Source organism: Paramormyrops kingsleyae, chromosome 18, assembly GCF_048594095.1.
Source record: "Paramormyrops kingsleyae isolate MSU_618 chromosome 18, PKINGS_0.4, whole genome shotgun sequence".
Taxonomy (NCBI): domain Eukaryota; kingdom Metazoa; phylum Chordata; class Actinopteri; order Osteoglossiformes; family Mormyridae; genus Paramormyrops; species Paramormyrops kingsleyae.
Genome location: NC_132814.1, coordinates 12562236 through 12706414, shown reverse-complemented (window position 1 = coordinate 12706414; position 144179 = coordinate 12562236). Strand labels below are relative to the sequence as shown.

General features: G+C 42.3%; 5 protein-coding genes and 2 non-coding genes across 17 annotated transcripts; 3 read left to right on the top strand and 4 right to left on the bottom strand.

Moving 5' to 3' along the window:
- Positions 1-4154: 4154 nt before the first annotated feature.
- rxfp2a (relaxin family peptide receptor 2a) lies at positions 4155-43742 on the bottom strand. Of its 4 annotated transcripts, none has more exons than XM_023827755.2 (19): positions 43228-43742; positions 42902-43055; positions 31891-32037; positions 27318-27395; positions 27031-27136; positions 25690-25761; positions 22379-22450; positions 21576-21647; positions 20970-21041; positions 18647-18721; positions 16556-16627; positions 15303-15374; positions 12247-12318; positions 11987-12058; positions 11439-11510; positions 11041-11285; positions 10019-10423; positions 5149-5367; positions 4155-4979 (listed from the first exon to the last, which is right to left on the bottom strand). In XM_023827755.2, the coding sequence occupies exons 1-19, from the start codon at positions 43237-43239 to the stop codon at positions 4714-4716; spliced, it is 2355 nt and encodes a 784-aa protein (XP_023683523.1). In that variant the 5' UTR covers positions 43240-43742; the 3' UTR covers positions 4155-4713. The 4 variants fall into 4 exon arrangements, with proteins under 4 accessions (XP_023683523.1, XP_023683521.1, XP_023683524.1 ...); XM_023827753.2 differs by having other exon boundaries at positions 10019-10429; positions 43228-43740; XM_023827756.2 differs by having other exon boundaries at positions 10019-10429; positions 11041-11270; positions 43228-43740.
- Positions 43743-66480: 22738 nt separating this feature from the next.
- b3glctb (beta 3-glucosyltransferase b) lies at positions 66481-101539 on the bottom strand. 2 transcript variants are annotated; one of them, XM_023827774.2, is made up of 15 exons: positions 101373-101539; positions 98599-98645; positions 94239-94275; positions 91495-91604; positions 86923-86999; positions 86056-86167; positions 81310-81446; positions 81153-81216; positions 79930-80061; positions 77375-77444; positions 71891-72004; positions 69606-69705; positions 69008-69127; positions 68231-68375; positions 66481-67306 (listed from the first exon to the last, which is right to left on the bottom strand). In XM_023827774.2, exons 1-15 carry the CDS (start codon positions 101434-101436, stop codon positions 67151-67153), a joined length of 1485 nt encoding a protein of 494 aa, XP_023683542.1. In that variant the 5' UTR covers positions 101437-101539; the 3' UTR covers positions 66481-67150. The 2 variants fall into 2 exon arrangements, with proteins under 2 accessions (XP_023683542.1, XP_023683543.1); XM_023827775.2 differs by lacking the exon at positions 101373-101539 and adding an exon at positions 87537-87612 and having other exon boundaries at positions 98599-98646.
- Positions 101540-109625: 8086 nt separating this feature from the next.
- alox5ap (arachidonate 5-lipoxygenase-activating protein) lies at positions 109626-117405 on the bottom strand. Of its 6 annotated transcripts, XR_011983434.1 has the most exons (7): positions 116405-116958; positions 115753-115834; positions 114591-114661; positions 113350-113431; positions 110484-110574; positions 110084-110138; positions 109752-109890 (listed from the first exon to the last, which is right to left on the bottom strand). XR_011983434.1 is itself a non-coding variant. In XM_023827722.2 (6 exons), exons 2-6 carry the CDS (start codon positions 116469-116471, stop codon positions 109728-109730), a joined length of 465 nt encoding a protein of 154 aa, XP_023683490.1. In that variant the 5' UTR covers positions 116472-116592; positions 117234-117405; the 3' UTR covers positions 109626-109727. The 6 variants fall into 6 exon arrangements, 5 of the variants coding, with proteins under 5 accessions (XP_023683490.1, XP_023683489.1, XP_023683492.1 ...); XM_023827722.2 differs by lacking the exons at positions 110084-110138; positions 110484-110574 and adding an exon at positions 117234-117405 and having other exon boundaries at positions 109626-109890; positions 116405-116592; XM_023827724.2 differs by lacking the exons at positions 110084-110138; positions 110484-110574 and adding an exon at positions 111416-111521 and having other exon boundaries at positions 109755-109890; positions 116405-116959.
- trnae-uuc (transfer RNA glutamic acid (anticodon UUC)) lies at positions 117282-117353 on the top strand. Its single transcript has one exon. It is a non-coding gene; the product is annotated as a tRNA-Glu (tRNA).
- Positions 117406-117666: 261 nt separating the features above from the next.
- trnav-aac (transfer RNA valine (anticodon AAC)) lies at positions 117667-117739 on the top strand. The gene has a single exon. It is a non-coding gene; the product is annotated as a tRNA-Val (tRNA).
- A 3638-nt stretch (positions 117740-121377) lies between these two features.
- uspl1 (ubiquitin specific peptidase like 1) lies at positions 121378-133046 on the bottom strand. The gene is made up of 9 exons (XM_023827719.2): positions 132804-133046; positions 132166-132326; positions 131604-131708; positions 130378-131296; positions 130171-130275; positions 124702-124831; positions 124005-124130; positions 123597-123757; positions 121378-123474 (listed from the first exon to the last, which is right to left on the bottom strand). The coding sequence occupies exons 2-9, from the start codon at positions 132289-132291 to the stop codon at positions 122120-122122; spliced, it is 3027 nt and encodes a 1008-aa protein (XP_023683487.2). The 5' UTR covers positions 132292-132326; positions 132804-133046; the 3' UTR covers positions 121378-122119.
- A 6954-nt stretch (positions 133047-140000) lies between these two features.
- On the top strand, positions 140001-143949 carry hmgb1a (high mobility group box 1a). 2 transcript variants are annotated; one of them, XM_023827759.2, is made up of 5 exons: positions 140001-140160; positions 142307-142467; positions 142619-142764; positions 142853-143027; positions 143257-143949. In XM_023827759.2, exons 2-5 carry the CDS (start codon positions 142321-142323, stop codon positions 143425-143427), a joined length of 639 nt encoding a protein of 212 aa, XP_023683527.1. In that variant the 5' UTR covers positions 140001-140160; positions 142307-142320; the 3' UTR covers positions 143428-143949. The 2 variants fall into 2 exon arrangements, with proteins under 2 accessions (XP_023683527.1, XP_023683529.1); XM_023827761.2 differs by lacking the exon at positions 140001-140160 and adding an exon at positions 140171-140193.
- Positions 143950-144179: the final 230 nt, after the last annotated feature.

Here is a 144179-nt window from a genome sequence, read left to right as displayed (position 1 = left end):
GTCAGCAAGGAATGAAGCCAAACATTCTGAATTAAATTTCCTTGAGGTCCATTCTGAATTCCTATTTTACTCCAACAAAGTTGCTGCCCTGATAAGGCGAACTGCATCCCATATCACAATGAAACATCGAAGACTGGTAAAAAAGTCAGGAGACATGTCTTCAAGCATTTCCAAGTGAGTGGCACAAGAGTAATGAGAAGTAATGAGAAGGCCATACCTCTTGTGCACCTTCTGTTCCTGTTTGGTCATCAATGGCCCGAAACAGTCCATTCCACAGTGAGTAAATGTGATGGTCCTACATGTTCAGGAGGCAAGTTGGCCATCTTCTGTTCCACTACAGGCTTCCTAAGCCTTCTACAGTTCACACACTGATAAATGAATGATGATACTGTGTGATTAATACCTGGCATCCAATAGCCCATTGACCTGATTTCATTAAGAGTGAATCCTTTACCTTGATGCTCAACCTTTTCATGACAATGAGCAATTATTATTTTGTGACACAATGATCTTTGGGAAGAATTGTGGGATGCTTGAATGATGTGGGAATGGATGAATTACACGATCTTCCTCTCACCATAAGCAAACCATCCTTGTTGAGGAAGGGATTCAAACAGTATAGCTTATTGTGGGATTGGAGTGAAAACCCCTTACTCAGCAAATTCAACTGATTTTAGTATACCTGCCCTTGAAGATCTTTGATTATTATACGTTCTGTGTTTGTTTCCGCTAGGGTAGGGAGATCGCTGGATTTATCCTTGCTGATGCGTCTAAGAATACGTGCAACAGCTCATGTCCAGCAAGATTCACTCGTTCAGTGGTTCTGATTTTTGGAGATTGAGCTTTTATGATTTCAAGGTCTCCAACTGCCAGCTCTGAGATGACATGTTGTGACACTGTTTTGTTGTCTTCTCTTTCATCACTGAAGTCAGATACGAGAACACAAATAGCATCTTGAGGAGTTGCTGGATGTAGTTCTTTGATGGCCACACAATGGTAGAGATTACTGACGATAGGCTTATCAAACTCTGGTGAATATCAGCCCACAATGCTCCATCCTAGATCCATAAGAATGGCATATGGTTCATGAGTTTCTCCTAAGGTTACTTGATTTGGTGCCATGGGTCTTGAGCATTTACTGCCAATCAACAGTCCAATGGCACATTCTTTGAGAGGTGGAACTTAATCCGCTATTTTGGAGAGGTTTCACATGTAGGTATGCAATCCTTTGGCGGTGGAAGGCTGGAGGAAGATCAATGTAAACAGCAGAACTGTATCCTCTAACACAAAGCCCTAAGACTTTTCACTCTGACGAAGTGTGTAATTTTCATTCACCGGGGTCAGTCTTAGCTTCACAGGATAAGTTTCAGCTTGCTTACTCCCTGTTCGATAAAGGTGGTGTCACTCTGAGTGTTGAGCAGAGCGTAAACAAGTCTTTCTGTCTATGGATCACTCTTTGTTGACATCTACTCTGCCACAACAATAGAGGTGTAAAGGGAGCTTTCTGCAGTTAGACAGAGTGATCTAACAGCTGCTGTTTGCCTGGTCTTGAGATAAAACTCTGAGAGAGGCACAGACTTCTTTATGTGCAGATAGCTGTCATCATGGAGGCAGGTGTGGTGCTTACCATTACAAATGTCACACAACTGGCGATGACGACAGTCCCTTGCATTGTGGCCAAATTTTAAACAGCCATAATAGTGTTTCCCTACTTTTAAATATTTTTGTCACTCCTCTAAGGACATTGCTGCAAACTTTGGGCCATCATGATGCTGGTATATATTATCTTGGCAAAGACAACATGTTTTTTCATCCTTCCTTGATGATGTTTGACCCTTGTCTTCCATAATTGTTAGACTGCCAAAAACTCTACTTTGGCCTTCCTATACTCTCAAAATCTTTGGTTCTCAGAAAATGGATCCAAAGAATGTTGAGCATGAAATGAAGTCACCTTTGCTTTAGTGAAAATGAAGGCAGCAAAGTCCTTGAAACTGGGGACTTCTTGCTTCTCATTTAACATCTGGGTAACCTGTCTGTTTCATCGAGATGAAACCCTGTCAGGAAATTTTTTTAACAATCTTTTGGTTTTCTTCATTATCATTCAGTATTTCAAGGCCATTTTCTTGTGGCTTGGCGTCTTGACATGCATTCAGAAAATCTGAAAGCTCTCCGAGTCCTTGAGCATCCTTTGATTGAATTTTTGGCCGTTTTTAAAGTTTTGCTCTGAACACTCTCTAAATAAGAAGTAGTTGACCATAGCGCTGATTCAGCTTAGTCTAAGCTTCTCGGTAAGCTTCGTCATCATTTCTGTAAAAGGTGCCATCTACAATTTTGTGGGCTGGACTACCAACATGTTTCTTCAGATAAAAGCTTTTCAGCAGACGAGATGTTTCTTTTATGAAAGAGAAACTTGAAAGATGATCCCCATTGAACACAAAGGGTCCAGGGACAGGTAGCCTGTTCATTGTGATACTGTCTTAAAGTGCTTGAGCTAAGGTGAAAACATCCATGTTAGGAAATCTTCTGTTATGAAATTGGGGAATTGCATTTGGATAAATGTTGCTTACAACTTCATCAGGTTTAAGATTGCTGTGATCAGAAGATGGGACAAAGGTTTCCTGCTTTACTTCCCGTTCATAATCTTTCAGTCTGTCTTGCAGCCTTTGGTTCTCTCTCTGCCTTTAGATGCTCCAACTCACATTGTTGAACTTCCAGTGGTCTCTGCTGTTGCTCTATTAACTCCCTATGTTTTCTTTCCTGTAAAGCATCTCATATTCTGCTTTCTTTATTGTCAACTTGGCAGCTGCCTCTGCCCGTTTGGCTGCCACCGAGCTCATGATAGAACGACTGGAATTTGTGATTTGTGAGGCAGCAGACCCATAAGCTGAATGTGTATAATCACGATCAAGTAGCTCATGGAGGTGGCATCTTTCCTGTTCTTCATCGAACTCCTCAATTCCTGCTAATCTCTCATAAGTAATTTTAATGAGGTCTGCTGTACCTGCAATGCAAGTATCGACTTGCCACCTCACCTCAGCTGAAGGTGTGCTTTGTTGCCAAACTTCAAGATAAATCTTCATTATGTCTTCCTTACCTTTCTCCAACAACTCAGAGATCCCAGCTGACTCTCTGGAATGTTCGATTTAGGCTGATCCAGGCTGATGAGCTTGGATTTTCCATTGGTCATAGAGAGCAGCCTGTTCTTCCTTGTTTATACCTCTACTCCTGAAAATGCAAGCATCTTTTACATCTGGTTGTGTACTCGAGTTGAGCGTTGAGGAGTAGACAGCTCTTGAGCAACTTTGTGAAGCTTGCATTGAAAAGCAGATGAAGCCCATTCCATGGCACCAATTTCGTCTTTCAGCTGAAGTCCTTCTACATCTGTTGCATCTGTCGCTTCATGTAGCATAGTCTTCAGCTTCAGTATTTCGTGCTGGATACTGTTAACCTGCTCTTCAGACCAATCTCCACTACAATGCTGCATAACTGGTTCAGAAATGTTATACTACAGAAACACAATAGAGTCACTTCCAAACATAACAGCAAAAACCTAAGGTTATTATAAATGAAAACATTAGCAAACCACACTCACAGAAATGCATACATTATCATATATATATACCATAAATAAAAATTGAATTAATGCAATAGCCCTTTTAGTGCAATAACAATTACCGAACACAGCAAAAATATATCATTAATATCAAATGTCCATGTATAATGGTACAGGACTTTCCTTTCCTCCTCTTACAGGTTAAGATGAAATGTTATATTAGCATCCGTAAATTGTTTACAACCTCAAACGAAAAAATGCATCAGTCAGTTTATTAATCTTCTTCCAAATGCTCACAGTTTCGTTGAATTTGATAATATGTAGAGAAGGATGCATTTCTGACAATATCTGCCCAATTGCACCTAATCCCTTTGATTGCTGTGCAATACTGTCACCTTGGAAGACGGGGAGTCAGTGCCTGAGATGCAGGGCCGCTTTAGAGTCTAACACGAGAAGCTCCAAGCAGACGAAGTACTGTAGCAGCAAAACACTATGACGTTTCTTCCGGGTCGATACCCGTGAAGGAGACAGCAACCCAACGGGATTGGCATGGCTCGAGCTCTTACTGTGGCTACCCCACCTGGACGACAGTGAAGCCCACTGATGCTTTTGGTGAACTTTAATATCAGCTTAATCACAAATGCACCGTAAGCGCTACAAAGAAAATACACAAAATAGCAAATAAATAATAATTACATATACCAACAAAATATTTTCCCTGTACAAATGAGTGCACATTTACCACTCACAGAAGTGTTTAAACCCCTTTTTAACACAGCGTACCAAACAGTTTATAGAAAAAAATATTAACCTTCACTGGGTTTTAAAACCAACAGGAAACTTTAACAAAAAGTACAAAGACAACATTTTAGACACGATTTCAGCATAAATACCTCGTTCCCACTCCAGCTAGGCGCTAACTTGCATGGAATATTCAATAAATGTCAATTTTGTGTCCTTTTTCCAGCTCTAGTCGCGCCAGAACAAACCAACTTACCCGCATATGGGTTCTTTAACGATTAACAGGAAGTATCAAAATAAAAGTACTGTATTCTCTGCAAGCTCTTTCAAATTAAAAGCAGAGAAAATAACATGCAAATATAAAACCACTTTACATAAAACAAGAAATACCACATACCAAGATTATATTAATTTAAGTGTCAGCTACACTTGGTGTTTATGTCATCGACTGTGGTCCTAGGCAAACAGGGCTGAGGATGGTAGTAGGCTCGCTGGGAAGCTTCCACGTACAGGCCTGAGCTGGTCAAGCTCTTGCGGTCCCTCTGGAGGACTCGGTGGCGCTGCCAGCGATATAGCAGCATCTCCACCTGCTCACGGAAGAAGCTGGTGGTCAGCGTGTAGAGGATGGGGTTCAAGGCACTGTTGATGGGCAGGACAAAGATCACCACCCAGGAAGTGATGCTGTCTGAAGGGCCAATGAGAAGACAGCGTAAGAGGCCTTCACAGCGGCAAACAACAGCATGCTGAGAGGGAATTCCTTCACACTTAATGGATCAGAAGACTACTACTAAAATTTTCACACGGACGCACACTCAGGTTGCTGTAGGGGTGGGCAATGTTGCCCATTCACTGACCTGGGATCTCCACTTCCAGCAAGGAGAGGATCTTCACCAGGAAGATAGGGATCCAGCAGAGGGCGTTGGAGAACACGATGAAGAAGAAGCGCTTAGCTACAGCGATGTCGCGGTGCAGCCGGCTGCTCAGGTCGGCCGCGTTGAGACCCGTCTTGTAGATGGAGTAGAACATGCTGGAGTAGGAGACGACTATAACCAGGAAGGCGGCAAGATTAAGACCTGAAAAATACACACACAGAAGCGCCTCTGAGCAGAGAGTACCATGACTCCGGCAAATAGATTTATTGCATGTTCGCAACATCTTTCCCTGTATAAAATCCAAACTGAATGTAAGTAACATGTATGTACAAATGACCTAATGTCATATCTGATTGATTACATTAAGATGGAGAGAAATATATGCACATTTAAAGGTTGTATTGAAAGCTAATGGGAGGAAGTGGATGCCTCAGCAGGTTAGGATCCTGTGCCTGTGATTGGAAGATCATGGGTTCGAATCTCAGGCCACTGGGCTGTTGAGCAAGACCCTTGACCTCCAGTTGCTCCAGGGACTGTCTGACCTTGCTCTGACTACTTTGGATACAGCATCTGATAAATGTAATATATACAGAATTAGCAAATTATAATAGGTTTAATAATGAATGCTGAGGTTCACAAAAGTTTTTACATTTTAATGAATTGCCTATTTTAAATGCATGATCCTGAATTTAATGTGAATTTTATTTCCACAATGCCAAATTTGAATGGAACCAGATTTCTATCTGCACCATTATCTATCTGGACCAGGCTGAGGGGACGCCCACGTAACACCTGGCTGTGGCAGGTGGATGGTCATTTCTGGAGGGTGGGACTGCACTGTGTACCTGCCTGGGGGGTCGCCAGCCGGGATCCCGAGGAGTTTCACTGTATGGTGGGAGCGGCAACGCGCTGCATCAGCGCACGCTCCCCAACCCGACCTGACCTGACCATTATTGCATTATAAACTCATCCTTCATTCTGTGTATGACTAAGCAGGTCGGCAGGGCGATATGTCAGTTTGCCACAGCAATGACATCACCCTCCCTGATCAGGCCGTGCGTTTCTCCGTGGGAGGGGGTGAGGGGGGTGCATTAAGAGTAGACCCTGACATCCCTCAGTCCCCACAGCACTTCCCACAGCCTAACCCTAACAGAGATTTTGGCAGAACAAGCCATGCATAAGTGCCAATGAACTAAGTAAGGAGTAATTACAGGGATTCACAAGGATTGCACACTCTCCCTGTGATAAGATTTTTATCTCAGAAATCGCTAAATGGATTTAAAATAATACATTTTCAGGGGTCTCATACTTCTGGGAACATGGTTCGAGTCTCCACCCTGCCTCCACCTATGTGGAGTTTGCATGTCCTCCATGTGTCGCCATGGCATCCAGGTTTCCTGCCCCCCCCCCCCCGTCTAAAATCATGCTAAGATGAATCGGAGCTGGCAAATGGTCCATAGATGTAGCTGTGTGTGTGTTTGTGTGTGTGTGTGTGTGTGAATGAATGAATGGTGTGTGTGTGTGTGTGTGTGTGTGTGTGAATGAATGAATGGTGTGTGTGTGTGTGTGTGTGTGTGAATGAATGGTGTGTGTGTGTGTGTGTGTGAATGAATGGTGTGTGTGTGTGAGTGAATGAATGGTGTGTGTGTGTGTGTGAGTGAGTATGCCTTGCAGTGGGTTGGTGCCCCATCCTAGGTTATTCTTGCATCTGTAGTTGCCAGAGTAGGGTCTGGACTTCCATGGCCCTGAATATGATTTTATGTAAACAAGAAAAGGCAAAAAAAAACAAATTCAGTTGTGCCAGCAATGGGAAGGGGGCATAGCAGGTGAGGTCAGCTTTAATTTAAGTGCACTCTCAATGAGCTATAGATGGTCTAAGCTCTTTTTTTCCTGTTTCCTATTAAAAAAATACTTGGAGTCTTTTAGCAATGGCTGTTTTCCCGATGATATACATCTGGCTGCTGACTTGCTGTTCGATGGGCTTCCAGCTTCCTGGGTGATAAGGCAAATCTGCCATGACATGCTGTGACAGTGACAGTCTGCCACTGTTGCTGACGTTTTAAATAGGCATCAATAAATGCCTCCCAAAGCAAAACAGGTGATTACTAGAGCCTGGTGGAAATTCTCACGGTGGCCCAGAAATACCTTAGCTACCATATAGTGCATCAAACCATCATAATCACCTGGAGTAACACTGTTATGATAACAGTGCACCCACCTTCAAAATGCTTATCCTAGTGAGGTTTGCGGGCTGGTCTGGAGCCTATTTCAGGCAGCAAAAGGCACAAGGCTGACTATACATCCTGGATGGGATGCCACTCGATCGCAGGGTGTATACATGCACATATTTGCTGATTAGCGTAACCGCATGTGTTTGGAATGAGAGTGGAAATCTGTGCACACTCCACATACACACAGTGGAAGTGGGATTTGAACCCCCAACCCCTGGATGTGTGTGTGGATTTTAGATATAGTTTACTTTTGTTGTATATTATCTCTTGACAGGGGGTGCGTAATTATATTGGGCCCCTAACCCACACCAATCCAATTATGTTCCAGATTTTTAGAGCCTTTGGAATCAGGCCCTATTAGAGAATTTAATTTGTATTTTTGATTACGATGGTTTCGGCAGTCACTGGTGTAATGTTGTTGTGTGTAACACAAGGACGGTAAAACCTCGGAATTGAACTGAGGCAGCAATGTCACCATTAACATAACCAGTATTTTAAATACAGGAGCACAAAAAAAACATTTTTGCAAAAATGTGCACAGTGCCTCATAATCAATGTCCATGTTCATGTAATACGAGACCACAGAGTGTGGAATCCATGAAGCAGGGAGCACTATAGACAGGGTGCAAGTCTATCTCAGGGCACTAGGCAGGGGACACCAAGTCTAACTCAGGGCACTAGGCAGGGGACACCAAGTCTATCTCAGGGCACTAGGCAGGGGACACCAAGTCTAACTCAGGGCACTAGGCAGGGGACACCAAGTCTAACTCAGGGCACTAGGCAGGGGACACCAAGTCTATCTCAGGGCACTAGGCAGGGGACACCAAGTCTATCTCAGGGCACTAGGCAGGGGACACCAAGTCTATCTCAGGGCACTAGGCAGGGGACACCAAGTCTAACTCAGGGCACTAGGCAGGGGACACCAAGTCTAACTCAGGGCACTAGGCAGGGGACACCAAGTCTATCTCAGGGCACTAGGCAGGGGACACCAAGTCTATCTCAGGGCACTAGGCAGGGGACACCAAGTCTAACTCAGGGCACTAGGCAGGGGACACCAAGTCTAACTCAGGGCACTAGGCAGGGGACACCAAGTCTATCTCAGGGCACTAGGCAGGGGACACCAAGTCTATCTCAGGGCACTAGGCAGGGGACACCAAGTCTATCTCAGGGCACTAGGCAGGGGACACCAAGTCTAACTCAGGGCACACTCTCAAATGCACATTTTGGCAACCTGGAGACATGAATTTGCTGAAGCACATGTTGGACTACAGCAGGAAACCAGATTGTCATTATCTTTGAATTATAAGTCAGCATTCGGGATCCACAGAGGACATTTACACCCCCCCACCCCCCCACCCCCCCGGGACCCAGAAAGAACTCTAAAGAAATCTAAAGAACACAATGTCTCCACGTCTGCAGTACGAACATGCTGTTTTGTGAATAATAAATCAGTAGACTGCAGTCTAACGTATTTCATGTCATCTGGCTCACAAACAGTCTGACTTAGACATGCGCAAATAAAAACGGTAGTATGTGCATTTAACAGCTTGTGTTCTCTTATATTACTACATGTACAGGCAGTCCTTGGGTTAAGTACGTCTGACTGCGGACAACTCGCACTTACAAGTAGGCTGCAATAAAGCCTATTACGTTCAAAATTAACATTGTGTTAAGCACAATGGTTCGTAGCAAACGCATACACTACGTTGTGACGCTCGTGAAAACACTGCATGGCTTCAGCAGTTCGTCAGTTTGAGTTACAGTCCAGTACAGTATGTAGTTACGTCTATCATTATTTATTATTATACACTGTATTACTATTGCTCCTGCATACCTACAAATTCGACTTGAAGATTTAGTTTGTTATCTTTGTTCTGCTTGTATTACCTTGTTGTACGGATCCTGTACTGTAGTCCTGCTGATTAATTCCTTCCCATTTCAAAACACTGTCACTCAGGGGTCCCAGCGAAGTGCTGTAACTGTTTATTGATTGTTTTAATGGCCAACCTGTTCACGTCTCTCCATTCCTATCTTCTGTTAACGAGCTACGACGGTTCTGGCAGCCTAGAACCCGGAGCTGTGGGCGATGGCAGCATGCTATCGATAACGAGGCTAATGAAGCGTGCGACGATGGTGGCGCTTTGGCCTCCCAGTCGTTATTATCGCTACTTAGTATGCGTGTCACAGATCGATCACGTACGACGCAGTCTGGTGCTGTTTTTACGGGAATGCTCAGCACAATTGTAGAGCCATGCAATTCCAACAATTGCTGGTACAATCGGAGACACAGTGACCCGTAAGTGATATGGAGAGGCAGTGGTGCACATTCTTGTATTTTGGGGCACCCGCATGCACTCTAACTCGAGGTGCAATTTAGAGACAGCAGTTCTCAGTCTAAATATTTCTAAATAGCAACCAAAAGCACTGAGAGGAAACTCAGACAAACGCTCCGGGTGCGGGCAGGGGAGCAATCTCAGGACACAAAAGACATGAAGTTACAACACAAACCACAGCTGCTTTCCATGAAACTATCAGCTAGACAACCAATAATCCCGACTCTCCATAGCACCTGAAATGTTTTAGTGCCTCCTGGCTTCCGTGCGGCTTTCAGACACACTCACCCAGAAAGATGCTTGTTGAATATCCCTCAATGATTGGCCGGTCCAACCGGTCTGAGTGCAGCGGGAAGCACACGCCGTTACGGCCATAGTAGTTGCCGAAGAGGCCCTCGTCCAGTAGTGGGATGACCGCGATGGCAGTGCCCAGGAGCCAGATGGAGGCCAGCATGCAGGCGGTCTGTCGCTTGCCTGGCCGCAGACGGCTGAAGGGGAAGACGATGGCCAGGAATTTCTCCATGGTCAGATAGGTGATGAGCATGACAGACACCTCGGAGGACAGCATGGCCAGGAAACCCATGGTGTGGCAGGTGGAGCTCTCCATCCACAGTTTGGCATTGCGGTTGTACTCCCCCCGGAACTTCACGTCGAACACCCCCACAAGGAACAGATACACCCCCATCAGGCAGTCTGCACCTGCCCAGATGTCGGGGAAGGAAAGGAGGCATCGGGGGGGGGGGGGATTTTAAAACTTGTCATCTGTTTCATGAGGCTGAGAAGGCAAGCCATTGTCAAGGAGGAATCTATGGAATGTGCTATATGAAAAGAAGAATAGCAATGTGCCTCATACTGCAAATGACAAATAAGGATCAATTAATTTCACTTCGTTCGTGAGGGACAGGTTAGGTGGCAGAGAATAGATTAATATTTGCCTGCAGAGGGCAGCAAGGGGTTACGGATGTCTGTGCTAGGGGGGTATACAAATGGCCAGGTCTTGTCCAGCACTCAGATGTAAAGCTCATCCAATGAGGTACATGACTAAGCAACACTTCAGATGTGGAGTAGCAATTCCTATATTGTGCCAAGTTGTGACATAGGCTCTAAGACAAGCCTGTGGCAGAGGTCAATGGACCGAAGAAATGGAAATGACCAGGGGCAAACTGGAAGGCGCACAGTGGGGGAGGTGCCAAACAAAGCTCTGTGGCCAAGGCTGGACGCTCCGGAACGTCAGGTATCAGGTAACTATGGACGGCTCCGTTTATGCTCACGGTGACTGATGCAGCTGCAGCTGAACGGGCAGAACTCACAGCATAGAACCTTGATGCACATGGCGTGTAGGTTGTTCTCGGCCCGGATGACGGAGCGCATGCCGATAACGAAGAGGTTCCCGAAGCAGGTGATGAAGGCCATGACCCACACCGACACCCTGAGAATGACGCTGGCGAGAAGGTCTTCGATGGAGGAGATCCCATCCGAGTTGGGCTTGCATTTCCGCACGTGGGGAGCATATGAGCAGTATTGAAACTTTTTAAAGTATCTGTGAGAGTAAAGGCTATTTAAAACAATATAGTTATGTTACATTATTTTATATAATTTCTCAAAATAAACACACTAGACAGGAATGTCTAGTAACATTCTGAGTATCTTCCCAACATATTGTAGTGAAAAGTCTATAGTGAGTCTTTGATTTCACACTCATACCTACATGTGGGAGAGGTTCTTCATAGACTGGAACATTCTGGTTTGGATATCTGGGATTTCAATGCCTTCCAGGCTTCTGATAGGAAATTTAGAAAAATAAATCATTCATTATGCATTCATAGAACATTCATTACACCTTCATAATGCATTCATAGTACATTCAGTGCACCTTCATAAAGCATTCATTATACATTCATAGAACATTCAGTGCACCTTCATTACCAAAGCATTACCATATATATATATTATATATATATATATATATATATATATATATATATATATATATATATATATATATATATATATATATATATATATATATATTACATAATCATGTTGCATGTTGCTTCTGGACCTAGTAATGTTGCAGTTTATAATATGTGATTGGATTTGGATAAATTATAAATAAAAACAGGAGATAGAATCTAATGCCAAATTATCTTTTGTTTTAATGTACAGGTTTCATGTCTCTGGGAAGGGGCTTCTTACAACAGGATATGCTGCATAAAATTGGAAAATATGAAGAACACAGCCCACAGTTGTACTCACAGAGACTGAAGATGCATGAGGGGATCGAACTGTCTAGGGTGGATACGAACCAAAGGATTGTGGGAAATATTTCTGTAACCAGACAACAAGGTTTCACAAAACAAAAACAATTTGCAATAGGAAAACATTTACAGTTGTGTTAAATCTAAATACTGGCCCGCTGAGATACCTCAGGGACAGTTCTCTCCCAGTGAAAAAATATATATTGAAAAATATTTATTAAAAAATAAAGTAAAACTGATTCATGAAGTATAACTCACAGAGTCTGCAAAGATTTTAAGCCCCTGAAGATATCGCTTGGAAGCTCGATAATCTGGTTGCTCGACAAGTCGCTGAGCAGGGAGAGAGGGGAGAAAAGAAGTGAAGTACGACCGTCAGATGGCAAAAGACTTTGCAAAAGAAAACAGAGTAAGATCTGTGATATTCATACAGTTATTTCTCTCATTTCAACACTCATCTGGATAAGTGGTTTCGAAGATTGGTTGACTGGTAAGACAGCTTATCCCTGACTTAAGGGTCATTGAGAGTGCCATTATTGTCTAGCAAGCTGGCTGTGGGCTTTTGTTTATGGCATAAATTTGTTAAAAATGATCTTCCTAGATCATTAGCGTCACGTTCTACAGTTCTGCTGCTTCAGTAAACAAAAATAATACAAAATAAAACGCTGGCGACGGTTTCCCGCGGCCTCCTCCGAGACATCGCACTTCACAATGCAAACGAGATGGTCGCAAATACCGCACATCAACGGCCCGCAAACCGCCTCAGCCCGGCCAGCGTTGGCATGGTTTGTGATGAGTTAATGGTGCCTTATTTATAAACAACCATTTTCTTTGCTTTTCCTAATGACATCTCATAACATCCATGACAATCCAAGGCATCTCGACATAACAGTCTCGGAAAATGTGCTAAATAACCCTCTAGGCTGTTTCCACTGTTTGTGTAAAAATAGGCAATATATTTGATTCCCACCCCTTCGGCCATGACTGGATCAAAAATGGACTGGTGGGTGCATGTCAATGACTAAATCAGGAAGCTGTCCATCGGAATTAATGACACTGAAGCTAACATGAAGTAATTAGTTTTCACTGCACGGCACTTATTTTACTAATGTTACACATAAGGTCATAATTATTAGACCCCTGTCCAAAATTGAACAAAACCATTATTTTTTTTAAGAGAACTGACTAGTATTTAAAGTGAGAATTGCTTCCCAAGAGAACAGACGCAATTTCCAAGAAGTTTGATGAAAATATTTTACTGATGCACTTATTTGAAACATGAAAAAGACAAAAATAGCATGGCCAAAATTATTAGCCCTCTGACAATTAGTCAGTAGTGCACCCCTTCTGACTCACAAACGATAGCAAACTTACTGTAGTTTCTCACAGTTTGCACAAGTCTCCTGAGGGATCTTATACTATTACCCTGCAGCAATTTACTCGAGCTCATGCGAAATATGTACTTTCCGAGCCTTGGACCTTAACCTTGAGCTCACGCCAAAGATTCTCATTAGGATTGAGCTCTGGGCTTTGAGACAGCCACTCCGGGACCATGATTTTGTGGTTCCTCTAAAAGTTCTTTACCAACTGTGATGCGTGCTTTGGGGCTTGCTGAGAGACCCAGACCCAGACTGGCAGCAGATTTCTTCAAATTATCTGTTAAAATGTCAACATGATCTTCTTTCGACATTATGCCATGTACCCAAACAAGGTTGTCCGTGCCTAAAGCAGCAAAACAGACCCACAGCATTATGCTCTTGCCATGTTTATCTGTGCGAACTTTTGTTTTTAGGGTTGAAGATCTCTCCCTTCCAAACCTCAGTCTAGCTTTGATATGCCGCTGCGTGAGCAATGGAGTTCTCCTTGGCCGATGACCTCGAAGCTTCTCAGAAGTTTATTTTTTTGAGACTTCCAGAATGAGACATGTCCAGAAGAGACCAGCTCGTTGACGATGGCATTTGCAGTGATCCAGGTTTTTCTTGTTGGCATCTCTGATCATTTTCTTCAATCATATGGCTTCAGCTGTGGTTTGACACCAGAATATTTAACTTTACTGCAATACTTCCTGACAAATTCAAATGGGGCTAATGATTTTGACCACCCCAATTTTCAATAAAGTTGTTGTAAAGTTTGAAAAATTATGTTCTAATTCGACATAAATGTAGGAAAAAGTCCCAGTTCTCGGAGGGGGCTAGTAATTCTCATCTTAACTTCATTATGGGATGAAAAGACTTGACTAGGGAGGACAAAACAAGGAATAAGAAAATCCTGCAAATATACAGGGCTGGCAATGGATGAATAAACATTCCTAATCTCTATAAATCGATAAGTAATTGTATGAGATATGGGCAAGGTGGGCAAATGCTGCATTTCTGGAACAGGAAATTGATAAGAGAACGTTTTTTTCCAAGCCAAACCACTATATTTTACGCGTTACTGTACGTTTTGCTAGAACATCATTACTCTGTTAATGTGGCAATATGAAAACAGTGTCGATCCATTCATCCATCCATCCTTCCATTCATCCATCCATCCTTCCATTCATCCAGCCATCCATATCCATAACTGCTTAGCCAGTACAGTATCACAGTGGGCCTGTAGCCTTGCTCATGGGAGTGTTATTTACACAAAAATGGGTCCAAGCAACTAGAGGAGGCAAGACCAAGACATCTGATTGGTTGGTCCTGCTCATCTATTTGCTTGGACTCACTTCTTCTACAATCTGATTGGTTATCTCTCTGAATCAATCATTTTTCATTCTGCCCTCAGAACATTTTTTTGTAAGTAAAACTCACATGAGTCGTAGCCTATCCCAGGAAGCCAAGGACACAAAACAGGCTATACCTTTTGTGTTTTTACTGTGTTTTATGGGTTTTGCTATTTCGATTGCACAGCACTTTGGTGTTTTGCTGTTTGCTGTTTTCTACTTTTTGCATTATATGGGATGGAGTCCGTCTCATGGCAGATGCTCACACACATATAATCACACATGCTGGTTTGGCTTTTGGAGGAGACCAGGCGAACACAGAGCTAACACACAAATACCAGACACTGAGAATCGAGGGCAGGATTCAAACCTGCAGCCCTGAAGAGATGAGCTTATAGTACCATCTGAAATATTACTTTACCCATAAAAGATGTTTTTGAAAACGAATAAGAAATTTTGACGAGGGTGTTGGATCATTTAGAAACTTTTTTGCGTTTAATTAGCTACATGATGTGGACTACGATCACAATCTTCTCATTCTAAAGGGCCTGAATTCTGCACTTGTCTTTCTACCATCTTATGGGTGAGGTGGGACTGGCCACGGACTTACAGCTCTCCCAGGTCCTGCAGGGGCTGGAAGGTGTTCTCCTGCAGCACGCTGATGTTGTTGTCACGGAGAGACCTACAAGCAACAGGGGAACCAACGGGGTTGGGGTTGGTGTGGAGGTTCTGCCCATGAAATGACCTGCCTTCCACAGACAAGCTGCGCAGTTAGTCTGCTTATTGCTGCTATGGCTGCTACCTGGAATGTATCAACAGGTATTATATTATATGTAGTTATCATATTACACATCCAGTCAAAAGTTTTTGCATGCCACAGATTTTTACCACTTTTCCATTTATTTCATAAACAGCGCATTTTTTTATTCTTGTAAACCATTGAAAAGTGAAGTGAAAAGCCATAAATGAAAATTAAAAAGTCAAATAAAACAAGTTTCCTTTATAATACGCAAAAAGTATGTAACAGAGCAGTATTTAATGTCCCTTGCAGAAAGAATGCCTCAAATTTGCTCTGCTGTTATAACTGCTAGAGGAGGTTACTTTGATGAATCGAAGATACAACATTTTCGTGCTAATAAAGGTGCTCAAATGGTGAACAAACTGTAAACTCATTTGTTAGCAAAGAATACTGTGAATATTTTTAGTAAAAGTTAAGTGTAGAAAATCTTGGTGTGTGCAACAACGTTTGACTGGTAGCATATAAATAGTCGACAGCATAAGGCAGTTAAGTTAGACAGCATAAGGCAGTTAAGTTAAACAGCATAAGACAGTTAAGTTAGACAGCATAAGGCAGTTAAGTTAGACAGCATAAGGCAGTTAAGTTAGACAGCATAAGACAGTTAAGTACACACTGCTCACTGTGTAAATGTGTATGTTTACAGTCTGTTGAGTACCTCCCTTCCTCCTCCTGGGGGTTTATGGATTAGCATGACATTCTATGTCCTTGATTTTTTAAAATTCTGTTTAAGGAAGTCTGCCCCCTGTCATTGCATGATGCCATCACCTCCAACGCAGCCAGCATCATCAGCTGCGGCCAAATCCTCCGTGGTATTAAATTTTTTATTTTTTTTTTAATTTTCACTCCAGGATCTTCTGCTCAACCTTTTCAACAGTCATCCCCCCACCCCCCTCCAGAGGAAAGTCTTATAGCACTTCAAAAAGTAAAACCTGGCCATACATTCTGTCCACTTCAGAAACGATTTTCCCCTTCTACATCAAGCTGAGATGGTCCTGTGCGTCTCTGAAATTATGGCCCCCCGCCCCCCCCCCCCATCTCCCAGTGAGATATGATGGTGCACTCACAGCACGGTGAGTTCTTCGCACGACAGCAGCAAGGAGAATTTGAAAGTCTGGATTCGATTTCCCTCAAAGTCCCTGTGGTGGACGGAAAGGGGGGCAGGGAGGAGGAGGGAGAGGAGGACAGACGCTCACAAGTACATCTTTACTAATATTCACTCAAACCACATTCAGCAAGACATTATCTTAACAAAGAACAATCCCCTCTACTTGTTCAAAACACATAACGTGAACCAGTCACCTGCAATGTACATCACACAAAAGGCAACAGGAAAGGCAACTATTGCAACAAATTTACTAATAGCCGAGGACCAATTAGGTGGGGAACTGTGCTGGATAATAAATGAATTTCCGAATTCATTACGCTCCATCGAAACCTTTTACAGAGCGACAAAGCCTAAGATAATGCACTGCACAAACAGACATAACTGTCTACTGCAGTGTTCAGGTGCCCGAACGATAATAATCACATCTGGTGACTGGGATGCATCCCCAGGCTATGTGTTGAGTGGCTTCAGGGGACTGTTGGGTTTATAACACCATAAAACTCAAACATTTTTTAAGTTTCCAAAGACTTGGGGACAGTGATTCATTCAAAAGATATTAATGATATTCCCATTGAGTAATTACAGTTATTCAGATTATATGGGCGTGGTAAGTCACATTACACAAGAGAAAAGATACAGAAGTCTTATGTGAGGTGCTAAAAGTCATTGTTGTCTCTATACTCAAACACAAACACCTGAGGATAAAGCAGTTAGGAAGGATCTAGTCCGATGGCACCCGGAGCAACAGAAAGATCCTCCTGACTTCACTATTAAATGGCTTGATGAATAGCTAAATCTTTCTGAGTAATTTGTTTTGAGGTATAGTTAATTGCATTTATGAGTGTCTTATTATTCACAAGGGCTACTTATAAATACATCTATTAAGACGCACGCTTCCAGACTACTGAAAAGCTCCTACCCAAGTGCTTCCAAAGAACTGAACTCTGTTAAATAACTGTTCGCTGCATCTAAATGCGAGGTTCTGACCTCCTGTCTTTCATCGTCACCCATGGCATCGGTGGGACAAAAATGCAATATCCCTGGGCCTCATTCCAATTACTGTAATTTATCTATTTATCTATTTACCATCATATCTATGTACTTTCACATTGTATAAATGTATTGGCAATACTGGTTTATATTAATGCTTGTGTTTTTACTTTGATATGTTTGTAGCTTAATATGTGGAGCACATGTATGTGTAGAATCTGTTTGAAGATTCAGTCTTTGTTATATTGTATATTCCATTCAGGGACACAAACAAAATTTTGTTGTACATCTGTGCAATTACAATAAAAGACATTCTATTATTTTCTATTCTATTCTATTGAACATTAGTAATTTGTTTTGAATTGTAGGTAATTGGGTTCAGGAGTAGGTAATTTGTCTTCAGAAGTAGTTAATTGGTTTGATTCAATTCAATTCAATTATATTTGTATAGAACATTTTCACAACATTACTCTGTCTCAAAGCACTTTATCTCTGCTCAGTGGCTCCAGAGAGCAAGCTAGTGGTGACAGTGGCAAGGAACAACTTTACTTGAGGGGGCACACGTACAGTATTTACACGTATTTAGTAGTAACTGAGTTACTACTGAATGAACAATTTCTAGAAGCTATTTGAGATTAGAGATGCATCATGATTCATTAATGACGAACAAACATGAGATCAGTATTTCGCTTGTGTTATTCATTTCTAGTTTCTAGTAATTCATTCAGTAGTTCCTTCAGTAGTTAACAAAGGTTTACATAATTAGATGTAGTAACAAATATAGCTACTGTTTGAGATAAAACATGTCACAATTTGTTAATGATCAACAAACATGAGATCAGCATTTCACTTGTGTTATTCATTACTTCTGTAGTTCACAAAGATTTACGTCTGAGTGTGAATGAGACTGTTGAGTAGTTAATTACAGATGCTGGTTGTGGAATGAAAGACATATATGAAGTTGCCAATGGGTACCAAGAAAATGGCCGAGACCCCTAGCATCATTCATCCTATAAGTATACAGTATGAAGCGAAATACGGTTGAGTGTGAGATACCTACAGCCAACTCAGTGCAGGCATATGGTGGCAGAACTTGGCCTCTGGGAGTTGCTCTAAGGACGTGTTCACCATAGATCTGTTGAGACCACAAAGACCAGCATTCATTACTTTGCACCATGTGACATGCAAACACACCCACCTGCCACCTGGACAAAATGACCTGACTTATTAACTCATTTTGTGTTGCTTTTTGCAAAAAAATATCATTGGCTTTGCCTTCCACATTGGAACTGCCAGGTCGTATCTATGGCGACTCAAGAGATTTTGAAGGTTTTTGGCTTGGGATGTGAAAACATAATCTCTGACACCAAACTGACACCCCTCTGGTCTTGTCTTTTAGTTCTTTCATTTGTTGTGTATATACAAAAAGTATTGGGATGCTTGATTAATTCTGTAAAATGTATTGGTTTCATAACAAAAGTTGATTGACAAGCAATGTTTAACATATCTTTTTATTAAGTGTAATAATTTTTTTGACTAACTCATTGTTCTTTGCCATTTTGCTATTAATTGAAATTGTGGTCACTGGCTCCCAAAGGGACACTAAACACAAATGCTACGTGTTTTATGTTTTGGCAAAGGTATTACTGATTAAATAGCACCTAATGATGTTGCTTGTTAATGAACTTTAAAACTCATAACAGCTGTTTTAGAACTTTTAATTGATTACTATTTGAAATGAATGTTTTATCTAAAAGTACTAGTTGTTCCTAATGTGATATACTTTTTGTAAACAAATGAATAAAGTAATGATTTTTGTTAGCAAACCAGTAAATTTATAATATTTTTACTGAATTAAGCAAGCGTCCCAACACTTTCTGTGAGGCCTGTATACTCACTGGCTACTTTATGACATACCACTGTAATACCAAGTACCACCCCCCGTTTCCAAAACCACCTCAAAGGTGAGAGATAACTTCCTGCATACTGTTGTACTGAGCTGCTATTTTTGCACTTATGGCCTTCCTGTTAGCTTTAACGAGTCTGACCGTTCTCATCTAATCTCTCCTGGATCAGTGTATGAGAATTCAAGGAAGGTAGTTTTTCTCTGAGATGCTGGAACCAACACATATGACACCAACAATCACAACATTTGGGGTTGAGGTTGGTGAATTCACCAAATAATCCAAACTTGCACAGCTGGGTTTAACGCCATAAGGACGTGCACAGCAAATGACATCCACTTATACCGGTGACTATAGCAGCGAGCATATAGTTGGTAGTGACTTATACCCAAAGTCCCCAAGGACAGAACAGTCATTGGCAGGACCAGGCACATAGAGAATTGGAGGGGAGGGGGGAGACTGTAGTGACACAAGGAAGATAAAACGAGCAGGGGGACAAGGAACTAAAGAAAAGAGGAGAGAGGGCATGTACAAAGGAGCAAACGAACAAAGAATGTAAGTACAATGCAGACGGAGGAGGGAACAGAATGGGTAGACATGACAGAGGACTGGAAGAGTAGGCATGAAAACAGTTTGTTTTGATCTGTTGCCATTTTGTACTCAGCAGAGACAGAAAGCGAGTGATGCGTGATGGGGACACAGTGTTGTGGGAACAGATGAAAGAGGTACTCCGAAAATCTGAGAGCTAAATTCATGCAAAATGCTCTTATGAATGATTATGGAAGTATGCGGAAAAACAGCAAAAATGTTTACGAATATTATACAGTTATAAGACCCATATGTTGGATCAGAAGTTAAACGTAATGTTATGCACGGATGCCCGCAGAATTCTCATTCATGGTATGCACACCAGTGATGAACGGGCTGATAGGTCCACGGTTATGAATCAACCAAAATATTTTTATGATATTTGAGTAATTTGCTGGCAGGTTAGTTAAAATAAAATTTTAGTGCATAAAGCAGGTTGGGCATCATTTTATCTCTTTTAATATAAGCATCCGAATTATAAACATGCTTTCGATTTTTAGCTCTGTGATGGTGTTTTAGGACACTGCTAAAAATTAAATAATAATAATAATTTTGAGAATAAATGATATTTTAGTTATAGCCTAATGTATAAATATTTCAAGATTTAAACAGTGTGCTGAGTTTGCCATTGTCCTGCAGCAATTTTCCAGAAAAATAAGCCCAAAGCAGCTTTTAATAAATGGACTTGGCAACTGTGCCCGTCTTGTGCTGCTGGTAGAGCACACAGTGTGCATACTTGGCATACAGGTGGGGCACCAATGACAGTATGTGCGTGAAGGTGATCTGGTGGCTCAGCAAGTAGTGCTGTAGCCTGAAGCCACGTCTGTGTGTTTGGAGTTTGCGTGCCCTCCCCATCCTCTCCTGAAGCCAAGCCCTGACCAGGCTACTCACAGGAAAAACAGGGACGTGAGGCCGAGGAACGTGTCCTGCAAGACCCTCTTCAAGGGATTGTCGTCCAGGATGCTGGAGATAGAGAGGGAAAAGACAGGAGGGACCATCAGGCAACCTCAGTGGAATCATTGGTGCTGGCTACCAGGAAGTGACCTCACCTGCACATCAGGGTCCACAGAACATGTCACATAACCAGCCATGACACCTCACACTTCAGAGGCGCTATACACTGAGACACACAATAGTGCTCAGAATATTTTCTTCTATTGCCTCTGAAAGTATTCAGTTTTGAATATGTTCCGCCCACTCATTCTTAAAAAAAAATAAGATGCTACTTTAATACTAACTATACCGTATATAAACACTTAGTCCCGTGACGAAAGGTGACCATACCCCCACCCCAGTTTTTGGTGCCATTGCAACTCACACACCCATCGCATTAATTCCTTGAATAGGAGCACAGATGGCACGTGGAATCAATGCAGAAAATGCGTACGCATTGTGAGCTTCGAGTATAAATCAGCCCGTCAATCAGGGGCCATTGGGATGACCCCCCCCCCCGAGACCTGTATGTGGGTTTGTATATAAATCCCAAGACCTACTCACAGCCAGTGCAATTTATGGAGGTCGTTGAATACACCAGGCCTCAGTGATGTTATATTATTCTGACTCAGGGACCTGTGAGAGAGGGAGAGTCAGTCAAATACTACAAGACACCAGTGTAGTACCTCCCCCATCCAAGAAACAAGGAGAAATCAGTCGCTTCTCCTCTTCGGCCCCATATATTCAATGGTTCCATGATGCAGACAATTCAAAGCGCTCTCCTCCACAAGAGGTTTTGACAGCTTTCATATAAAAACATGACAACATTCCCCTGGAAGGCAAAAGGCGGAGGACCCAGAGAAACTCTGGCGGGGGTTCGAAATGTCAGCGCAATGAAGCATTACAGATTTGGGGTATGTGAGGTTCACTTTGACCACATTTATATCCGTCTCGTCGCTCCAACTGATACGGAGGCCGGAGGCTCCCCACATCAGGGGGAAAGTCTGTTAATTTATAAGCAGATGAGAGAGCCTGGAGAAGCGGCACGATCGGAATCGAAATTTATGTCGGTACACGGACCCCCCTGTGGACCACAAGTCAGCCTTTTACCTAATAAATCTCCTTTCATAATGGCCACATCTTCAGAACTGTTATTTCGAACCCATTAGTATGATCTAATGATGAAAGACTTTTTTTTTTTCAAAGGAGCAGCTGTGCTGGACCATGTTTGCACAAGTAACAATGAAGAACAACATATTAAATTTAAAACGGGTGAGAACTAGGTATGTGTGTGTGTGTGGGGGGGGGGGGGGGGAGTGGTCCTGCCCATTAAGTGAAAGTGAAGGTGAAGCACAAGTCGTACTCACAGTTTCCGGAGCTGGTGCAGTCCTCTGAATGCCTGGCTGGACACAATCTGTATGCCATTGTTCTGGAGGAATCTGTCGTGTTAAAAACCATGTGATCAATGCTCAGTGTGCTGCCATAAAGCCACTATGTATTCTGACATTAATTTTATGCACGTAACATATTTTGAAGAAGAATTTAAAAACAAATCTCATTATTTATTTCGAAGCAGCGTTTCAAAACAACATTAAGCAGCTTCACGGCATTTAGCAAGATGATAAGTCGTTGGTCTAATATGAAAGATGATGGATAAAGTGCCAAAAGGGTCCCACTGCAGTAACCATGACTAAATTGCTATCTCCATAGCTCCAAAGGGTCCCACTGCAGTAACCATGACTAACTTGCTATCTCCATTGCTTCAAAGGGTCCCACTGCAGTAACCATGACTAAATTGCTATCTCCATCACTCTAAAGGGTCCCACTGCAATGACCATGACTAAATTGCTATATCGATCGCTCCAAAGGGTCCCACTGTAGTAATCGTGACTAAATTGCTATCTCCATCGCTCCAAAGGGTCCCACTGCAGTAACCGTGATTAAATTGCTATTTCCATCGCTCCAAAGGGTCCCACTGCAATAACCATGACTAAATTGCTATATCCATCGCTCCAAAGGGTCCCACTGCAGTAACCATGACTAAATTGCTATCTCCATAGCTCCAAAGGGTCCCACTGCAGTAACCATAACTAAATTGCTATGTCCATCGCTCCAAAGGGTCCCACTGCAGTAACCATGACTAAATTGCTATCTCCATCGCTCCAAAGGGTCCCACTGCAGTAACCATGACTAAATTGCTATCTCCATCAATCCAAAGGGTCCCACTGCAGTAACCGTGACTAAATTGCTATCTCCATCGCTCTAAAGGGTCCCACTGCAATAACCATGACTAAATTGCTATATCCATCGCTCCAAAGGGTCCCACTGCAGTAACCATGACTAAATTGCTATCTCCATCGCTCCAAAGGGTCCCACTGCAGTAACCATGACTAAATTGCTATCTCCATCGCTCCAAAGGGTCCCACTGCAGTAATCGTGACTAAATTGCTATCTCCATCACTCCAAAGGCTCCCACTGTTAAAAAAATGTACACATTATATGGCTAGATGCGGTCAGCTAGCCAAAATCAGCCGTGCAGTGTTGACTCAGAGCATTGTTCCCTTAATGAGCTTGTGCTTAACCAATTAACCACAGAAGGCCTGTTTCTGATCAGGGTCAGAACCTAAACTCTCATAGTCTGTTTTCAGCTGAACAGCACTTGACAGCAGCCAGAAAGCGATCAGCATCTGATGTCTCATTCAGAGAGGAGCTTGGGGACTTCACGACAAAACTGTGATATGGCTCAGACAGACGAAGTTTCCCGGTTCCCAGCGGGGTTCCGGTCCTGGCCAAACAGGCCCCGTTTGTGTCAGGCCAGATCACAATTTGGACCAAGTCGACACCGTTTCTGTTTGGACAGATTGTGATTACAACCACTCTGGGACCCTTTTCTGTTTGGATAAGATGTTAATTCTAAACAGACTAAACTCAGGCCAATTACTTATTGCTTTACAGCTGTGCTGAGAATGAATAATGTCTGCAAATATTGATTCCACTTTGTTCTACGTCTGTAACATAATTTTTTGATGCTATCATACTACAGGGTGATTAATGTATCCAAAACCAACAGCAAGCAACACAACACATCCCTAATACCACATAACACTTACTGCACATACTGATGGGTCAATGCTTTTATTTCCAAATTTTTTTAAGGCACCTATTATTTGCACAGACCTGCAAAGCGCTGAGAACATAAGCACGCACCATTAAAACATAAATGTAAATGTTCTGTCCCTGGGCAGCTCTGAGTGGTACCCACTCAGGAGGTCGCTGGTTCAAATCCCATGGTCAGCAGAGTGCTTTTAAAAAATATATATGGCTTTGGATAAAAGCATTGGCTAAAAAAGAAAAAGAAAAAGTTTAATCCGGCTATTTCCATACAAACAATCCATTTCCCTCCATGCCAAGCGCTGTGCTCTGCACTGTGCATTTCGTGTTCCCAAGGACTCATGACATACTACACTAAAGTGAAACTGACCGCTCTACAAACTGAATATGTTATGGTACAAGCGCCAGAGAGGCTCCTCGAATTAATGAGACAGAAAGACAAACTGACGCGAGTGCGTGTTGCTTTTGGTCGAGCCAGAGTGGAAAAACTCCTCTTGACAACCTGTCTTTCGCTGTCAGAAACTAAACATTCCCTCTGAACTGTAAGCTGCAGACACACCAGCATGAGGAGATTAAATGTGCAGGAACTCAGATTTCTGCCTGTTTCAATTCATCACAAGAGTGAAAAATGTTTATGGCAGGAAAGTACAAAACAAAACACCTTAGGGTGACATTGCAAATCACGCCGACCTCAGGGCCCCTGCCTGTCCTTTAAAATCCCAAACACTGGGTCCAAAAGGCAGGAGAGCACCAACACACTCTCAGCATCTCCCCAGGTGAAGAAGACACACCCACTGATTCAGTGACATGCCCACTCATCCTCTCTCCAGTACATTATCATCAAGTGGTGGCTTTTGCTGGTCGCTGAACAACAGAATGGAAGTCTGGGCTGGAAGTCTGGGATGCTCTTTCAAACAGCCCATCACCTCAAAAAAAAAAAGAAATAAAAGGAGAAAACTCTAGTGTATAAACTTTTTTGACTTTCTGAAAAAAAAGAAAAAGCTAGCCAGAAAATGCCACCATCTACTGGAAAACCAAAAGTGCAGGCCTGGTGGATAAAATCGGGGGACAGTCAAAGGGCAGATGGTGTGTGCTCTGGTGCAGTGATTCATGGAGCTGGTTGGGATGCAGGTCGTATGTCATCCTCGCTTACCTCTCCAGATTCAATGACCTCATAATGCAAATATGAGGCCATGCGGACAAGGTACCTTCGGAACGACACCTGCTGACACCCCTCCCCCCCAACCCCCACCCCCCGACCCCCAGATCTTCTGCACTCTCGCCAGCAAAGCGACCTCATATTCTTACCCCTCTAAGCTGCTAAAGTGCAATCCGGGAGAGACCTCTCATTGCACTCTTGCATAACGCTGGGCGAGGAGTTCTTGTGCACACTCTTGTGAACCACTCCTCTTTCAGTCACAGATGGGTAAAAGCAGAACATCCACCAGTAAGTAACATCATCAATGTCATCATAAAGGTCAAGGTTCAAAGGTCGTAAAAGGTCTTAGTGTTAGGTGTATTGCCTACTCCCCCCCCCCCCCCCCCCCCCCCGCCCAATCATACTCACAGTCTCTGCAGTTCGGAGAACATGGAAAAGACTTCATCCTGCAGCTTTCGGATTTCATTACTCCTAAGGGATCTGCCCGCAGACACAAGGCACAAGGTGACTGTTACAGCGGAAAGGAAAATGTCTGTAAAGTTCCATTTTTGTAGGAAAAAGAGACTCTCCCATGTATCTGGGATATTACTGTTAACGAATGCTAAAGCTGAAAATTACAAGAAAAATCTTTTCACAAACTGAAATAAAGAAAGATTAAACATTACAGCTAAATGAAAACTATAAATATTGCTTCTGGAATAAAACTGAAATAAAATTAAGTAAAAACAAACTTCAAACACTTAACATTAATACTCTTTAATTAAAGTAAGCTTAAGTTTATGCTTAATGACCATTAATAATTCCTCAAACACGTTTTCAGGACATCGGCACATACTGTGGGCAGGGTATTACTGTAGGACTCTCTAAAGATCAGATAAATAGCTTTACAACTTATAAATAAAATTACCAAAACATAAACCGCGACTAAAATATATAAAAACTAGTAAAAACCACAGGGAACATTAACCGAAACAAAACTGAATTTCAAATAAAAATTGAAAATAATACAAAAATAAAAACTGAATTAAAAAAATCCTGCCGTGTATATATGTAACAAAAGTAGAATGTACTAAAAAAATCTAAATCACAAGACCTCATCATGATTTTGTGTAGATTAAGTGAGCAGGTGGTGAAATTTAATAAACACATAGAACGGCTGAGGTGCCCCTGAGGAGAGGTTTGGGTGCTGAAGCTGTGTTCATCTAGCCATCCAGCAAGGTGTCAGTAACTTCTTGGAGAACAGAAGAAATTATTACTAGTTTTTATTGTGTTACTCATAATTTTCACATGTTCTAATGTTAAATTGTGTTTTTTTTTTTTTATTCTGAGCAAAGGTGCACTTACTATCCAGATAAATAGCATTAAACATTCCTAAATCTGATGAACACTGGGCTCAGAGTAAAACGGCCTAAAAATGATTCTATCTATTTTTATTCTGAATCGCATCACTCCGCTCTATCTTAGACTTGAAACACTTGCACCCCTTGCCATTCGGTACTCTACTCAAGTGCATTCCTATAGGAAAACCAATCCACACACCCCCAGTTCCTGGCCACTCCCATATATATATACATATAAATACTCGATCAAAAAAGTTACATAAAGTATTAAACTTTGAGTAATTCATAATACAATCAAGATGAGTGGCTGCATACACATGGTCCTCCGCTGAGCACCAATAAACCTTAAGTGGGCAGCAGCTTCCATGTGCTCAGGGAACGAGTTGTACGGTATTTCTCAGAGACTTACAGCGAAGTTACATTGGCCGACACCAGTGGCACCTCCTTAAGCTTCAGACTGACGCATTGGAGACTGGTCTCGATGCAGCTGCAGTGCTCTGGGTACTGCTCCAGAACTGTGGGAGAAGAAAATTGATGACAGGAGAGGTAGGTAGGGATTATAAAAGGAGCTTTTAAAATATCTTTGCTCTAACTTCAAGCGACATTGACTCACGCCGACCCATTTCTTCATCTAAGATTCTGGATCCCATTTGTGCACATGGTACACTGCCCACACGCCCATGGAGTCTCACTCACAGCAGCCTCTGCGGAACTCCTGAGGAACCATCCTCTTGATGGTCTGGTCAAAGAAGGCTGCCCAGCCGCTGTTGTCGCCTGCAGGAAGAGATGCCCGCTTCACATAAAGACACATAACACCACCAAAGCCAATTATCAGCTAAGATTTCTCAGCTCGAAGCTACTGTAATTGTTGCCTAAGACTTAAGCCGGGGTCTTTCACACCAGAGATGCACTTAGAGAACTTGCCGACCTGGCAGCATGGTATCTGCAGTTATGCTGGAGGGCTACCACTCACACTTAAATGAATCTGTGTCTTATGATCCGATATTCATGACTCCATTTATGGCCGGGAATTGTCAGCGGCAGAAGCAGATGTAATGAACAAGCATTCCACAGTAATGCAAACTTTGAAAAGTCTTTTAGAGTTCACCATTCTAGGTAGTAGATCTTTCATGCTGACAGAAAACATAGCAATAAGGTCTTCCCGACAGAAATGGCGTTTGACAGGAATTTAGACTAACAGTGTACAAATGCTTTTACTCACCAGCAGCCTCTTCTACAGCTGATCAACAGCTTTGATCAGCTTCTACTGCTGATCAACAGCTTCTACAGCTTTACACTCCCTGTTCCAAGATACAAGTGGTATTCCAGCTTTACTGGCAAGGTAATGACCTGCTGCCGGTCTGTATAAACTTGCAAAAAAATAAATATTCCTAAGCATTCTAATTCAGCCCACAAGATGATTTTATAAGTGCATACACTGATTTGAAATATCCCGCTATTTTAAGTTTAACCTTTTGAGGGGGCATAAGAATGCTTAAGCAATGCAATATTCGGCACAACTGCCAAGCTCACTGCGCTAAAAAATTCTAGCAGCTTGCAAGGACAACTGGGAACGAACAAAATGAACTTGTCAGCACCGAAGAAACAGCAGAACGTTTTTAATTGCAGCTGGGAGACCAGTGATGCAGCTGTGAAAGCTAGCTACTGTAGAGCACACACTGACAATAAGTTTGTGAAAGCTAGCTACCGTAGAGACGCAGCTGTGAAAGCTAGCTACCGTAGAGCGCACTCTGACGATAAGTTTGTGAAAGCTAGCTACCGTAGAGACGCAGCTGTGAAAGCTAGCTACCGTAGAGCGCACTCTGACGATAAGTTTGTGAAAGCTAGCTACCGTAGAGCGCACTCTGACGATAAGTTTGTGAAAGCTAGCTAACGTAGAGACGCAGCTGTGAAAGCTAGCTACCGTAGAGCGCACGCTGACGATAAGTTTGTGAAAGCTAGCTACCGTAGAGACGCAACTGTGAAAGCTAGCTACCGTAGAGCGCACTCTGACGATAAGTTTGTGAGGACATGCACACTCAGTGTTGCAGAAATTGTGGTGCCCATCAAGAATCAGGCCTTCTCTAGCATAATGCAAATATTATTTCGGATGTTATAAAATCTTCAAGGAGGACAACCCCCACTGGAACAGAAAATAATTCCGAATTTTCCAGGCAGTGGTGCCTGCAAAACGTTTTGATTGGGGTGGCCATCAGGGGGCTTTATTTATGAGGGTGGCTGCACCACACTGTGTCTGTTCTATGGTTCTGCTTAAAACATAAAATAATACATTTTTAATTTTTATTATTTTGATGGAGGGTGACAACAGGGGTGGTCATGCCTTCACTAGGCACAATCCCAGGCCATCCCTTAGATCCGCCTCTGTTCCCAATGCGAATTAAGTTCCACATGTCTTCACTGCACAGTAAGCGAGGAAAAAGAAAACTCTCCAACTTGTTTCAGTCTTTGTTCGTCACTTGTAAGAAAAGTATATAACAATCTGCCGACAGAGGGGATGCTGATTTGTGGATTACTGCGTTAAAACAGTCTTCTTGTGATGTCAGAGAGCTGTTCTGCTCAGTAGGCCAATTTATAGAGCAAGCCTAATGTAAAAAACTAATTTACAAAATAAAAATCTGGAATGGTGAAGTTCATTTAACCCTCAAATATTAACTTTGTGAAGTAAAGATCAACTACCACATCTTAGACAAAACCTGGCTACACATAATGGACACAGTAGTAATGATCATTCTAGCATTTTTTTGGCGGGTCATTAGACCCAACTTAAAAACAAGACCCAACTCTTTCAGTTCCCAAGCAGTCAACCATTCAACAGAATTCTGTTTCCGCTTGAACCGTCCAGCAGAATCTTACAGTACTCTACATTCTGTGCAACAACTTAACATTATTTTGCATAATGTTCTATCATTAGATGCTGTCCGTCCATAAAGGAAGAAACAGCATAACAAACTAACAAACAAACAAATAATTTGGCTCCAAATCTAAGTCAGACGTCAAAGGATCGCATCTAGCCTAAGCCAAACATATGTGTATTCATATAAAACATAAAAAAAAATTACTTTGGCGAGCTGCTAAAGTTAATTTGAGACAGCCGACTTGTTCTAGAACTTTTTCAGTGGGCCCCATAAACAGTAAACTCTCCCCTGATTGGGGGGGGTAACAGATGCAGGATGTATTTACATTTGCACATGTTCTTACTTGTTCCGCTTTAAATGTGCATTACCAGTCCTTAGCTATTCCTCGTTAGTTACCTACATGTCACCCACGATTTTGATGCCTTGTGTCCCCACAACCCAAAATAAATTTAAAAGGTTACAAGTTATTCCATTTTTATGTAATCCTGCTATTAAGGTGCAGTGCAATTAAAGTCATACATATCACAGCACCCACGATAGAGACGTCTGAGAAAAACCAACTGAAATAGGCAAAGACAAGAAAAGGGAGAAGTTCCACTGAACACCGCGGACCTAGTAGTTCAGAGAAAACCCTGCAGTTCCCAGCCTATTTTATCTTTCCTATGCATTCTTTTGTGACAAGGGATATAGTATAAAACTCTTAGAGTAACATCTCGATAGGAAACTGCTGTTCCCCTCAAAGAATATGGTATAAATCATTTTAGGGATTTTATTGCTGTGGTCCATATGAGGCTTGGTTTAGTGAGAGGACGGCAATATTTAGAAACTGAACATTTTCCTTTTTTGTTTCCTTTGCTTAATGCTCTGCTGTACATACTTTCTAATGGCGAAAGCCACGAAAGTCGTTTGTGAAAGACGTAAGTCCCTGGAAACAGCAGATACGAGGGGACTGAGGAGTAGCCTAGGATCGCACAAGTAGGCCAAGTCAACTTTTAAAACTTCTGAAAGCGCCGATGTTGCCGTGCAAGTTCCAGATCCATAAAGATCATGCTTCAGTGCTTTTTATTTCTTTTATTGTACTTACGTGCTAAGACAAATACAGTAGCTCTAGGTTATGTTGATTGGTGGCTTCCTTGTGTTTGTGGGACTGTCGTAAATGCCTAGCACTTATCTTGTCAAGGGCATTTTACACTTTAATGCTTATTTCCTATCTGATCTTATTCAGAATTACTGCTCCGCTTGCTGCTTGACAAATCTTCTACAAGATTTGGCCAAGCTGTTGCGCTCCATAGTCGGGGGAGCAAAGCGATTTCTGCCGGCAATGTACAGAACAATAAATGAATATGTGACATCGCAGCGGAGGCCTTGCTTCTGCGCTGAGAATTTAGATTTATCGGTAATCTTGAGCAGCCTGCACACAGCTACATTTAGGGGAGGTCGGAGTTTTACGTGCGAGCGCTGCGTACGACTGCGGCCCACTTGGCTTCCAGCAACAGCAGCAGCAGTCTAGGCCTCCTAATTCCATACCTGCTACAGACCAAAAACCTGCTTTCTGGATAATTGAAAGCAGAAATGTCAAAGCTGAGGGGGGCCTTGAAATTCATTAGGCTTTTCAATCATTTCCATCCGGCCTCCCATATTTATTTTTTTTCCGACTGTTGTGCAGAATCGTTTTCGGCCACAGACTTATATCGCACGTTTCATTGTTACTTAATAATAATTTCCCAAATGTATTAAATCCAGGGTCGGCCTAGCCATGTGGCATACTGGGCATTTTTATGGTGGGCTGGGAAAAGTTATTGTGGGGACCCCCCCAAGTCAGCAACACTTATTGTGGATATATAGGGCCTATGAATATGTGGTGAGCCTGTCTAGGCAAAAGTCCAGGCCTGAATATGTCTGGTACTTTGAATCTAAGATTATTTATTTCTTCCATCGATCCCTGGATATTCTACACCTATTCTACACCCATTTCTCCTATTCACGTTCACAGTTATTCATTTATTTTTTTGGTGTTAATATTATAGGGTTTTACAGAGAAAAGACCTTTTTAAAAAGCACTTGAAAATCCAGAACTTGAAAAATGAAATCCAGTTGACATTTAAAATGCTTAATCTCTTAATCTGTACCAGACAAACTGCAAGGAGATTGATGGATAAATTTAATATGCTATTTATATTTATCTCACTAATGATGATGAAACACTATTTGGGAGATTATTTGGGATATATCATGGACTACTTAGTGAAGTTTAATGAATGTTTTGGACATTAAATATGACATCTATCTTAACAATAAGTTTGATCAGTTGAAGTTGAAGTTGATCCACCCTAACCACAAAGATATGAATATTAAGCTGGAAAAATAGTCTTAGACTGACTCTTCTAACTTACCACAGTTCTCCTCATCTGCCCCATTCTGGCAGTCTGCTTGGCCATTACACTGGAAAACTTGGGGCAGGCAGACACTCAGATTGCCACATGGAAACTGGCCAAGGGGACAGCCCTCTACTGCCGCCCTGCTGGCCATCATTGCCTCCCCTGTAGGAAAAAATACAACGGCTGATTGAAAGAACTATTGGAAAAACAACCAGAGTTACTGAAAATTACATGTATTTTTGTCGCATTTTCTAAAAAAGATTTCTTATACAATATAATAGGTATAGTTCATATATTTTCAGGAAATGCATGCAATTTTTAATGATGCTAATTTAAATTGTGAAAAAAATTCAGTTATTGAGCATTTAGCCATAAGGACAGGGCTGGTATATTTGGCATGTTTGTATAAATGCATGGTGTATTTTATTTTTGGGATTCTCAGTGTACTCATTGCAAATGAACCAACTGTTGCAATTTACCAAGACTGAAATTTGCAACATGGCATGTTTTTAACACCTCGGAATGGCAGCAGGTGCTTATAGAATTAAAATACAAGTTTCAGCCTTGTACGAGAGAATGCTTTAAAAACATGTCATCAGAAAATTTTCTTTAAATGGAAACAATATTCAATTATTGAAACATTTTCTTAGCTATTTAAATGAATTAATTTTCCGCACAATATTGTGCGTAACTCAAAGGTTGTATAGGTACCGTTATTGCATTGCGGTGTACTCATAAAAATGCAAACTGGCACAGAAGTATGTTCAATTAAATGCAACCTTGCTGTGCTTTGTAGTAGCCAGCTGAGTAGCACACACTCAAATATTAAGGCAGCACAATAGTCTTTGCAGTGAGAGGAAAGAAGATAATAGCTTAGTATTTAAGTGGACTCCCAAATATGTGCATAATTATGTGGTAAGTTTAACTAGTCCACGTTTAAGATTTATATGGTTTAGACTAAGAGTTGGGTGCATTGTGTGGTTACGTAAAAGAGATACCCTGTGTGTTTTGGAGGAGAAATATGCAGGATGCAATAACAGAGGTCCAGTTCCTTATCACACATAATTAGTGGTTTTATTAGTTCACTCTGTAATCTATGACATTATATATGAAGTATAATTTTTTATAAATAGATATATGCTTTTTGCTGGAATAGATTATTTTGCTTTGATAATTATATAATTGTTTCCTGATATTATAAGATACTTGCTTTGTCATTAATGCTTGATGGGAAGACTCCCATAAATTGTGCATTGCCCTGATATAGTGAAAATTGACTCCCCTTTCAAGATAAATTATATGAAATACTGGTCATGTGACTGACTGCAGATTGCCAAGCACTGCAGCAATCCATTAAGGGCAACACAACTTTCCCTTTCACCTAATTCAGACTGTCAAAGGAGGCTTATTTATAAGTCTCTGAGCAAGGAAAGAGATTTTTCCAGATGGATAATGCGAAATAAGATAAATGGAAATGTTTTTTCACAAACGTTTAATTTTAACCCCACTGTTCATCACAAGTGTTTTTAATTTCCCATACTTCATATTTTTCAGTCCCCAGGGAAACAGTAAAGTATAAAAAAAGTAGTTTTGTAAAAGCATTCACAAAATTGCACATAGCAAGGCAGATACAGTGGTACCTCAGAACTCAAACTTAATCCGCTCAGAACTCCGGATCGAACCCTAAAAAAAAAATATTTTTTATCGAATATTCCCCTTAAGAAATAATGGAAAACCAATTAATTGGTTCCCAACCCCCCAAAAAATTACACCTAAATGTTTTTTTTTTTTTTTTTTAGCATTTAAACACAAAATGAAACGGATAAAACAAGAAGAGCATATACTGTACTAAACACATCTAAGCACATTTATCAAAACAGTAATTTGTAAAGTAAGAAAATAAATGTATCCAAACAATGTGTACGGTTAAGAAAAAAAACAACTATGTGTCCTGCCCCGATCGTCGGCTCCTTCCGGGTGCCACGCCCCCTCGTTAACCCCGTGTGATCAGCTGTTTCTGGCTGTTTTCATTAGCCCTCTGTATTCCCTCCGCGTTTCAGTTAGTTTCCCCAGTCCGGTCATTGTATTGTCTGCCTTACAAGACAATGTAAGGCAGACATGTAATGTAATGTTTTTTTAAACCCCGTATTCCCTGATACCCTGACATCTGCGCCTTTGTCTCAATTCCGTTCCCGCTTGGCACGACAATATTATTATAATTAAATGTATTAATGGTTTATTATTAATATTAAACTAATGAATAAGAAATCTTTATTTTTAAATGTATTTTATTATATAATAATAATTACTGTTACTGTCTATCATTGTCTAAATGTATTTTTACTGTCTAAATATGTGTATTCAGCTAGTGTAAACATGCACGATTATATCGCCGGGAATGCCAGGCTGAGACTGAAGCGTTACCCTTTGTTTCCTCTGAGAGACGCGCATGACTCATTTCCCCGCGCGTAGAAGTTATCTTAGGTCGGCGTTCACGGTTCGACTTCTGAGATTCAGATCGAGCTCTAGGTAATTTTTTTTCAAACTAGTTGGTTCGACTCTTAAAAAATTCGAGTTCTAATGAGTTCGAGAACTGAGGTACCACTGTAAATGGAAGCCAGAAAACCCAATGCTGAAGGGAGTGAAAAATAAATTTGTCATTGCTTAGTTTATAGTGTTTGTTTCCTTTTTTTCTTGTATTCTCCAAGTATTTTCAACATTGATTTTTTTTACCTAGTTTCAACATGCAACATAGATGTAAGATGAACTGTTAGGCCAATAAAATAAATCTGTAATTTAATCTCTAGGTGTCACGATCTGTCGCTGTCAGGTCTGTTATTTTCCCATTTGGCCAGCAGATATCGCTGGGCATCCAGTTTTGTTCCTAATTAGCCTCACCTGTTCCCTGTTAGTGTCTGATTTATTGTTTATGGCCTCACCTGTCGCTCGCATAGCCCTCATTTTCACAGTATGCATGTGCCTGCTGTGGCCTTGTTCCTTTGTTGGTCATTATTTGTGTTAGTGTTGTCAGTGTTTGGTAGATATCGAGTGTGTTTCCTCTGTGTCCCCTTCTGTCTACTCCTAGCCTTTGTCAGTTCTAGTCCTTATTAGTCTCACTTATATACCTGCCCATGTTTGACCCTTTGTGATCCCTTTTTGTTTTCTGGCTTCTTTGTATTCAGTTAATAAAACCCCTTTGTTCTCTAAACCTGCTTACTGGATCCCTCTTGAGATTCCACAACACCCCCCTCAGGTTAATGCGGGTCTTCCTTTTTGGAGCCAAGACCCAATGCTGACAAGTGGGGGGACATTTATAAGGCTTATATCTCTGTACCCATAACCCCCACCCAATGCCAATTACTGAGCTCTCAAATGTCTCACTCAGGGAAAACATCTATTATTGATAAAAACATTAATGTTGATTTACCTCCAGTGCTATCCATCAAAAATTCAACATGAAAAACACGTATGCACGAAAATTATCAAACACAATAAGGGCTGCTGCTCAGGCGATCGTGTCTAAGAGCCGTTCATTTCATTATTATTTCATTCTAACCTTGTTTTTCTATTACTTACTAAGTGTTTTGTCCATCTACTATAAGTTGTGTGCGAGATGAAATATATGAGTTAGTTATTAATCGAGCCTGGCCCCATGCACCCACTTTGCAGTGCCAAGCTTTCAATTGGGACTTTTAATAATGAGAAATAAACCTCTATATGTGGGGTTGGTGGATGTATTCAGAAGGAGGGGGAGGGGCCGTACAGACTGTTCTCCTCAGGGTGACTAAGTCCATGAATAATAAGTGACCATCAAGGTTGTGAGTAGGTCTGCAAACAAGTTGTGTTTGCAACTATCAGTCTATGGTACTTGGGTTTTTTAATTCTTTATATTTGATGAAGGTACACACTTAAATCTTCTTTCATACCCCTTTTTCACATTTATAAATTCACTGCACAGGTTAAGTTTTATGTTCCGTGGGTCTGCCGTACACCAGTCGGGGGTGACTGGGGTCACACTGGTCAGCGGTAACTGTTGTTTTCCTCACCGTCAACTAAGAAGAGCCAATGGGCTTAAAACACATGCTAGGAAGAACTCAGAGAGAAGGGAACGGAAGGCAAGTTGTGCATGGCTGCTTCTGCAGTGGATCGATGCACATGTGCTGCCCCCTACCTGCAAGGGGAATACTGGATGATGTCTACCACGAATGGACCACCTCCTCATACCAGACCCTCCTTTTGTACAGTGTTCCCCTTATTCCCTCAATAATCCTTGTCCCTTGAAGGGCTGTTGCCTGCACCCTTGTCTCCCAAGTCTCCTTTGCCTGCCACAGGTACTAGAATGGATTGTGAGGTTCATAAAGCATTCATAATGCATAATAAACATGGCTATAATGTGTTATGCCTTTTCATAAATATCTATAGCTGTATTTATAATGCTTTATGAATGTATTGTAATGTGTTATGAATGTGTTCATAGATTCTTATAGACATAATACTCAAAGAAAGTGTAACCAACTTTTGTAATGTTTCTCCAGTGTGTTGAGGTTGGATGAATTAACAAGCAATCAAGGTGCCACACGTTGTGTAAGGCAGGCAACCAAATGGAGGCCAACATACCGTGATCATCGGCAGCCATTTCTATATGAATTCCACGCCAGTATGATGCCACAAATAAAAAAAAAATTGCAATCACCACAGCAGAGAAACCTGGACTTGCACTTCTGCCAAACCTGGCAGGAGGACATCAGTGCCAGCTGACAGGCAAGACTTCCCGTTGATCGACTGCATTGATCCACGGAAAAGGCCGACTGCCAGTGTAAGTGCAGCAGCAACCCCTTTCAGTTCCCCACAGGGGTCAAACAAGAAGCATCAGCGGCTGCCTGAGCACCTTTGCAGTGTCCCAGTCTGATAGCGCTACTGAATTCAGCCTAATGCTATTTGTGCACTGGGTGACACTAGTCTTCGCAGTTACATAATGGCCCAGACATTGGAAGAAACCAAGAACTTCCACTGACAGAACAGCAAAGGCAGATAAAATAAAACTGCATGCTTTTATGACACAATAGACACATAAAACACTTCGGATTCACTTTAAAAACTTGCAGATTATGCGGTAACTATTCCTGCCCTTTCCAAACATTATTCATGTAATTGCAGCTAGTAGGAAAAATAAATATTTAAAACATCATGCATATATTCATACGTTGTCCCCACCGTTGAGAGAAGTACTTGGAATGTTAATGGTAAGTCTCTGTTGATGTTCGCTGTTTCTATGCATTTTGTTTCATTTGGTCAATCCTGGCAGCCATTTCCAAACTAAGTAAAATAAATAGTCATGTAAAGTCATGAGCCTATATCAAGTAGAGATTTAAATTAATACTATGATCAAGCGCACAGTGCACTCTGCAGTTTACGCCAATCAATGTCTATCGCACAAATCTGATTGGATGTGCCACTGAACTTTAAATTAAGCATCTGAGGTTTGACTTCTTGGATTGTTGAGTATTCACTAGTTTTGCGCTAACCGTTTGCAGACCCAAGACCCATTTATATAGGTTAATTCTAGGACTGGGGCTGAGAAATCTGATCGTGGATCAGCATAGGGGCTTGCTGGTTTTAAAATGCTTACATTTCTGACTCTGCCTCGCGACCATTTCAGAACTTGCCACGGCCAAAATTAGGGTCGTGACCCATGGGTTTGACAATCACTGGTCTAAAGGTTTGCACATTCATCACAAAACATGACATTTCCATCCAAATCTTTGTCAAAAAAAATGTGGTCCATCCAGTTCTGTGTCACCATTGATGTGGTATAAGAAGATAATGAAACATTCATACAATTTATATTTTAATACTAAATACTATGAGAATCTATTTTGCATTTTTCTTTGGATTTTAGTCCATCTATGTATTTTCATTTTGATTCCCTCCTTTTATTTAAGGTCACTACCTCAGTTTATGGTGGATGGTGCATTTAGTCACATAAGCTTTAACACTGGGTATATGCTGATTCTCAGTTTCCATATAATGACAAAATTACATAGTGTAACTCCCTGCCTTGCCTTCCTCATTATTATCTCTGTAATATATGCAAAATTGTGTGAGGTAAATTACCATATAAATCAGAGGCATATTTGATAAGCAACGTTCACTTACTGTAATTGTCATAAACACGTTGTCGTGTATTGATTAGGTGTTGTGGCTTGGAACTTATCCAAAAGTTCCCTTTTCATACATTTGTCAACTATTATTAATGGGTTTAGAAAATATATATGAATAAGTAATAGTAATTACTTAAAATGCGTGTTTCTAATATTAATGGTAGACATTTATAAAGAAACCAAAACAACAATTCCTGAAATCCAGACTCCTGTCTCATTCATTTGTAATACATTGATCTTTAAATCACTTCTCAATCGTTACCAATGCATAGTAAGTAGCTGTTTTTCTAAAAACTAGAGGTGTAGCATTGGCTTGATTAATTCTTTTTAATTTCCTAAATTTCTTTTTGTTTATTTTTAATTTCATACAGCATAATCCAGGCATCGGAAGATTACTTTTATTATACTAAATAGATAAAATCTTAACAAAATGTCACCAAAAACGTGACCATGGTTTAATCAAATTTTGCTGCACGGTGATGCTGGATGAGGTTTGAATCCTGCCTCTGCTGTTTTTGTGGGGTTTGCATGCTCTTTCCTAAAAAATACTCTGGTTTACATCAGTGATCCAAAGGCACGCAGCTACTAATGTCTCTAACTTGCCTATAGTGTATGACACCTACAGTAGGATGACCAGCTAATCCATGTCAGGCGGGACACTATGAGCTACTTCAGGTTTTACAAACTACTTTATAGGCTCCCGTGCTCAGCGAAATTGTTTGGTTCCTCTTGTGCTTTTTGTTTCCTTGATTGAAAGACTTGTTCAGCTGTTTCACATTAACATTTGTGACACATGTATGATTATCAGAGACTGACCAATCAGCACAGAGCAAGAACTCAGTGTTTATGTGAAATTCGGGTCCTTTTAATAGAAATGGCTGCAGTGCTAGTTTACAAATCCTGTCGTAGCTCATAGTGTCCCTCCTGTCATGGATTAGCTGGTCACCCTATTGACAGTGGCTGTGTGAGCAGGGTAGCCCTGCAATGCCCTGCCATCCCCTCTGGCACGTGCCCCCAGCATGAGCCCCATGCCACCTCAGAAAGACTCCGAGCCCCTCAGTAACCCTGAGCAGGAAAGCAGTAGGACGGTGCACAAATAGCACTCGGACTTCCAGTGTATTTCATCTACCACTATTTTTCTATTACGCTACTCAAGAATAGCAGCTTTTTTGATGTAGATATTTTAAAGATAGCAAAAACAAATGTATATAACCCTTGCTGACCATGTGAGGTTCCAGGAATAAAAAGTTTCCTTCATTCTGGTTCCACACAAATTCATTAATAGCTGAATAAGATCAGGAACCTGTTTTCTTCTGGCTCACCTGGCGGAAAAATTGCATTTTTGGGAGACGTGACGAGAAAAATAGATCATTTTCTGTCAGGCTGCACCATTTATTATAATATAATAAATGGCTTCTCCTAATGTACTACTGAAGCCTCTCAAGTGCCTTCGGTCCACATTTGCTGTGTGAATATCTGGTGTATAGGACATGCTGCTTTATTATCCAGGTGACAAAACTCCTATCAGGAACTTTTTCCTACTTGTGTTAGATTACAGCATTAGAGATTCGACAAAAGCCTCATGAAAGGAAGATCTTTCTCTACCTAGAAACGGTAGAAAAGCCATTCCTCGACATTCTGACCTAACGTAAAAAGATACCTGCCTTGAGGCTGCTCTCTTGAAACCAGAAACATTATAATTTTAAAATAAGAAAAATTCAATATTTTCACATTTTTTACAGCAAAGTTTGACTTTACTGAACCTAAAATTCTTTGATGGATTCAAGCACAATTGACACAGCAGGAGCAAACACTGCTAGTGTTTGAATACATCCCACTTACATTTTTGTTGTGCATCCATCTCCCACAAACATGCAAGTGGATGACTTGATCAATCCCATGGCTTTTAATGAGAGCACAGTGTGGGGAAGCATTATTACCAGGATTTCACTGCAAGTAGTTAATATTCAGAAAAGCAGCCATTGATAATTCCCTGCTAAAGTACAGTTCTGTAATTGGTACTTAAACCTTTTAATTTTTTAAACTGGCATTTGAAGTACCTTGCTCCCCTGCTTCCTGCATCACCAACTGCTGCCAAAAAATTTAAATATTTGTCAGTAACTGAATTGTCTCCTACAGTATTTTGGTTTCTGTAAATCTACTATGCTCATATTTTATGATTATATATATATCGGGACGCTACCTACAACATAAAATGCTGCTGTAATAACCAGAAAAAATTTACCCCTCCCTTGCAACTCGGGGCCCTTAGCTACAGCCCAGGTCAGCCTGAGCCTAAGTCCAGCCTTGCTTGAAACTATACAGAAATGGGTTATGAATAAAGTAAAGCTAAATGATCAGTCAGGTTCTCCATTTTTGAAACTGACTATCTTAACCTCTTCTGTTTTATCTTCAAAGTGAATCCATTGTATTACTTTACTTGCCAAGCTCAACTGGATGATCATGCCAGGCAGAGGTGGCACACTGGTGTGTGGCTAGGTAATCTGGGGACCCCAACAGTAGAATTTGCAGGGCAGAGATATATAAATTACCATTTAAATGGTAATTTGTATATCTGCCAGGGTATACATCTCCCTCCGACACCCCTATTATAACATATATTCTTGTGCCTATCTGTATATCTGCCAGGGTATACATCTCCCTCCGACACCCCTATTATAACATATATTCTTGTGCCTATCTGTATATCTGCCAGGGTATACATCTCCCTCCGACACCCCTATTATAACATATATTCTTGTGCCTCTCACAGGATGTAACAGCTTTAATTATTCTGCTAAAATGAGTATTTCCCAATAAGTGGTTTAAGTTTTTCAAACCAGAGTACATTTAAAGTAAGCATACATTTACATAGCTCATACAAAGGGAGACTGAATTTACCACCCAACCATATTTATGCTTTAAATGAGAACATTGTTCTTTTTTGATCTCGCAACTACACATAATTTAACAGAACTTAAGTTGAAGTTACACATTTGTGTAGACCTGACTTCTGACTTTTTTTTCTAAACTCAGAATTCTGATATTAAAGTCAGAATGCTGAGAAAAAAGCCAGAATTCTGAGATTAAAGTCAGAATTCTGAGAAAAAAGTCAGAATTCAAATAATATTTTCATGGTGGCCCGAATCCTTTTCCGTAGATCTTAATAGGCCTTTATGTTTCGTAAATTGTGCACCGGTTTAATAACAACTATACATGGACCTTAATAAACAAGAGCGAGGTATGACTTATTAAAAGGTTTTGTATTTTATGACGGATTATATCTCTCATTGGCGATAGATATAAGCCTATTAGCAATATAGACTGCTTTCTTAGTTTTGGATAAATTTTGTATCAGATGGACAGATCGAGGACAAGAACCGTGAACGTTCGAATCGGCATCTGACATTATACCATTAAAGTAGTATCACTGTTAACTGTAACAGCAGTTTTTTTCTTTAAATCAAAATCCAGTGGGCCCATCTTCCCTCTGAATGGACTCGTGAACTGTCACGACAACTCATGTTTGAAATCGTTATGAAATCTGCGTGCAATTGGCTTACGGAAAGAAAAGACATTTTAATGCGATTGCGGTTTTGGCGCTAAAGCCTTTCCGAAAATAACGGGAGTAAGCGATACGCTAGTTAATTATGTGATAATATTGTGTACCTACTTTGTAACATACACCGCATTTACCGCAGTAACAGAAATCACAAATAGTCTTTGAACTAGTTATATTTGTACACAGTATACAGGGTTGCCAGATCTCACGCATCTCACGCTTTCAGACTCTCACGCTCACGAAAGAAATCTTACGGCAAATCTATATTATTCTATTATAAACCTAAAATTAGCTACATCAAAAGTGTTGCGGTACTTTGCAAACCATACAGACTATTTACAAGGTGATAAAAGTGTCACATACGTGAAAATACGTGAGTATGTGTGTGCACTAGTGTCTAATTGAAAATCTCACGCCAACCAGCTGACCAAAGTTGGCAACCCTGACAGGCTATATCTGTAACAAAACCATGAACCCCTGTTCTAAGATACAAGATACTTTTCTCTGATTTCTATACCACAGATGACTAACAGTATTCGCTAACCCAGCTTGTTTGTTTGTCTCAGTGAGTACAGATTATTGTACCTCTGATCATAGGTTGCACAAACCTTGCTAGCCTAGTTCGTGTAAAAAAAGTTACAATTAATGAGCTTAACTTGTCAGGAGAAATTCACGTAAATTTTAAATAAATGTTTTTGGAAAAAAAATCGGGATACCCCTTTCTTAAAGGAGATTAATTGTAGTCCGCATTGTTTTAGATATGTTGTGTATTGCTATGTTGACGAGTTTCAGTTGGAATTCCGCTTAACCAGACCTGTTCCGTTTAATTCGACCGACAGTACATGCTTCCTGAGAATAAAATCCACTTTGACAGTTCTTCAGCATGAAGTCGTAGTAATTTGTTTTAGAATGCAATAGAACTACATAACGTTTGAAGAACATTTATAGGGTACAGGTTTTTCATAAACAAAATGTAATGGTGTAGAAAACTAAATGTAACTGATTATTAAGATAATCAGGAACAGCAAGTGTTCGAATTTGTAAATTGTGTGCATTGTCTGCTTTGTATGAATCAAAGAATGTGTCATTAGTCATTTGTGACAAAAATTGTACGTCTAAATCTAGTTAATGGGTGCATTTAAACAATAATTAGTCACACATAACAAAAATATATAGTACAGAAACAGTTTTTATAAGAATAAATGTTTTATAGACACCATATGAATATGCATATGTTAAATGAAATTTCAGCTATTTCACAAATGAACATACATGCAGTTGTACGAATAAGTGGAGCGTTTACCTGCAATAGCCGTTAATGTCAGGTGAACAATCAGTACAGTCGTAGGTACATCCATACAGAGAAGCATCTCAGGTCCGCTGGATCCCATTGTCCGCTTTCGCATCCCTACAGCGCACCCCTCGCTCCCCAAGCTCCAGAGACTGTCGAGGTTCTCCTAAAAGCGGGTGTTCAAGGCACAGGAACAGGATTATCCCCAGGGAAAACCAGAAAAAAAATTAACAAAGGAGGCGTCTCGGAAATGCGGAGACCTGGGACTGGTTTGAAACAGCCCAATGTCAGTAAATGAAAGAGGCGCGAGTCAGCTCCCGCAATGCGATCTAAATTACCAAATGCTTCATCCTCTCTGAACGGCGTGTAGTGCAGCTGGTGCAGAGATCCCGCTCACAATTTGCAGCACTGGCCCAAGGAAAGGGCAGGTAGTTGATCTGAGAGCTCGTTTCTGTGGCTGTCTTCAAGGAAACATCCCATCCCGATTAAACCCGCATGCGGACCAGTGGTTTTTCCCCGCACTTTATATGCACCTGTAGTGTACGAACCCCTCACACGGACTCATTCTCTCACCGTTACCGTCTGTGGTGTATTAATTGTTTTGCTACCCAAAAATGCCACTGCCAATGCATAGACAATTTTAGATGTATATGCATAGTTAAAGTGCATTATGTGAATCGCGGTAATAACGTTTAACCATACACTATAGGCTATAGTCATTTTTTTTTCCATACAGTATTTACAAAAGAGAACCGTCTTCAAAAGTCCCGTCTTTAGAGGTTACTTTTGCAAGAAGACCAAAATTGAATATAGCTGAATCTTTGTACTGTATGTGTCCTCTCTCATTTCATGAATAGGCTATGTTTTCTACATTAAAATATGTATTTTAAAGCATCGAATGAACTACTTGGAGAACTTTATTTCAGAGGTAATTAATTCCGGGCATATAAAATTGAAATACTTCCTCCTATTTTACTCATGTTACTTTATGTAGAAATCCATCATTTATTTGGTTATATTCTTTCCAGTTATGAAAATCAAGAAATCCTCTTTTAGGCGATCCAAATGATGAATCGGGTAATAGACGTAGTGTTATTTAAATAAAAATACCAACATGTATTATGAGCTAACCCTTCAGCCTACGCCAAGAAAATGTAAATACGTGGTGAGGTCTTTTCTTACATGACATCCGTCTAATTGATTTTTATTTAGTTATGTAGGCCTATTTGTTTATTTATATGCATCAATACGGCTCTTCTGCAATAATAATAATAATAATAATAATAATAATAATATAAAACTTCTGCAGGAGTAGAATTCGTGGTCAGAATTAACGAAATTGTTGATGGGAATGTAAGACCATTGTATGTATTTTCTTTTTATCTGGAAAGAGTTTAATTAACACTTGCAAGATAATTTTATTTGCGGAATGACTTCGTACCAAAATGATATTGATAAGGCTGACAATTATCATATAGGCCATGCTAGATTACATATAAACTGTAAAATGCGACTAAACCATGTTGTCCGAGTCTAATATACAGGGACAGCAAGGCGGAAGGGGAGAGCTATAGTTAGGTTAAAAGCCGATGTTCTAACGGGCTGCGCGCTATCTGAAATAATTCATGTTACTCATCGAACATATAGTTGGTTTTCCAAAGGCTAATTTTGCATCAAATCATATAATTTGGCTGCAGGAGCCATTTTGTTTAATAGGGACACTAAGGCCATTCCGGTTTCACGTGCCTACAAAGATTGACTTCGTGTATTCTAAACCAGGTGGCCTCAAAAGCAGCTCGTGATTGTAAGTCAACCTAATACTACAACCTACTACAAAACCTGCACTGGATTCTTTTAAATAATGATTCTGTTGTATAAAAACACAATGGCTTTAATGGTGATAACTCCAGCATTGTGCTGCTAGGAATTAGCTAACAACTGATAGGCCGAGCTGATTCCGAGCTGCCATGATCTCTGCCACTTAGAGACCTGCCTTAGCCTCTAGCATAAATGCCTAACAACACTCAGAGACACTTTCAATTAATATTAAGTTTAATATAAATCGTGAGATAGCAAAAAAATCTGGAGCAGCTGAGCTGGATACACGGGGAACCACAATATTATGTCACTTAAGCTAACATTTGTTGACCAGGTCCTTGGGGACCCCCAGATGGTCCACATTTTTGCTCCCTCCCAGCTCCCTGCCAGACAGTCCACATTTTTGCTCCCTCCCAGCTCCCTGCCAGACAGTCCACATTTTTGCTCCCTCCCAGCTCCCTGCCAGACAGTCCACATTTTTGCTCCCTCCCAGCTCCCTGCCAGACAGTCCACATTTTTGCTCCCTCCCACCACCCTGCGAGACAGTCCACATTTTTGCTCCCTCCCAGCTCCCTGCCAGACAGTCCACATTTTTGCTCCGTCCCAGCTCCCTGCCAAACAGCCCACATTTTTGCTCCCTCCCAGCTCCCTGCCAGACAGTCCACATTTTTGCTCCCTCCAAGCTGGGCTGAAGCAAAAACATGTGTCTGGGGTCCCCCCAAGGACCGGTTTGAGAAATACTGTCCTAAGCAACAGTGGATTTCTGACAATTTATAGAGCAAAACTTACCACTAAGTGACTCAAGAACCGTAAAAAAAAAAAAACGAATCAGATAGGATGTAGTGTACATTAGTCTTAAAGCCTTTATGGCACCTGTAATCAAATAGGGACATTGGGGGTTTGCTTGGGGAAAACCTTCGTTATGTTTAAAATCACAACTGTCAAAATAAGCCACATGGAAAAATATGTTAATATATTCATATTATGTTACATTACATTTACAATGAATTTATTTAGCAGCCGCTTTTAGCCGATATGACGTACAATTCCGAAAGCTGGGTCAGACAGCTGACATCACTCTGTCAACCCAGGGATTTCGGGCACACTGTCTTCCAGGAATTTACTGAAAGTTACATCCTGTGTAAATGGTAAATGGACTGCATTTATATAGCGCTTTTTTTTTTTACTACTCTTACGAGTACCAAAGCGCTTTACAGTTATGCCTCACATTCACCCATCCACACTCACATTCACACACCGGTGGCGGAGGCAGCCATGCACGGCGCCAACCAGCTCACCGGGAGCAATTTGGGGTTCAGTGTCTTGCTCAAGGACACTTCGATGGGGTCAGGAGGACCCGGGGCTGGAACCTGCAACCCTCCGGTTGCCGAACGGTAGCACCACCATCGCCCCATGTACCTCATATGTACCACAAAGCTACTGAAGTATATCCATTATTCAGCTGGTGTAATTGTTTTGTGCCACACCCTGTATTTGTCTTGGAGTCTGCTAATTAATGCATTTTTAATTATGCATTCAGTTTCATCATGAATCAACCGGTGATTTGAAGTACCTTCTAATTTTTGAATGTAATGCAGGCAAGTCAGTTCCTGAGGTAATTCCAAGGAAGGACATTGGGGTTGCAGGTTAAACATCAGCTACACGGTTTTAGCAGCTAATTTGCACTTTGCTTGCATCAAAATAAATGCCAGCTGCATTCCTTCCTTTTTTTTAACGTCAGAGATCACACTTACCAAATTATAATAAGCATGTACTAATTTGTGGTATTAGTCATGCTGTAAGTTAGACAATGGAAATGAGTCAATCATTGTAATGCCAGTATTCTATTAATTTTAAATAACTACCTAATTAGGTGTAATACATTAATATACTATAATTTTATGTTTTTCATAATTAGTAGTAAACATGATTTGTTATTGATGAGGTGTCACACTGAATTGTGTTGCTATTGTATAGTTGTGGTTAGCCAAAATGTGCTGCTACACTGAATAACTTGTAAAAGCTGAATTTCTAAAAGATGACTAATTCCTGAACAGCATGGTGACTTTGAACGTTGTTGTTGCTACATCGCAGCTCCGGGCTGAGGATGTGAATCTGGCTTCAGTTCTGTGTGAGAGCAGCCTGCATGATTTTCAAATGTTTGCACAGGTGCTATGGAGACAGTTTCCTCGCATCATCTAATAACCTGCTGCCCAAGTAAAGTAGTGACTCTGCCATGTCCTTCGTCTGGGTGTCTGTGAGAGGCTTGCAGTGGATGATGATTCCCAGATTTAAAGTCATGCACTGGAAACCGCTTTCCTGTATTTCTCATGCAGATAGTTTGTAATACTGGACTCTAAAAGATAATTTCAGATTGACTATTAATGAGTGTCATGCAAAACATAGGCCATGACTTCAGTCTTCCATGTCTTGTTCTCCAACCTTATTCGCTAAGAGTTCTTTCATTTTAGTCATTGCTGTTTGGGCCCCATTCCTGTTTTCGCACCATCAAAGGGATGGGAGAAAGGAAAGCTGGCCTAATATTCAAATGTCATGACCTTGACATCCAAGCATTGCCTCACTTGGTGTGTTGCAGTGACCGTGTTGTTTTTTTTGTCATTTGATGGATTAGACTGTTATTGCTGAGTGGAACATGTTCTCCTTCAAATAAAACTTAAACAACCCAGGAAACGAGCAAATAGAGCAAAACAAATGACTTAATCTTTGACATTTTCTATCAAACCCGTTAATAAATTCATTAACATCTCAGGGGTCATGTGGGAAAATGTGACTTATTACCTGGAGCATGATCGTTAATGACGGGGATTAAAACTGGGATTAAATTTCAGGGGGGGGGGGGTATGGTGAATTTTGCCTGATGGGGTTGTCCTTCATGAGCAGCTTTGCAGGACCACATACCCAAAAATGCCCAGTATGCCAGATGGCCAGTCCAGTCCTGACTATTGATATCAAATGTCATTGAAAAGCAATGACATACCATAGTGTATTTTTAGGTTTCTAATCCAGAGTCGGCTAGATGGGTGACTTTGGCAGCATCTGACTGATCATAAGTCAGGTTTTATGAATACTATTTTATGAATAAGATACTCTGGGAAAAAAAGGTGATATATGACCAAGTGGTGTTTTCAACTCTCCAGTGAGCTTACCGTTGTTCACATATCTTGCCATAAAATGGAAGAATAACATTCTCTTGGCATTTGCATCACCGAATCAGCCATGTCTCTCTTTTCCCACACCACTGCAACGTCTACTCTAGAATGTCAGTCTGCATTCAGGATAAACGCTGCTGCAGATCAGTTCAGCTGAAGGCTCCTATCAGACAATGTCCGTCTGCCAAGATTGTTTTGAAGTATACTTTAGCAGAAGGCAACACCTTAATTCCTAGACCAAGAATAAACAGCACAAATTCCTTGGGTGAGCTGTGTTGGGGCGAGATTGTGAGGTGGGCCACAGGGCTGATGAGATGGCAGTGAGGACGGGGGAAAGCTTCTCTGTCCAAAAACGCGGGAGATCTCCTTTACGAACAAATACGTGCTATTTGGATATGAGCCTTATTTTGGATGTCAGCCTCAGGTCGATCCCCTACTGGCAGCTGCCAAAAGATGTGGCTGCAGAAATATACATAATTGATTTGCGCTTTTTGGAGAAAGGAATCAAGTTGCTGTTCACCAGATGGGACTGCTGTTATCCAGTGAATGTCAGTTTTGGGTTACTGCATGCCTAGTCTCAACGACCACCTTGTCCATGTTAAAGCCATCCACCAAACTTAAAAAACAAAAATATTACTGTAATTCCGGCAAAGCCTACTTTACACAATCCCCCCAACTAACCAAAAAAATCTTTATTAAAAGATCTACATTGTGTAACTTGTTGCAATGGAATCAGGCTCACTAAATCTGCACTACGCTGAGTAATACATTTAAACCTTTGTTTTGCTGAAAGAAAGAAAGAAAGAAAGAAAGAAAGAAAGAAAGAAAGAAAAAGTGAAATGTAATCATGCGAGAAATGGAGGAGGAGAGTAATGTGGTATCAAATAGAAGGCATGAGAGTATCAACATTGTTTTTATTAAAGTTTTACAGATTGTTTCTGTGGTCCCTAGTTAAAGACCATTTCTGTAGACCAGGGGTCTCCAATGCCAGTTCTGGAGAGCTACTGTCTAGTAGGTTTTCTTTCCACCTGGCTTATCTAAAGCCAGGTATGATATACTCTGGATAGTAGCTCACCAGGACTGGAGCTGGAGACCCCTGCTGTAGACTAAGGGTGCATCTGAAATCGCATGTTTACACGGCACATCCTGAATTTCATTAGAAGCCTACGACTTTATTGTAGTGTGTACTGCGTGCATGCATGAGAACAGGATGCATGCACTGCGGTCTCCATCTTGCATGTTACCTGACCTGGATGTTTGCCAATTACACAGCTTGACCCTGTTAAAAACAACCAAAAAAAAATGCATGTTCACATCAACTTGCGTAACTGGGTATTGTTTTCCATTTAAATTTGTACACCTGAAAAAAACAATCAACCAGTCAAGAACACTGGTAAGATATGGTACCATCATCCGTACATGAAGCCACATTAAACAAAGTTTAATTAATAAAGTCTTTTACATATAGCTTTGTTGCCCTACATTGATCATAATACAATACCATTGTAGCGTGATTTGCATTTGAATTTCTGGACGGACTGGCATCGTCAAGAGTGCAGCCTGATGTTTTGTGCAAGAAAAACGGTCACTGCCGCTGAGGCAAGGTGGTGTTTTGCGTGTCGTGAGGTAAAATCCAAGAAAAAGAGTCATTGGCACAAGATCTAATATGAGTGTTCTTATTTTCTCAGAAAAAAGGGTTCCCTGGCTATTTTCCGTAACTGATGTGACTGACTAATTCTTGTGCATCTAGCCACAACCTAATTTGTTGTTTTTGTTAAGACTAATTATTGCTTCAAAATATCCACAAGAAGGACAGAAAGGAATGAAGAAAACAAAATAATTTGGATTAACACCACAACTGACAATTCCATGTATAGACACCAAACATGGATTACGGAACATTACATATTGGCAATAAGCAAGAATGTACATTGTGCTCCAAATATAGGAAGTTAAATTAAGATTCCAGTGGGGTCCAAAGGAACACTTTTTTTTTTTTTGAAGATGTAGGTCTCATTAACAAAAGACCTTTGTGAGTTAGTTGAGCTGTTTTTGGATGTCTAAGTGATGCTTGAATAGCCTGGAATATTTAAAAAGGTTGGATATATGCTATTATCTCCTAAGTGGGACTTTGTTTATTGTGCTTTGGGCTGGAGCCCTATGGCTTTATGACAACAGTCTGTTCTTCTTTCAGTTGTGGAGAAAAAAGTCTGGTTATTTTCCTGAGGTTTGAAAAGACCCATAAAAACACATCGGCAGGGAGATGTTTGTTCCAGCCGAAGGGAGTCGTTGTGTAGCTTTAGAAGGAGGTTACTTCTGTTAATACAGTTAAGTTGTTCAGGATTATCCAGATCTGCCATCTTCCTTCCTAAAATGTCAATATGAAAAGCAGAAAGACTTCTAAAAGAGCCAGATGTCTGTCATTCATGCGTTTAGGGAGTTGGATTTATGTCCTGGTATGCTGCCACTTGTGCTTGAGCAAGGATTTGAACCTGAAATTACTTGGTAGACCTTTATTCTGTTTTATTTACAAGCTGTTCAGGATGGGCTGTGCAGTACAAGACTTATTAGCGAATAAATAAAGTTTATCAACATTTCTAATGTATTACTAAGATGTTGCCATATTTGTATGCGTGATAAATTATAATTACGCAGAAATGTCAGAAATACTGCACTTCATTTATTTTGGGAAAGTATAAATTGTTATGAATTTATTGTTTTGTGCTAATTATCGGTTCCTTTGGAAAGAAACACTTTGGAAAATCGTATAATTGCTTATGCAGTGTAGGGTTGCAGGGTACGTTCAGTCTCGATGAAGTAGGAATTCTTTAAAGTTAGTCTAAAGCGAAAGACGGCGGGTCTTACACAGACACCTGACTGTTTGTCATTAAGTGTGTAGAATGATATGTAGAGTTTACAGGCTTCACACACAATTAATGGCACATGCTGATACGTTTAGTGACATCATGCACATTGAAACAGCACGATAGCTCTAAACTCCCCAGGGGATTGCAGGTGGCATTGGTTAAGAAAGGGGATTTGGAAACAGAAGGTCCACATGTGAAGTAGTCAAAGGGCCCTGCTGTTGGGAAAAGGACACAACCTAATGCTCTGCAGTAAATAAGCAGCTGAAGGAAGAGCAAATTCCTCTGAAAGAATTACATGACTTACCAGTGTAATTGGAAGGAGTTTGACTTTGGGGGGACCCATAGACCGTGACATCATTGTGACATCACATTGGGCACACACACAATAATCATATAGTGATTAAGAAAGATTTCATTATTTAAAATAAGTCTAACATTGTTTAGGGTACATGTTCACAACTAAACATTACTTAACATATGATGACATTTTTTTTTTTCTGATACAGGACTACATCCTTTGTTAGGTACAGTACTGAGCGAAAGTCTTAGACAGCCAAAGAAAACTGGTGTAAAACTGATATAACTGCTGTCAGAATGTGGCAGCTTAGCCATTTCAAAGCCTCTGCTAAAATCACCACAGTATTTGCATCCACACACCCATATATTTTCTGACTTGACCATTAGCATACCTTGTATAGCTAATCAACAAAAAAAATAATTAATTGAGCTGGTAGTGAAATTTCATAAATGCATGGCATGGCTGAGGTGCCCCTGAGGAGAGGTTTGGGAACGAAAGTGGTGTTCATCTGGGCATCCAACATGACATCAGGAACTTTTTAGAAAACAGAAGAAATTCTTACTGATATTTCTTGTGTTACTCTTATTTTGTATATGTTCTAATGCTAAATTGTTTTTTTTTGTGCTGAGCAAAAGTGCACTTACTATCGAGATGTATAGGTTTAAACTAGAGCTGTCAAACGATTAAAATTTTTAATCAGATTAATCATAGGGTTGCTGTGAATTAATTTTGATTAATCATGATTAAATATCATTCATTTTTAATCTATATTGATCGCATTTCATTTTGCATGAGCAAACAGACTCAAGAAAAAAGGTAATATCTATGTTTATTGAATATCTTGAACACGAGTTGGATGCATTACATCTGCTACAGAAGTGCAATACCTTGGACCCATATCAAAAAGCAAGATTTATTGCTTAGCCGGACAACTTGTCGTATTTAAGGTACCTCAGTTTAAATGGTCTTTATCTTCGTTCACTTACAATTAGCCCGAACTACCGTAAATCCGACAAATAATCCGACTAATCATGAAATCCAATTCTAGCCCGGTTAATTGCCATTGTTAGCAATATCAGTTGATAACACATTACGCGCAGTGCTTTACGTATAAAACTCTGTAGCAACACGTCCACAAATAAGTTGGACGGTATAGTGTGTGCAACCGATTTAATGAGCCACAAATGAGAAGTAGTGCTTAAACAGGATAAAACTACAACTTTCCCTTCTGTTGATAAAAGGCGCAGCAATCTTGGAGCGCGCATGTTGTCACTTCCGGCTTCAAAACCGGGAATCTGACATCCGACTCGGAATACGAGTTCCCAGGGCAAATGGAACGTACCAAAATTGCCCGAAATGGGTTGACAGAGACATTTCAGGGATTTTTAGTCATTCTGCGCTGCAGATGGGTTAATTGCGTTAAATTTTTTTTAGCAGATTAATCATGATGATGGATTAATCCGCGTTAACCCGTTAATTTTTGACAGCCATAGTTTAAACATTTATTTTGACTGCCTAAGACTTTTGCACAGTACTGTATATTGTTTTCTCCTTGCATGCATTGCAAATTGGCCTCAGTAACACAAAGAATTCACAATAAAAGATAAGAAATGCTCTCCTATTTTTGTATGTTTTGGGAAGTATGGGCGCGGGGGGGGGTCTGTTGGTGTCCCGAAGCAGCCTTCTGATCACCACAAACCAGTCTGCATTGTAAAAAATCCTCACGGGATGATAAAAACTGCTGAGGGTAGGAGTAGGGGGGGGGGGTGGTTGGTGGGTGACAACAGGACACATAAACATGAGAGCATGAGGGGTTCTAAAAAAAGTTTATAACCCATCTGCAAAACCGCCAGTGTTCTGTGACCTGGTGCAATACTGGCCATGGATCAGAACCAGTCCACGGTACAGGGATTGGGAACACATAGTCTAGAAATTAATTAAGAAGCTAAGCAGAATACTGGGATCGGAAGCATAAACAAATCCAAACAAAATTTGGCTAAATAAACCTGAACAGCTTTAAAGGGCCTATTAGAAGGTTGAGGCTGTAGCTGGCAGAAGGATAATCTGCAATGTACAGATGGACATTTGTTTGTGAGGTTTGGAGGATGAGAGAACATTATAAAAAATGCTTTAAAGAAAGACTGAGGATGGTTCAGGGAAATGGGTGAGTACTGAATGCAAATAGGATGAGGGAACCATAGGGAAGATTGGGAGGACAGAAGAGACGAGTAAGAAGCTGGCTGTAATACGCTGTGAATCTGGAATACTGTGTTCTCATATGTCTGCAGTGAAACTAATGTCTTCCAGTTATAGGGTCTGAAGTCTGTTGGAGCACCAGATGGTTCACAGGCAGTGCACCAAGGAGCACTTCTTTGTCTTAACAGGGGCTTTTTTTGTCGCTGGGGACAATGGGGGTCGACATGCTGCATGTTTTTGCTGTTAAAATCCAACCAAATCGCTTCTTCATGGCCATTAAAAAAAAAAAACTTCCAGCTGTTTCACAAAATACAATGCCCATGCCCATAAAGTGTCACAAATTTCATTGTGATATTCCCCCCTTATTGCACTTTCTGGTAACAAGGGGAACTGTTTACCGTGAGAGCAATGTAACTGGCTTTCACTGTCTTCAGAGCCAAAAGCACTATTTTTTTTATTTCCTACTGATGAAAAATGCACTGCATATTTCCTACAGTTCTACATTTTTGCCTCTTTATACACATTAATGTTTAAAAGAGTTCTTCAACTTCCTTGCACTCAAGAAAGGGTGGCACACCAATGTCACATAGCCAGGAGGGTCAGAGCCGGGGTGGTGGGGGACGGGCAACCGGACAGGGAATCAAGAGCCAGGGTGGTCAGTCCGAGGACAAAAACTTCAGACAAAGGGCATGAACAGAGGGAGTTCAGGATGGGAGCAGTCAGAATGGGAACAGGGCAGTGCAGGCAGGTAGGATAGGTAGGACAAGCAGGGCGGGTCAGGAATAGACAAAAGACAAAGGTTAGCTCGCTCAGTAAGTCTCATGTGAACACTGGACAATACCTCTCACTGAGAGTCAAGTAGTGTTAAATAGGGTGACCGCCAGTGATGCAAATTAGGAGCAGCTGTTTCTGCCGCATTCTCACAAGGCGGGCATGACAGACCCCCTGACAGCTGCCTCCTGGAAGCCAAGGGTGATGACATGGAAGTCCACGGGACCACAAGGCTGGCTGGTCTGGGTGGTCCCAATAGAACTGGGCCACCATGGTGAGGTCAAGGATGCCAGCAGCGGGTACTCATGTCCGTTCTACATGAGACAAAGTACCTTTCCCACCGCCTGGTTGGTCCTTTCCGCAAGGCCATTGGACTGGGGATGATAAGCAGAGGTGAGATTCAAGGAGATGTTCAGGCGATAACAGAAAGCACAGAAAACTTTAGCAGCAAACTGAGGACCCCTGTCAGAAACAACATCTTCAGGAACACTGTTGTAGCACCAAAGGTAAACAGTATCTCTGACAACTCGGAGGCCGAAGGGAGCTTGGACAATGGCACCAATCTGCAGGATTGAGGATGGCGGTGTGGCCCCGGAAAGGAACTAAGTCAGTGATGAAATCCATTGCTATGCGTGACCAGGGACGGGTAGGTGTTGGACGTGCCTGCAGAAGACCAGGAAGTTTCAAAGGTAAAAACTTAAACTGCATACGGATAGGACAGGTGTCACAACTGCTGAAGGCACGGCGGGAAGGGAAGCACAGGAGTCCAGGGATATGGGAAAAACTAAGGGTTTATTGGGAGAAACAGCACTAAACACAAGGGAAAGACTGGCAGCAACAGCAAACTGACGTTAATGACAGGACTGGGGAAACATACTCTGACGCAGAATGAAATACACAGGACTTATGAAAACAACTCGAAACGGCTGATGACATAGGGATTCCACACGAGGGAAATGAGGAGACATGGCACACAGGAGGATCGGACGAGCAGGGTGTGACACAGGAGTGAATGTATTGCTCTACCTCAATTCTCCAGTCAGGCCACCAGTAACACTGTGAGATCATACGAATTGTAGCAGCCACTCCAGGGTGTCTGGACCCCAGTGAGGTATGTATCCACTGGAGCACCATGTTCTGGAACTGAGAGGGGACTAACATCTTCCCTGAAGGGCATTCATTGGGCAGAGGATGCTGCTGGTTGGTCTTCTCCAGCTGTTCTTCCAGGTCCCAGGTCACTAAACCTGCAAAACAAGACTCCACCAAACTGGACACAGGTTCCTCTGGTTCTCTGGGGCATGATACAGATGTGACAGGGTATCTGCTTTCACATTTTTGGGTCCCGGAATGTTATACACTTGTAAGTCAAAGGGTATGAAAAATAAAGCCCACCAGGCCTGTCGGACATTCGACCTTTTGGCTGTTGGAGGTTATTGAGATCTCTGTGATCTGTGAGGACCTAGGAAGCATGCGCAGCCCCTTCTAGCTAATGTCGCCATTCTTCTAGGGCTGCCTTGATATCCAATAGTTTGTGGTTACTGACGTTGTAGCTGCATTCAGCTGGAGTGAGTTTCTTGGAGAAAAAGGAGCAAGGGTGAGTCTTACTGGTGTTGGTTCTGCACAGCTCCTATGCCCATCTCCAAGGCATCTACTTCCACAATAAAGGGCTGTGACGGGTCAGGTAGTTGCAGGATCTGGGTGGAACAAAACAGCTACTTGAGACACTGGAAAGCTGCAGTGGCCTCAGGGGTCCATTATAGTTTGTTTTTTCTGGTTCGGAGCAGGTCAGTCAGGGGGAATGCCACTGGGCTAAAGCCCTTTAAACAACACCAGTAGAAATTAGAGAAGCTTAGGAAATGTTGTAGGTCTTTTACAGATTAAGGCTGGAGCCAGTCCAATATGACTCTTCATCCATCCCTACCTTACGGGATGTACCCAGGAATCTAGAAACTTGATGGATGTTTGGTGAAAATCACTCTTTGCCCCTTTTACACACAGTTGGTGATCCTTCAGCCGCTGGAGTACTTGACAGACATTTTGTACGTGCTGCTTTAATGAGTCAGAATTAATCAGAATATCATCTATGAATGCAATAATGAATCAATTCAGCATGTCACCAAGAACCCCACACATAAAGGCTTGAAAGATGGAAGGACGGTTCGGCAACCTGTAGGGCATGATCAAGTACTCCTCAGATCCAGCTTGATAAAGTTCTGTACAGACTGATGTTGTTCTAAGGCAGAGGGGATGAATGGAAAGGGCTCTCGGTGGTTCTCAGTAATCACATTCAGGGATCTGGTCTTGATGCAGGGTCACAGCCTGCCAGTTAGGAGGGAGGTTGGTGGGCAGGTAATACCTTGCGTGAGGGCTTCTTGAATGTAAGACTTTATGGCTTCCTCTGCCTGCAGTTTGGGATTCAGTGCCCTCTGATACAGCACTTTCAGGCAGTCTGATGGCCACCCAAGTCTGACATGGAGGGTGTGGAACTCGAGGGCAAACTCGCTAGCAGGTCAGCTCCCCTGGCAGAATTCGTACAAGCGATCACCTCGGCTGCTCCATAGCTGGGTCATCAAAGACCTCGCAGAATCCCATCTGAAAAGCCCCTGTGGATTGGAGAAGTGCATTGTTGTCAGCCCAGAGGGTTGTAGCCCATTCCAGCACCCAGCCAAGTAACAGGGAGATGACAAAGTGGACCCGATCTTCGACTCCCTGGAACTGGTCAGGGTGATAGTTGATGTACAGTCCACATCTAATAAGGAAAGCCTTAGAAGTGTCACAGTTACCATCGTACCTGTTGGGCATCGCTACTGGGACTGCAGGGGGGTTGTTGGCAAAGGAGAGACAGCAATAATTCCCTGCTGAAGATGCCCTACCAGGTCTGTGAATTGGGTGATCTGGGAAAGGGTGTCTTGTAGCTGGGACTGCATATGCATTGGGTCCATCTTCTTTGGAGAGGTATTCTGTAATGAACAGAATCTCGCAATCCATGGAATGCGTTTGAGTGTTTACTTTCAACACCAAACAAACAAGCAGGCAGTGAGCGAGCAGAACCAGAGTCGAGATAATGAGGTGAAGCTGGGTCATGTAGCCAGGAGGGTGGGAAGCTGGGGTGGTCGTTCCGAGGATGAATACTACAGACACAGGGCTGGAACAGAGGAAGAGTTCTGGATAGGAGCATTCGGGATGGGAACGGGGCAGTGCAGGCACGTAGGATAGGCAGGGCGGATCAGGGCTAGAGAAAGGGCAAAAGGTAGCTTGCTTAGTAAGTGTCATGCGAACATTTGACAGTCCCTCGCATGGAACACTGAGTCAAGCAGGGCTAAATAGGGTGACCCCCAGTGGTGCTAATTAGGAGCATTCTCACAAGGCAGGCGTGACACCATCTCGGACATCATGAAAACAAGCCTGTTTTTCTTGTTTCAGTTCTTTGGTCTTTTAATGATTTTCACTTCAGCTGCAGCACCCAAATAAATGTTTATTATTTTGTAAAAACCTACGGCTATAAAATCAAATAATGATTTCCTCAACTGGAAAAAGCCAATTAACATCAGCTCTCTGTGTTACAAATGTTTTATTGGTTATTTAAATACTTATTTGAATAAAAAAAATTGATCATTCTGTTTCTCTTTTTGAGCCACCGTGTATGTCGTTTTACAATACAGTGGTACCTCAGTTCTCGAACTCATTAGAACTCGAATTTCTTAAAAGTCAAACCAACCAGTTCGGGAAAAAAATTACCTAGTACTCGATCTGAATCTCAGAAGTCAAACCGTGAACGCCAGCCTAAGATAACTTGTATGCGCGGGGAAATGAGTCTCTCAGCAGAAACAAAGGGTTGCTGTGATCCCAGTCAGCACAAGTACGTCGGCAGTACGTCGCTGATACGTTTTTTGAAGGTTGGTATTTAGTAGCATTTCAGTCGTTTGCACATTGGCACTACGTAGCACCTCCGTAACAGCTCCGTCCAGGCGATGTAATCGCGAAGTTTTCCGTCTCAACAGCGATGAAAACGATACGTCTAGTCGAAACTTCGCGATGATTCCGCGACCCTTTTTATTATCCTACGAGATCATTTCCCGACCCTCTTACTATCCTACACAATGATTCCCTGACCATCTTATTATCCTACGATTGCCAATAATTATTTCAACATTTGCTTTAGTGTTGAACACATATTGATAGCAATATATTTTATTTATGATATATATAAAAAATACAAAGGTGTTCGTTAAGAGTTTTTATTTAAAAAAAAAAACAAAACATGAAATGCACACACAAAATATAAAATGCACACGTTACAGAAATAAAAAAATACAGAAAAATAAAAATACTGAAAGAAAAGAACTATCGGACACGCCTGGTCAGCCTGTCACGAGTCACTCTTTGATGGTTGTTTCAGCTTCAGCCTCATTTGGACTAGACACCAGTGGGTCTCATAATGCAGACTCTCAAAAAACAACAGACACAATTCACTTACATTAGATCTTATTAAATAGTAAATGTCAATCATGAACAGGTGAGTTCATTGTTATTACTTTACATTGTGATTGTTCACTTTTTATCTGTCTGAAAAAAAGCAACTTTGGGCATTAAAACCAATGAAAACTATGGGAAATAATTATGTAACGTGTATGGGGAGGTTGAATCCATATTGTGTTTAAACCTTTAGGATAAAAACTTTATCCTGAAAGGTCAAATTTTACTTTTGCTTAAACATTGGTTTTACTTACGGATAATCACATCTATGATGTTTGTATTCCTCATCGGGGTTTTGTCCCCTCTGCCACACCAGTTTAAATGAACTGCCAACTGGGGAGCAAACACCTTTCCACAGATCCTCTAGACTGTTTTCTTTAGTGTCTGACCCCAGCCAGTGACAGTTTGGAAACCTGGAGGTGACAACAGATGTTTGGTCATACAAAATTTATTACATACTTTTGGGTAGTGTGTGTATGTATATATATAATATCGCCACACAATATATATGAGTATACAGTATATTATATTTCTTAGTATGCATGTATTAGCTATGTATAAGGTAGTTTTGTAAAACCATAATCATACCAGTTTGTTCATAAAGTCAACATTTCGCAACTGCATTTCGATGTTCTTCGGCTCCTCAATGTCTTGCAGTGGAAGTCCAACATCTTCTGCACACTGAAAAAATAATAGATTCTTATAGAAAGACCTGTGAAAAGTATTTAAAAAATCTCTGTAATTGAGTTAATAGTAATTCACTTAGAAATATAATTGGTACGAAATATAAACTTAAATACACAGTGAAACTTTATTATTTAGACTAGGAAAAAAAAACATTTCCAAAATCAATCTAAAATAATTTAATTAAAATAGATCATAAAGCAATTTTGTACAGTGCACTTGCTGTTAATGGTGTGTCTGCAGGACTGTTACCCCAAAAGGAAGGTCTTTGGGTAACAATCTCTGTCAGGTGTTGGACCTGGCTCTGCAACTCCGACATCTGCAGAAGGATCCTCTCTGTTGCTGTAAGGTCAACAATAGAGAATACAGCATTAAATATTTAGACATACATCAAGACAGATGTAGATGTAGATTTGTTTTCAACTTATGTGTGCATTGACTTTGTATAAGTTGCCCTGTGGGTAACGAAGTTCTCGAAGGAACATCTGTAAGAACAAGACAGTAAAATATTACTCTAAAACCCTAAGTGATCACAATTACTATCTTGTATTATATTGAAAATTGAAAAGCATAATTGTGATCATTTTCAGTATGCACATGTATTTTGAGAGTGATCTTACGCCATAGTAATACAACTCAAATTAATAGTAACATATAAATACATCACACAAAAGGTCGACCATGGTAACGCTAGCATAGCCATAGATGTTAAAATGGTTAAAGTGCGATGAAAATTTGTAACAATAAATAATTAATCAATTCTGAAACTATTAAAGAAAGAAATGATTTTCAACCTACGCGATGGAATAGACTTTTCTTTTTTTCTTGTCTTTTAAAGCTGATTTAACAGGGAACAAAACATCTTTTTAAACCACGTTTCTCCGTTTGTCAATCACTGAAGAGCCATGAAGGCTACAGATTGGGCCGCGAATTTAAAATCGAGACTGGCTATTGGTCCGTATAGGGCCGCCAGCACCACGTTTAAATCTAACCATGATGCATTGCGTCAGGACCAGAATGCATTGCTTTAAGACAGCCCTGTAAATCCAAGGCACAGTGTGCGTATTGTGGATTAACACTTTCAAACGAACCTGTAAAACCATCAAAACTCAAGCGGCATATCGAAACAAAGCACCCAAAACTTATTGGAAAACCACTGGAGTACTTTCAGCGAGAACATGATGGACGACAACTGCAGATGCAGACCATTGTCTCCATAACAACAAACACTTATTTAAGAACAGTTGCATGTATAGCAATCTGACATTGCCAAGTCTTCACCCGCAGTGGGACATCTCTCAATAGATCCCCACACAAGTGCGCACTCATATTTAAAATACTGTCATATAAACAGGATATCAAATAAACATTATCGATAATAACCCACTATCGATAGTATATCGTGCATGTTTACACAAGCTGAATACATATATTTAGACAGTAAAAATAAATTTAGACATTAAATGACAGTAACAGTAATTATTATTATATAATAAAATACATTTTAAAATAAAGATTTCTTATTAATTATTTTAATATTAATAATAAACCATTAATACATTTAATTATAATAATATTGTCGTGCCGAGCTGGGACTGAATGGAGACAAAGGTACAGACGTCAGGGTATCGGGGAATACGGGGTTTAATTACAGGTAAGGCAGGCAAACCGCACACAGACAATACAATGACCGGTCTGGGGAAACAAACTGAAACGCAGACGAATTACAGAGGACTCATAACAACAACCAGAAACAGCTGATCACACAGGGATTCCATATGGGGTTAACGAGGGGGCGTGGCACACGGAAGGAGCGGACGATTGGAGCAGGACACATCGTTTTTTTTTTTTACTTTAGACATTGGATACATTTATTTTCTTACTTTACAAATGACTGTTTTGATAAATGTCCTTAGATGTGTTTAGTATAGTATATGCTCTTCTTGTTTTATCCGGTTCAATCCAAAAAAATATATATATTTAGGTGTAATTTTTTGGGGCCGGGAAACAATTAATTGGTTTTCCATTATTTCTTATGGGGAAAATTCGATCACAACCCGAACTTTTTAGGATTCGATCCGGAGTTCTGAAGGGATTAAGTTCGAGTTCTGAGGTACCACTGTATATGCAAAATGTCTTTTTTCCATCCATCCATTCATCTTCTATAGCTGCTTATCCTTTGCAGCATCAAGGGTGTCCAGAGAAAAGTAGGGAACAACCTAGAATATGGCGCCAGCTCATAGCAGGTCACACACACAAACATACACACACACACACACGCACATTTGTATTCATGTCTTTGTGGGGACCGTCCACTCATTTCTATGGGCAAAACTCTAATCCCAACAATGAAAATCTTAGCATTTTTATTTTTTTGATTGCAGTCACAATTTTTTTATAAAAAAGAATTTCCCCTTGTGAGGACCAAAAAAATGGTCCCCACAATGTCAAAATAGCAGGATTATGGGGACACTTGGTCTCCACAATGTAATATATACATATACCTATACTGCTATGAATTACTGTAGTTGCGTTGCCTTCATTCCCTTTAAACTAAAACAAAAGTACTAATCAAAAGGTCTTTGAAAGACTTTGATGGGTAGAAAAACAGCAGAGCTGTGAAGCTTTTGTGTGCTGAAATACCCCAAAGGATAAAAGAGGCTTTAATCTGATTTTGTTCTGTGAAACTGTAAAATGGGAGAGAATGGTGTGAAACGGTAAAATGAGAATCAGCAGAGATGGAAACATGGACCAAGCTTTTAATGAAACCAAAGTTACAGGCCACAGAGTTTATATCTGAGGACAGCAGCTGATCCAGCTGGAGACGCCATGGAACTCATTGAGTTAACAGTCCTCTGGGAAGGAAATTGCATTTTACATTTTATTTAGCAGATGCTTTTGTCCAGAGCAATGAGGATCAGAGAGTCAGGCAGTTTCCCTAGAGCAACTGGAGTTAACTGCCTTGCTCAAGGGCCCAACAGTGATATCACCCTCTCAGCCACGGAACAGGGACAAGAAGAGTAACGTTGTATAACCACCTACTACACATTATAGTAATATAAAGGCAGAAGTTATGAGGCACATGCTAAAGGAGAAGAATGAAGGTTTGATAGGGATCGTGAAATCCAACGTTTGCTGCTGCCTGTTTCCTCATGAGGCAGAACCCTTACAGTTTCATGAACCATGGTCCTTCTTACGAATATGGACCCGGGAAAGACGGCACCCTCAGTGATTTATAAGACCAGCTTTAACTTTCTACAGCGTTCCAGAACTTGAGCCATTGCGGTCAATGACTGCCATCAAAATTAATTTAAAAGATTCACCAGCAATGGATTCGTCTTCTCCCCAGTTCAGACAGGTTGGATGACGCTAGATGCTATAAAGTGTGGTGATTTCAGACCAGCATAAAAGCTAAAAATGAATTCCTAATGCACTGATAGAAGTTCACTGCAACCAGATGCCCTGAAGTATGTCAGAGCCATGGAAAGCAAAGGAATGTTACTCAATCAATATTGGGTCCACACCAAATATGTGATCTTCCTGAACAGAGATCCGAATCACCTTCCCATGGTGTCCTCAGCAATAAAGACCTCTCTAGGGTCTTCCTTTTGGTCTGTTGCTAAATTAACACCCAAAAATTCTTCTTAGAATCTGGTAGATAAATGTTATTCGGAGGTGATTTGCTGTTAAGTGACCGAATGTCCTAATTTGCACATACAGTAGGGATTCCTCTGATGAGCAGCTAAATCATTGGCCCAAAGAGTCAATAACAAACACGGCAACTGTAAAAAACACATAATGTAACATACTGTTTATAAAATGTAGCTACATAATGTTCACCTTGTGAAAAAGACTTCCAGATCTCTTATGCAAGCCAAAAAGCTGTGCAGACTATGCATTATGCAATCTTTCTGCCTTAATTTTTTTTTTTTATTATTGTTAAGCATTCTGATGCTGGAACACACCTGGTTTTCATTTCAGCGCAGTTTTAAAGTCCAGATGGTGGGAGAACCTTGAACATCTTCTATTGTCCCACAAGATCAAAATCCCATTCGAGCCACCAGTCAGGTGCATCGGAGGTGCCTGGATACCGTAAAAAATTCAGGGGCCCCAGCACTTTATTGGGGCCCAACCCACTTGGTAAAATGTACCAGGGCACCTCCCCACCACTGCTCACCTGCCACTAGCCAAAATCTGCACTGGGAGGACCCCAGATTGAGAGTGGCAACCCGAGCAGAGGGCCTCAAGGTCATACTTAACCAGAGGGCGCAGAATTTCCTGGCCAACTCAAAAAATGCAGGATGGTGAGAAATCGCTACCAGTTAATGCTGCTGACACTTAACCATCGATGAGAAGGGATCACATAAACTCAGCAACCCCAGGGAAAAACCCTAGGGAGTCATTCTTGGTAACATTTCATTTATCCAAAAATCCAGGGAAAACTGAGAAAGAGGACGACGCCTCATCAACCGCGTATGTATGAATAGGGTTCAGTTGGCTGAGTTGCTGGAAACTACAGCAACATTTTTATTTTCAATTATTTCTCAATTATGGGAATGATTCTGTGTAAAATGTGCGTTTTTTTGCTCCAGCCTGGCTCTTCTCTGATTCTCATTGATAAAAGGCTTTTGCCTTCCTTTATGGGTCTACAGTCCTGCTTCTTAGAGCCTGTTACGAACTTCTCTTAGCAGTGCACTTTACACCTTTTAATGTTTCCCATTCCTTTTCAAGGTCACTTGATATTATCCTCCAGTTCTTGAGGCACTGTTGGATACATTGACATTGGATTCGTTGTGTGCTGTCTTAGAAACTTTGAGCCTGGAAGCAGCCTGCCGCACAGTGTAGCCTTTTACCAGCAGAACCAGGATTAAACCAGGATTTAACAATGCAGATTCTTAAAAAAATATAGAGTAGTCTCTTAGGAGACGTTACTTCAGATGTCTCTTTTCATTACTGGGACTGTAATATAAGGGTGACTCAAATGCATAGGGTCTTCAGTGAAGGTTGGTGATGAGGTAATGGGAAGACTGGGTAAGGTGGGGATCACGAACATTTTGAAATATGACAGAGCTGGAAGAATACAAATAAAGAGTTTCCTGTTTTTTAAACATGTTCACCTTTGTGGAAATGAAATTTGGCCTGTGCTTGTTGACTGCTGTTAACTTTGTGGTTGGCTTGGGTAGTGCGGCTGCAGTTAGGCCAGTTTCAGACTGACTGGCTCACACTTCCCTTATCAGACCGACCGGGTGAGCTGGATCCCCAGCCACCGCAAGATACACGTTTGTTGTGCAGACATATTGACTGAACGTCAGTCGCGGTGGTGCCATTTACAGACCTGCTAGCAAAAGCTGAGTGTCTCATACATCCATCACAGTGCAGACAAGACTCCCAAGTCTGGATTTGTGTGGGTATCTGACAGATCTTCAATCCTTCACGATTCAAGCTTCTGGCCACGACGTGCATCCTGAAACGCTGCGCTTTCTTACCTCAACAACCACCAGAAAAAGAAACAAGACCAGTGGGATTTCACAGATACTAGGGGGTAAAAAACACACACAGCAGCACTTCAGAACAGCTGGGTTATTTTTCAAAAATGAAAAATAAAACTATAAGAAAACCGGTCCGTAAACCTAAAACAAGACAGGAAAATAAAACAAATTACACCTGAATCAAAACTATAACTTCTTTCTGAAACCATCTGAAACAAATAAACATCAGTTACTTTCCATTAGCGAAAGTAATGATTTGTTTATCTTTAATTACCACTAATAGTACCTAGAACACTGGTGTGTGCCCTACGATGGGTTGGTGCCCCATCCTGAGTTATTCAATGCCTTGCACCTGTAGGCTCCAGACCCCCCAACCCTGAATAGGACAAGTGTTCAGAAAGTGGATGGATGGATGAATGGAATACCTAGAACATGAATTGCCCATTTTGAGAACATTAGCATATAATGTGGCTTGTGTATTCATGTCGAATTCTCTAAATAACAGGCACATAAAATAGGTCTACAACTTTTGGTGTATCCCTAGAAATAAAATGAATAAAACTTAAACTGAAACTAAAATACATAAAAACTAAAGAGAAATATACCTTAAAATAAAAATTCAGACACTCCTCTACCTACGAACTTTCAACTTACGAACTTTCAGACATACAAGCGAAGAGGACTGTAAGTCCTAATTGTGTTTGTTGGGCTCCCGTTTCCTGTCCGCAAAATCAAATTTTTTCCACCTCGTATGACTTCTGGCCGCTACTCCCGCTGCACAGCAGCGTAGCGTGCCTACTCCCACTATCCCAGTTCTTTGTACCCTTAAAATGATGTTGAATAACGACTTACGGATATTTCAAGTTATGAACAGCCGTTCGGAACATAACTCATTAGTAAGTACATAGAGGAACGTCTGTAAATAAAAGACACACCAAAAACTAACTGAAAATGAAATTTTCAAATGAAAATTGAAAATAATATAAAAAATAAGGACTAAATTTTAAAAACTCAAAACCATAATACGACTGGCAGACAGTAGAAAGGTCTTGTCTTGTGAGCAACGCATTATCAGGGGTCGGTTGCAGGTTTATAAAGGGCAAGGGGAACCAAGCTGCCCTCATTTTTCACCCAAACTGTGGGTCCCTCAGTGGTCACTCATCCCCCAGCGCCTGTCGGTAAATAGCAGCTTCCCACACAGAGCGATGCCCGCAACTTCAAGTTTAACCCAGTGGCTCAAACGCCCTTGCACTCTCTTCTGCTTTCACTGCTGTCTGTCCTCTCAGGCATGTATGACTGATTTTCAGCATAAACTCTCCATTTTCTTCACCTGGCCCGACAGCACTTTTTGTTGCCTCAAATGGCCAGCTGTGAATGCATTTCTCAGTTCAATGTTTCTGTCATCTATATTTAAATACAAAAAATCTTCAAAGTTCTTTTTCACAATGCGCTGTCAAAGAATGTTATGTATTATTAAGCAAAAAAATTAATAAAAAGTTGCTGCATGACGTAAAATTGCAAGCTACCCCTTGCTGTCACAGTAAGTTGTCATACATCCAGGTTTCTATCATGCACCCAAAACAGAAAGTGCAGAAATCATCTTCAGCTCTGCCTTGCAAGCAGCACCTAGAGGTATCAACGAGAACAAAACAAAGCCAAAATATACTTTGTACTGAGCTACATTCCCATGAAATTTCAACATTTCCAGGTGTTCGAAGCAGCCACAGAACACTCTGAACAGAAACCAGAATATGTACTGCTAAACAAACAATTCTCCCCTACTTAAATTCCCCTCTGTAACACATGGAAAATAACACACAAGTACAGAATTTAAAAATTTTATAATTATTTTGCAAGTATCAACACAAGCAATCAGACACAGTGCTTTCCATTTGGCATTCCTGATGTTCTGACCTCCGTGAACCACTGCAGATGTAATAAGGTGCTTATCTCTGCCCTAAAAGGAGCACTTGATAGTCACACGTCCTCTGTACACTTATTCTTGGACTTCCTGCATGTCTTTACTCATAGTACCCAATGTAGCTTATCACAGTCCCCCCAGTCCCTGCCCCCCAGCCCCCATCACCGGAAGAGTGGACTAACCAATGAAAACTCCACAAATGGAGCAAAACAGATTTGGACTGGTTACCTAAATACATTAAAAAAAAACACAGATACTGCCTGACAAAGCCTTAACAACATTCCGAAACTTTAGTTGTATTAAAAAATTGAAACTATACAAGGAAAAATGTGCATTGGCATATAAAACATTCCATTTTCAAAAAAGCCTTTCAAAACACCATATAATTTCAGGACTGTGTAACTGGAATTTTTACTGCAGGAATTCAGAGTTGTGCAACAAGATACAGCCCCGTCTGTGACAATCATTCCGCTGCAACTATGACAAAATCTTCTATATTTACACTAAAAGAAAAGGAAAAAAAGACCAATTATGTCATTCCACGTTGGACTCCTGCAGGGCATCAAGGTCACTAAAGTTCCTCTCTTGCCCCTTCATGTCCCAGTGGCACAGCTGGGTCCACCAGCCACTCGTAGAAGACCGCAACCGGGTCAATGTTCCAGTGCTTGTGGAAGGAGATGGAAGCCTGGTGAGCCAGGAGGTCCCTAGCATAGTCCACGGGTCGTGCCTGAGCAGAAGACACGATGGAGGTAGGTCACACGAGACGTGTGGGCCAAACCTTAAACAAGGAGTGTTGCTGTGGTTGCCTGGTCATTAGTGAAGTCATGCAGTAAACTTAAGACAGAGTTCTCACACACACACAAACACACACAGACATTGTGTCTAGCCAAAAAATCAGGGTTTGGCAAAGTATCAGGTTGTTAATCATACTATGAGGACATCTGGTCCCCACAATGTAATATATACTTAACCCACACACACACACATACACACAATTTGGCAACTCATTCCATTGTAGGGACAATGAAATTGTCCTGAACTTAGTTAAAAGCAGCCAATCCTAAAGCGGAAACAGGCATAACCTGCAGGAAGATGTATTTTAAGCATCCCCAGCGAGAGAAATAAATTCCTGGTGCCTGAAGAAATGAGATGTGGCCTGTTGGAAGAGGAATAAAATGAAATCTAAAGTTCCCACTGGGATTTAATGATGGATGGATGGATGGATGGATGGACGTGCCTGCCTGCCTGTCCACCTGAACGGTATTTCGAAATAAAATGAAATGATACTTTATTTGCCATTCATACAAGTGCCGGTATATAGCAACTCCTTAGTTTTGCTTCCTTTGAGACTTACACATATTCAGGTGAGAATGAAGTTTGGGGTCATAACACAAGGTCAGCCATTTATCCCGTGCCCCTGGAGTGTTTTTCGGAATAAAGGGCTCAGTGGTGAGTCGGCACTCAAATAAATTTGATGGCCAGGCTCGGCCTGGACCAGGGAGTTAACAGGATGTCAACGGAAAAAGTTACCGGGGAGTAATATGCACAGTATATCTGTTAGGGATGGCAGGGAGCCTGTTTCATCTAACACTCAGCTGCTGGTGTGACAGAAGACATTCCCAGCACCGCAGAGAAGCTGGGGGGGTGTTACCTGGTGAAAGAGCGGGCTGTGCGTGACGGGGATCCTAAGAGAGCTGAGGCACATGCCCAGCACCATATCATCGGGGGCCTCGTCGCTGTAGCATCTGCAGCTGCTGGCAAGCAACTGGGACACCGCCGGGCGACTGAACACCATCCTGAGAAGGGCAGGAGAACATGCTGGAGGCACCGGTGCGTGTGATTGGCCAGGACAGTTTCGTTAGCCGCCATAAACACTATATTAGTTATATATGGTAGCTATACGAAGTGACAGGCCTGCAGTCAAAAAGGAATTTAGAGGGAAGTCCGGTAAATTTTGAGAGGTGGTTCAAACTTGTTACTTTGCTACCTGTTACATGCCCTGTAGGGAGCAAGCAAATTCTGAGGAGGAGTTCAAACCTGTAATTTTACTAGGTGGCTACTTGCCTTTTAATGTACTGTAATGACGTAAGTCACACTAAACTAACACTCGGGTTCATTTGCATGTCTACTCACAAAAAGTTGTGGTTTCCTGACCTGCTGTCCTCATTTTCAGATTTCGCAGATGTGCTACTTAGACAGTTTTTTTCAGATTCTATTCACAGTTTCGATTTCAGAATCTGTACAAGTTTAATCAATGGTCTTGTGAACAGGGTTGCAACATTCCCAGCATTCACTGAGAAAGGTCACTGAAGGGTCACAGCCGGCTGAAGACCCTCATTATGCATATACTGCTTTTGTTGCTTTTTGTTGACTTGACTGGTTTGCACTACCCCACTCCCCAAAAGGTTAACCTGTGACACAGTCTTACCCCCCTCCTCCGGTGATATAGCTGTAGCCACCCCGGCCCAGTCCATAGCCATAGCGCTCCCCCAAACACAGTGGCTCGCTGGGGTCATAGCACTGTAGGAGGGTCCGCAATCTTGGGAGACTGTCAAAGAGGGTACCAGAGAGCCTGAGCAAAGGTCGGGGCCTTTTCGTCACGTCCCTTCATCAAACAGAACCCTGACAAATCCCCTCCCCACCTTGCTCATCCACTACTCGCCATCCCACTCAAAGAGCAATTTGCTGCCCCTATGAAAACCTTTTTGGGAGAGTATGACTGTCAAATGCTGATGTTATGGCTGTTTGTGTTTTAAGAAACACACAACTTGCTAAAAACCAAGTTCATACAGGTCCTACCGTGAGCGAGCACCTTGGGATGTACTTCTCTTTATACAGCACACTCTGTAATTATCAGCTTTGCTAGCAATGAATATAGAATTATCAGTACAAGAATTTACATGACTTAGAATCCCAAAGTAAATGGTTAGTCGATGCATGGGACTGCAGAATTCTGAGAGGATGTGCTCATATTTCATCCCTCCAAAGTTAAAAAACACTGCCCACTTGCCCCAAGCAGGCCACACCTAATCAACGTGTCATCATCCACAATCAGCAGCCAGTCAGCCTTCGGTACGGCGTCGCTCAAGAACCGCTGCAGAATGGCGAAGGTTTTCCCACAATGCCCTAGAAGAAGAGAGATGCACCATGAAACAGGAACCCCCAAAAAAGTACACGCCTCAGTGAGATTTCTGTATGCTTTGGTGTAAAATATCGTCCTCACAACCTGCCGCACAACCTGCACAAACACGACTGGCACTTCAGCTCTTCAATAAGGGCACAAGAGTAAGGAAGCCAGGTAGCTGATCTTGATTTGCGGGATGGACACCAAAATCCACTGAAATTACCTCACTAAATACAATCTGCATCTTGATATTGCAAACATCTTCAAAGGTCATTTAACAGATTGCAAGAAAAACTGCATATAATTGCCCCATCTGGCCCAGCATGTCCACCTGACCCTCCTGTCTCCTCTCTAGAGTGACCCTAACAAGCCACACCTGTTACTTATCTTACCTCGCATCCGTAACCCTCATGTTAATCACTCCCAGCTGCCTCCCGTAAGCTCCCTCGTTTGTTCCATATACACGTGCGTCCCAGTCCTGTTCCCTAGTCCAGTCATTGAAATCACACCTTCTTGTTGCCCATGCCCTACCCTATTCCAGTTCTCCCATTTTGAGCCCTCGCAATCCTGTTTATTTCCAGCCTTTGTTTATTGAGTTCAATAAATCTCCTCTTTGTTTCTCCACCACGCCTGCCCATGAGTCCTTCGTCCCATCGGTCATGACAACGATAAAAACAAATGCAATACTCACATCTGTTAAACTTGTTTTTGCAATTCCTCAGATTAAACCAAGCATTGTGCATACTGGATATCAGACCAGTGGAAACTCATTAAGAGGTCAAAGCCAATTAAAAGAGCGATATTTGAAAAGTCTGAGGGACATCCAATAGAGAAGTGAAAGGAAAAACAGCTGGGATAAGTTAGTTTGGAAATATGTCTGTGAGATGTAAGGGTAAAACACAGATAGAACAAAACGTTCAGGAGTAGTGGGAAGAAGATGAAAATTCCCCCTGCTGTGGGTGCTGATGGCTCACCTCACAGACAAACTGCCCCATCGGAGCAGTCATCACGGAGGTATTGCCAGACTCAAACCATTCTGAATCTAGGGACTAATTTTTGCTAGAAGAGTTTATGGAGGTCAGAGCACAGGTGGCATGACAAAACAGCTTCCAGCAGGGGTGAATGATGACCCTTTCCCTTCCTCACTGGCCTGTCAACAGCGCAGAGCACTGAGGGAACACACTGCGTGGCAGTGATCCCAGCGGGGCCCTTTGTCAACACAGCCAATCAGGTCTGCCGAGCTCCTGATCATAAAACAACTGTAACATTCTACAGATGACTCCAGCTAGGACAAGGCCATTTCCACTGCTGACAACACCAGGGAGGTAATTCTTGAAGCGGCGTGGCGGTCGGCTCCACGCTGCCTTCTGCAGGCTGTCTTTTGGACGTGGCGATGCTGAAAAGGTGGCCGCATACTTCAAAAGAAATTGATGGTATTGACATTGTTTTAGCAATACAACGTCGTGTGGTGGTGATGGCTGCGGCGATCACCGTTTTGGCACACCGCCTGCGTAGCAGCCACAAGACAAACTTTTTGGTGTGTTCTGACCCCGCCCACTGTCCGCGACTGGCTGACATAATGTGACGCCGCGGGGTTGGTCAGCAGGACTATTTATGCATTTACCAGCATGCTATACACCACAGTATTCATATCTGTCAATAGTATAAATTAATATGTGTATTTGTGTATTTATACACCGATCCATTTTCTGTAAACGCTTGCCCTATGCAGGGTTGCGGAAGGGTCCGGAGCCTATCCCGAAGGCTATGGGTGCAAGGCAGAGACTAACTCGGGTTGGGGAGCCAACCATGTGTATTTATATTAACTGTAGATGTTTGCTGTGGAATGTATGTGTAACTGTGATTGTTGTGTCAATTGTTAGCTTCCCTGTCTGTATTACCACTAGTATTAGACCAACACTGACTGTAATTGCCTTTCTCAAAATGACTTTCACATTCGCCACAATGTGTTTATTTGCGCTCTGCATGTGCGTCTATTGCATCAAAAACATTATGCGTCCTCTATGGTTGTGGCGCGACAATGCAACAGATGGCGTGAGTATGCAACAGATTGTTCTCGGCAACGTGTTCGATGCCATTCTGTCCAGACATCATCTGAAGCAACTATCTTAAGTAGCTATGGAGCGGACGGCTTTCACGTCGCCTGCAGTTGCTGCCCCCACTCACCTCGCTCTGTGTTTGGAACGCCGAGGTCGATGGTAGGTATGTCGGGGTCTGCGTAATCGCTGTAGTACTCCAGCAAGGCTGCATCCTTCTCCCATGTCTTCTTCACCATTGAGACTGGGCCCAAGAAGAGAGGTAAATGCTCACAGCCCACTGCACAGTTAATACCAGGCCGACCGCAAATGCCCGAATAACCAGGAACATACCGAGAACATCGGAAAAACGCTTCTTTTTAGGTCCCTGGCATCCCTGGACTCTTACGGAACATTGTGTGCTGTTACCTGGGTGATTCTGAAAACCACAAATCTGCAGCACCAAACGAGAACGAAACAGCCTAAATAAATGAAGCGAAGAAGGGCATGGTGTCCTCAGTTTTGAGGATGTGAGTGATGCTTGATAGCTAAAAAATTAACTAGTAATGTCCTTCAATCAACATCTACATTAAATCTATAAATATGATTGATGTTGTCAAATACTGGGTGCTCATCTACAGCAAGACAAAATGATTAAGATGCTGGAACGCGAGGGAAACCAAAGTCACTAATACACTAATACGGCCTTCAGAGTTACTGTCCTGGGTTCACCTCGTATTCTCTTTCACATGTGACTGGGCGATGAGAGGAGCACAAACCATCTAAAGGACTTGGCAGTCATACGTCAAGGCCAGGTGAAACATGGGTATGTACCCCAAACACAAAGTACAGTCACTATTGTAATAGCACATCCTTCTTAATTTGACCCAAAGTTCCAAAACAGAACAGTAGTGCAAAGTACACTATGTTTACATTATAAGCAATATCTCAGTCTGGAACCAGGTACTGATATGAAGTTGGTTGGCCCATTGTTGCTATGAGAGCCTTTTCTCTTCTTGGAAGGCTTTGCAATACATGTTGGAACGTTGCTGGGGGGATTTGTTGATGTTGGGTGATCAGGTCTCTTTCTGTGAGCTTGTGTGGTTGACCACTTCGCCAACTGAACTTGTCCCCAGACGTTTTGACCTTGACAACCACGTCATTTGCGGTTGAGCAGGACAGCTCTAACAGGGCAGAAATGTGGTCAAACTGACTTGTTGGAAAGATGGCGCCCAATAATGGTGCCAAGTGGAAAATCACTAACGTCTCCTGTACAGCCACCTATTCTGCTGCTAATGTTTGTTGCAGGAGATTGTGTGACTGTGTGATACACCTGTGACAGCAATGACCGTGGCTTAATTAGGCACTCTAATTAATAGGGGCATCCACATACTTTGTGTACATATGTGTAACAATAGCGATTCTGAGAATCACTATGTCATAAAATACTTTTCAGCTCATCTTTAATTTTTTTATTTTTTTTTAAGAATATAACCACTACTGCTCTGTTTATCCCTGCCGTCACACAAGCAAATTGCTGTGTGTGATTATGGAAATCACAGCAATTACTTGCTTGTCAGTTGATTTTCCAGATGGCTCTCTGAATACAAACCAGGGGTCTCATTTATCAAAGTGCGTGTAGAACAATTCCGAAATGTGTGCATACCGATTGCCTGTACGCACAGGTAAATATTTATCACTTGTGTGCAGAACAGCCTTACGAAGTGAACATTGATAAATCGTGCACGTTCTAAATATGACTGCGTGCACGGAAAGACTAATATAAACACCCACAACGAACCATACATGGGCATATAACGTTCATATAACACACGTCGACCTGCACAATAGGAGAATATGGTGCAGAAACACTAACCGTGAAAAGACATGTACTTCTATATCATTATTGTTCTTTGTAACATATTTTGATCTATACGCTTCTATTGTAATTTGGTAGCTGTATTTTGTTACTAAGAAATGAAGTTAACAAAAAAAAACTTAAAGCGGTGGAAAAACTAAGAATGAGGTGAAATTTTTGCTGGACGTATTAAAAAATAAAAACAATTACCAGTGGTCTGTTTGGCAACTTTACAAGAGGCCTGTCAAAAAAAGAGAAGGACCACGGCATGGGGACAGGTGACACATGCAGTTAATGCCGTGTCACCTGTAATGAGAACAGCGGCGGAGGTGAGGAAGAAGTGATATGATCTGAAAATGACCACCAAAAATGGATCACAGCCTACAGATCCCACGTCCATGACACAGGGGGGTGGCTCAAGCGCCACGTCAATGTCACCTCTGGATGGTAAGACAGAAGCTATCACAGGCAAAACATGCCTAACAGGAATCTCTCCAGATGGTGACACTGACAGTGCAGCTCCATCACGAGGTCGGCCAAACTAAAATAGGTAACATACCTTTATGGCTACAGCAAGAAATGTGTCATACACTACAGTTGCCAAAAATGAATTGTATGAGACACATTAGTTAGGTTTACTTTATTTACATTAGGGGTTTGTGTGTACGCATGGTCACAGACCCGGCACCAAGGCGGGGTACAGGGGGGCTTAGCCCACCCCGAGGTGATCTTAAGCCCCCCGACTGTGCCTAGCCTGTCAGATGGAAAGACAAGTTTCCAAAAATAAATAAATATGTAATTATTGTATGCATTATAAAAGTAGTTGCTTGGACCACCTCCTCTACAATCTTTTTTCGTTCTGCCCCCATGAGCCAAAAAGTCGCACGATGATGACGAAAGCGTGCTCAGGCCCAGAAGATTAAGCGCAATGTGAGACAGGCGTGGTAGTGGGGGGGGGGGGGGGTTGGCAATCATCCTCGGGCATGGTACACGGGAACTGGGCCAAGTGGGAGTACTGGGAGTACGCCCCTAATTAAAGCACAGAGCTGGGATGAGGTGGCAGATCTGCGTCGCTCTGGGACACATCCACGGAACCCCCAGGGTTCACAGCCACGCGGGAAGCAGCTGTGTCACTGCTGATAAAGGCATGCAGGCAAGCTGTTCAGTCTATTTAGGCTTAAAGGAAGAGACGAGGGAAGTATTTAAGACTGGACTGACAATTCAGCATCCATACTCTGATCTGAAAGATCAGCTCCAATGTCTGTATTTTATTCACCCTCAGAGACAGCCGCTTATCAGAAATGACAAATTATCCAGTTTAATTTAAGAACATTTTCATTAGCAGGGGGCAAACAATACAAATATAGTATTTATCTAGAAGGGGAAAACTGTAAAGGACAAGCAATTGCAAAGGGGGGAGGGCGGCATGGGGGTACTATGACACCAGGGACGGATTATGGACCGGGCCAGCGGGGCCGCTGCCCAGGGGCCCTTGGGGTGTAGGGGGCCCGTGGGGCCCCTAGCCCAAAACAATTTGCAACGCTTATCAACAATGTATTTTCTTTTGTCTATTTTAGAGGGCCTACATTCTTTGATCCTCTGCCTACAAGGGCCCCTGACCCTATAGGGCCTCTGATGGAAACATGGAGGGAGGGCGTTTGGCTGCCAAGGGGCCTTGAATTGTAGTGGTTGTGGTGGTGGTGCTGGTGGTGGTGGCGGTGGTGGGGAGGTCGGTGCTTTCAGGGGGCCCCCGGCCCTGCTATAGGAACTTTAAAGGGAAATGGGTGCATGGGAGCCTACTTTTAGAAGGCCCTCTTAGGCCCTCCTATTATGGTCCTGGCTTCTGGCTACCAGGGGGTCCTAGGGAGGATGGCGGCTTTGGGGGCTTTTAGAGGGCCCTCTGATTATGAGGGCCCTACTAGGAGGCCCTAGGGAGGAGGGTGTAATGTACCTTTAGAGGGCCATCTGATTACAAGGGCCCCTACCATGGGGCCCCTGGCTTCTGGGGGGAGGGGAGGGGGGCGTGTTAACAGCCTTACAGAAGGCCCTCTGACTAGGGAGCGGTAGCATGGTGGGATGGAGGCGGTTAACCTGCCCGCTGAGTGGCCCCCAGACCAGTGTAGCAGTGTAAGAGTTTGACCAGTGTAATCACTCCCAGGGCTGTAGTGGAGGCTAAACGCAAGTAAACACGGTTTACCCACCTCTGAAATTCCAGAATTAGAGTTTACCCACTTCTCAATTGATCTAAATGCACATCATAGTATAGTTTATGCACAAAATATGATCACAGAATTCGTAGTTCACCCACCTCTTATTTTACCACTACACCCCTGATCACTCCGTTCTGTAAGAAGCCACCTTCTTTTCACTTTTTCCGAGGTAAAAAGCGGCAAAAGATAGTTTTGTCAACATCATTCTGCTTTTACAACACGGTACGCCGCACTAGTTTGGACCCACAAGTGGCATGATGATGTAGCAACTAGCCATCCCAGACAATGCTGGCATTTTTTTTTTGAGGGGGGCACTCGCGAATGTTTTGCCCAGGGGCCCACACAACCCATAATCCGTCCCTGTATGACACCCCTATTTTCATGTAAACACATACCCCCTCCACCTTTTTGATGGATTAATACTTAATAGTAAGACATGCTGATGAATTGCATATGTTATGGTGTAACACCATTGTACATTAAAACTTGATGTAATTTACTCATCTCCCTCTCTTAGAACCATTCCTCTACTTTTAATAAGGCTGATCCGCCACTGTACAGGCATGTGTTTGGGGGGGCGGGGGCTGTGGGGGCCGGAGCACCAGCCCTTTTTGGCTGAACGAAAGTGGACGCCTTTTGGGATTCTAAGTTCCCCCCCACGATAAGTGATGTTCATACTATTTACTAAGAGTGTCCCTGAAGGGGTGCCACCCAGTGACTGAGCTATTTTAAAAAAAGTATAAAAAGCTCACACTGTTTATTTATGCAGCCAGAGAACTATTCTAAAGTTCCAAAGGTGGTTGTCAAAAGTGAGTGTTTTTGTGACCCGACAATCTGAGGGATCTGACCAAATGGGTGTTAAAGTGATCGCTATAGGATGATATGTTATTTAAATTTCAGAAATAAAGCATGCTTATATAGCAGTTAAATGTAATGAAATTTAAACATGCATTGCACAAAATGCTGAAGTACTTATCACTTGTTCTACAGATCACAACACAGGTGACAATGGGGAAGATGGTGGCACAGGAGGTAGTGCTATCGTTCGGCAACTGGAAGGTTCCTCCTGACTCCATCAAAGTGTCCTTGAGCAAGACACTAAACCCCAAATTGCTTCCGGTGTGCAGGTTGGTGCCTTGCATGACAGCCTCCACCACCGATGTGTGTGTGTGGATGGGTGAATGTGAGGCATAAATTGTAAAGCGCTTGGAGTACTCGTAAGAGTAGAAACCAGTAGTCCATTTACCATTTACAAACTGGTAATATATAGCATGGTACTAAATTTTATATAAAAAATCCCCAACTTCTAACTTTTTAATTTGGTGTCATGGGGATTTGGAGAAAGTTCTTGGATGTAAACAAGTTTAACAAACTGACCAGTTGCGGGGCACTTACTCAGAAGTGCGATTTGAAGGCACATAGCAATCTTGTACATAGCTATGAATGGTTCACTTGATTAACAGTTAATTATCCACCATAAGCCCCAAGTATAAAGACCCAGGGTATAGAGGAATGCATCAGGGTCACCGTCACAGAATGAATGCCATATATGTAACCTGGAGCTTACTTCTCTCCTTATGAAACTTCTGGCACGTTTTCACAGCCACGAAAACCTCCTCCTTCCTCACCGGGTCACCCTGCGGACAGAGATGTGGAGTCAGGAACAACCAGCTTCCAGGTAAGACCTCTGCCATGGGACAATAGTTGAGATGAGGTCATGGCCATATTGAAGATTTGCAAACTGGAACTTCTCATATGATGCACTGAAAAGCCAGCACACATCTGGACCATTTAAGAAGATTGATGCATATAAAACAAATCAGGCTCTCGGATGGCATATAACCCAAATCAGGCTCTCAGATGGCTTATAACCCAAATCAGGCTCTCGGATGGCATATAACCCAAATTGAACTCTCAGATCGCATATAACCCAAACTGAACTCTCGAATGGCATATAACCCAAATCGGGTTCTTGGATGGCATATAACCCAAATCAGGCTCTCAGATGGCAAATAACCCAAATCAGGTTCTCAGATGGCATATAACCTAAATCGGGTTCTCGGATGGCATGTAACCCAAATCGGACTCTCAGATGGCATATAACCCAAACTGAACTCTCGAATGGCATATAACCCAAATCGGGTTCTTGAATGGCATATAACCCAAATCGGGCTCTCAGATGGCATATAACCCAAATCAGGTTCTCGGATGGCATGTAACCCAAATCGGGCTCTCGGATGGCATGTAACCCAAATCGGATTCTCGTATGACATATAAACCAAATCGGGTTCTCGGATGGCATGTAACCCAAATCAGGTTCTTGGATGGCAGAATGAAGGCCTTCTCAAAACTCCCTGCATAAATAAGAGGTAGAAATCATATTGGCAGCAGCAGTTACAGACTTTAGGCTCCTAGCTTATAGAGTAGCCTGTCAGCTAATGTAAGGATGTCCTTTCAATCTAGATTGTAGACCGGTTTGATCTATCTTAAGATAAACAGTACAGGTTATGGCGTTCCAGAGGATTTTGGGTTACTAAGTTACGTCCCATGGGAATTTTTCTTTTTTGTGGTCTTCTAACCCCTCCCCCCTCTATTAATAATATATAAACTTTAAGGAATAACAAAACGTTCAGTAATTTGTGGCAGGTTTTCCTAGAATGGAAAACAAACTGAAGTTGTGCAGGTGACATGGGTCCAAGTTTCATAAAAGGAACTCACCACCTGATTCATTTCTGATATGGTTTCTGTTGGAAGCATGACAAAGGAACAATGTAGCATTGCCATGCTGAAGTGAACCTGCTGATCTGGAGCCTGGAGCTCTGAGCCCTATAAAACTTTATTAGCTGCAACCAATAGGCCCAGCAGGACTTGTATTCATGGATGTTGTCATCAGCCGCACAGTATCGCTGGACAGAGCCCAGGGAAAAAAAAATACATAAACCAAAATGGCAATAACAGTGAAAGCGAGACCTTTTATCTCCCTGCCACAGAGCAGATAAAAAAATGCATCCGTTCAACTAAAGACGTTCTGACTCTGGAATTCATCAACCTGGACAGCTGGGTATTCATCGCAATAATTTCAGTTAACTCTTCTGCCACCATCTTGGATCTAGACCTGCAAACTTCCAGGTCGCAATTCCAGACGTCCCACATTAGGGATATTGATTTCAGGGAGGCAGATGAGGTGGATCTGGGAGGGCAGGGGTGCTGGCCAATGCTTGACTGATATTATGGCAATATCATATATATATTGCCGACTAGGCAGGGGCGGGTCTTGCTGACCAGGGCTAGAGAGTGGTGAGGCGAGGTTGCAGTCATAAAACATCTCGGCAGCTAATCTTACCACTGGTGAACAGCGGAATAACAGATTTCCGGGACATAATACACCATTTGCCGGTGTCAGGGAGCTGCTGTCAATTTGTGGGAGACTCCCAGGATTTCTGGGAGAGGTGGGAAGTCTGCAATGCCACAGTCTCAATTACTGCACCACCCCCTGTAGGACAGGACAGGACAGGACAGGACAGGACAGGACAGGACAGGACAGGAGACCTCCTCATACTCCCAGAGTATGATACTCTGCTTACAAAACCGAAATGTGAACTTGTGATGTGTGAGACTAGCTCATCCTGTCACGGTCTGCATATAGCAGACTCCAGTTCCCAGAATCCCTTTCGTCCACTTCCTGTTCCCCATATTGTTAACCACCTGTTTCTGTTCCTTTGTTTACCTTGATTCTCTCATTGTGCCCAGCTGTGTCTTGTTCCCTTGACTTCTTTAGCCTGGTTCTACCCAGCCCTTCCTTGTGAGATTGTCACTGTTTATTCTCATCCTGCCTCATTTGTTTTAACCTTGGCTTTGCTTTACATTCCTGTTTACCATTCTGTCTAGCCCTTTTGCCTGATTCTGTGCCTGCTTGTTTTTGACCATTGCCTGGTTTTTTTTTTTTGTGAATGTGGTACCTTTGCCCATCCCAGTTTAAACCCTCACCTGTTGTTTTCTGCAGCCGCTACGGCTCACAGGATTAATCCTAATTGTCTCCCGCCTCCCGTGAGTAGTCTTTCATTGTCTGCCCGTGATACAGCAGCTGTGGCTAACAGGGTAGTAGACAGGAATGGCACCTACGCATTGAGGTATGTGCTCGGGGAGGGTGGTGGCACAGTCCCTGGCTTGAGTGGAGCCCTCCAAACCTGTACAGAACTCTGGGACGGCAGTCAGACTAGGCCCCTGGCCATCTTCCCAAATGTAGAGTGCAATCTAAAGGAAAAAAGGAGAGTTGTGAAGATGGTAGACTAGGAAAGAGCACATCCAGCAACCATCAGGGAAGTTCTATACATTACTCAGACCTTCACCCGTTGCCTGTCTGCTTTCTATACACACTGTAAAGCAAGTAACACCCCCAAGTCAGCTTTGTAGGACACCATATAGTCATAGTCCCAGTCAAAAGTTTGGACAAACTAAGCCACCTATGAAGGAGAGTGATAGTGTCACATTACAGGATCTGGCCACCTGATCTAAACCCAGCATAAATGTTTTTAGAGGAGTTTGACTAGAGAGTGAAGGAAAAGCGGGCAATGAGTGCTCAACATATGTGAGACCTCCTTCAGGACAGATGGACAAGCATCCCAGGAGGCCACCTCATGAAACTGGTGTAGAGGAGACAGTGGGGTCAACCAGTTCCTGGGGCAATTGGGGTTAAGGGCGTTGCTCAAGGGTCCAAGGTGGGATCATTCTGCTGACCCAAGAATTTGAACCGGCAACTTTCTGAATCCCAGTGTTATTTTGTAGTTATTTTATAGCATTGATGTCCTTATTTTAAAATGTAGAGAATAGTACAAATAAACCTTTCTACAGGTAGGTGTGTCCAAACTTGTGACTGGTACTGTATATTTTGTATATAGCAACACACAAACACAGAACATCAACCACCTCACAACATCGAATACAAAGCCAGCCTACTGCACAGCCCTTTGTAAAGGATCACGTTGTATCTGTCTCTCAGACAGATGGATTAGTAAACAGTCCCTGGCTTCCAGTAAATAGAGATTCAGTTTGGGAAAGTTGATCAATTTTATGGGAACTTCAAGTCCTGCTTTCTGGTGAACACGACCAAAACTCAACAGTAGTTTGTGGCAGTTGGCAAACACCTACACTATGGTATACTACACTATGGTATACAACCAGATGGTTTATCAAACATTGTGTATAAAAACCACAATGCTACATTAAGTGAGAGCACGTTTTTTTTCGTTTTAAAAAGTAATTTCCGGCAGTTTTTGAACGTTGCACACCCTACACTCGCAAAACCCCAGAAACCACGATATTAAGTATCAGTCCCGTTGCCTCACCTCGTGCTTTAGGTCGATGGTGAAATCTGATTTTAGTGGTTCATCTTTCACCTTGCTGGCAAGCCTGGAATTAAACCGGTTAAGCCATCAGAGCTTAACTGCATATGCAACACAGAATGCAAGTGGATTCCCGCGGGCAGGACGAGAGCATTCTGACCTGAGGATGAGGGGTGTGCTCAGGGCCCAGGCCGCCGAGAAGTCTGGGTAGCTGAAGGCGGACGGGTCGTCAGCGAAGGCGTAGTGGTGGGTGATGGTGGCCTCCTCGTCACGAAGCGGCTTCCCCAGGAACCACTCCTGAGCAGAGAGGAACGCAAAGCCACTGTGCCAATGCCTGCACATGCTTCACAGTCTAGGGCAGGGGTGTCAAACTCCAGTCCTGGGGGGCTGGAGCCCTGCACAGTTTTTAGTTCGCCCTCATTGAACACACCTGATTAAACTCCTTGTGCTAATTACCACACAGTTCTTGAGCTGAATCATTTGTGGTGGAACAGGGAAAGAACTAAGTTACACAGGGCTCCGGCCCCCCAGGACTGGAGTTTGAGACCCCTGGTCTAGAGGCTGTACCGGATGAATGATGCGGTGTCGTCTGTGATGTCATGATTGCTATGTCAGGATTTAAATCACTTATTAGGAGGATCCTTACCCAAAATAAGCAAATTTTCCCCTGCCATATTTATCGTCTAAATTACATGCAGACACAGGTACAGTTGGGTGTAAAATTTCATCACATAATATTAAGACTGTGACTTATTCTTTTCCAGGAGGATAAAAACCCATCCTTCTTATAACCCATAAACTCTTGAGTCCTCAGATGGTGGCATTTGCTTTAATAAGTTATTAAACCAGATGCATCATGTTTCCACAGGCCTCCAGTCACCAGCAGGGTACAAAACCCATGGGGCCAATAGCGATGTTCGAATGTTTGAAGCCTTTCTCCGCAAGTACACGATAGCACATGCGGTTCTAAGCCTAGATTGTGTACTGCATAGGTGTGAAACCCGAGACCCCCTGTCTCATTTCATGAAGCCCACATGAAAAAAACTGATAAAGGTTCCAATCTGGCCCATGGGATGATTTTACAATAGGACACATTGATTTGAGAAATCCCACTATTCTTAGTATTTCCACTCGGGGTGGGGGTGGGGGGGGGCATCAGAGGGATGAAAGGATATAATATTCCGTGGCACTATCAGACTCACCATGCTGAAAAAGGGAAAAGGTTTGCAAGGGAAACTCAGAACAGACAGAATGAACCGCTGGCAGACCTAAAGAAACGGCAGCATATTTTTAATCGTAGCGGGAGACCCGAGTTGTGAAAGGTAGCTACCGTAAATGTTAGCAAATGCTGAGTCTGTGAAACTGTAGAAATTATGTACCAACAAGCCTCAGACATTCGCCAACATAAGTCTGATGAGAAATGGTGACTGTGGATTTCAGATCTTGCCTATTTTCATGCTTTCTTTATGCATCAGTACTTAGTGAATAACTGTGGTGATTAACTGCTTAAATTGCACTTAATGGCAGCTAAGTCACTATCTTAGATTGCAGGAAGAGGAAGTTGTAAGGGTTTTACTTGTAATTAGCATAACTGCGAATACCCCCACACAGAACGCACTGTAATTTCCCTGGCAAATTCTGGTTGTAACTCTAATAAGACTGACACCCCTGCAGTTTTGGCGCCAGAACATACCTGATGGGCCCAGGATTTTCATAGAGGGGCACGTAGGGGAAGATGGGGGTGGCAACAGTAAAAGTTGTTGATTGGGAAGTTGGGGGGTGAGAATGAGCAGGATTCTTAGCTTTATGATGATCAGTTTTACTAAAAAATTAAATATACCGTCCTATGTGGGTGGCATTTGGCGGGGCATGACTCAGGCAGGACTGCACCCCCATGATGCCAACCCTGAACCCTGGGTTCTCACAGTTATCAAAAGGACCAGCTGGCTTGATCATGGAGGGAAATAATCTCAGAAAGAATCCGGAAAACAATTTTCAGCCACCATCTTGAAGATTGTTCAAGTGCTGTAGAAAACCTGTGAAGGACAGTTGCCTCAACATCTCCAGTGGAGGATGGATGCAGTGATGTCACACTGTCCCGCTTGTCCTACTCAGGGTCAGGGGGTCCGGGGCCCATCCAGGGAGCTACAGCCGCAAGTCAGAGAATCACCCAGGATGGGGTGCCAACCCATCTCACACACACCATTCATACCTACGGACAATTTAGCGACTCCAATTAACCTCAGCGTGTTTTTGGACTATGGGGGGAAACCAGAGTACCCAAAAGGAACCCCACGACACACAGATAGAACATGCAAACTCCATGCACATGGAGCCAGGGCAGAAACTCACACCGCGGTCCCTAGAGGTGTGAGGCAACAGTGTTAACCATGGCGTCAGCAGACCACCCCGCAGCAGAGAGTGTTCTTTACGAGGGGAGGTAGCCTAAAGACATTACCTAAAAATACCATCAATTTTTATGATTAATCTCATAATGCTTATGAATAAGGTAATACTACTAATCATAACCCTACATTAACTTACAGATTTTCTAAATCACAAGCATTCACCCATCTCCCAAGTGCATATTCATTATGGAGACTTGCCCTGGCAGCGGAGAGCACAAAGCAGAAATACACAGGACTGGATGCCTGTCCACTGCATGGCACACTTGGGGTGCTTTATGGATGCCAAACAGCCTAATTGTTTTCAGGCATTGGGCAGAAGATCCCCGACACACAACAAACAAAAATAACTCGAGCTGTGCACTCTACCCAAAAAAAATGGAACGGAAAAAAGAAAACACCGAAGATTCAAAGATTCTGCAAAAGAATTCTATATGGCTGCGATAAAACATTATTTTGATAAGCGATTAATCATGTGATCTAAAACACAGGGTTTAAAGAAAACTGAAAATTTTTTATTTAAAAAAAAATATGATAAAATTCAATTTAGAAAGAAAGGTCCGCTGTCTCCAGCATATTTAGCCCAGTAACAATTATAGCTTATACTGCAGTATACAGAAATTCTGCTGCGGGAGGGTAGGGTCCAGGTTAATTTTATTGCCAAGGTTTCAAAATGTGGCGGTATATCGTATTACCATAATACTGCAAATGCCTAGTAAAATTATTCATAAAAGTTTACCAGTTTCTTCACTAAACTGTTTCTATTTGTGTTTATTGCAATACATCTGCCCTCTGCTGGTTTGGTGGAATATCACTTCTGTACTACTACTGAACTAGCAGCACAGAGGCTACAACGGGACCTTGATTTAATTAGCGACTGGGCTGATACCTGGCAGATGAAATTTAACATAGATAAATGTAAGGTAATCCATGCAGGGAGCAGAAATATAAAGTACAGGTATTTTATGGGTTCCACTGAAATAAAGGTATCTGATTATGAGAAAGACCTCAGTGTGTATGTTGATTCTTCCATGTCCCACCCTCGCCAGTGTGGGGAAGCAATAAAAAAGGTCAACAGGATGTTGGGTTACATCTACAGTATAGGTGTGTGGAGTTTAAGTCAAGGGAGGTGATGCTACGATTATATAATTCCTTGGTAAGACCCCACCTAGAATATTGTGTGTAGGTTTGGTCACCATACCTTAAGAAGGACATTGCTGCCTTGGAAAAGGTGCAACGTAAAGCTACAAGAATGATTCCTGGTCTTAGAGGAATGTCTTATGAGGAGAGGTTAGCTGAGCTGAATCTGTTCAGCCTCGAGCAAAGGAGACTAAGGGGGGACATAATCCAGGTCTATAAGATTCTAACAGGTCTGGATGCTGTTCAGCCAAATGGCTACTTCAATATTAGTTGAAATACTAGAACTCGTGGCCATAAGTGGAAATTAGCAGGAGAACATTTTAAAACGAATTTGAGGAAGCACTTCTTTACACAGCATGTAGTTGGAGTATGGAATAGTCTTCCTGCTAGTGTAGTGGAAGCTAAAACCCTGGGGTCCTTTAAATCAGTTAGATAAGATTTTAACAACTCTGAGCTATTAGTTAAGTTCTCCCCAAATAAGCTTGATGGGCAGAATGGCCTCCTCTGCTTTGTAAATTTCTTACGTTCTTATGTACGCATGTGACGAACGCAAATATGGACAGATGTAGTCTTTTTCCATCTCCACCTTATTATCGTAGGAAGGGAGGTTAGGTAAAAGGTCACATTTCTATTTAGCAATTACTGCTTCAGCTCAATTTGGTGATTTTTAATAGTCCCTCTGATACTGAGCTTTTAACCTGTGCTGCTATGTGTTTTTAATTTTGGCTTCCTGACTCCTACCCAGTTACCACCACAGTATATGAAATCAAAGCAGACCAAACTAATTTAAGAGTGAAAATATTTTGCTTATCAGGCAGACACACCTGACAGCCTGAGGCTTCTAGGGACAGCATAGATAGCTAAAAACCATGGCACAGTATGAAGCTCAGCAGATTAGCATCGGTATCCCTGCCTGGAAGGTTGTGGGTTCAAATCCCGTGGCTGGCCTTAACCCTAACAGCTCCCGGGGTGCTAAATATTCTCAGACCATAGGCTTTCCTCACTGGTATGTTGCTTTGGTCTGCAACATAAAATGCAAATCACTGTAAAATGTCAATCAGTTTGCTATGCTAGCCCATGAAGTTCATACCCACTGATAGAGGGGGTTCAGAGCAGGGAGGGTTTGGATGAATCAACAGCTGCCCACTCCCAATTTACTGCTCCCAACTCCAGACACATTTTATTGCCTCTAATAGATTCTACTCACCTAAAAATTTACTGCCCAGTGTAAGCTCAAATAAACACAGCAGACATAAAAAAAACAATGGATACACTCAATAAATACTCTCAATAAATAAAGGCACTCAAGGAGAAAGACTAAAATTAGAACAACAGAAGCAGACAAATGCCTCCACACCTACCTTCGCTGCGTCGAACCGGCTCAGGGCCCGGAGCAGACGTTCCATGCGTACATTGGTCTCCTCTTCCAGGAAAATGAACCATGAGGAGGTCTCCCCATAAACAGAAGCTAGGCTGGAGGTCGAGAAGAAATTTATTTGCTACTGATGAGGCACGTAGCTAGATAGTAAAATTATAGGTTTGAACCCCTCTTTGAAATTTGCTCCCAACCCCCAGTCAGCAAATTCTATGAAACCCGGTCTGGATACCAAGAGGGACCGTTAAGTACTACTGGGGCTCTCTGGGATATATCTGAGTATTAGTAATAATACGAGTTTTGTCCATTTGTCAGGGATGTATTTCCTATTTCATTTCCATCTTGAATGCTTGGCAAATTTCATCACAGAGATCCATCCCATCACACAGAGCCGAAGCGGTGAGGACCTCCTGCGCCGTGTGTGTGCGCGCCATCAGCCACTTACTTCCTTCTTACGCCGCAGGTTTCGGGCTCTGTTGAGCCGCGTAACATGCTTGGAGGACAGCATTACGCTCTGGGTTCCACCCGTAGCCCAGTAGGTGTCACTGTTAAGCAAGGGTAGGATGAGGAACCCAGCTGTGTGGCCCACATGCTAGACTGCGCGTCTGCATCCCTTTGGCGTCATCATCGCCACCAACTGTTAATGCGGCACAGGACGGGAATGGAAACCTGTTCCCTGCTGTTGGACCTCTTCACCACCAGGGGGGGACATTCAGGAAGCACTGCATCATTTTGCAGAAGGTTCAGTCTGCCAGGTAGCACATGCTCATACCCAAATGTACCCCAGGTACCCATATCAAGCAGCAGAATCGCAGGCGTCCAGCGGTTCCCAGTGGGCACGTGCTCTACTCACAGCGGTAGCACTGGCAGAATGCTCCAGTCGCCATCATTGCCGGTCAGGTTGTGCAGAAGCAGCACAGTGGGCAGGCTCTGTGGGGAAAGGAGAAGCTGGTCACCAGTATGGACGCCAGCTGTCTTCCGTCCAGAAGAGTCACACCTAGAGATCAAAAGCTTTGTGCCTGAGCAACCTGCACATCTACAGTAATTAGATTCCTGTAACTAGCTCCTAAGTACAGCCTTGGCTCACACAAGTGCCAGACCTGACTGTGCTCTATTACCTTTTTTTGCACATTAACTAGAGGCCTTTCCAAGTCAAAGTCAACAACCAAAGTCAATGATAATCACAATCTGAAAAGGCTTTTCCTCCTGCTAAATCATGACATTAAAAAAACTCTTCATCCTCACATGGTCCTTTCAAGGAAAGAGTTTAGATATAAATCTGCTTCAGCCCTTTCACAGTTATTCCTCTAACTAGGATAAGAAATCTGTTCTTCAGCCTTGACTGCAAATGAATGTGGTTACCATAGAAACCTAGTGAGGTCCTGTACACACTATGGGAAATGGGATATGATATTTTACGGGTAAAACATTTAACCTTGATCCATTAAGAATAGAAAATGCATTTACAGGCTGAGAGGGAGACCACGCTTGCCCTTCATCCTCAACTGGAGAGGTCCGATGATGAATGGAAGGCAAATGGCACCTTAGAGAGAAGCAAGCCAAGTCTATGAAGAAACAAGAGGCTTTAATGCAAACTGCAGGAGATCCGTGTCATTCCTTTAGGGTCGCGTTCATCGAAACTTGCAACAAGTAATTTCGTGAGTAATCCTAGTCCTCTACTTAATAAAAAAACACGTTTTACCAGGCAAGGCGGATGGCACTAATTAGAGGGTGAAGCATATTTTGTTCAGAGGCTCAACAAGACTGGAGCTTTCAACAGTGTCATTGTCATTAATGTGGCTTCAATGAGCCAAAGCAACAGCCTCAGATGCGAAGCAGTGGCCTTGTGAACAGAAGCCACTGACTGATTGTTATGGCTCCTTTTGCAGTTCAGGCACAAATACATCAGTTTTGAACACCGCAAGTCTGCTCTGTCTAAGTGTCCTTGAATTGTACACTTGAAAGAGAATGAGAGTCACTCAATGCTCCCAAAGGCCGTGTGCCTTTGCTCATGCCGCTGCCCTCCCCTCACTTTGAATTACTTTGTTTACATAACTGAACATCCTTCACCCAGTGGCCGTAATGACACAGGGGGGCCAAGCAAAAAGATACACAAGAACCCTAAACGAGCTCGCAAATGCTAGGTGGAAAAAAGATCATGAAATTCTAGAAGTTTCTGTGACTGAAACTGGGACTTTGCCTAAAATAATGATGATTCATTAGATTAAACATCCCAGTTAGACAATTTGGGGGGGGGGGGTGTTTTGCTGTAGGTAAGGATGCCCAGAGCCACATTCCCAGGATATCTTTGTAAAGGCCAGTATGAATTTATGACCCCTGCTGCAAAAGGCATCTTCATAATGATAGAGCATTTCTACTGATGCAAGAGAGGCTAATGAATCCCACAATGCAGAGACACACGGTGTACCTACCCTGTCTCCACCCCACAATACCTGCTGCTGTGTGTGTGTTGGTTGTGTAAATATTACACTGTGGGGACCAAATGTCCCTAGAATGTGATACAAACCTGTTATTTTGACCTTGTGGGGACGGTTTTTTCAGTCCCCACAAGTGGAAACTCAATTTTATAAAAAATCTGTGACTGCAATCAAAAAACTAAAAATGCCAAAAGATTTGTATTTAGTCTGGTTATGTATGGTTAAGGTTAGGGCTGGGTTGGGGTTAAGGTTGTTATTGTTAGGATTAAGGTTATGCCTATAGAAATGAGTGGACGGTGCCCACAAAGATATGAACACAAACGTGTGTGTGTGTGTGTGTGTGTGTGTGTGTGGGTTTGCATAGATCACATTTGAGGACCAAATTGTCCCCAAAGTGTAGTAAAACCTGAAATTTCCCTACTTTTGGGGACATCTTTTGAGGTCCCCATTTGGATAACCTCAGTTTTATAAAAATCTGTGAATGCAATCAAAAAAGTAAAAATGCCAAAAGTCTTGTATTTGGGTTGGTTACTTATGGTTAAGGTTAGGGCTGGGTAGGGGTTAAGGGTGTCGTGATTGGGATTAGGGTTATTCCCATAGAAATTAATGGACGGTCCCCATTTAAATAGGAAGACTAAGTTGTGTGTGTGTGTGTGTGTGTGTGTGTGTGCGTGTGTGTGTGTGTGTGTGCACATACATGTGCATGGCCACGTATGTAGACATGGTCACAGTGGGCAACCATTCCAGAGAGACTCTTCACAAATAATCACGATCGCTCAGTAATCAGGAGCAGCCCCGCTGCATCGCTACTCACCAGCTCTCCGTTGGCATAACAACAACAACCAGCTTAGGGACAGGTGCAGCTTCACCCTCCCTGAAACAATCCGCCCTCCACCAGTTATAACGTTTTTGTAAACTGAAATAAAATAGGATGCGAAAAATAAAACAAAAAACTGCAAATAAGCAAAAACTATAAATACTGCTTCTGTAACTTAAACAAAATAACAAACGTTAAAGACTTTCCGTTACTGTCAGTTTAGCTAAAGTAATGATTTGTTTATCTTTAATTACCATCAATAATACCAGGAACACAGTTTGCACGGTAGAACTTCATATGCACTGAATATTTATGCAGGAGTCACTGAAGATCAGATACATTCAACTTTCAGTCTGTCCCTAGAAAGAAAATTACTAACACTTAAACCACAACGAAATATATGACCAAATAGAAATATCTCTTTAAAATGAAAAACAATAAAAACAAACAAAATCAGAATGAAAATGAACTTAAACTGGCTGTCAAATGGAAATTGAAAATAATATAAAAATAAAATCTAAATTTAAAAGCTCAAAATGACAATAATACTGTCCTGCAGAATCTGGGCTCCGTGCCTCACGAGAACAAGAATGATGTACTTCCGGGTCACCGTGACTCAACGGTGACCTGAGAGCCCCACTGGGACACCGTCAGCACTGCAGACAATAGCGGATGCAGCTAGTGGGAAGCCAGTGGGCCTGCATGTATGGGTCACTCCAAATCCTCACCTTATGACACGGGGGTGAAGTTCCTGGAACTGAATTTGCACTCATTTGAGTCTGATGTAGCGAGACGGCATTTAGGCGCCGCTTCTCCAAAAGTGCCATGAATATTTAAGTTGGCTGCTGGTAACCTCATGTTACATATTCATACAGCTTGATCCATCCAGAGGTCAGAGTCAAATGCCGCCCTGAGACGTCCAGGGTAGTGGACAGTACCATTATGTCACGGGGAAGGGGGTCCCTGCAGACCAGACCAGACCATATAGGCCAGCTGAAAAATGTGATGCCTAATTGCTTAATCTCTTCATAGATACTGGAAGAACATTATAGGAATACAATCCATTATTAATCAACTCACTTCCGCTTTTATGGTGTCTATCGACAAGGCAGCTCCTGCCCCGTCGATAAATTCGCTGTAAATCGCACCTAATAGCATCTGTCCATCACTATGATTAAACCTCTACAGTCTACACAAAGGGAAAACCAAGAAACAGGCAACTTCTATTTTTTGCTAAGCAGCGCTGGAAAGTCTTGTTGTCTCCTGCACTAATATGAAGCTCCTTGGATTGAATAGACCGCATGTAAAATCAGACTGAGCTCAGCTGAATGAAGCTGTGAGCCTGGAGCAGATGGCTTCCTGTCTGCCACACACACACAAACACACACACACACGCAAACACGCAAACACACAAACACACACACACTGTCGCCAAGCTTAGCACTTTATGTGACATCCTCCACTGTGCCATGACAGAGCAGCCAGCCTGTGTCTCTGCTGCCCCCTGTCACTGCAGCCAAAGGTTATAGAGGCAGCATATTTGGTGCTACTTCCCCTGACACCTGAAGGACAGACATAACTGTAAAGTAGAACACTGTAGTTTTAATGTTGTCTGCTTCTTACCCAGCTAGCAGCCTTCTGTACCTCTCTCCCACCCACAGAAAGAAAAATAATTAGGTAGGTTCAAGCTGAAGCAATGGAATATTAATGCAGTTAAGACGTCAGACAGGACTGTCAGCCAAAATAAATAATGACATTGGTTCGGATGGTTCCACCTAAGTCTTTTCAAAGCAAGGGCGACGCACTGTGGAGATTGTGCGGTACTGCAACAGAAACTAACTGAAGCGGAAGTAAAAGCCCATCGATGGGGATCATCAGCTCCAAGCAAAACAATCTTATAACATTACTTTTCGGACAGGCTGCTAAAAGACTCGGGGGACGCAGACACGGCTCAAAAAGTCCAACTGAGATTCACTGATTTTAGTTTTTTTTTTAAAAAAAGCTGTAAAAAGCTGACTAGAGAACAGGTTCAAACGCTTTCTACAGTTACAGAAAGGCAGACCAAAACTCTTAACTTAGTCTACCCGGAATCAGCATTATCGTGGGCAATGAGCGTGATAACTGGTATAATTGCGGAGTTGCCACACAGGCTGTAGGGGCGCTCTGGTACCGCTTTGAGGTCCTCCGCCTGCTGCAAAAGCTTTGCTTTCTGCTGCTTCGCCCGCCGCTCATGGAAGGAGTTCCTCTGGCTCTGGATGACGAACACCACGTTGCGCAGATCTGAAACATGCGAGGAACGGAGAACGGGCGTCAGGGGTGGTGATAGTTAATGGGACAGTAGTGTTATTTAACAAACAACATTATAAAGTGTTCTTGAATAATAATGATCTTTATACAGAGGCGCCCCCCCCCCCCCCGCACAGCAGATTCTATCCGTATTCCTTATTTCTTCAGATGTAATTGGAAACCTAGCAGGGGACCCAATGTGCCATTTTGTCAGGGCCCCCAACATTGCTAGTTTTGCCCTTGTTGATGATTGCGCCAAGTTGCAGCCACACAGGGTAGCCCGTTCTTCCACGTATAGCAGCGTCACCGCCCCCATCGTTAGTTTTATGTGAGCTTTCATAATAATAACAGCCACAGAATGTAATACCATGTGGTCATAGATACCACACTAATAAATAAGATGGTATCGTGTGTAGCCTATAGAAAGAGTTTCTTTTTCCGGATACCATCAGAAAATGTAGCTAATGCATTTTTCAAGTTGTTCTCTAACAATCATCGCAAGGCGCTGTTCCACTGGCTTACGGGACACGGATCCAGTTCAGTTTTGCCACTACAGAAGGATCGGTTCGGTAAAGGCGTTGCAGGGTTTGAAGGGCGACAGTGACGGAAAACCAAAGAGGCGCTTGATTACTGTTCATACGGTGTACATCATACATCATGATTTATTATGAACTACAGTACTTTTTAAATTGGGTTGGAAATTCATAAGTTCCAAGCCACCTGGAATGCATATATATATATATATATATATATATATATATATATATATATATATATATGTATATGTATATATATATATATGCATTCCAGGTGGCTTGGAACTTATGAATTTCCAACCCAATTTATATATGTATATATATATATATATACATATAATATGCGATACTAGTAATAATCAGTAATATATAGGATATGCAGCGCCGCATCAGCACGGGTACGGCTCCGTTCCTGGTGGCATTGGAAAAGCGCCAATAGTCCCACGTAATAAAGCTGCCCTGGAAAAAAATAAGGCCCAAGTGAGAATTACGTCACTGCCAAAGACTTGGCGCTCGATTCCACTCATTAACATCTCCCACCTCTTTAAAACTTTAAAAGCTCAGTCTGTGCGCAAAGTCATATACTAGGCTACATAACACAGCGATCTTACGGAAGAGAAAAAAGTATATAAAATTGATGTAGGAGGACCAAATTGGTAAGCTAAGGAAAAGTCTGGAAGGCTGTAAATTACATAAAATTTGCCTAAAACTTTTCCATAAAATAATTGGGATTATACTTTATTTCCATACTATTTATTCAAGAGCTCATGTGGTGGAAATTTACTAGGTGAGGTACGCAGTCTCCGAACCTCTGCTTGCCTCGCATTTGTAAACCAAGGTAGCGAAGTGCCGCCCACAAACACATGGGACGATCAGATTCAAAATCAAGAAAAAAAGGTCGACTGTAGCCAACCAGCTGGGGGAGCCTTTCTGTTTCGTATCTAAGGCTCAAGTGATCAGCTCCTGCTGGAGACCTCGGCTCGCGCTCTGCCTTTTTTTCTCTCTCACTCTTCTTAATCCAGCCTTCAGCTCACAGCCCCCAGAAAGCCAGCAGACCTCTGTAATATGGAATAATCTAAGACTGACTGAACACTACATTCAAAACCTTAAATACAAAAAGACTGCTGTTGAACTGCGGCATTCTGGGGGCAATAATAAAAAGAAAACACTTTGATGTGTTATTTATTATTTATATATGTTCAGTTTCTGTCTTCTGACTCCATCTGTAAGCCACTTCTTCAGAACAGGCATTGCCCAAGGCACATTAACTTGGTCAGAGGCCCCGGGGCTATTTCAGTTTTCTTGCCCCCCCACCCCCACTATTCTCTATGACGGTTGGTACAAGTTGTCCAAGGGGGAAGGAAGTTAGCTGAAGCCCCAGGACTTCAGCCTGGGGGCATTGAAGGGCCCCCTGCCCGTCGCCATGGCGCTGCACCATCTGTGATCACATGTGCATGTGTTATGTGTGCATCACCCGACTCTGCTGTTCACTTTCATTATATTAGTGTAACAGGACTTGGCAACGCAAAGCCTTATCCTTGATTGTTGTTTCCGTCACTGTGTCTGGTGCCTCCAAATCCTCCCACCACCATCGAATGCGTTAATGTTTCATCTGGACTCTATTGCCCTTCTGCAGTGTCAGATCAGATTCATTCTCACACTCTCACAAAGTGGGCAGACTTGTAATCTGTGCTTATTCTTTCATACGATTCGTGACCTTATGATTCACCGTCGTAATTTTTAAGCATTTAATAAAGTAAAGCATGCTGGGATCATTCTGTGTTCAACCCATGAGAGATTCCAGGTTTTAATAAATTAACTTGAATTTTTTTCGTTCGGTTTTATTGAAAAATCTTCCTAATCTATTTTTGTATATAATTTCACCAACTTTATCATTTCAATAAATCCTTGGAAATAACTGCCCATCTATATCTGATCTTATCCATTTAAGCTACAGAGATCCACTGCCAGACTCAGTGGTAGATTCATGTGGTAGAACTGCAGTGTCCCTCCTTGAATGTAAGCTCACCACCCTGTGTCTGCCTGTAAAGTTGCTTAACCACACATGATGTCGTAATTCATGCAGACTCACCAACGTCTCCTTCACTGTTCCCCCAGATGTCCTGTATCTGAAAAGAGGGACAGCAGTTTAGATTTTACTGCGACTCTGCAAGCTTTTCATATTGCTCCCTGCAGTAATATAGCTGTTTAGTATGTTTTTAGACATCATGTTTCTTATGTCTTATATTCCCCCGACCATGAACACAATATGCAATTGGAAAAAGGATGGATGGATGTTTTATGTTTTCTAAATGATATTTTTACTCTTCTCTTTATATATGCAATGCGCTGTGATGGACTGGCATTCTATCCTGTGTGACCAAAGCCTTATGCCTTAAATTTATAGGCCCCAAGCTCACTGACCCCCTCTACTGGGTAAGTGATTACGGAACTGCACAGACGCTGGACATTTGTATACAGAAGTGGACATTTACTGAGACAGCAGATCATTAGAGTCTCCCTGAATGTTAGATATTTCTCCCTATTTTCATCACTTCGGTGCAGGATTTCCAGCACATGTCTCTGACAGTTGCAAATGTTTCATCACACAAAAAAAACTTAAAATAAATAAATTAATAAATAATAAAAGCTGTCATCTGCAGTGGGGGGGGGGGGTGGGGTGATTAGTCATGTGACCATGACTTAATTAACTTTTCAATGCAGGGAGAGACATTTTTAAACTCCATAGCAGCTGCTCAGATGTGGTTATAAAGAACTCCAGAACAAGAGGCATGAGCCATCCTGGATCTACTCTATCTCCATGTTAATTGCCATGTCCTACTGGTGGAGAGCCAGACCAGCAAACTGGGCCAGATGCGATCCCTCCTCAAACCCAAGGTAACACAGGACTGTTTGCAGGGAGAGCAGATTACAATCACCTCAGCTTTGCATGAGAGGGAAGCCCTGTAGAGTTACCATGTATGGTGGCAGCCATGGCACCTGCAGTTAGAAGCCAGTCATTAAAATACCAGAGAGGCATTACCGCAACATTCAACCCAACAGTCCATTTAGAAGTGAGAATGGATGGAAGGCGTTTCCATGGAAATTTCTGACTAGACACGAGGGGATGACTCAACACCTCTTTTCAATCTATGGGAAATGAGAAACTTCTGAAAGGCAAGGGCGCCCACTAAATGATTTGGGTTCACCTGATACGGTGCTCAGTTCCATTAGCTGATTGCCACATGGACACAAGACCAGAACACAACTTTAGAATAATCCTTGAAGCCAGCGGAACAGAGAATGCTATACATGGGAATGTTATGAGCAGACAAAGAAATAAACCAGAGACACTGATGTGAATCATACGGCTGAAATTTTTGACAAACAGCTATCCTCAGGCTGAGTTCGGAATGTGATTTAGTGTCTGTGGTCTGGACTTGGCTAAGTGTGTGGGAGCTGGGCTGATGGGACACGCTCATCTGCTGAATCAGACCGGATGGGGGAATTTCTCCCAAATTCGTACCCAGCCCCTTAACCACAGTGTCAGAAAAAAGAGTACCAATTTGTACTCTTGCTTGTCACTGGGGCTGTATCCTCAAGGGTAATTGTACCTTTTAAGATACAGAAATGAACTCTGAAGTACATTTTTGTACCATTGGGGGTACATTAATGTTGTTTGTAGATTAAAAGGTATATTTACCTACAGCTAAGGGTACAACTGGCAGACCCTTGAGGGTACAGCCCCAGTGACAGTCAAAGGTACAAATCTGCACTCTTTTTTTCTGACAGTGTATATATGCATGGAGAAGGAACAACACAAACACCTCACAGAACACACTGCCGACACTAAACACACAGGCACACACAGAGAATACAGCAGAGAAGTGCTGTTTAATCCCTGACCACCATCCCTGTTTAACAACTTGCAGGTCGTCTTGTGGAGAATAAGCAAGACGTCAGGCTCTTTCTGCCTTCGTGACAGTAAATGGAAGAGATGGAGCAGACCACAGCATGTAGTCATGCACAGACACACGCAACAAAAATGGAAAGCAGGTTTGCCTAAAACCTTGTAAACCGCTGCAGTCTCCCTTCCTCCGCAAGTAATGTCCAGAAGACCTTCAACATGACTGCTGGCATAAATCTGACAAATGGCTCCAATATAAAAAATATCAGGTAAGCAGCGTGAGGCTAGTCTGCAACATGAATTGCAGATTTCCCTGCTCAAGCACATCGTAAGCAGCTAATCACCAGGTTTAGTAGGTATAATTGAGCAGGAAAATCTGCAAACTGTGTTGCAGACTGACCCTCTGGGGCTGAAATTGGGAACCTGGCGATTAGTGCACTCAGTCAGGTGGAGGTCATCCCCTGCTTGCCAATGGTGCAACCAATGTGGAAATTTGAGTGCCCCCCTGCCCCACCCTGGATCTAGTTAATGTCACTCACAGAACATGGAACACAGTGTTCCCAAATGCACAGGCTGTATGTGCCATAACTATAATTTTAGCAGTTCCTAGAATTGAATGCAGTGCACAAAACGTCGCCACAATTGCTGAGTAATTTATGAAAATGGGATGTTTTTGGACTTTGTGTGTCTAGTAGAGAGCCGGTGACCGCCTTCGTACTTTTTCTTCAAATGGACCCCCCACTTTACTGTTGAACCCCCCCCCCCCCCCCCGCCACCACCACCATCTTGCCAGTGCCCCTCCCCAGAAAATAATCGGAGCCTCCACTTCTGCCTGGCAAGTGCAGAAGTACATTCACACCTACGCGCACAAATTAGACACTCCAGTTCCTTAATACTTCCATCCTAAGCAACTTAAATAGCTCAGCTCCCCACTCTACACCTACACAGCTGTATGCTTTGCAGACACATTATCTGCCTTAGAGTTTCACTCTGGAGTCCAATACAGCCTGCCCTGACAGAACAGTTTTTGGCTACGTTAAGGGGAAGAGTGCACTGCCCTCTTCCACAGGCAGCTGCTAAAATAAAAAGCTCATCTTATCATAGTACATTCATAAGCAGTAAGTAAGTATACATTAACATCCTAACAGCTTTAATATACATTAATAACAAGCATTATAAGATAATAAAAAACATTATAATCGTTTAATCGTATAAGGTTTGTTATTGATGTATATTAAAGCTGGTAAGGTATGTTAATGTATACTTACATGCTGCTTATGAATGTCCTATGAATGCATTATGAAGGTGCAACAAATGTTCTACGAATGCATTATAAAGGCATTATGAAGGTGCAGTTAATGTAAAACGCTACCGAACATCCTCAGTGCGGTCTGTCCCGCCCCCCCCACCCCTCTCAGCTTTACCCAGTGGTATCAGTAAATACAGGGACACATCTCTCTGAGCAAAAGCAGCTCCCTCATTGTCCCTGGGCTGCTGGGATTTTGCACAACGAGCGAAACCAATTTTCTTAATCCTTATGGTGGACTGGAGGAAAATCCCGACAATGTCACTGAGAGGGTAGGGGGAGCAAACTCCAGATTGAATTTTTTTAACAAAGCCCGCAGTGTACCAGCAGGGGGTCCCAGCTAACGCCACTTATTGCGATTCCCCTGAAGAAAGAGGCCTTGTCTCTCCCTGACTGCAGAAGAGCAGCAACACGTGACGGGGTGCCAATTTTGCAGCCCTGCTGGACCAAATGTCAGCAAGTGCCCAGTGAAGGAGGAAGGGGCCAGCCTGAGGTGGAGCCGGTCAGGTTCACATTGGAGAATCGGCTTGGAGACTCCGACGGCGCAAGTTTCAAATTTGTAAGTTTCAAGTTTATTGCGACATGTGCGATGGGATGCCTCCTCATACGCTTCCCGCAGGCTGTCAGTTAATAGTACGATACAGAATAACAGTGAGCAGCATCACCACACAATGAGGACACTGTGACAATAAATAACATGGACAGCAATATTACACAATAAATAACACTGTATGATAGATAACACAAAATGACACAAAACATATCACAAAACAACAGTGGTGCTGATAGTCAAACAGCCCATATTCTGCGAGAGTCCATCTCTGTCCTGAGTATTTCGGTTCTGCCCAGTCTAGAAGAATGAGCTGCCCACATTTGGAGAGAAGCGGGACCGTGTGTATTCTAGTGTGCGGTGCAGAACTTTGTTTCTGGGACTGGGGGTGGGATTACAATGATACATATTATAGTCCTATGGGGTGGTTTGTAGCTTTTAGCAGGTTAGGGTTCTGTGTTGGAAGGTTGTGTGTTCAAATCCCGTTTTCACCATTGGGCCACACACATGTTGACCATGACTCAGAACTCAAAGAAATCGGACCTTTAACGGCTGAGACTGAAGATACAGAAGACAGAAGCTTTGCATAAGGGTAAATGCAAAGAAATTCATGCAACAAACCAGGGATCTAAAATTAGAACCCCCCCCCTCCCAATACAACCCCCCCCCCACAAACAAGCTGTGCTTACCTGAGCGCTGCTGTCTTTTAAGTCCCTGCCAGGGATGCTGAAAGGCACTATGGAGGGATCAAATTAAAAAAGGGAGGGGGTTGGTTATAAGAGGAGCAACGGGGGGGGGGGGGGGGGGAAGAGATGCACATGCAGATCAGAGCGTGGCCGAGCAGGAAGACACATCAGGAGCTCAGAAACACTCTCGGCCCATGTGTGTCTAACCCCTCCCACGGCCCCTATTTTAAGCACGCGATCGCACTCCTCATGGCACACTGCCGCTTCAGTGTAGTGTGGGCAGGACGTAGAGCATTCCGGTAGAAATACGTATAGGTGTTCCCACGCTGTGTCTCCTTATCCTGCTGGGAAGAGAAAGGATGCATGGTCCTATGACACTTGCTGCCCTCTACAAGGAGCAGGGGAGGGAACTGTACTCTTACGGGGGGGTATTTAACCCAATTGCTGTGCAAGACTTGAGCAAGGCTTCATCACTTACAATTTTAAAAAGAAAACAAAATCTTAAACTGGTCTGAGGTTTGGTCAGTGTCAGAATGCATATTTTCATTTCCTTACTTTTTGCGGCGTGCATGTAGGGAGGGCAGCAAAAGCAGAAGTGTAAACAAGCTGCACAGCATCTGCCCAAAGACGTGCCTCTCCTCCACCACCCCCATCCGCTCAAGACCCCGGACCCAGAGGAAGAGGAAGTCAAAAGGATGTGGCTAATTTCAGGACATTATACAAATGCTGGCTGGCCTCTCGAAGCCAATGTGGGCAGCCTCTGACCTCACAAAGGTCTTTATCGCCTCATTCAGTCTCTTATTACTGATTAGCACGTACCTGTCTCCATAGTGATAACAGTGATGGGAGAAAAGGCTTTGAAAATCCACAGTGAGCAGCATTTACAGAGTGTTGTCAATCATTGGCTGGTTTAACCCAAAGGGAACCAGGAAAACAACCAATAAGAAGAGCGATAAACCAGCTGATGATTTAGAATGCACAATAATCCCACCCATTGTTGGTTTGGAACTCTACTTTCTCCAGTCACCAACTGACTAAGCACAGAGAAATTAAGCGCTGAATGCACATGATCTGAACCTGTGAATATCTCCAAATATTCAACCAAAGCTGCTGAACATGAATAAAGGTACCTGACAGGAAACAGAATATCTTAATTCCCCGGTAGAAGGATACATGTATAGTGGTGAAAGTCTTTTGAAAGATGGATTGCCATTTCAAAATGCTGCAGAGTGAAACAGCACACAGAATACTCTTGCCCCATCATGAGATTCGAAGGTGAGGAAGAATGTGAGAATAAGGGCCTGAAGGCACGACTGTCTACTCAAAAATGTTGGTTAATCCCGCTATCTTAAGAGCATCTGAAGGCGTCTTGACTCTCAGAGCGCCATTACGTTCGTGTTCGGGTTTTTCTGAGTGACGGATAAACACCACATCTGTACCACAAGGCTGTCCAGGATGGCTGGCCCTACCACAAGCAGATCTGCCTGTCCACTGCAGTGGGGCTCACATTTCAGGCCAGATGGATGAGGATGCAGGAGCACTGCATGCTGAAACTGGCTAGCAGTTTTTATATTCAATAAAGGGCACCTTTCACAGAACAAGCTAAATGTACCTCAAATGACTATATTTTCATGTGGCGACAATGTTGTGTTGTACATTTCCGGTAAAATAATTATAAGGGCAGCAATCAATCAAATTATTTCTCCCACAAGTCAGAGAAAAACATTTCAATAAATACAATTACGTTACATTTCAAATACATGTACGTGCGTAAATCATGTAAAAACAGTTTAACTGCCGAACGGGCAACAAGTGAGTTTAGTATAAAAGCAGATGAATCATTTCTGTCTGTGGTTTTCCACGTATGTGTCGCTAAATCGAATGAAGTGTTATGGAAAAGCTAAACTGTCTTAACGTTAGTGCATTTGTTCGAGAGCAGCACAGCCGCAGGCGTCGGTGACCCAGTTATTTTCAAGACAAGCACAAATGTAAAATGTAACTTAAATATGAATGTAATTCAGTTCGTGCATACTAAGTACCGTACTACAGGATTCCGGTGATTTTTACAGCGGATTTGAAAACAGGTGGACACCAGCTAATTACTCATAAGTAGGTCTGTCAGCCTGAGTAGGTAATATACCCTCACCAGTACATCTAATGATGACTAATACAGACTTCTTCACCCGTGAAAAATCACATTTCAAATTATGGGTTGCAAGTGGGATTAACGCAGGAGAGACTACATTTAAATCATGAAGCAGACTGATTCCCAGTCGCACAGAAGAAACCTGTACACACAAAAAAACAATCGGTGTTCATTAAAAAATCATTTCTCTAAGTTGGTAAGCGTAGGTAAGTTTGGTCAACATATTCGGGGTGTACAGAACTGGCTTTTGTTACCTCACCATTATCTTACTGTGTACACGTATACGCCACTTACTGCCGTAAATAATAGCTGTATTAATTAGCTAATAAATTAATCCATAAGCGGCGACGCTCCGCACTTTTAGAGAAAACCGCATTCACAGCCACCTGCGCAACTCGCGGAAAAAAAACATAATACACGAGCTGCTTTGTATGTGCGGCCAGACAACGCCGTGGATGCGTGGGTACTGTCTCCCAGGAGCGCGCGGCGAACGCCTCGTCGCCTCCACATCCCCACTTTAATAAGCAAGCGCACGGTTCTGGGGGGGGCGTCGCCACGTGCATGCGATGCACATCAAGGCTATGCACTGATAAAAAGGAAGGCAAGCGATCGCAACTTCAGCTGTACTTACTGAAGAAGAGGAGAATGAACCAGGGCGGGACTTTGATTCCGGCGTGGAAGTCGTCGGGCAGCATAGCGACACGGCACTGGCGGCTCCGCGATGCGTTACACCGGGCAACGCTTCCGAGCGATGTTTCCAGCAACCCGTTGACTACAGATATTCGATGGGATTTTTCATTATATATATTCTTATTATTTATTTATATGTTTAGAAAAGTTGTTCAGGTGCGCGCTCTTGTGGTCAGAGATCGCAAGTAGTCTTGTAATTATATCTACATCTAACACATTCAGTTACATATGTAACACATGCTTGTCGATGTTGGAGCTAGTGTCAAGAGGTTAAATATTCAGAGTTACTGACGTCAGCTGAATATCGTTATGAATCAGTTGAATAAGTTATTAGTCAGTATATGCTTGACTCATGGGCTTAACATACATTTCTCATATGATTCAGTAAACAGTAATACCCTGCTTGTATTCCTTCCCACACAGAACTTGAACCTATTCACAAAATACAGTACCAGTCAAATGTTTGAACACACTTTTAATGCATTTCTCTCTATTTCAGCTTAGAGGAAATTAAGTAATACATATGAAATACTGCAACAGCCATACAAGTGTTCAACATCTCAATATTTTCTCAAACTATAAACTCTTCGAAATAGCCCCCATTGGCTTTGATGACAGCATTGTAGACTCTTGGGATTCTTTCAACCAGCTTCCAGATGTAGCCACCTGGAATGCTTCTCCACCGGTCCTGATGGAGTTTCCACAAATTCTGGGCACAAGTTGGATACCTTTCTCTTACTCTTTGATTCAGCTCACCCCTAACCAGCTCTATAGGGTTTGGGGGGGGGGGGGCAGGTCATCTGTCACAGCATTCCATCTCTTTCCTTGTTCACAAGATAATACAGCACTCATATAACCTCGAGGTGAGCTTAGGGTTGTCACTGTGTTGAAAAACAAATGATTTTCAGTAGTTGTGTCCAGACTTTTGACTGGTACTGTATGTTTATTCATATTTATACAATTTTACTCCAAGTTCCTCCTGCAGTTCAAAAAACATTTGTTTGTCAGCATTGTTCATAGCATTGGTGTTTCGAATTGCCCAGTGTGTGTGTTTGTGTGCTCTCCAAGGAATTGGTATTCCTTCCAGGGCGTCCCCTGCCTTCTGCCATGTGCGTCTAGGGACAGACTGCACACCCACCACAACCATGCACTGTAAACACGATTATGAAAGACGGTTGGATGGATTTATGCAAGTGTAGTGCTGCGGTAAACACCTGAAGCCAAATTAAAGAACTAGAAAACATCAGTAAAAATATGCTTTTAATGTATATTATGAAAACAATCAAATGTTTTTTGGGAAGTAAGGTGAAATCAAACTCAAAACTAATCAAACTCCCCAAACAGACAGCAACACTCAGGAACCCCCCTAATTCTAAACAAGAACTTAAAGGATATGTCAAATTGCACTGGTTGGCTCCACGGGGAACAGGCAATTTCCTCAGTTCAGCCCTCCATGGTCAGAATGCGATGACAATTTCCTAGGGATTCCACAGGACTGTCTGCTTCTGGTAAATTTTATATATTTACCAGATGCTTTTTTCCAAAGCAACATACAAGTGAAGCAAATGGCATTTTGTAAGGATACATGCTTTTAGTTGGAGTCAACTAGATATAAGTGAATCTAGGCATAGCTTCCAATGGATGTCCAGGTACAAGTGTAAGAATTATTGGAGCAGGGGCTACACAACAATTTCTGACAAAGCGAGATCTAATAGGACTATTCAAGGACTAAAAGTGCAACATAAGGACATTCAGGGAGTGTAAATAGGTATCAGGCTAGGAGAGAAATTCATGGAACAGAAGGGGCTGGAAGGTGGAGCGGGAGTCTGATAACCGGACGTGGTTCAGCAGCTCATTCCACCCGCGGGGAACCACACAAGAGAACCTTCTGGAGTGACAGTTCTCTCATGGTGAAGGGAGCTCCAAGCAGTGTTGGTTTGCTGACTGAAGGGGGCGAGATGGGACATAGGTCTTGAGGAGCCTTTTAATGGAGATGGGTTCCTGTCCACTGATGGACCTGTAAGCCAGAACCACGGACATGAACTTGATCTGAGAGCTAATAGGGAGCCAGTGAAGAAGGGGTGTGACATGAGAATGTTTAGGTTGAATGAATATCAGGGGTGCTATAATGTTTTGAATCATTTGCAGTGGTCAGATAGCACAAGCCGGTAGACCTCTTAGTACAAAATCGCAGTAGTATAGTAATGAGGTAACAAGGACCTGAACTAGAAGCTGAACCTCATAGTAAGAGAGAGAAGGCCTGATCTTCCTGATGTTATACAGGGTAAACATGCAAGATTGAGAGACCGCTGTTATACGCTCAGCAGAGGACAGCTGGTCATGTATCATTACCCCTAGGTTCTTGGCAGACCTTGATGGAGAGAGCGTGGATGATCCAAGCTGAACTGTGATGTCATGTTGGAAGGTACAGCTGGCAGGGAAGACAAGGAGGTCAGTCTTGGAGAGGTTAAGCTGGAAGTGATGGTCCAAGCAGAGACTGTGGTGTCCCCAGGAGAGAAGGTGAAGTAGATCAGGATATCATTTGCGTAGTAGCGATCAAATAAGCCATGCAACTGGCTGGTCTGACCTAGAGAGGTAATGTAAAGAGAGAAGAGGAGAAGGCCAAGGACAGAGCCATGGGGAACACTGGTTGTTACCTGATTCTGGTGATTCGGACACCCCTGCACCCCAAGCCACTTGGAACGATCTGTCTGACAGGTATGCTTCTACCCAGCACAGAGCGGTTGCTGTCATGTCAAGCTGAAAAAGGGTGACCTGGAGGATTTGGTGGTTAACTGTGTTGAAGGTGGCAGAGAGATCTAGCACTATCAGTATGACTATCGACACATCTTTTAACTGCCTATTTTTGCTAAGAAACACTTACCGCACCCTTGAGAAACAGGAGCCACTCCCACCCTCTAGACGAAACACTGCTGCTGCGAGGAGTGTGCTGCGTCTGAGATGCACCTATCACACAGGCAGAGTGGCTGCTCTAATCTGTTAATATGGGCACCAAAAATTAAAATCGATACTTTCCGCACCCATGATACCCATGCCGTTCATCCTGTGTGTCCCGGCCCTTATGCATGCAGCCTGCCATTTTTGTGGTTATCCTCCGCTTCCTTATTAACCATACCTGCAAAACTGTTGAAGTCTGAATGTCAATGTCCATTGAGCTTGAAAGTGGGCTGGCATATGTTAAGTTTGGGGGTTAGGGTTAAGACTGTAAAGCAACAGTCTAGCAATTTCGAAATGGCCTGTTTCGCTTCCTTCTTTTACATATTAAGGAATTATATTTTATATTATAAATATGCCGAATAATTTTTTTCAACTATGCCGAGGAAAAGTCAGGTTTTCATTCTACGGCACAATTCCATGTGGCAGGGAATGTGCCAGTTGTAAGGGGAGAGTTACTCAGGTGGGTAAATGCAGGGATTACTGTAGGAGGGGAGAAGGTCCAGAGGGGAAATCAACAGTCAGGCTGGTGGACGGAGGGAGAGGCGTCTCATTCTAGATGCTTCTGCTTGTGGTTTCCTGATGAATTAGCAAACCACATCCAGTCATTAGATTCTCTCCACCTTCAAGAAATACCTCAAGACCCATCTCTTCCAGGAATGCCTCTACTAATCTATGACACTCTGTGTTCCCTGAATGCTCTTAGTATTGCACTTTGCTAAATTTATAAAATGTTAATATAAGCAGGAGCTCCTAGGGAAATCCTCCCAGAATCTCTAGGAAGTGACATCATAGCATTCTGACCATTGAGAGCTGAATTGAGGAACTGTTTGTTCCTCAGGGAGATGGCTGCTTATTAGGTGTCTTACTTCGTTGGAAAGATATTGTGTAGTTCTTGCTCCTACACTGATTGCACTAGTAACTGGGAATTAATTGGAAGCTCAGCCCAGCTGCACTTATGCCTAGTTGACTCCTTGACAGTTGTATGTTTGTAATGTGCCATTTGCTTCACTTGTACAGGCTTTGAACAGAAGCTTCTGTTAAGTAAAATGAATGTAACTAACAAAAATGAATGAATGAATAAATGAATGAATGATCAAATAAATAAGCTTTTGAATGACTAACGTGAAACTACTGGAATCAAGTAAAGCCATTTAGAGCTGTCTCAACAACAATCCCATAAAAGCCCATGTGTGAAGTCACATGATCACAACCTCTCTCTGTCCCAAAGTGTCAACAAGGAAATCATCTTGTGTCCAATTGAAAAGGAGCCCCAAATACACCTCCAGTATCTCTTCCTGGTGATGTGGTATTGGCCTGAGGTCAAGACAGCCTAGATCAAAGGACAGACCTGTGGGACACAACTTGTGAGTCAGCAGCAAAATGTTGCCGCCTGTTTTTTCACAGTTGCACTTGGAGCAGTCTGAGCTGTCATTTCATTATTATTATTATTAGTAGTAGTAGTAGCATTCTACAGTGGCACTTGTTTCCCATTTCAGTGATCGTGTAAACACGAACCATTTCTTTATCACTTGACTGGTTGCCCAGTACTCGCATCCTCAGCCTCATAGCCCCTGCTTACTGGGACTCCATGGATGGTGGCCTGCAAGATAAATCATGCTGGGCAGTGTGGTAAGGAAAAAGTGTGATGTGTACATTTGGGCAGCCATACCTGTGGGAATGTGACGAAACAGACAAAACTGAGGAAAGTATTTGATGATGGTATATAACCTTAAATTCAAGCCTGATTTTTTTTACAACAAAATTGGGCAAATATATGGTACTGTGCACAAGTCTAGGTAGTCAAAGAAAATGTTTAAGGTTAATTATCTGGGAAGTAAGTGTATAGGTCCTACAGAATAAAACAAACAAACAAAAAAAATTAACATTATAACATACAGAATTTAACAGCAACACAATAAAAAAACAAACAAGAATTTTTTTCTGTTCTCCAGAAAGCTACTGATATGTTAATGCTAGCTAGATGAGAACCACTATGGTCCTAAACCTCTTCTCAGGGACACCCCAGCATTTCCATATATTCGTTAAATTTCTCCACCAACTTGATGAATTAATTAATTGTTTAAATAATTCAATGAAGTATTGATTAGCCGCACAAGGTGAGGTAGTGGTTGAAGTAGACACTGGTGTATTGGACTGTTGTTGGACTGTTGTTGATGTTAGGAGAGGTTCTAAAATGAGGAAGCTGACACCCTGATATATCATAGTTTTACACCAACATGAAGATCATTCAAGCATAATTTTCTTTGACTGCCTAAGACTTTTGCACACCATCTCTTTAAACAATCTAATTCACCATTTGTGTGTAACCACGAAGGAGTACTAATTCCAAAACTGGTGCATCACTACTTGACTGTGCTTGTGAGCGACATATGTGGGAAGTGCACGCATTGAGACACAAAACACTTACTACAGTAATTTTATATGGCATCGCCACGTGCCACGAGGAAAGACTGGTAACGAGAACCTGTTGAATGAAAGTTACTGAAGTGGCAGAGTTCCGGATGAGTCTTCCAGCTGGTTGTGAGGTGGAGATCCGTGGGACGTGTTACAGGGTCGTTAGATCCGACACAGGAGAAAACTCCAAATTCACTGATTTGATAGTGCCAAAGGAGCAGAAATACTCCATATGAAAAAAACAAAAAAGACGGGTATCAACTTTTATTTACTTTGGCTTTTGTGCTCAGTGTAAACATTTGGTTTATGTTAAATGGAATTGGTCAATTAAAGATCATAGAAGTGATTTATAGTCTATGCATAGTTTATAGGCAAAGGCAAATTGTTGTCATTTCGGTCTCGGATGAGTACTAGTTCCGCACACAAACTCACGGCAGGGACACCTCGACAGAACTCCCTATTATGGGGCTCCTCTGCCATCCATCTTTCTGTCTCAGCAACCCTGAAAAATTATTTTCTATATTTCTTCAGATTTAACATGGTAACTGGGGCTGAGCCACCAGACCTGTGGTCATATTCTAAAAATACGAAAACAGGAGGTAAGACAGCTGGCATAAAGCCTTTAAGTCATTTCCAGCCGTGACTCTGAAACCGAGGCACTCTATAGCTGTCTACATTTTCAGGACATTTTCTGTGTTAACGCGCAAAAAGAGGTTTATAATAATTAAAGTGCCGATTCCATGGTAGCTAGCTAGCTTCCCTGGTATTTGCACCTACTTTCTTCCTATAAGTCTTGTTCTGGTTTTTTTGCATTATATAACCAATAAATACTGAACACATACCTTGCGAGAGGTTTGTTTTTTTAAGCAGTTTGAAGTTTATCTTTGTCATTTCCAATTTTTGTATTTGTACCAATTCAATGTGACAAGATCTGTACAAATAGTGTTAGAAAATGATTTGGAATTAGAGTAAAAGATATGATGAGTATAGACTTTCTATAGTGTAGTATAGTCAGTACTTGAGGAAAAGTTAATATGCACCTAAGGGCAAATCACAAAATTTGTATGCCCACCCCATACAACCCGCAAATATACAGCCAGGTCCATAAATATTGGGACATTGACACAATTGTAATCTTTTTGGCTCTATACACCTCCACAATTGATTTGAAATGAAACGAACAAGATGTGCTTTAACTACAGACTTTCAGCTTTAATTTCAGGGTATTTACATACAAATCAGGTGAACAGTGTAGGAATTACAACAGTTTGTATATGTGCCTCCCACTTTTTAAGGGACCAAAAGTATTGGGACAAATTAACAATCATAAATCAAATTTTCACTTTTTAATACTTGGTAGCAAATCCTTTGCAGTCAATTACAGTCCGAACTCTGGAATGCATAGACATCACCAGACGCTGGGTTACATCTCTGGTGATGCCCTGCCAGGCATATACTGCAACTATCTTCAGTTCCTGCCTGTTCTTGGGGCATTTTCCCTTCAGTTTTGCTTTCAGCAAGTGAAATGCATGCTCAGTCGGATTCAGGTCAGGTTATTGACTTGGTCATTGCATAACATTCCATTTCTTTCCCTTAAAAAACTCTTTGGTTGCTTTCACAGTATGCTTTGGGTCATTGTCCATCTGCACTGTGAAGCGCCGTCCAATGAATTCTGAATCATTTGGCTGAATATGAGCAGATAATATTGCCCGAAACACTTCAGATGTCATCCTGCTGCTTTTGTCAGCAGTCACATCATCAATAAATACAAGGGAATCAGTTCCATTGGCAGCCATACATGCCCACGCCATGATACTACCACCACCATGCTTCACTGATGAGGTGGTATGTTTTGGATCATGAGCAGTGTCCTTTCCTTCTCCATACTCTTCCCAGCACTCTGGTACAAGTTGATTTTGTCTCATCTGTCCATAGGATGTTGTTCCAGAACTGTAAAGGCTTTTTTAGATGTTGTTTGGCAAACTCTAATCTGGCTTTCCTGTTTTTGAGGCTCGCCAATGGTTTAACATCTTGTGGTGAACCCTCTGTATTCACTCTGGTGATTCCTCTCGATTGTTGACTTTGACACACATACACCTACCTCCTGGAGAGTGTTCTTGATCTGACCAACTGTTCTGAAGGGGTTTTTCTTCACCAGGGAAAGAATTCTTCGGTCATCCACCACAGTTGTTTTCCGTGGTCTTCCGGGTCTTTTGGTGTTGCTGAGCTCACCGGTGCGGTCTTTCTTTTTAAGAATGTTCCAAACAGTTGATTTGGCCACACCTAATGTTTTTGCTATGTCTCTGATGGGTTTGTTTTTATTTTTCAGCCTAATGATGGCTTGCTTCACTGATAGTGACAGCTCTTTGGATCTCGTATTGAGAGTTGACAGCAACAGATTCCAAATGCAAATAGCACACTTGAAATGAACTCTAGACCTTTTATCTGCTCCTTGTAAATAAGATAATGAGGAAATAACACACACCTGGCCATGGAACAGCTGAGCAGCTAATTTGTCCCATTACTTTTGGTCCCTTAAAAAGTGGGAGGCACATATACAAACTGTTGTAATTCCTACACTGTTCACCTGATTTGTATGTAAATACCCTCAAATTAAAGCTGAAAGTCTGCAGTTAAAGCACATCTTGTTTGTTTCATTTCAAATCCATTGTGGTGGTGTATAGAGCCAAAAAGATTAGAATTGTGTCGATGTCCCAATATTTATGGACCTGACTGTACGACCCCTACCACCCCTCCTTGAAAAATAAAAAAAAACTCAACCATTGATGATGATTATTTAGTTAAATGAACATTTTAAAAATCATTTGAATGACTTTTTTTATTTCAAATAAAAAGATCCATTTCAGAAACAAATTCTGAACAACCAAAGTCTTGCTATACTATTTTGAGCAGGCGGGTCTTCTCAGGGAATCAAGAGCAGAGCAGAGGCCGCGTTAGTCATGGTGCGGATGTACTCCTTGTAGTCGACAGCAAAGTACTCGGCAAGCAGGAAGCTGATGATGCCCACGACGGACATGACGAAGAGGAAAGCGACGATGCGCTTGCCGAAGAGGTACCCAGGGGTGCTGTTGGGGGGATGGGGCAGAAGCTGGTGTCACTGTCAGTGTCAAAACATCACACATTATAACATGACTGACTGCTTGGCAACGTTGTGAGAGCAGCTGTGAATCTGGGATGGAACAAACCTTGTGCTCAGCAGTCTTTGTAGTGTAGCGCTATAGTAATTTATCAAACATGAAATTAGTCAAGAAAAATTACCTCACTTAATCTCTAATGGATCAAAAGGTTCTTCAGAAAACTTCTTTCCTATTAACTGAGAATCAGAGGTGCAACATTACTTTAGTTGAGCAGTTTGCTTTCCAGATTTGTACTTTACTTGAGTGTTTTAAGTTGTTGTAACTCTTACTATCACTTTGTTACATTTCTGAGTCAAATAATGACTTTTTACTCTAATACAGTCTGCATGAGACCATGATTACTCACAAAATTAGAAAGTAAAATAAAATATACAAAAATAAATGTGATAAGCTATACAGTAACTGCAACCTGCTCTTTAAAAACTCTCATGTTTACTTATAACTAATCTTTTAGATACTTTTGATATATTTCTCTATTTTTAGGACTGATTTTGTTACCTTATGTCATTTCATTTTGTTACCTTATGTCATTTCATTTTGTTACTGTCATGCCCAGCTCCGTACGATCCTTGTGTGTGCCATGCCCGCATCTGAGGGTAGGGCTGAATGATTCTGGGTAAAATATGAAGCATGACTTTTTTCACTCAGAATCTCTCTAGGTCTATTCCCCTGTCATGTGTCCATCGCTTCTGGGACTGGCAACAGACAACTATGACTCTGCACAGGACAAGTGAGTATACAAAATGCATGGATAGAGAGATTCTTGAGCAATATATTTATCTCTTTTTATTATTATTATCGTCCAGTCATCATCACCATCATCATCGTTACATATTGTCTTTATGAATATAGGATAACATGCCCGTATTACTGGCTGATTGTCATGCCCCGATCGTGCCGATCCTCTTGTGTGCCATGCCCCCTCATCGATCCTGTGTGGAATCCCCATCTTACCAGCTGTTTCTAGTTGTGTTAATTGCTGTTGTATATACAAGTTTCTGAGTTTGTGAGTTTCTGTGAATGTTTCCCCAGTCCGGTCATTGACGTCAGTTAATTATCCATGCCTGTTGTTTCATGTTCCCAAGTGTGTTTCCTCCTAAATAAACCCTACGTTACCCCAACTCCCTGGACTTCTGCTCCTGTGTTTCTGCTCCGTACCTGCACGTTGTGACACTGATATTTAAATTTTCTGTTATCAATGTTCAAAGTTACTGGCACCAGAGCTAAATACATCCATCCATTTTCTGCACCGCTTGTCCTATTCAGGGTCTCAGGGGTCCAGAGCCTGTGGGCGCAGGGCAGGGAACAGCCCAGGATGTGTTGCCAACCCACTGCAGGGCACGCTCACAGTCACAGCTACTGACAATTCCCTAACTCCTATTCACCTTAGCACAGTTTTGGATTGTGGCTGGAAATGGGAGAACCCAAGGAACAAAGCGTGCAAACTGCTTACACATGGAGTCAGGGCAGAGACTCAGACCCCGGGCCCAGAGGCGTGAGGCAACAGCCATGTGATGCAACAGCGGTTAGTGTCACCATGCTGCAAACCAGTGACACCACTAAAATAAAGGAGAGGATTGCTTTGGTCAATAAGCCGTTTTCCGCAGTGAAGGATGGGGGATTTCGCCAGTTCATTCACTGCATTCACCACCAAGTCTCAAAGCACCGGCTGGCAGCATATTTATAACTTACTATTGCATCTGGCCCGCAGATCAGTCTTTCATTTTTCACAGAATAAAAAACAGTGTAGTATTATTCTGCTAAACTGCATAGGGGAGCTTTGGCAAATTTCACCACTGCCAACTGCAGTGGCCTCCAACTGTTACCAAGTTACCTACAAATGGAACATTTTCTGAATAAAAAGAGAATATCCACTTATCCTCTTGCGACTCAGTTTCCTTATTGTGATGCCCTATAACTTACAATGTTATATTCAAACCCATCTTTAGTGAGTTTAAAAGGATAGGTTGCTCTTTATAAGATAAACCTGAATGAGTAGTACTTTTTACTTTTCATACTTAAGCACTTTTAAGGTATTTTATACTTTTACTAGAGTAGTATTTCACTGGATGACACTCACTTTTACTCAAGTACCACTTTCATGTGAAATCTGAACTTTTACTTAAGTATCAAAATTGAGTACCACTGCAGATAATCTACTGTGAAACCATAATAGCTCAAAGAGGAAAAAAAATATGATGATGCAAGCATAATTACCATTTGCTTCACTCTCCAAACTCATTTGCAACCCAGGCCTTGTGTTTCAAAATTAAAAAGATAGCGGCGCAACAAAAGACAGGTGCTACAACTGCATGCCAGGCACGTTTGCATGCGCCTCCTGTATTTGCATACATGCATGCAAATGTGCCTGTGTGTCTAGGCACGTCAGCAAGTTTGTTTGCATCTCTGCATTCAGGTCTGTCACTGCAGAGGTGCATGAAGATAGAATCTAGCTGAGGGAATCCCCCTATTGTATGCTTATGCATAATTTGCTCGTATACAAATGATGCGAAAAAATTAAGAGTCATGAGTACCCAAAATTAATCACAGAAGTTGGGCTGCAATACAGTTCAAATAAATCTCGTGGCAGCGAGATGACACCATAATCCCAAAACAGAAGAACAAATTATTCTTAGCCATCAGCAAAGGGAAAATACAATGATCATTTTTATTAACTCGAATGAGACTAAAAATTTGCTTCTCTTAGAACAAATGCTACTTTACAGCCTTTAAAAGCTTCTGTATCAATGGTCAATTAGGACACTTTTGTTACAATATTTCAAATTTGAATTTGAACAAGAGCAGAGGATCAGGACATAGTAATCATAGCCTTATGACCAGGCCTAGACTAGCCGTCTGGCGTAGAGGGCATTTTCCCAGTGGGACAGTGGCCCCGCCCCGTTCTTTTGCATAAAGTCTGCAAGATATGAGTCTGACTAGTACTAAATCTCCATCACATTTAAATTAAGTCTGAAAACAGCTCAGAATTAAACAAAGGGTAACGCTTTACATTAATTGCACCTTCATAATGCCTTTATATTGCATTCATAAAACGTTCAGTACACCTTCATAATGTATTTATAAAACATCATGTATGTATACCTTAACATTCTAACATCCCTTAACAGCTGTAATATACATTAACATTAAATAATAATAACAAACATTATACTTGTATAATCATGTAATGTTTGTTATTAATGTATATTAAAGCTGTTAAGGGATGTTAGGATGTTAAGGTGTACTTGCATGCTGCTTATGAATGTTCTATGAATGCATAATGAATGCATTATGAAGGTGCACTGAATGTAAAGCGTTCCCAAACAAAGTTTTCTTGCTAATTTGACCTCCCAAGACAAACCAACCCCAAAGGAGAGTGAAAGATACCTTTGTGGCGTTTGGCCCATATATCCCACAAAGTACTTCTGTCTAACAAACAGGTACATAATTCCCGCAAAGGCAGCCGGTGCTGGAGTGAAGAAAAGAGAAAAATGAGTAAACTCAGTCATACATACCTCAGTTTCATACATGTATAACCTTTACAGTACTGCATATTTCCACATTTGAAATGTTTTTTATTAATGTTTGAGGACAGTGTAATATAGATGAAGGTACAATTGGGACAGGGTGATACTACAGCAAAAATTTAACACACAAACACATAACAAGAATGAATATATCAGAATTTATATATTTAGTGTCCCATGTGCCTTTGGCTTAATGTAGCCTTGACTAAGTAGCCCTGTACCTAATGTGTATATATAACTGCCTGTGGCTTTCAAATTACCCTCTGCTCACTTGAATATCTCTCAACTTCCTGTTTCGCAACCACATCACCTATTGCTATGGCTGGTGGAGAAAGTTAGCATAAAGTTTGTTTAGATGGTCTTACAAAACACCTTTGACCATTAAGCTCCAGCTAGGCAGGGTAGCTACAGAATTCTGCGTTGTCGTTTGAGTCGGACAAGCTAGAGGAGATTTGGTGCCTTTCCGAAACCTGCAACTAAACATCTAGATTGGTGGAAAGAAATGGATCTAGAAGCTACTGCCAACTGAAGGGATTTCCTCTCTTGTGCTCAGATGGAACTAACAACCCTAAACCAAACTGACATGACAGCTACAGCACACATAATGCGTGCTTTTATATGCTAGTGGCCAAAATTGTGGACACACATAGCATTTTTGGCATTGCGCATTAAAAATTACTACACCAGTATTGGCGGCAATGTCTATAAGGAATGCTACAAATATGAAGAATGTTACAAAGAATGTTACAAATATCATACATTGGACGATTAAATAAGTAACTGGAGCAACATTTGAATAAAGTTCTGCAATCTCTAAAATTGGAAGAGTTTCCACAATTCTGGCCAATGTTGTACATCATATTTTAGTAATGGGGTCAAAAAATCACCAGGCATAAGCTTTTTCAGCAGCCAGATATAATCTCAAGACCAAGATGACCCCAGCCTGCAATGACCCCTGTTGGTTAATTCCTGGGGCTTGAATGGCCATGGTGTTGTGGAAGGGAATATGTCAGCTAACACGGGGCAGGGCTAGGCTTTGGATATTGGATTCTTTCTGCCCTTAATGGCTGAATAAATCACTGCAATCATCAGCTCCCTTACCTTGGCTCAGACATATGCCAGCACACCACATAACAGCGATAAAGGTGGGATATGTGTCCATGCAGTTCCGACTGTAAAGGAACAGAAAAGACCATGTGAAATGAAGGGATGTCTGGTAACTCCTCTGCTGAGTTTGTGTTCTGATGGGATGTGTTCAGCTGTATGGACTATATACTGGTGTTCTGACGAGTTGAGCTACTTATCGAGACGTGCTATCGAGCCTTTCTGAGCATGTGCAGTTCCACTGTCTTGGGATTAGGGTTAGGTTTTAGGGGTTAGGGTTAGAGTAAGGGTTTTAGGGGTTTTTGGGGGGTTAGGGTTAGAGTAAGAGTTAGGGTTAGGGCTATCGATTAGCACTACGGTAGCCTAACTCGACAAAGTAGCTCAACTCGACAGAACACCGGCAACATCTCCGTATGCAACACGTGCAAAAACGGAGGTGCAGGTAGCTTGCGTCTGTCTTACACTGAGGTATGAACTCGTGTCTTAGCAGTTAAGTAAAGAGTCGCTTTGTTATAGCAAATTAAAACATAATCTGAAAAAGGAGGTAAACCATGTCAAGGAATTTGAAACGCTTAAATTCAAATTTCAAATATGTTGAAAACTATACATTTCTTAGGCTATTGTGATCAACCTCATAAATAACTTTCTCCGAAATAGACTGTGTCATTATATGTCTTTCCGGTACGTGCGCTCCTTTGGCGGAACACCCTATTTTTGTACACATTATGAAACCAAAATTTTTAAATTATAGTTTCCAATTTCTGGGTGAAAACATCTAGTGAATGATCAAAATTTAAACAAAAGCATGACTTATCCCCTATTACTACTTGCAATTTAATGCAAATCTGAAGGTATATATATCCATTTGAAGCTAGAAGGAAATTAATTCTTCTGGGATGTTACTGTAATTTCCAAGAGGATTTCCTGTGCTTTTTTTCGTTTAAACAAATTATCTTTGCAGGGTTAGTCAAAACATGAAATTCGGCTGTTGTAAAATTTAACCCAACATGCAAAAACAAATGAGGCAAATAAGGTATAGCCCAAGACAAATATAATGTTTGACTTTGTAACAAAATAATTCTCCACCAAAGGGATCAGAAAGTCTGTCTGGAAGTGTATTTCTTTGCTCGGATCTCTAAGTGTATCTTGGGGCACTTACTTCGCGCAGTAAACTCTTTCGTAAACAGCCGTTTTTGCATTGGCCGTCTTGCATTCTTTTTCAACCTTATTCGCAAATGAGACTGGGAAAAAAAGGCAGTGAAACTATTGTTAGGACACCGGACGTCTTTGCATAGCATCCACTCACAACATCATCACACTAAGCTTTTTAATTATTATTGAGATATCTGGGGTCCAAGCAGACCTCATACACAGCTATAAGCGCCGCTGTCACGTACACATCCAGCAGGGACGCCTACTCTCTCGCATCTGGCGAGACTGTCTTACGCGAGAAATATTACGGTAAATCTGTATTATTCTATTATATTAGTTACATCAAAACCGTTTGGGGTAGTTTGCAAACCCTATAAACTACAAGATAATAAAACTACTACATACATGTAAATACGTGTGCATGCGTGTGCAGACTTGACTCAAATTGAATATCTCACTCCAGTCAGCTGATCAAAGTTGGCAACTTTGATACAATTAAGGACCCAAAATGTTTTACTCATGGGTTATTCTACATATTTTCACTCATGAAATAGTCTGGTAATATCTGTCTCCAGCGGAGAAAATGCACAGCTCAGTTCTATTTGCACGGAGAGAGAAAAGCCTGTTTGTCATATTTAAGGGAGTGTAATTCCTCCTACCGTTTTGCAGGACGCTCAGCAGGGTGACTATGACCAGCATGAATACGTCCTCCATCACTTCCCTCATTGTGCAGAGCTATCGCAGCTTTGCAAGCCGACCAACGGACTGCTGGTCTCCGCGGTGTCCCGTCGCATTCATTGCATGAGGAAATGATTTTATCTTTCAACATGCACTGATGCGCTTCCTGCTGCAAACACATTTACATCGCGCCTTATAACCACCGCTTTTAACCTATAAACCATTTTCGACAGGGGCGTAGGAACCAAGGAAACCTAATATTTAATATTTCTTCATTCCTCCTCTCCAAATAATAAACGTTTACATTTAAATGATTAACTTTAGACGTGTTGCTCCCCCGACAACATCAAACTCTCTCCTACGCCATTGATTTTCAGGAATTTATTAATTAAATTAGCGTACCCTACTGACTGACCGTTAAATTGCAGAAAGACTTTAAGAATCTGTATTTCGTGATACTACGCCACAGCTCTTTGCCAAGCAGTAACATGGAATGTTTAAACTTTACACCAGAGACAAACCAAACCGATAAAGCTGGTTATAATTCTGAATTTTGAAAAAATAAAATAAAAATAGGCACGAAGAACTTTTATGTAAATATAGAGTAACCCACGGATCACTATATGGTCTCTACTTTTCGTCGACAACCCTCCTAATAACAACATGTTTTCTATTGTTTGTCGTACTGTTTTTTCCTGTTATCTTCCACTCTTAAACAATGCAGTTGTCTAATGCCACTCTAGGAGTGCGTAAGGAGATAAACATATACATATATATACATATATATTACATTTAGCCAATAATAAATACCTTCTACTTGTCTTAACAAGCAAGGAAGTAAGCAGGTATAACAACTTCTCCCATATGGTCTAGCGGTTAGGATTCCTGGTTTTCACCCAGGCGGCCCGGGTTCGACTCCCGGTATGGGAAAGTTAAGTTTTCTCTTTTAAATAAATGAACAGAAATTCAACACTATTCATAAATTACGACGACAGGAATAGCGTGACGTTTTACTATAATAATAATTTCATAAATCATGCGACCAACGATTTACTTTGTCATACACAAACCTCGCAAATTCCACATAATGCCATTGTGTGTCAGCCCACAACTTAAATATACCAGAAACGAATATTAAACCAGAAAAAAAATAAATACAGAAAATTCAAAGCTGAACCAGTATTACTGAGTTTATGTAGCCTCTTCCTCGTGTGACAAAATAACAAACCCGAGGTATGTCTACGTTTCCGTAGTGTAGTGGTTATCACGTTCGCCTAACACGCGAAAGGTCCCCGGTTCGAAACCGGGCGGAAACATATTTTGGATTGTCTGTTGCCGAAATTTGAAAAAAGAAAAAAATAACTGGAATTATTTATATCCGGTACCATTACGATTTCATAAACGCAAAAAAGATAGTAGCAACTTACTTCCTCCGCCTGATGGCGCTTATGGCAGTATATTGCGTGAGATGAACTATGCTGTCTGTTGTTTTCAACTGTTGTCACCTATTCAATCTGTCATATGTGCACACAATGAAATTCTTTTGTTAGCGCATGATGCCATAAAAAATAAAATGGAAAAATGAAAATAATAGCAGAGTACATAGCATAGAAACTACAGAAAGACAAAAATAAATTAGAGACCAATGTAGAATATATGTAAAAATATGAAGTTTACATGTGGTATAGAATGGAATGTGCAGCAAGTAAAATGCCAGTCAAATCTTTGCAAAATCGCCAGACAAAACCTCATACATACATTGGCCAAGACTTCTACAGGGGTAGATGATCAGAACAGTGACCACGGCAACGCGCTTTCAAACTGCAGAAAATAATGCAAGGTGAACCATACCTGTACCTAACTGTGAAAACTACATAAAAGCTAATGCAACATAAAAACAAATGAATTATGCTGGAAGACAGCCTCTGGGGTCAGAAGGCACTCAGTACTCTACTGAGGAAAAGATAAGTCCTTGGAGATTGCTGATGTCTATAATGCGGTCAGAAGAAATCCTTTTAGATGTTCCATTGATGATATTTCAATGCCTGAAAGGAAAATCTAAAGCTGCAAACAAAGGATAACTAATGGAACATGAACCAAACGGTAAAAATGGAAATTACATACAGCTCAGCCTCTTAGGCGTCAAAAAAAAAAAAAAAATAGACAGAACTAGAAGACTTTCGGATTAAATTAAATTAAAGTGGTTCCATTTGCACGAGTACAGGTACACTACAATGCTTCTTTTCGCATCTTCTGTTTTTGCTCTCCTATGAGACACACAATCACATGTACAGCTGAGAGGGTAACTTGGGGTCCAAGTTTAGTGCCAGCCATGTATCTGGCATAATGGATGACTCACCAATAACTGGGTAACAAGAAATAAAAGGTTCGGCTTTTTTAATCTGGAAGGAAGGACACGGGAAAGACTGTAACAGCACACAACACTGCTAATGATAAAATTACGTTATTTCAATTACAGTATGGCAGAGATTCCAACCCCAACAATAGATGAAAAAGAAACTGAAAAGTTTCATGGCACAATAGACAGAATAAAATAGATACATATAAAATAAATGTCAGTGGCCTGTATCACCTTATACTGGAGGTCTAACTTAGTAGGGAAACTTATTAGATGTAAGATAGTCTGGGTATAAATGTAAGAAAACAAAACTTAAGTCCGTTTAAACTGGGGTACTTAAAATCCAACAAGTTATCTGGCTAAACAAAAAATCCTGCTTCATGATACAGGCCCTTGGTGACTGGAAGTCAATAATAACATAGCAGGTGATATAGGTAGCCACTATGGAAACATGAACAATGCTGGAGACTGACTTGTCAGCTTCTATTAATCTATCAAGCTCTTCATTGCCAATATATTCTTCAAGTGACCAAAAAAAAACACACAATGTAGTAGCTACTGCTGGACATCACGTGACTTAATTCCTAGAAATGACCTAGAGAATGTACCCATTGTCTTCGGTGACAGCACCAGAAACAAGAGGTACACGATATATTGGTTAACATACTTATAAATAATTCTGAATAAAAGTGAAGCCGAATTCGGACGTCAGTCTTTTCAGGACGTCGGTGCTGTATACAGATACACATCGTCCACTAGATGGCAGGGGGATTACAGTCTACACTGTGACTTCAAAATAGTAAGACACTGATTTGGGAACGTTCGTCATTATTTTCACATTTTATTCACATTATTAACACGTGAGGGGAAAAAAATCAGGATAAAACAATACAAACACTTCTCGCTAGCGTTTAAAACAATGACAATTTAAATACATAAATACATGTCGACATTTAAATATGATAACCATTAACAAGCAAAAAAAATTGTCAGACGTAGGCTACTTATTTTGAGACGCTCCACTTTTAAAATTTATCTAAAAAGCCGAATCCACGATAACAACTTACACAGTCGATGTGTTCACTTTGTCTCAAAATATTAAGAGGCAAAAATATGGCTGTTAAAGGACTCCTGCGTTTTCTTGCAATATCCTGAAATCGAGTGTTTTATGTATGAAGCTGACACGTACACATTTGTTAGGGGGCTACAAAGAGCATTTCTTACGCGCCGCGTTAGATTGCCTGTTCGGTAGCCTATTAACTGTTCATTTGTTTTTTTTCTTGATATTGTCCAGTTTAAATAAATATAAGAGCTCTTTGAAGTTATTAAAGTAGACTTCGTAACTGTTCGTGCCTCTAAGTATCTGCAAGAAACGCATAGTAATTCGCATTATGTTTTCCGCATGGCAAGATATTTTTCATAGTAGCTATTATATTGCGCCGCTGTTAATCGAAAGCAGGATACATCTGTTGTTGGAATAAAAACTTGAGGATTTCACAGAGAATCAGAAAGGAGTCATCGATATGCGCAAATGCAACCATGAGGCATAAGAAAAAGTCTAAGTTAAAATCAACCTACCGTTTTAAGCTCAAAGAAGCGGGAATCGTTGCTATCTTTTCCACATCTGCAGTAAAAAAAAATCAGTCTGGCAGCCACCTATCCAAAGCCGAATTTTGGAGATCCCTACAGCAGCCTAGTGTCGTCCGGCAGATGAACTAACAAGGTGCTCAAGGCAGAGTAGCAGCTCCGTGTAGCTCGGAGGTGGCGACAAATACGAGCGAGTCTTGCGGTTGAAAATTGCGGGTTTGCTCACCAGCGCTATGCCTGATGTGGGGAAAAAAAGAGGCGCAACCTAAGAGAAGTTTCAGGCATAGTGTAACATCGGGAGATGGCTCTCTGATGATGAGTTTAATGATCCTCAGGCCTCACGAGAACGAAATTTCCAGCTTCTTGAAAATGTCTACTTATGTTTGTAGTTTTCTCACTAAAAACAACCTCCTGGACCATCTTCAGTCTTGGTTTCAAACCTAGACACTCAACTTTGACTGCCCTCCTCATTGCTGTGGACGCTGAGAGCCGCAAGAACTGCATCCCAGCCATCTGCCCCAATCCTTCTAGACCTCTCTGCAGCTTTTGACAATTAATCGTGAAATCCTGGCCACCCCCTCAACTTGGCATGGCAAGGACTGCTCTGCTGGTTTGAGGCATACCTGTCTGACAGATCGTTCCAAGTGGCTTGGGGTGCAGGGGTGTCCGAATCACATCAGATACCTGATTAGGGAGTATGGTGCCCCCCCCCCATCGTGTAAGTATACCGTAACCTCCTAACATGCCTTAACAGTTTAAATATGCATTAATAATAAACATTATGATTAGAACATTTATCTTACAATATTAGTTAGTAATGTACACAACTGTTAAAGTATGTTTGGGTGTTAAGGTATACTTACATGCTGCTTATGAATGTCCTATGAATGCATTGTAACAGCATTATGAAGGTGCACTGAATGTTCGATGAATGCATCATAAAGGCATTATGAAGGTGTAAAGCATTACCGAATATAGACAGCAACCTAGCAAAGACCAGACAAATGATTCTCTGAGAACTCAAAAGTTTTATTAAACTACACAAACAATATTATGAATCAACTGACCTTGCAACAAGAGTCGTCACAGAGGAACTAAGCGGTACTGACCATAAGGAAATGGAACCGAATGTAGGACTGCTTACAGACAGATCTGACAGCATTCCATGGCGCAGACGCGCACAAGCTTTTGACCCAGATTATACAGAAGCACATACTCCAGGTTCAAGCCTCCACCAGATTCCAGGGACCAGCTCTGACACTCAGCTCCCTTTTCTGAGAAACCGCATGACCTCCACAGTTGCAAAGCACAGCACAAGTGCTGGAATCCCTGCATCTATTAACATCAACATGCAGCATTAATAATCTTTATAAATGACAAGTAGTCAATTTTACTATAGAAAACAGATGAATCACCCAATCTAGGTCAAGGTTACAAAGTTACAGAAAAAAATAAATTAAAAAATGTACATGGGGGGGGGGGGTCAATTTCCAGTGGATTTCTTTCAGAACCTTCCACAGAACACAATTTATCGTAACCATTTGTGACATTGCATATATATTCATTGGAACTATACAAATAGTTAAATTTAGTATTAACACATAGCATTACAAATGGACATAAAAGTTTAAATGCTAATCAATAAACTAAAAAAAAAAAAAAAACTTTCAAGTAGTGAAACAGAAGCCTACGCAGTGCCTTTCTGAAAAAAAGGGAAAAAAAAACACCTCACAATGTCATGCATAAACAATTAAAAAAACAAGTCGAATGCATTCAAGTCCGAACTTTCAGTCACACATGAGGCAGACATGAATTCTTCTAGAAAATCATCGCCGGAAGGCGGGATGACACTTCCTATAGATTCAGGTCCAGCGATCGGGGCCTTGGGGGCCAGGCCTTGCCCATTTTGGCTACCCACGTCCTGTCCGGCCGTCAGCATCTCCAGCAGGCCCGTGCTGTCGGGAGAGAGGCTGCTTGTGGTTGTCGCCGGCGACAGGAGGTCCGCCAGGAACTCGTCGTAGGCGGGGCTGTGGGCCGTGGTGCTGGAGCTGACCGTGGAGGGAGAGCTGAAGCCTGTGCTGTCAGGCGTGGGGACAGGCGACTCCATCCTCGTCTTCAGCAGGTGATTGAGGGCGGCCAGCTTCTTCTTCTTCGCTTTGAGCTTCTTTAGGAGCTTGTGGCGAAGAGCGTCTGTGCCTTTGTCCAGCTTGGGGGATGCTTGGGGAAGCACCGTGGCCCCCACCACGCCCCCCGATTTCTGCAGAGGGACAGCAGAAGGCGGAGGTCCTGGCAGCTTGAAAACATCGTTCTGCTTCCGCAGCTCGGCACTGAGGCAAGGCGAGCTTCCACCTGAGGTCTGTTGGTTAGACCTAAAGCCCACAAACATGCCTGCCGCCTTCACCGGAAAGCTGTCTGTGACCTTCTGCGGAGCTTTTGGCGGTGATGGGGCGGTGGTCTGCCTCTGGGGCAGAGGAGTGGACTGGAGGAACGGATGCTTGCTTAGGAGAGTGGACCAGCGAGCGTTGGGGGCAGAGGAGACGACGGCTGAGGAGCAAACTGCAGGAGCCCCCGGGTGAGGAGAGCCGACGACTGGGGAGGCAGCCTCCGAGGCTTGTGACAGTTTCTTCTGCTTTGTTTTTGGTCCCCTCTTCCGCGGTGAGTCCGACACCAGGGGGCGCAAAACAGCAGCTGCAGGACTGTGCATTGAGGGAGAATCCAGCTCAGCACTGGGCACGCTCAGGGCCTCCTGTCCTGGGTGATCTTCCAGGGGCTTCCCCTGGGCATCCACTTTCACCTCTACCAGGGTGAGGGTGACGATGTCATTGTGTGACAGGCCCTGGAAGGCATCCTGCAAGGTTCCTTCACCAATGGAGATGTCCGGAAGTGTGGTGCCCACATTCGTGTCATCCACTGTGAGGGCACTGACAATATCGTCATCGTTATGCAAGGCAGGAAACGCCAGGCTGCGCCGCGGACTCCGACGGGCATCGTCGGCCCGCCCCTGCACCTCCCAAAACACCACGTGGATCTGACTGGCGGGGACCGGTAGCTCCGTGTGTGCAGTGCATTGTGGGTGCTTCAGATCATCAAACTCAAGCCACACACCTGGAGATTGAGGGAACACGATGGGGAATATTGAGCACTCGAGGAAGAACATAGTAAATAGAAAAGTCGGCTTTCATAAGCAAAAACGGGGTGACATTTCGAAACGAAAACACAAAACTAACCGCTTGAGGCCCGAAGCCAGGTGACGAAGTGTTTCATGTGCTCAGTGTACTGGATGATAACTGAGACACTGTAATGCATTCCTTGGAAGTCAAATGCATATTTAGAGATGTCATTCAGAGGTAGACCTTCAACGAAGTGCAGGACAAATAGAGGGCCCAACCTAATGAATGGGGTGGAGGGGGGGGGAGAGATCGTCATAAGCATTACAATGTAGGCAGCTAGTTGTAGAACAGAGAAAACAGATGGCATTGCAACAATGCACTTTTAATCACCATGCAGCCTCAAAAAGCGTATCAGGCCGAATTCAGACTAGCGGAACTATCCCAGAAAGAGCTGGCATGCTTCGCTTCTGAAGCCAAACATTCCACTGCTGAAATCTGACATCTGAAGCAGGAAGAACCTCTTACCGCTCCAGAACCATCTTCCTCCGCTGCTGCTTGTGGTGGCAGCGGCTGCAGGGGGCCCGGTGGACGGCACCCAGTGGGTGCCAGTCGGGCAGGACTTGCATGAACGTGGTGATGGCCTTCTCGCACCTGAAACGGAATTCCTGGTTACCGAGCGTCGCAGACTTTGAGGAGAGGCTGAGAAATCAGATGTTGCTCATAGGTCTGAGAATCGTGGGAAAATGGCAGGCGATTTTAATACCATTCCTCCAATTCAGCTTTGTATTTAAACACACATTTATACAAATGGACCGAAAGGAATGAGGAGCAAGTTCATCTTGTACACAAAGGAAATCCTGTTCTTGGGCACAATTCCCCATTAAAAATGAGCAGCAGGAGCTCTCAATGACTGAATCATGATTGTTGCCCATGAGATTATCAATGAAATCTATTCATGTTTATTGATAGTTGTTCTTAAAGTACCATTACCTGTGGATCTCAGCCCCGCCCTTCCCCACCACCCCAAGTAGTGACAGCCAAATAAAGCTTCATGAACCACTTGCTGTATTTTCTGACTGTCTGTTCAAATAAGGGCTCGAAGCATGCCCAAAAGCAATCCAAGGGCACCATTGATTGGGGTCAAAAAATACTGCAAATGGTTCATGAGGCTTCATTTGGAAATCTCTAGCCCACAGCCAATCAGCAAAGCCACCACACCCACCTGTTGCTGAAGGTGTGGCCACAGGCGGTGCACTCGAAGACCCACTCAAAAGCGTGCTGGAAGAGGTCCCCGGCCCCCACGTCCAGCTTCAGGAGGATGGGCAGGGCAAACACTGGGGTCTCCCACTCACCTGTGCAGGAGCGGGAAAGTCAATACGCATCAGCACAGAATTATTGTCCAATATCATGCTAGGCAGAGCAGTCTAATATAATAAATATTAATATAAATATCGCACAATGCCTGCATGTTAAGGCTGCAACTGTACAGACCGATGTGAAACACAGCAAAGTCCGCCTGCATAACGTCTCAGCACTGTCTGCATATCACGTCTGTCAATTATCGGTCTCAGTGGATCCTAACTTTGTGACTAGATCTTGAATAAAAAGTTAAACCGATGTTTTCTAACCAGTTAGCAAACTTGACGAACAAACAAATCAAGGTCTCAATTACACTACCACTTGATTATTAAATAGCATCGATTAAAGTCGCAGCGGGCGAGGGTCCAAATAAAGAACGACAGCCTCAGTCGTGTGGAAGCACAAACTGCAGTCGTTTGTCAGTATTGCAAGGCGGAACTTAAATATCACCACAGCACGACTGCAATGCAAATACATCTTAAATGATTTTCAGGTTTGATGGACTCACTCAATTCTAGGTTAGCTATTGATATGCATCATGTAACCTCTCAGTCTCTGTCATCCCTTTAACATAAATTACTTTGCTTAATTCACTTTCTACGATTCCTGTATGTAATAATTGCTTTTAAAATGCTAAAGGTTTGCCCCGTCACTCAGCTACATCATCTTACGTAATAACCAAATACTTATTTTTTGTGAAAATGTGTGTTTGGGCTAAATAAAACAGAAAAAAAAAATCACACTATCTGACGTTTTAGAAGTATAAAATGTAGCCAAATAGAATTTATCTACCAGAGTCATTCAAATAAGTAGCATGTGCGGTGAGCTGTGACAGTGGTTTTAACCCAGCAGATTATCATGGTCCTTGTGAAGTGACAACCAGCGGTTAGCACCCAGCAGACTATCATGGTCCTTGTGAAGTGACAACCAGCGGTTAGCACCCAGCAGATTATCATGGTCCTTGTGAAGTGACAACCAGCGGTTAGCACCCAGCAGATTATCATGATGCTTGTGAAGTGACAACCAGCGGTTAGCACCCAGCAGATTATCATGATGCTTGTGAAGTGACAACCAGCGGTTAGCACCCAGCAGATTATCATGGTCCTTGTGAAGTGACAACCAGCGGTTAGCACCCAGCAGATTATCATGGTCCTTGTGAAGTGACAACCAGCGGTTAGCACCCAGCAGATTATCATGATGCTTGTGAAGTGACAACCAGCGGTTAGCACCCAGCAGATTATCATGGTCCTTGTGAAGTGACAACCAGCGGTTAGCACCCAGCAGATTATCATGATGCTTGTGAAGTGACAACCAGCGGTTAGCACCCAGCAGATTATCATGATCCTTGTGAAGTGACAACCAGCGGTTAGCACCCAGCAGATTATCATGATCCTTGTGAAGTGACAACCAGCGGTTAGCACCCAGCAGATTATCATGATCCTTGTGAAGTGACAACCAGCGGTTAGCACCCAGCAGATTATCATGATCCTTGTGAAGTGACAACCAGCGGTTAGCACCCAGCAGATTATCATGATCCTTGTGAAGTGACAACCAGCGGTTAGCACCCAGCAGATTATCATGGTCCTTGTGAAGTGACAACCAGCGGTTAGCACCCAGCAGATTATCATGATCCTTGTGAAGTGACAACCAGTGGTTAGCACCCAGCAGATTATCATAGTCCTTGTGAAGTGACAATCAGCGGTTAGCACCCAGCACATTATCATGAACTTCATGAAGTGACAACCAGCGGTTTGAACCCAGCAGATTATCATGGTCCTTGTGAAGTGACAACCAGCGGTTAGAACCCTGCAGATTATCATGGTCCTTGTGAAGTGACAACCAGCGGTTAGCACCCAGCACATTATCATGAACTTCATGAAGTGACAACCAGCGGTTTGAACCCAGCAGATTATCATGGTCCTTGTGAAGTGACAACCAGCGGTTAGAACCCTGCAGATTATCATGGTCCTTGTGAAGTGACAATTTCATGCACATGAAACGCCATGCCTATATTAACATCATATCGTGCAAGACTAGTAGTGAGGGCGGTACACTGGCACAGTAGGTAGTACTGTCACTGCACACTGCCACTTTGGTTTTGTGGGGAGTTTGCACGTTTACCCTGTGTGTGCATGACTTTGTGGCAGACCCTCCGTTTTCCATCCACTGTCCAAAAAGATGCAGCTTAAGTGAACTGGACTAACTGTATATGTCTGTACACCAAGCAATAGTCGGTTGGTTGATGCCTCACGCCAGTTGCAACACACACAATATGGTACCTCAGAACTCGAATTTAATCCGTTCAGAACTCGGGATCGAATCCTAAAAAGTTCAAGTTCTGATCGAATTTTCCCCATAAGAAATAATGGAAAATCAATTAATTGGTTCCTGGCCCCAAAAAATTACACCCAAATATGTTTTTTTTAGCATTCAAACACAAAATGAACCGGATAAAACAAGAAGAGCATATACTGTACTAAACACATCTAAGTACATTTATCAAAATAGTAATTTGTAAAGTAAGAAAATAAATGTATCCAAACATTGTGTTCTACCCCCTCGTTAACCCCATGTGGAATCCCCGTGTGATCAGCTGTCCCTGTTGTTTCATCAGCCCTCTGTATTTCGTCCGCGTTTCAGTTTGTTTCCTTAGTCCGATCATTGTATTGTCCATCTGTGTTTTGCCTGCCTTACCTGTAATTAAACCCCGTATTCCCCGATACCCTGACGTCTGCGCCTTTGTCCCCGTTCCGTTCCCAGTCGGCGCAACAATATTATTATAATTAAACGTATTAATGGTTTATTATTAATATTAAAATAATGAGTAAGAAATCTTTATTTTTAAATGTTTTTTATTATATAATAATTACTGTTACTGTCTATCGTCTAAATGTATTTTTACCATCTAAATATACACTCACCTAAAGGATTATTAGGAACACCTGTTCAATTTCTCATTAATGCAATTATCTAATCAACCAATCACATGGCAGTTGCTTCAATGCATTTAGGGGTGTGGTCCTGGTCAAGACAATCTCCTGAACTCCAAACTGAATGTCAGAATGGGAAAGAAAGGTGATTTAAGCAATTTTGAGCGTGGCATGGTTGTTGGTGCCAGACCGGTCTGAGTATTTCTCAATCTGCTCAGTTACTGGGATTTTCACACACAACCATTTCTAGGGTTTACAAAGAATGGTGTGCAAAGGGAAAAACATCCAGTATGCGGCAGTCCTGTGGGCGAAAATGCCTTGTTGATGCTAGCGGTCAGAGGAGAATGGGCCGACTGATTCAAGCTGATAGAAGAGCAACTTTGACTGAAATAACCACTCGTTACAACCGAGGTATGCAGCAAAGCATTTGTGAAGCCACAACACGCACAACCTTGAGGCGGATGGGCTACAACAGCAGAAGACCCCACCGGGTACCACTCATCTCCACTACAAATAGGAAAAAGAGGCTACAATTTGCACGAGCTCACCAAAATTGGACAGTTGAAGACTAGAAAAATGTTGCCTGCTCTGATGAGTCTCAATTTCTGTTGAGACATTCAAATGGTAGAGTCAGAATTTGGCATAAACAGAATGAGAACATGGATCCATCATGCCTTGTTACCACTGTGCAGGCTGGTGGTGGTGGTGTAATGGTGTGGGGGATGTTTTCTTGGCACACTTTAGGCCCCTTAGTGCCAATTGGGCATCGTTTAAATGCCACGGCCTACCTGAGCATTGTTTCTGACCATGTCCATCCCTTTATGACCACCATGTACCCATCCTCTGATGGCTACTTCCAGCAGGATAATGCACCATGTCACAAAGCTCGAATCATTTCAAATTGGTTTCTTGAACATGACAATGAGTTCACTGTACTAAAATGGCCCCCACAGTCACCAGATCTCAACCCAATAGAGCATCTTTGGGATGTGGTGGAACGGGAACTTCGTGCCCTGGATGTGCATCCCACAAATCTCCATCAACTGCAAGATGCTATCCTATCAATAGGGGCCAACATTTCTAAAGAATGCTTTCAGCACCTTGTTGAATCAATGCTACGTAGAATTAAGGCAGTTCTGAAGGCGAAAGGCGGTCAAACACCGTATTAGTATGGTGTTCCTAATAATCCTTTAGATGAGTGTATGTATTCAGCTAGCGTAAACATGCAGGATGCTATCACAGCGAATGCGAGGCTGAGAATGAAGCATTACCCTTTGTTTCCGCTGAGAGACGTGCCGCGTGGCTCATTTCCCCGTGCGTACAAGTTATCTTAGGCCGGCATTCACGGTTTGACTTCTGAGATTCAGTTCGAGCTCTAAGTAATTTTTCTTCGAACTGGTTGGTTCAACTTTTAAGAAATTCGAGTTCTAATGAGTTCAAGAACTGAGGTACCACTATACTTGATGAATCGTCAGATTAAAATCGGTAAATTACTCGGTTACCAATATAATCAACAGTGACAGTCCTATAAACAAACTTTATAGACCACTGGACTGCTAAAAATATTGCGCTCGTGTCAAAAACACAGGGTCCATGAATGGGTTGTAAACACAGGGTCCATGGACGGGTTGTAAACACAGGGTCCATGGACGGGTTGTAAACACAGGGTCCATGGACGGGTTGTAAACACAGGGTGCATGGGCGGGTTGTAAACACAGGGTCCATGGACGGGTTGTAAACACAGGGTCCATGGACGGGTTGTAAACACAGGGTCCATGGACGGGTTGTAAACACAGGGTCCATGGACGGGTTGGCTACGCTGTTAAATGAACAGTGTGTGTGGGATAGCTAGTGAGAAAGAACTAGTCACAAAAAAAAGTCCTACTTTGATTATGTACCAATGTTTTGGATTTGCGAAATACGACAAGGGCCACAATCAACTAATTTGCAAAACTGCAGAAACCATTCATACATTAGGTGATGACACAACTTCTTTATCCCCTTGAAATGTTAAACACCCCAAATGTGTCTGGCTATACGCACATGTGCAAGCACATTGTCCTTAGCCGCAGAGATTTCTACACATTCTGAATCAACTGAACAGAAGAGAACACTTCTCCTACCGCATTTGAGAGAAGTATGCCTATGATTGCTCAAGCAAAGACTGGAAAGAGCTGACTTATTATAGCGCTAAGATCAATGTTACTTGCAAAAGAACTGCTGGTTAAGTGGTTAAATGGTTAATTAACATTAGCACATACATTCCAATTTGGGTGGTTTGTAAACAAATTTTTAAAAAATTATCTATATCTTGGATAGTGATTCTAATCAAAAATATTGTGATGACATTCTGGCCCTATAGCCTGCCCCTAATTAGAGGAAGGAATGCATCGCTCTCTCACCTAGTTTGCACTGCAGCTTCGGGTGCAGGAGTTTAAAAATGGACATGCGGACGTCGTCGAGGTTTGCTTGTGCTTCCTGAAGGACTGCAGCAGGCACTCTAACAACTTCACACAAATAGAGAAAAGAATGCAGTTAGTTTCCGAATAAATGGACTACAGATTTTTCTATTGGCTAATATTGGAAGAACGGTGAGTCTCGCAACGAACCCTGTTGGTGTGTCTCTTCTCTGGCCTTCACCAGCAAGCCGGCTTTGTCGTAGCTGGCCAGGAGCCGGCCGACAGCAGATGCGCCATCCAAGAGGCTCGTTCTGTGCTCCCTCAGGGCCTGACAGTGGACGAGGGCCACCAGGAGACAGTCAAGCCAGCACAGGTTCTGCTCATTCTTCCAGAAGAGGTGGGGCGGGGCGACTGTAAGCTCCTCCCCCAAACATGCTCCAGGGTTCGACTCGTCCCCCTGAGCTGGCCCAGACTTCTCCGCGAGTCTAACTCCTAGTGCAGTATCCTCTGACAGCCCTGATTTCTGCTCAACATCATTCATCATTTCTGCTCCTGGCTCCGCCTTAGATTCATCCAACGGCTCTGCATCTGGTTCTGATTGGTCCACCATCTCTGCTGCTGACTCCACCGCAGTATCCTGCCACACCCCAGCTTCTGGTTCTGATGCGTCAACCATCCCTAGAGGTGTCTCCACCTGTGCCTTAGTCTCCTCTCTCGGCTCCATTTCCCACTGTGGTTCACCCTCAATCTGTGCTGCTGACTCAGAGCCAGCCTCAGTGTCCCCCCTCAGCCCCCGATGTGGTTTTGGTTCACCCACAAGCTTATCTGCTGGCTCCGCCTCTGACTCCTCCCACAACCGTAGATTTGGTTTGTCTACCAGCTCTGCCTCGTACTCCTCTTCCAGTCTCACATCAGGTTCCAGTTCACCCACAACCCCAGCTCCCGGCTCCTCCCGCTGCCCCATTTGTAACACCCCCCCATCAGGGCCAATAGTACATGACGGTCTTGGGTGCTTTGGAGGAGATGTGAAGTGCCCTCCTATGGGACTGGCTGGGGTCTTCCTCTTCTGCCCAGTAGTACAACTAGCCAGAACATCTTCCAGGGGTTTGCTTACCAGGGGAAAAAGGCACTGCAGGAAGGAGACAAAAGTCATTTGCGTAACTGCTAAGGAATATGGGAGAATAAGCAGAGAATAAATCTGTCCAGGAAACGCACCCAATGGAAGAGTGATGTAACGATGACAAATACCAATCTATGAAGGTTTCCCTCACACTTCCTATGACCTACTATAATGATTTGGTATTTAAAAATCATAACACTGTTAAAGTATAGGTACAGAGAGGTATAGAGGGTATATTATGGTGGCAATTAATGAAACAGTAAAGGTCAATTAAATTTTTTTCTCATATATTTCTGAGGAAAGTTGTGCAACTGACCTGTGGGTTGGGGCAGAGCGTGACTGACTCCTGGAGGCTGGTGCGGTAAGTGCGGAGCGTGTGGATTTGTCCTCTGGCAGCACACCAGGGGCAGGTATCTGGGAGCTGGGGGCAAAAAAGCTGTCATGTCACAGCAGAGAAACAGTGTGGAAAAGGCAGCACTGCAGCCCACCCATTTATCCAGTTCATGTTTACACTTTGCAACAGTTGTATGTTCTAAAAACAACAAAATAAATATAACAAAATACATAATAAAAACAGGAGTTGAGAGAAGCAACTGAACCTAAGACAAACATTTCTTTATGTTTACATTAAAAGACACTGCAAAATGGGGCTGGACTTAAAATGCTACTGTTTTAAGCTAAAAATGAGCACACATGGTAATAGATCTTTCGCCTTTTTAAAACCATAGATTTCCGTTTTCAATTCAAACTTGACGTTTTCCATTTTAAAGCAATCCAGGTCCAATTAAAATGTATATAGGCACAATATTCTATATTTTTAGTGTTTCCAAAACAGCTTTGCACAAGTGACAGGTGGAGAGAACTTGAGTTCAACTGACTTTTCCCAAATACCCCGCCAGTGCTGGGGCAGGTACCCCTAAACCAGTGCCTTCACCACTCATTGGGAAATCACTGCCGATCTTCGGGTCCGACGCAGTCCTCGGCCACATGCTAAACATTACCATTTCACCGGAGTACTGCGGGGAACCAGGCAAACGTGCTGCAAGACAAAACACACAATTCAGCTTTAAATCACGCGTGTGAATCACACCCACTAGGACGATGCTGTATTGCTTTACTACACATCCAGAAATGTCATCGAAACAATGCAACACACGAGACCAAAGCCTGGATTCATTCGTAAAATCAGGCATAGCGCAATCGGGTCTTCAAAAAGGCCCTCGCTTGTGTAACATACACACTCCTTAGGACTCCCTAAACCGGTAGGCTACGACGGATTACTGACGCGTCGGCAACAGCTGGACCGCCACACACACAAAAACGTACAAATGCTAAATAAGTAGCGAGCATACGGATTTTACTTAAGACCTCAACAACTTAACTCGGAATCTAATGTATAGTTGTCAAAGCCAATGGCTGTTTCGCTAGGAAAAGTTGTATAATCTTCAACGCTTATCCACGAAGCAGTTTCCGGACTCGCCTGGATTATTACCAATTTCAAGACTAATTTACTTACCTCCCTCTAGAATGTTTATCGGTTACCAAGTACCAGGACATTTAATAACAAATCCTTCCCTAATTCAGTTCGAAACAAACCACCCGGCTTCCATGTGCCGCCTGTCGTGCACCGAACGTTGGACTTCCGACTGTGTTGCAACAATTATCTTCCCCCTAGAAAACTCACGGCACAAGAAAAGGGTCCGTGGCGTTTCCGTCCGAATTGAAACAATGCCGCATTTCCCGAATTTAACATTAAGATACACAGTAAGAAAAGGAAAATAAAGGACGCGAAATTTCAGAAGAATACATATTTCACTGGTCCGTCACATTATTAGCTAGAGTGGTTTGATCAATGAAAACACAATGATATGATTCCTTTGTTTTGTACTACATATAGTATTATGAAACTGTTTTGTAATTACTATACAATATACCGTACATTAAAACTACAGTAAGGATCTGTGTATTTTAGCCTTTGCCGTAATTATGTATAATTTAAAATATTAATTACGATACATGGATTTTAAGGATGGTGCAGATATCCGTTGCTACATTAGTTTTTGCTTAATATGTTATGCCATTTAAATTAACACATTGCTGCACTTGTTCGCTATTCATCATAAGCCGTAGGCAGAATGCAGAAGTATACGCCTTCTTCGCCAAGGCGTTCCTGTTCCATGTCGCCGTAGAAGACAATAAGGACACCATCCACACACCCCCCCCCCCAGTACCCCTCCCCCTCCTCTGGCCCCTGCTGTATCTGCTGTTGTCCATTTTCTTGCAGAAATATATTACCATAATTTTCCCAGGGACCTGCTGCTCCTCATTAATAGTCTCTCATTTGCTGAGTCCTCTCACTTGCAAACACAGACACACACACCTACACAGACATAATGAGCCAGACACAGTCCGGTGTTAGTTGCCCATTTACCATCCATTTTCAGTTTATTGTTGTTAGTAGGACTAGACCATTTACGGTGGCATGCGTGCCTGTATTATTAATGAATTTAAGGTGCTCTTGTAGCTAGGCTCTGTCAGTCAAGGAAACAAATTACTGTGCATAGGTTGCCATAACGCAGGATCCCAATGCAGAGATGAATGCGTTTCACAGACTAGACAACATGCAATCCCCTTTATGCCTTATGTGTGGCTAGGGCTTTGTGCTCAGATCTCTTCGTTTAAATGAATTGTCTGGGTATGCACAACTGCTCTTTTGTTCCTGCTGTTGTAATAATGCAGTCTCTCTCTCTTTTTCTTATGGTCTATATTCTAACCACCAGGACTGACCGAAATTTTGCCAGGATCAAGCTTCTTCATGTTGCTGTTAGATTCTACACCTTAATCGCTCCCTGCAGAGGAAGCAATGGACCTTCCAGATTCAGAGAACTTGGCCATCGGCCAGAACGACCAGCTTCTCTTAACCATATAGATCCAACGATTTGTTCTTGTAGACGATTCTTCACCACAGCCCCTTCTAGGCCAGCCTCCTCACTGGACCCTAATCATCACTCTGCACAGAATTTGTAAACCCTTGGCCATCCTTCTTGTGCTTACAGGACTAGACCAATTAATCCAGAATGCTTCCGTTCCTCCTGTCAGCCATAGCTTGGATCAGTTTATTGTGGCACACCAAAGACTGAAGGGTTCTGAGTTGTAGACCCTCCACAATGTAATCAGCCTATATCCTCTTTGGCTCGTTCACATTACTTAGCATCCTCAGAGTTTTTCAGAGATAACACACCCTTGCAGTTGCAAACACTCCTTCTCAACTTTAGCATAGACATGAAAACTACTTCCCAACAGTCATGTAAACTACTTAATTATTAATTCCTTTCTGTTACAGAGCAAAGGCTTGTCCTTCATCCCCAAAACCTGATTATTGGCCAACCCAGAGGTGTACCTACAAATTCTGGGCCCCCTGACAAAATGTCACCTTGGGCCCCAGGTCGCCAAATTTTATGTATGAGTTTATGTATTCAAGGGCCTGTGTGAAGTGCTGGGCCCCTTGAATCTGCCAGGGTTTCCATGCTCCTCCAGCGCCCTTGGGTCTAGTTGATTTTATTTATTTAGAGGTTTACAGGCAAGATGCATTACATAAAATCTACATTAACCATGAATTCTGTATAAAGCACAAGAACAAGATTCCACCATTAAGAATTTTTGCAGTAATGTAATTGTTTTAAGGTCAAAATTTAGCACAACTCTATTAATGTTAAATCTTAAAAATTACATTTCTTGAATTTAATGTTATTCCATAAATATTCTAGAAACAAATTATGCTGACAGCATTTGTCATGACTATAATATTACATATGGTATTAAATCTAAGAAATTTTAAGAAAAACTGGAAATGAAGGTATATGAATAACCTTGTTTGAGGGAACAAAGGAAGTGATTCTACCATATTTCACAAACACAGACATTTGGATCTACAAGCCAGAAGACAAAGATGTATGTTTTATCTGTATGGTTAGTTGCTCTTGTTGTGCTTCTATACTTATCTCTGATTCACCTTATTTCTCATAGTGAAGGTCATGGTGGTAGCATGCAGAGCAGGTCAGACCTGATTTAATTTTCCATGGCAAAAGATCAGGGGCATAGGAACCTTAGGATACATGAACCCCCCCCCCCATTTTTAATATGGACTCATTCACCTCCATCCGCCCAATGAATCAACCATTAAAATTAAATTACGTTATGTCCCCTCCAATCACAAGCCTTCTCCTACGCCACTGAGTCAGAGATGCTAGCTAATTTTGGGTGATCGGTAGATGTTACCAAGCCACCTGGAAGGTCTAATATCTGCAGGGAAAATTCATTTCGGGTACAACACTGTTCTATTACTCATTACCCACAGCTCATGACCATAGGACAGGGATGCAGTCTGACCAGTAAACTCCCAGCCTTGTCTTATAGGACTTAGCTCCACATACCTCATCACCACATACCTCCTTGGTACCTGCAAAACTGTCATCACCAAACCAATCTGCCTGTCACCTGTCAACCACACATTCCCCTTTAATGTCAATCTTGAACAAGATACCAAGGCACTATAACTCTTTAAATTAGGGCATGCCTGAATTAAGCAATCCACTCTTTTCAAAGTGAGTACCATGGCCTCGGATTTGGTGATGCTGACTCTGATCCAGTGCTGATTGAAGAAAAAAAGCCTGTCCTGGGTTGGGGGGAGGGGGTGGCGGCAGTAAAATTTGTCGACCGGCGGTCAGTGCCCCCTCAGAAGATGCCATCCTGGGCGATTGCCCATCTTGCCCTTGCCAGGATCCAGCCCTGCTCTCATCCCTGCTGTTTCACATGGCATCGAAAGTCCTGGTCAGATGAGGCCGAAAACACATCATATTCAAATGGCAGGGATTTTACTTCTATCCCCCACACTGAAGGCCCTTGCAGCCACAGCTGTGCCTTGTTATCCTGTCCGTAACAGCAAATAGGACTGGAAACAAGATCCACCCCTCTTGGAAGCCAACATTCACTCTAAACAGATTTGATTTTATGTGTAGGATGAGGATACAACTCTTACTGCATTCATGCATTCTGATCAAACAGATGTTTTCAACACTGCCTCCTGCTGAGAGGATATATCTTCTCAATGTGTTCTATTCACAGAGTTGGTCAGCACTTCTCCACCCTGGCTGAACACAACCTAAGCAAGGTCCCACTTCTTCATTGGGGAGACCATAAGCTTTTGCTGACTGCCTTCACTGAGGCTTTTCTAGCCAGTTGGGACCTTTCAGCCGCCTCAGGAGACCCCCATAAAAGCACTGCCCCAAGGGCTTTCTTCAGACTGAGCCCTAGGCCACCAACTGCCTTTCAGTCACAACGCTTTGCAGCTGCTGCAAAGACTGATGCCTTGAATATGGTCCATTTAGAGCTAATACCTTCGACCTTACTTGGCAAGCAGGAGAAGTTTTCTTATAGGTGTGAGTTGAATTCATTTTACACAGAAGCTCTAGCTTGACAATCCCAGCAAACCCTAACTGCTAGCCTGGGTAAACACAGTAAGACTTATGTCCATTTTCGAGGCACTCCTCTCTGTGCACTGAATCTGTCTTATGGCTATATGATGGTTGGTTGATAGCTCTGTCCCTCTCTTCACCCAAGTGTCCAAAACACACAACCTCAAGTTGAATGACACAACAATCACTGTCCTTTGGCCTAAGATACTCTGGTGCCATGCATATTTATGAAAATCCTTTTGTCGAAACAATTGCTTGCACAGAATAAGCACTGAAGCCTTCCGGCAGGAGTGCAGAGTCCTTAAGGGGTACTTTTCCCATTTTCTCTAAGAAGGCTGGGTACACAACAGCTGTTCAGTGCAAAAATGCAAACAACGATCAGTTTTCCTCTCTGCACCTTGCAGTGATATAGAGGCAAGCCTCTTATCTGCCAGGAAAAAGTCCAAATGCTAGGACGAGTTGGTATCCCCACATCGACTTGAGATCTTTCACCATTGGGATCTCCAGGGTAGGACACTCCATCCGTGATCAAGAGGTCTGGTTCCAGACCCCACAATTGTGCATTATGCAAGACTTACTATATCTAGTCCATACCTTCCTACACTATTTCATTCACCTTCCAGATAACTTTCTATGGTCCCAAAGCCAGTGTTTAATGGCAGGGTATAATCTGTCTGGGTCCTTCCCACTCATAACAACCCCCAAAATGGCACTGCGACCTGACTCCAACATTTCATCTTGCAGGTGATGAGCCAACAGGTGGGTGAGCCTGGCTGGGTTAAGCAGGTGGACTGGCCACCATGCGTTCACTGCCAAACAGAAGCTCCTGGTCTGGCCTCCCCCCATGTACCTGTTTGCCAAAGGAGGCCTGACCAGGAGCACAAGCCTGAGCTGACATAACTCTGTGGACCATTAAAGCATAAACCCTCCACCAAGCTAAGGTCATGACCCAAAGAGAGGGGCGCTTTCATACAGAGATCCAAAGTCAGTAACACAAAATGCCTGTTGGGGAAATAAACTTTATCACAACAGTCTCTACAAAAGAAAATATTTCTTGAAATGCATTTTTTTTTAAAACTATACAAATTGTTATTGATGTTTCAGTCATTTTGCAAAGAATTTATGAGTCAAATTTTTCCCTTGACACCTTTTAGTATTCTCCTGGATCATGATAAACTCAGCATGTTCATCCACTTCAACTGGAAGGGGGGACATTAAGTCTCCACAATATATCATATACATGAGCGCATACGCATGACCATACACTGCAGGTAGAATATCCAAGATCAACATCCCTACCATGATAGTAATCTGGCCCATATGCTTTTATTATTCTTATTATTGTTGTTCTTAAAATATCCAAGCATTTTCTCAGATATAGTGTTAATAATTACACTGAAATATCCAAAATAATGTTTTATATAGTTATTTCTGCTTTATATAGGCCTAAGCCATAATTTAGTGATGTGGCTCTTGATAAGATATATCATTATAAGGCCACATCATGAATGCTTACAAATGAGTAATATTTTTCATTTACCCTACATCATGATTTCTATCATAATTATTTTAACAGAATCACACTTAATTATATATCAAATATAGTAAATAGTTATTAGTTATAGGTGGATATATGATAGGCAGATCTCATTATAAGGTAATAGTTTTCATGTCATCATAATATAAAAGAGTAAAAACAAGCCTTTGTTAGCAGCGAAGCTTTGAACAAATTTTGGTAGTCTCAACATTATAAATTGTCTATAGCTTTTTTTTACCTACTACCATTCACAGTGATCATTTAGGCCACCCACTAAGATTAAGATAGCTAGGTTAGCATTTATGAGAAACTTATTAAAACTACCTGAATTAGTCCCTCATTTTGCATAGATTTCTTTGCTTTAATACACCACTTGCATTACCAATGTTTTGCAGAGGCCGGTGGCTGCCTTTACGTGACGTGTTGCGTACACAAACAGGACTGTAGGGCGCGCAGTGCATTGGCCTGCCTCCTTCGGTAAACCCTCGCCGATTTCCCGGGAAAATTCCGCCCTCCGCGTGAGCTGGCGCGCGTCGAGCGAGATAGCGCTTCGTAATGTTGCTGTATCCACTTCGCACACAAAAACTTTTTTGTCCTACATCCTCGAAGATAAAAAAAAACGATATGCCGCTTGCTGGCTTGAATCGTAGAGGATACTTTCATTACTGTCCGTAGAGCGCTTATCATCGCGCTTTGAAACACAGCTCATCTCAGAAGTCAATACTATTTACAGGATGCGGAGTGGTGATTGTGAGTTAATCATTGTTTTTGGGCCCAGAGGGACTTCGGACAACATCGATTTCTTAACATGATTTCGCAACATTAACTACGGTCGTTTCGGTGGCAATATGCATAGCATAATATGGATAAACGGTAGATAAAAGGAAGTAGGAGTACAATAATTAAAAAATAAACATATAGCCACTTGAATTCTCTCAAAAACACGAGATCATCATTGGTAGTAGCGATGATCTGAATTACCGGGTCCTCAATTATCAAAGAGCATAATCAAAATCAGGCCAAGTCAGGTGCTATTACATATACAAACGTTTCTACGTGATGTATAATGAACTACAGATTTCTGCCCGTTAGCTTAACCGGAACGGTGGACAGAATGTTGCCCTTCAATAGTAAAGTGCCACCGAAAGGGAGCTTACACTTACCCACCTGCCAGACAAGCAGCCTCTGTAACAAAAGCAAGTCATTCAGAAATAACCCAAAGTGTGTGGGTGACTTGCTTTGATCTACATTCAACGTTTTCATCATCCCAGTTCTTCTTCGGAACGTGGGATAACCACCGGACAAACAAGTGCACAAATGTCGGCCAAAGAATCAAACGCGACATATTAATTTTCACTGGAACGAAAATGCAATTATTTGCAAATAAATATGACACTGACCATGGAGAATATACCAGTGAGCAGTTTGAGGGTGTAAGGTATCCCACACGGCCGCGGAAAGAGCATCCACGTACTATTTCCCTGTCCTCTATAGCGCTCCATACAATCTCATTCATTCAATACCCTACGTGGAAGACACAGAACTTAGTACTATAGCAAATACAGTACAGTATCTAGCAGCAGCCCGCCTGAAGCTCAAGTCTGGAACATTATTTGTATAAACGCGCCATTTAAAACTTTGCTGACGTTTATTCTGGGAGAGCCAATCACGTCTTAGCGCTGATTAGGACAATGGAAAGCCAGGGGCGAATCAGCTGAGGTGGTGACTTGGCGGTAGCCAATGGTAGTCGAGCCCCTGCGAGAGTAATGTTACAGAGCTGAGGACTGAGTGAGGAGACTGCGTATCGCTATCGCTCCCACATACAGCCATTGCAGTACATTGAGATACAGCGACAGCCTTTGGTAAGTATCATGCACAGACATTTGAAAGTGTAGGTAAGTAAAATCAAAAAGGCGAATGCTTTTCTTTAGAAAAGGGATATAAAAAACGCGTTCCTGTTGTCGTATTTTTGGGAGTTATATTTTTTTCCTTTATATCGAAACGTCAGAAATAGGCAGTAGTATTTAATCGCTACCGAGCATTAGCCACTCATTGTCAAAATATAAAAAAGAAAAATGCCGCTGTTACATTTTACACGGCGACCGATGTTTTTCCTTAATGCAAATAATTTGTTTAATTGTTAGTTGGTATTCAAAATGACTTTTCCTGAAAAATACACGTCCAGTTATGTGATTTAAAAATCCAAACGTTAAGCGGACACCTGAATTGCGTACAAACAAGGTCCGTGGCATAACATAGCCATTGCAGTGCATTGCTAGACCGACAAGCCTGTCATGTGAAAGACTTGGGACTTCCAGAAATGTCTGTCTAAAAAATAAATGAAGGGGAAAAAATATGATCGGAGCCGAGCTGCAAAAAATGATTTGCCTGTATAGTTATTTTAATCGGGGGGAAAAGAGATCGCGGTTAAAAAATTACCAAAGGATCCTATGCTTTACTGTAATGGCTGACTGTACTCGCATAGGAAACAAGGCTGAGCCAGTCAGGCAGCCTGCTACGCCAGCGCAGTTAGGTGCAACTTTTTAAAACCGCGTTTTCTCCTAAAATCGACTTAAGAGTGTAATATTCGGCGCTGGAAAATAGTAGTTCCATCTTTCCTCTTTCAAATGCTGCTTTTTCGGTATTTTTCCGATGGCGTTTAAGGCTCCAAATCCCAGTCGAAAGAGAGGTGGGGGTCCCCGGTCGGTCTGCCCTCTATTGCACGTAGTGAAATGGCTGTGCGTTGCTGACACAAAGAGAAGGAGCCATATTCTCCGTGTTAGTGGATGAAGACAAGCGGCCATTCCGAGCTCATAGGCAACTAACTCAATGCAACCCTCACATAGACATAGTACAGACCCAGTGTATTGCTATACACCGGGGCGAGTGCATAGGAATCACCGAAGGGAAAAATCAGCCAAGAAGACGGACTGCACAAACATATTTGTCGAGTTAAAAAATCGAACAGGAAGGCGGGTGGAGACATTTGAAGGGGACTTTCTTTCATGAAGAAGGCTTTCTCACAAAATGGAAGAAGAAATATTGCCGTCGTTGTTGACCTCCTTTTCCTCAACAAGAGTCTATGCGCCATTGCTAGTTCTGAATATACGGTGAAAGACCTGGTATTTAGTGGGGAATACGTTGGAAATGGAAAAATTAACCTTATGATATACGTGTTTTTAGGAATGCTCGTATTATCTATAGAATTACATTTTGCGCGTTTTTGAGCCTTTTTCTTGCTTTTAATTTTCATTTTATTTTTAAATGTTTTCCGATGTATTTTTTTAAAAGCAATCATTTAAATAAAGTTGACCGATTACACAATTTACAATATTAAAGGCATTTTGTTATTTTTTACGTTTTTTCCAGTTTTTCATTACTAGGTTAAAATAAAATCCACGATGATACTAAAAGATATGAACTTGACTAACTTTGAACAGGGGCGAAGTACTTTGTTTTTAAAAGTGTAGTGATTTTCGCAGGCATTTCGCAAGTATTAAGAGCTTCGCTTTCTAAGCAACATCCTGTAGCATATAATACTAAAACTGGATGTGGGTGTCATTGTTTTGGTGTGGAAAATTAACATTAAAGGGATTAAAACGTTTTAATTTTTTTTTCCCGTTACATATTGTCGGACTTGTCCTCTATGACGGACCAGTTTCGGACAACACCCCCCCGCCCCGCATGAAGACGGGGGCATTTACTCATTGTTTACCAGCAACTTAAGAACCGGACATGTTTAGTCAGGGAGCTGCGCTTTAAAGCGGTTTTTTTCCCCGTCCTGTCCCGGAGGCGAGAGGGCTACAAGGAAGCAGGCGCGATAAAGGCTGGGCTGCAGCCGAGCGCTTATTCCATTACGCTCCCCGCTGACTTGGGTGCCCGCGTAGTGCTGCTGTCCTGCCGCGTGCGGTCGCGGGGTAGCGCGCTCCTGGATGCGCCCTGCGGGAAACTCCGGGTTTTTTTCCGCCCAGAGTAATCTTGGTATATTTTCCGCCTTCATTTTTGTAGTTACTCCGAGCAAGATGGGTAAAGATCCAACGAAGCCAAGAGGCAAGATGTCCTCTTATGCCTACTTTGTGCAAACTTGCCGGGAGGAACATAAGAAGAAGCACCCTGAAGCTTCTGTCAACTTTTCTGAGTTCTCCAAGAAGTGTTCTGAGAGGTGGAAGGTAGGGGAATCAAACTATTATCTAAATTAGTTTTACAGGTATTCTTCAGTAAAGAACATTAATAAGGGAATACTTGGTTCATAAGGTCATCATAAATTAAAGATATACTATACAAATTGGAATTTGCTTCACTTAACCTATTATTCTCCAGACCATGTCTGCCAAAGAAAAGGGCAAGTTTGAAGACCTGGCCAAACTTGATAAGGCACGTTATGAGAGGGAGATGAAGAACTACGTTCCACCCAAGGGCGAGAAGAAGAAGAGGTTTAAGGACCCTAATGCCCCCAAACGACCCCCGTAAGCACTTCTTTGGTGCCTTTTGGCTAAACCTCCATACATTTTTAGAGTTTGAGTCGATTGACTGAGTTTTATCAATGTTTTCCAGGTCTGCCTTCTTCATTTTCTGCTCCGAATTCCGTCCAAAAGTGAAAGGAGACTCCCCTGGCATGTCCATTGGTGATGTGGCCAAGAAGCTGGGAGAGATGTGGAACAGCACCTCTGCAGAGGACAAGCAGCCATATGAGAAGAAGGCTGCCAAGCTGAAGGAGAAATATGAGAAAGTGAGTTTATGCTGGGAGTGTAAAGACTTGATTGGTTTAAAAGCAACCTTTGAAACTTAGCTTAAAGAACAAGTTCTATGTGAAACCAGATTTTATTAATGTGGTTGTACCTTCCTGGGTGGTGCCGTTTCTTGTGGGGCATTAACAGGTGACCGTCAGAAGTTCTATGTAAGAGACACTAGGGGCACCAGAATCCTGAATGTGTCTGCTCTTCCCTTTCCTCCCAAAGGACATTGCGGCTTACCGTGCCAAGGGTAAGCCCGACGGGGGACCCAAGAAGGCCCCTGCCAAACTGGAGAAGGCCAAGAAGAAGAAGGACGACGATGATGACGACGACGACGATGATGATGATGATGAAGAGGAGGAAGAGGAGGATGATGAGGACGATGATGACGAATAAATTTGTTACGTCCGGAGCTTAGATTTCCTGTTTATAAAGCATTTAACCCCCTGTACACACTTCACTTTAAAAACAAAAATGGAAAAAATAAGGCTGTGTATATGATGTTTTTAAGCTGTACAGTTGGTTTTTTTTCCTCTTTCTCTCTCTACTCTTCTTTTGTATAGTTAACACTACAAAGTGTCATCCATCATTTTCCTTCCTTTTTTTTATTTTCCAGTGGTAGTTGAGCCCCAATCCCTGCCGAGTACAGCTTAAGGGGCTTGTAAACTGGCGTGGAGATGGTGGGCTTTCATAGTGGTGCCCAGCACATTTTTTTCCCCCGTGAGGTAGTCATTCTTTTTCCTGATGTATTTGTGTGTTTTATTTTTTTATGTATTATCTTAAAATTTGCCGTATCATAAGATTCTTTTACTGTACTTTGAATACCACTCTGTAATTGCAAGAATAATTAAAAAAAATGCGGCTGTTTTTGTTGACATTCTGAAATGCTTCTGAAGTAAATAAACCCTTTTTATATAAGGCTTTTGTTTTGGCCTCCAGTTCCATCTACTGAACATCGTAAACCAACCATATGTGGCTACATATGCTTATCTGGTATTTTTATTATGCTATATATGACTAGTCGTACATTTAATGCGATGTAGCTGTGGTGATGCAATGCAAAGTGACTGCTGTCATGTGACCAGATGCACCATCAGTCTGCAAAAGCATCAAATGCACTGTTCCTGGGTTGTTTTTTTTTTTCTACA

Bases quoted from the DNA above. Each gene is read 5' to 3' on its own strand.
- rxfp2a (XM_023827753.2), bottom strand. The intron at 18,722-20,969 runs GTGAGTAGCCTG...TGGTCTCAACAG, and splicing joins CTCACGTCCCTGTTTTTCCT to ATCTATGGTGAACACGTCCT. The intron at 16,628-18,646 runs GTAGGTATCTCA...CGTCCACCACAG, and splicing joins ATGCCTGCACTGAGTTGGCT to GGACTTTGAGGGAAATCGAA.
- b3glctb (XM_023827774.2), bottom strand. From the start codon at position 101,436: ATGCTGCCCGACGACTTCCACGCCGGAATCAAAGTCCCGCCCTGGTTC. The intron at 94,276-98,598 runs GTAAGCACAGCT...CCCTCTTTTCAG, and splicing joins TAAAAGACAGCAGCGCTCAG to ATACAGGACATCTGGGGGAA. The intron at 68,376-69,007 runs GTAAGACTGTGT...TGCCCTTCTCAG, and splicing joins TATATCACCGGAGGAGGGGG to GATGGTGTTCAGTCGCCCGG.
- alox5ap (XM_023827722.2), bottom strand. From the start codon at position 116,471: ATGAGGGAAGTGATGGAGGACGTATTCATGCTGGTCATAGTCACCCTG. The intron at 114,662-115,752 runs GTAAGTGCCCCA...GTTCCTTTACAG, and splicing joins GAAAGAGTTTACTGCGCGAA to TCGGAACTGCATGGACACAT. The intron at 109,891-113,349 runs GTATCTTTCACT...TCCCCCCAACAG, and splicing joins ATGGGCCAAACGCCACAAAG to CACCCCTGGGTACCTCTTCG.
- uspl1 (XM_023827719.2), bottom strand. From the start codon at position 132,291: ATGGTAATGTTTAGCATGTGGCCGAGGACTGCGTCGGACCCGAAGATC. The intron at 124,832-130,170 runs GTGAGAGAGCGA...GCTCCTGCACAG, and splicing joins GAAGCTGCAGTGCAAACTAG to GTGAGTGGGAGACCCCAGTG. The intron at 124,131-124,701 runs GTGGGTGTGGTG...ATTCCGTTTCAG, and splicing joins GGCCACACCTTCAGCAACAG to GTGCGAGAAGGCCATCACCA.
- hmgb1a (XM_023827759.2), top strand. From the start codon at position 142,321: ATGGGTAAAGATCCAACGAAGCCAAGAGGCAAGATGTCCTCTTATGCC. The intron at 142,468-142,618 runs GTAGGGGAATCA...ATTATTCTCCAG, and splicing joins AGTGTTCTGAGAGGTGGAAG to ACCATGTCTGCCAAAGAAAA. The intron at 143,028-143,256 runs GTGAGTTTATGC...TTCCTCCCAAAG, and splicing joins TGAAGGAGAAATATGAGAAA to GACATTGCGGCTTACCGTGC.